Source organism: Hypanus sabinus, chromosome 10 (assembly GCF_030144855.1).
Source record: "Hypanus sabinus isolate sHypSab1 chromosome 10, sHypSab1.hap1, whole genome shotgun sequence".
Taxonomy (NCBI): Eukaryota; Metazoa; Chordata; class Chondrichthyes; order Myliobatiformes; family Dasyatidae; genus Hypanus; species Hypanus sabinus.
The window spans coordinates 59,969,817-60,113,995 of record NC_082715.1 but is presented as its reverse complement, the minus strand read 5'-3'; the positions used below and the strand labels follow the sequence as shown (position 1 = coordinate 60,113,995).

At 42.4% G+C, this 144,179-nt stretch overlaps 1 pseudogene; it reads right to left on the bottom strand.

The window, feature by feature from the left end:
• Nucleotides 1–131,449: 131,449 nt before the first annotated feature.
• On the bottom strand, nucleotides 131,450–132,434 carry LOC132401319 (sin3 histone deacetylase corepressor complex component SDS3-like; annotated as a pseudogene).
• Nucleotides 132,435–144,179: the final 11,745 nt, after the last annotated feature.

The following is a 144,179-nucleotide window of genomic DNA, read 5'->3' as shown; positions in this document are numbered from 1 at the left end:
AGTGGGAATAAAAGGATCCTTTCCTGGTTGGCTGCCAGTGACTAGTGGTGTTCTGAGGGTTGGTGTTGGGACCGATTCTTTTCATGCTGTATGTAAATGATTTAGATGAGGAAATAGATGGCTTTTCTGCCGGGTTTGCAGATGATAAAAAGTTTGGTGGAGGGGCAGGTAATGTTGAGGAAGCAGGTTGGCTGCAGAAGGACTTAGACATATTAGGAGAATGGGCAAGGAAGAGGCAAATAAAATACAATGTTGGAAAATACATAGTCATGCACTTTGGTAGAAGAAATAAATGTGCAGGTTATTTCTAAATGGGGAGAAAATCCAAAAATCCAAGATGCAGAGGGACTTGGGAGTCCTTGTGTAGAACACGCTAAAGGTTAACTTGCAGGTAGAGTCGGTGGTGAGGAAAGCAAATGCAATGTTAGCATTGGCTTCAAGAGGTCTAGAATACAAGAGCAAAGATGTGATGCTGAGGCTTGAAAAGGCAGTGGTGAGGCCTCACCTTGAGTATTGTGAATTATTTTGGGGCTCCTCTTTTAAGAAAAGATGTGCTGGCACTGGAGTGGTTTCAGAGGAGGTTCACAGGGATGATTCCGGGAATGAAAGGGTTATCATATGAAGAACGTTTGATGGCTCTGGGTCTGTACTTGCTGGTCTTTAGAAGGATGAGGGGGGATCTCATTGAAACCTTTCAAATGTTGAAAGGCCTAGACGGACTAGATTTGGAAATGATATTTCTCATGGTGCGGGAGTCTAGGATAGCAGGGCACAGCCTCAGGATAAAGGGGCATCCGTTTAAAACAGAGATGCAAAGAAAATCATTTAGTCAGAGAGTGGTGAATTTGTGGAATTTATTAGCACAGGCAGCTGTGGAGGCCAGGTCATTGGGTACATTTAAAGCTGAGCTTGGTAGGTTGTTGATTGGACACGGCATCAAAGGTTACGGGGAGAAGGCCGGGAGCGAGGTTAGGGAGGGGAATAAAGGATCAGCCATGATTGAATGCAGAGCAGACTTGATGGGCGAAGTGGCCTAATTCTGCTCCTGTGTCTTATGTCAGAATGGGAATGGAGATAGGAAATAAAATGGTTGACCATTGGAAAAATCCCACATGGAATGGAGGTGCTCAACTAGGTATTCCTCAAATCTACATCGGGTGCACAGGATTTAGCAGATTACCCTAACAGATTTGCAGGTCCAGAGTTGCGTCACCTGGAAGGATTGTTTGGAGCCCTGAATGGAGGTGAGGGAGGAGGTGAATTGGTAGGTGCAGCATTTCTGCCGCTTGCGGGGATAAATGCCAGGAGGAAGTTTAGTGGGGAGGGATGAATGGACAAGGGTGTTATAAAGGGAGCAATCACTGTGAAAACTGGAGAGTGGAGGTGGAGTGGAGGCACAGATGTGTTTTGTAGGAGGGTCCCAATGAAGGTGGCAGATGTTGCGGAGGACATTGTGCCAGATGCGGAGGCTCATGGTTTGGTAGGAGAGGACAAGAGGCACTGTCCATATCTTCCCACTGCCTTAACATGGATAGAGTTATAGAGTCATGGAGAAGTAGAGCACAGAAACAGCCCCATTGGCCTGTCTAGTCCATGCATCTTGCCCTCACCTACCACCCCATGAGCCTCCATGCCCAACACATCAGTCTCCGCAACATCCACCATATTCAATAGGACGCTCCCAACAAACACATCCTCACCTCCCCCTCACTCTCCACTTTTTGAAGTAATTGCTCCCACCATGAAACCCTTGTCCATTTTGGGCATTTCCGCTCCATTTGCAAAATGTGGGATTTTCCAGTGACCAACGATTTTAATTCCTATCCCCATTCCTATTCTGACGTCACTCCACAGCCTCCTCTTCTGCTATGATGAGGCCATTCTCTGGTTGAGGAGCAACTCCTCATATTCCATCTAGATAGCTGCCAACCTGGTGGCATGAACATCAATTTCTACAACTTCCAGAAATTCCCCTCCCCGTTTCCCTCATCTTCTACAGATTTACAGTAGTGAATCTGAGGAATGCTCTGTCACAGACTGTGGTGTCGGCCATGTCCTTGAGTATATTTAGGATGGAAGTTGATAGGTCAATACATCAAAGGATATGGTGAGTGGGCAGGTGTATGGGGTTGAGTGGGATCTGGGATCAGCCATGATGGAATGGCAGAACAGACTCAATGTGCTGAATGGCCTAATTCTGCTCCTATGTCTTATGGCCCCACTCTAGCTTGTCCTCTTTCCCCTTCCGCACCTTATTTTGTCATCTTTCTCTTTGCTTTCCATCCTGATGAAGGGTTTTGGCCCAAAACATCATCTCTTTATTTATTTCCATCGCTGCTTCCTGACCTGCTGAGTTCTTCATTTTTCAAAGATTCAAAGTACATTTATTATCAATGTATGTATAAATTATACAACCTCCAGATTTGTCTGCTTACAGGCAGCCACAAAGCAAGACACCCAAAAGAACCAAATGAAGAGAAAAATAAAGGCCAACACCCAATGCACAGCGAAAGAGAAAAAAACAAATCATGCAAGCAACAGCACTCTGCACCAAATTGAGGTCTTCATATCCAAATCCCCAGAGCAATCTGGAGTAGACCCAAAGTGTGTTACTTTTAATATAACCTATCTGAAGTCTTTCTAAATAGACAAATTCTGAATGGGGGCTCTCACAGCTGTTCCTTCTATTTTCAATTACTGCGAGTTTATAACTTGTATCTCTTTGGACTTGCACAATTCACAAACATCTTGAGTAAGTGTTAGGAGTAAGTGGAGGGTAATTAAATCCCCCTCCCTCTCCTATATTGAGTTCCACAAGGAGCTCAGTGTTAGACTGTGACCAGCTGAGCCCCAGTGAGTTACTGATAGTAACTTTCAGCAATGGGAGAAAACCTCTGCACTTTTGTACTGATCCAGAAATTGATGTCAGTGATGTAATAACAATAATAATTATATATGATTGTAGTAATACAGTATATGGGTATTGTTGCATCAATAATATAGATTGCGTATATTGTTGCATTATTTGTACCAAATCAATTTCTAGAAACTGTGTTCTGCCCTTAAAGATGTATTAAACTATCAGTTCATTGTCAGCTCATAAGTTTGTACATTAATTACAGAACACATTCGCCATGCTCAACTTCTAGTCTCACCTGCTGGATAAATACCACTGTGCTTGAAGGGCAACATTCAAGGTTCAAAATAAATTTATTATCAAGGTGCATTTATGTCACCATATTCTACCCTGCGATTATTTCAGGCATTCTCAGTAGAACAAAGAAATACAGTAGAATCGATGAAAAACTAAACACAACAAAGACTGCCAAACAATTAACGCACAAAAGAAGACAAACTCTGCAAATACAAAACAATAATAGTTATAAATAAATAATTCTGAAAACACTGAGTTATGGAGTCCTTAAAAGTGAGTCCACAGGTGGTGGAATCAGTTCAGAGTTGGGTGAATGAAGTTGTTATCCATGTTTGCATAGGAGCCTGATGATTGAAGGGTAATAACAATTGCTGAGCCTGGTGTTGTGTGAAATAAGATGCCTGTATCTTCCCAGTGACAGCAGTGAGAAGATAGCTTGCCCTGATTGTCACAACCACGGATTTGGCAGCGCAGTAGATACGGCAATTACGCTTGTGAATTTGCACGTGTCAGCTAATTATTATTTAATCGTGTTGATACTTATCTCCGTGCTTGTCGTTGTGGTGCTGGTTGAGACTTGGACAGAGCACAGCAATGCTTCCTTGCCTGTTTGCTTTCGGCCTTCCCTGAGAAATGAAGGTCAGCTGCTCTCTCTGTCTGCTGGGTCCATCTTTGTGTGGTCGAGTCTTGCTGTTACTGGGTTTGGATATGGCCCAAGTGCGGAATGAGAGACACTGAAGCAGGTCGATAGTTCACAAAACTTTATAACCATATAACAATTACAGCATGGAGACAGGCCATCTCGGCCCTTGTAGTCCACGCTGATGCTTACACTCACCTAATCCCACTGGCCCGCACTCAGCCCATAACCCTCCATTCCTTTCCTGTCCATATGCCTATCCAATTTTACTTTAAATGACAATATCGAACCTGCCTCTACCACTTCTACAGGAAGCTCATTCCACACAGCTATCACTCTATGAGTAAAGAAATTCCCCCTCATGTCACCCTTAAACTTTTGCCTCCTAACTCTCAAATCATGTCGTCTTGTTTGAATCTCCCCTACTCTCAATGGAAAAGCCTATCCACGTCAACTCGATCTATCCCCCTCATTATTTTAAATATCTTAATCAAGTCCCCCCTCAACCTTCTACACTCCAAAGAATAAAGACCTAACTTGTTCAACCTTTCCCTGTAAATTAGGTGTTGAAACCAAGGTAACATTCTAGTAAATCTTCTCTGTACTCTCTCAATTTTGTTGATATCTTTCCTATAATTCGGTGACCAGAACTGTACATAATACTCCAAATTCGGCCTTACCAATGCCTTGTACAATTTTAAATTACATCCCAACTCCTATACTGAATGCTCTGATTTATAAAGGCCAGCATACCAAAAGCTTTCTTCACCACCCTATCCACATGAAATTCCACCTTCAGGGAACTATGCACCATTATTCCTAGATCACTCTGTTCTACTGCATTCTTCAATGCCCTACCATTTGCCATGTATGTCCTACTTGGATTATTCAACCAAAATGTAGCACCTCACACATATCAGCATTAAACTCCATCTGCCATCATTCAGCCCATTCTTCTAACTGGCCTAAATCTCTCTTTATTGTGAACAGCGTTAAAGGGAAACTAAACAAAAAACGCTAGGCCAAATAGGGCTGTTAACTAAAACTCTCAAAAGGGAAACAAAGCCTACACTGCAGCTGAAATGAAAATCTGAACATTAAATGAATACTGCTAGTCTTCAGAGTCAGTTAACTCAGAAGTCCAATTTCTCAGGGAAGGCCGAATGCAAACAGGCAGCGAAGTGTTGCTGTGCTCTGTCTAAGTCTCGACAAGCTCTACGACGACAAGTATGGAGTTAAATACTATCACAATTAAATAATAATTAGCTGTTACGTGCAAATTCACAAGCGCAATTGCTGTATCTACTGTGCTGCCGAATCCGTGGTTGTGACACAGATCGTGGGATCCTTGATGATGGATGCTGCCTTTTTATGGCAGCAGTCCTTGTAGATGTTCTGAATGGTGGGGAGGGCTTTTTCTTTATCCAACACTTTTTGTAGGATTTTCTGTTCTTGGCATTGATGTTTCCATACCAGGCCATGATGCGACCAGTCAGGATACTCTCCACTATGCTGCTATAAAAGTTTGTTGAAGTTTTAGATGACAGGCTGAATCTGTGTAGACTTTTAAGAAAACTGAGGCATTGCCGTGCCTTTGTCCTAATAGCCCTGATGTGCTTATCCCATGACTGATCCTCTGATATGATAATGCCATGGAATTTAAAGTGACTGTCCCTCTCCACCTCTGATCCCCTAATGAAGACTGGTTGTGGGATTCCCAGTTTCTTGCTCCTCTAATCAATAATCAGCTCTTTGGTTTTGCTGACATTGAGTGAGAGGTTGCTGTTGTGGCACCACTCAAACAGGTTTACGATCTCCCCCCATTATGCTGATGTATCACCACCTGTGATTCGGCCAACAGCAGAGGTGTCATCGGCAAACTTAAATATGACAATGGAGCTCCAAGAATTTTCTGTAAATATTCAACATAGACAATGGGTATATTGCAAGTCTGGCTTTGCCTCGTGTCTGTGGGTAGGGAAGTGTAGGGGTTGGAAGGAGCGCAGAGAGGGTCTTTTCAAAGGGATGGTGACCTCAAGGACCATGTTGGGTCATTCTCTGAAAGTTGTTGGTTGATTGTCAGGGGTAGTTTGGGAATTACTGAGGAGGAATGCTGATATGGAATTTGGACTGAATTTGTTATAGGGGATCAAGAAATGTACATTACAATGGGTAAGTATTTAACTTCAAGAGAGAGGCTTACCTGAAATAGTTATTCATTGTTGGATCAATTGGTTTGCAGATTTGTGAAAATCTCTTTCTGCATGAATGGCCCATGGCATATGCCTCCCATGACCCAACTCAAAGATCTATTTAAATATTTTCCCCTAAACAGACACCAATCCACATGTCTGGGTTCCATTATGTACAAACCAGTTGGAGACATCAAGGACTCGGAAGGTTTTGTAAGTCATAGAGGCTGATTTTTCAATATATATTTTTTAAACAAATCATCAAGTTTATTGTCATATGCTTGCAACAGCATTACAGGCTCATGATAATACTTTAAAGTAAAATTTAGATGCTGAATGCACAACAGATCTCAAATTCTATCTGGCATTTTTAAATAATATTCTTGGAGTACGCCTTCATGATAATTATTGTCCTGTTCATAGTAATTTATTGATTGTGATTGTTCCAAATTGTATATGGCAAAGCATTTAACTGTCATATATAGTACCTTCAATGTGGATTATATAAGCCCTCATTTCACTGCACTTAATTCAACTTTTTAACACAGATGTCATGGGTCTTTATGCACTGCTGTCTTTTAGAGTTGTCAGATTATAAAATGTTGTAAAAATAAACTGACCAGTTTAAAACTGGCTTTTTGGGTTAGTATTTATGCAGATCAGATGGTAAGAGGAACAGGTGGAGTGGAGACAAAATGAAGAACAATGTGAGAAGTCTGAAACCAAACACTGAAGAATAGCCGAATCTAATATAATCTGGACTTTTGAGACGTTGGGGGTTATATGCTCTTCATTCCACTGTTCAGCATTAGCCTTAGGTCACCTACAACTGAAGGCAATTGAGCCTGCTTAATAAAATACTCTGCAAGTTAAGAGTTTCAAAGCAAATGGAGGAAAGGCAGTTATAGGTGCTTACATTGTATAGAATGTCTTATCTCAAGCAACTTCGCACTTAATGCAATGCAGGAAACACAGTGGCAAGTTGCACAAAGTCCTACAAATATCAGTGAGGTAACATAGATACTCAAAAGACACCAATTAAGGAATAAATATTGGGAGGACTTCTCATACTGTTTTTACTATGACACCTTTGGACCTTCCATGCCACCTGAAAGTGTATGATGTTGCACTGAATGTCACCCCCAAGACTCTGGAGTAGCACTGGGCCTGATTGATTGACACTTTTTTTTAACAAATAAAGGTACACCAGTAGTAAAACAAAATTCAGCACCAATACTTTTATGAACTGATGGTGTAAAAACAACCACATCAGAGCGTAAACAGCACCAACCATTGTTGATTAAGCTCAACCAATAGACTGGGCTCTAAGTTTCAGCTCAGCTTTTATTTCACAGTGGGAATAAAAGCAAGGAGACTGCTCAGTGATTTGACAGCCCCAGTGTGTTGCTACCTGTGCTCTAGGGTATATTTAGATCTGAATTTTATTCAGACTGGGAATAAATCATCACATAATATAGTATCATCTTGTTTATTCTTGGTGAGATATGATGCAGCTAGAATGTGATTTGAAACTCACAGAGGAATACTGACTAGCAGGAAAAGATATTGTCAGGTTTAGAAGTACTTGGGAAATGCAGTTTGCCTTTACATATTGTGTGCAAGTACTTCATGCTTAAAAAGGTCTCGTATGTTCTCAACTATGTTATGGTTTTTACAAAGGGCAGTCTAGATGGAAAGCAGGGTGGCTGAGGGACAAGAAGGTTAGAACCAATGGGTTTAACTTAGATCTTATTTAGAATGGGTTTAGCTAGCTGACTTTGGCAACAAAGAGGTGTATAAGAGTGAAATCGATTGGCTGGTCAAGTGGTATCACAACAACAGCCAACATCACACAACATCAGCAAGGCCGAGGAATTCATTGTGTACTCCAGGAAGGGGAAGTCAGTAGAACACACACCAATCCTCACTGAGGGGTGAGCAATGGAAAGGAGAGTAGCTTTAAGTTTCTGGGTGTCAACAATATCACAGTGAACCTGTCCTGGGTCTACAAAGGCATATCAGTGGCTTTACTTCATTTGGAGTTTGAGGAATATTTGGTATGTCACCAAACAGTCATAGAGCCACAGAACACTGCAGCACAGAAATAGGCCCTTCAGCCCATCTAGTCCATGTTGATCTATTAATTTGTCTAATCCTATTGACCTGCACCTGGATCATACCCCTCCCACCCACATACCTATTCAAATTTCTGTTAAATGTTGAAATCAACTTGCATTTACAACTTCCTTTGGAAGCTCGTTCCACACCTGTTTGTTTGAGAGAAGTTTCCCCTCATGCTCCCCTTAAACGTTTCACTTTTCATCTTTAACACATGACTTCTAGTTCTAGTTCAGCCTAAACTCAGTGGAACAAGCCTGTTTACATTTATCATATCTGTACCCCTTAGAATTTTGTAAGCCTGCAAAAGGCATTTGAAAATTTCCACTATGTACTGTAGAGAAAATTGCGACTGGTTGCATTACCATCTGGTATGGAGGCACCAATGCACAGGACCATAAGAGTCTTCAGAGGATTGTAGACTTAGCCAGCTCTGTCATGGACAAGAGCCTCCCCATTATCAGAGTCATCTTCAAATGGCGGTGTCTCAAAATGGTGGTATCCATCATTAAAGACCCTCGGCATTTGTGACATGCCCTCTTTTAATTAATACCATCAGGAAGGAGGTATTGGAACCTGAAAATCCACACTCATTGTTTTAGGAGCAGCATTTTTCCCTTTACCATGAGATTTTTGAATGGTCCATGAACACTATCTCATTATTCCTCGTTGGCACTATTCATATACCTGCTTGTCTGTCCATTTATTCATTTAGTTTTATTGGAACTTATTGTAATTTGTCATGCTTGCATTCTACTGCTGTCACAGAATAACAAATGTCATGACTAACGTCGGTGACAGTGCCTCACTGGAAACTGGTGGGATCACCTTTATTGTCATGAATTTCTATAAGTGGTAGATGATGTAAATTGATTTTCAACCTGTTAATAGAAAATATTTAGAACACATTTAAAAAAAATACAAGTATTCTAATGGGAATAGAATAACACTTAAATCCTCAAACTTGTTCTAACATTCAGATATAAGGGTGGTCCATATCTGAGCAGCATCTACAGGTAGTATATTTTCTGTTGGAACTCATAATTTAACTCCTCTAACTATGACATGGTTCCAGAGAATTTGCTCGGTCATTTTTTTGAGATAGATATATAGTACTGGAGAAGATATACCCTGCACTGGATGCAACACCCCAGGTACTGTTTCATATGAGAATGCCAGTAGTTCCATCCTTTTGTATTTCATCTTCCTCAAGTCAAAGCCCAACTCCTCCAATGATTAATCTGGTCTTGTTTTTTGTACTTTATTCATTAGTTCTTAGTGATTTCTGTACGGATTCTGTCCTCCTAAATAGATGTCTACAGACAATTAAGATGTATTTGTCTGTCTCTTAAGCTCAAAGTGTATGATTTTGCATTTCATCACAATCACCATCACCTAGCTTAGTTTTATTTCCACAATGTTCACTTTGCACTACTCACAATTAGCTATACCCCAAAGGAGAGTAAAGCTTTTATCATGCATTCATTTTTAAGCATTTGGACTTGCATAGCCAGGTCAATCCCTAATTGCCATTGAGAAGTGAAAATGAGCCTCCTTCTTGAATTAACGTAGTCCTTCCAGTAAAGATACCTCTGCAATACAATTGGGCAGAAAGTGTCGGCATTTAGACCCAACAACATTGGAAGAGAGGCAATATATTACTCCCAAACCCAACACATTATCAAATTGAGATGCTATGTAACTTGAAGCAAACGTTACAAGAGATGGAGTTCCAATATACAGCACCATTCACAGACACAGGACTTACAAAAATCATTTTATGTTCACTGAAGTACTTTTGAAGATTTTTCATAGTTGCATTAAAGGAAAAAGCAGCCATTTTGTATACCAATGTGTTAATGAGCAGTTGTTTGTCTTTTTTTTTGATTTGGATGAAGTGTTAAATATAGGCCAGGCACAAGAGGTAAGTCCCTGAGTGAGTAAAATTTTGATAAGTCTTATTCAATGTGTTGGAGTCTGAGTTCATCACTTTGGATTTAAGAGAAATAGATTACTATGCTTGAAAATGACTGAAAGAGAAGTCATACTCGAACATTGCTGGGCTAAAGTAGCTGCAGAAAATTATTTCTTCATTTTCTGCCTTGCATTTTTATTTGGAAGGCATCCCTTACTGTTCAGCAGCACCTGAAATGTTGTCAACCTTACCAGGCATCCCAATGTGTACAACAAATGGCAGTTTGATGTACCCTGTGATGGATATTCACTGTCCAGGGCCATTGGGCTTTGTTTTGCCAAGCTCAGCTTTCTAACATAGCAGTGGACACTTGTAGAGATCAAATTGCTTTTGAGTAAATTAAACTCCCAACCAATACTCTTTGTTCAGATTTTTGTCGTAAACAGGAGCAAGTCTTCAGTTCTTAATGTAAATTGCAAGCAATAATCATTCTGAAGTTAAAAGGATAGCTTTGCAAGCAAACAGCACTGTCTATAGAGCACAGACTAATGGCCCACAGTATGATGCTGATTGTTTAAAAGATGCAGTGTAAAACAATAGGATTTTGTCAATTGGGCCTGAGTCAAACCGGACAATGCTGAATAATTATTTAGTTCAAGAATGTCTTCAGACCACATTGGTACTTTCACTTAGCACGTAAAACAGCTGATATTTCAATAGCTGGAAGTTTTGTGTATTCAGAGGTACGGGATTCACAGCATGAAATTTGGGTGTTTGGGAACTTTGTCACCAGAAGCTTTTAGACTATCTGTGTAAAAAAGTAACTGAATAAATAGCATATGTGTGTAAAGCCACCAAGTGGCAAAAAACCGTATAAATGTTAGAGAACTGTCAGGTTTGTTATGAATGGTCAATTAACAGCAATATGAATGACAAAAAGAGTGGAGACTAGAATCCATTCCTCTGCCTTCAATATCTGCAACTTATTGGTCTAGCTTATAAGAATTGTACCTGCTTTTTGGATGTCCTTTGTATCTTGTATTACATGTATAACATGTATCACTAAAAATAAATTAATTGTGTTTAAACTACTTTGTTAGCTGATGTATCTCCTCCTACTCAAATACTGGGTATTAGCAGCTAAACTTTTGGAGAATAAACAGGGAAGTGATCTAGCCTTTGAAGAGTAGGCAGCTACAGTATAACCTCCCTTTAGTGAGGGTACCTGTAGCCACCTATATTGGCTATGGCTTAAGATCTTCATTTGAGTTTAAAACTTTGTGGACAGCAAACCCAATACTATTACCACCTAAGCTCTCTGAAAGATGTCTTGAGACCCTCCATTGGTGGTCACTGAGCATGGATATTGCTTCCCAGCTGTCAATGTGATACGCCAGTCAGGGCAGTATGATGTGGAGAGCATTTGTTGCCCATGTGGCAGGCTCCCCCCTCAATGCAGTTAGTGAATCAAAATGAACGGCAGAGGTTGATACAACTTGGCACCAGTGGCATCACAAGAGTTTCCAGTCAGTCTTGAGCTCAGGATTGCGTTGGGGACACTAGCTCTGAATTTTCCCCTGGAGTTTACACTCAAAGCTTTCACCACGAGTGAATGGAGCCTCAAGGCCACTGAATGATGTAATGTGTACCATAATTAAAGGGGTTTGTATGTTGTTAGTGACTCAAGAATCAATAACAACAAATCCAAGCCAAATGGTACAATTTTCTGTTTATAGAGGTAAATACCTTAGGACTATTGTTCTTTCGATCAATTTATTGGGTTTTGATGACCCAGTGCTATGTTGCAGGGATCTATCTGTGGCTGCAATGCGCCTGCTCCTTTTCATAAGATCAATACGAGTGTGAGAGTCAAGTGGAAGGTATAACTTAGTATGTGCAAGTGCTTTTTGGGGTTAAAAAAGAAATGGCAGGAAATAAATTTGACAGTTTGAATGCTCTTTCCTCATGTTTAAGTATCTGGGAAGTATCTATATGTAGGCAGATAAAGCCTAAAGGTTTGATGTAATTTAGTGTTTTATAAAGAGGACATACAGTATAAGAATAAGAGAGTAATTATGAGTACATGTAGAATGTTGACTAGGCCAGGTTTAGCTTATTACAGGTGTCCCATTATGGCAACAATATTATAACCAACAGGAACATCAGTGTTGATTCACCACAATAATGACTAGGTTGGAAATTACGGGTATGAGGCGAGACATGGAATGTCTCCAGTCTGCTTGGCCTGGTTGAAGAAATGATGATTAAGGAAAAAATAGAAACTTCTCTGAGTTGAGACACCAGTGATGCAGATGCTGGAATCTGGGCCAAAATGAAAACAGCTGAAGAAACTCAGCAGCAGCTAAGAAGGGAAATGGACAGACCATGTTTTGGGTGCATTTCCATTGATAGGTATTGCGCACTGAGTTCATTCAGCAGTTGGTTGTCTTCCTTCAAGGTTCTCAAAATGTAGGTTTTTTGGGGACTGATAACTTTTAATCAAGCAGATGTCTGAGGAAGAGCTGAGGAAAAGAGAAAGCTTTCAGAATAGCCCAAGACAGTGCAGCATATAAGTTGCCGCAGTTCCAACCCAGTGAATAAGTGTCTCCTAAGCAATCAATTCTAAATTGGGATGAATCTTCTGTCACTTCCTTTGTTGCCTATTAGGTGGCATTTTAAAAAAATGTTTGTATTGCAACCTGTCTTACCTTTGTTTGTTTAACGATCCATCATGGGAAAGACCTTTAAAAAATATCTGACTCTTGTTTCCTGTTTGGCCTTGATTGTGGTGAATATTATGTGTCCTTTTGTTAAAAGAATTAAAGAAAAACTTTGAAATTGGAATTCATCTGTAGAAGTATTATATCAGTATTAGTCCGGGTGACTTGGGGCTGGTGTTGGGTCATTACTTTTCACATTATAAAATTCAAAGTTCAAAAGTTCAAAGCAAATTTTATTATCAAAGTACATATGTTTCACCATATACTAGCCTGAGATTCATTTGATGATGATGGCATTGACTCAGGCCTGAGAGGCCAGCGTCAGGCATTTTCATGCCTTACGAGGCATGGAACAAAAGACTGTGTGGCGCGCCACTCCTCAAACAGACACTTCACAGTATTTTACTTTACTTTACGAGGTCGAGTTGCGAGCTCAACATTCAACGCGGCACGGGTGGAAAGTAATGGCCCAACTGGATTCGAACCCAGGAACCTCCGTTCTGGAGTCCGGCACTGATGTCATTGCACCACCAGCCAAGATTCATTTACTTGAGGACATTCATTGTAAATACAAAAAAAACACACACAACAGAATCAATGAGAAAACACACACACACCTATAGATGCTTGTCAGAGTTTTAGATGGCATGCTGAATGTTCGCAAAATTCTATTTGTAACGCACTGGTTAAGATTTTTACTACTATGCTGTAGGTATTTCATTTTAGCATTTCTGTAAGAGCAGTCTGTACTGTTCTCAGCTAGTTTGGATTTGAGCTGAGATAAGAAGCTTTGTTACTAACTTAGGAATGTGGTGTCAGCCAGTCAGGATGGTCGACTTGGGAGGAGGTTCTTGAGGATGCAGGCGGAGATGTCTCTGTAAACAGGAGGTGGAAGAAGACGGGTAGAAAAGGTTGGCTGAGGATCTGCACTAGGTGCTTTGTGCAGATGAAAGGCTTCAAGAAGGAAGAAGCAATACTCCCATGGGAACAACACACAACAAATGCTGGTGGAACGCAGCAGGCCAGGCAGCATCTACAGGAAGAAGTACAGTCGATGTTTCGGGCCGAGACCCTTCGTCTGGACACCATGGGAGATCCGTTTGTTCAATATGGATTTCGAGTGACATTTGGAATGTGGTGTGTGCTTTCACACAGACCGAAGATCCAGGGTGTGAGTGACAGACGTACAAGATGAGCTCCAACTTAAGTACGCATTTGACTATTTAAGAGTAATGGTCCGTTTTTGCTATTTTCTTTCTTTCATTTAATAACTGTTGACTTAACATTCTTAAAAATATTTCTTTTTAATGATATGCAGTGTATGATCTGTTATTTCTTGCAGGGGCAGTAAATCACACAGCATTCACACAAATCGGGGTTTGAGTGGGCAAGACATCCCAACTTCATGGATCTGGTGGGACCAAAGTTGTATACACCCTAGAAATCTAGAAATCTAGTGATTTATAGCACATTACAGGCCCTTTGGCCCATAAAGTTGTGCCGACCATGTAACCTACTGTAGAAACTGCCTAGAATTTCCCTACCACATAGACCTCCATTTTTCTAAGCTCCCTTGTGTTCACCACTTTATCCCTGGGAAAAAGCCTCTGACTATCCACATGATCAATGCCTCTCATCATCTTATACACCTCTATCAGGTCACCTCTCATCCTTTGTCATTCCAAGGAGAAAAGGCCAAGTTCACTCAACCTATTCTCATAAGGCTTGCTCCCCAATCCAGGCAACATCCTCATAAATTTTCTCTGCACTCTTTCTATATTATCCACATCCTTCCGGTGCTGAGGTGACCAGAACTGAACATAGTACTTCAAGTGGGGTCTGACCAAGGTGTTATACAGCTGTAACATTACCTCACAGCTCTTGAACTCAATCAAGAGCTTGATGAATGCTCAAGTTGATGAATGCCAACATAACATATGCCTTCTTAACAACACTGTCAACCTACACAGCAGCTTTGAGTGTCTTAAGGACACAAATATCAAGATCTCTCTGATCCTCTACTCTGCCAAGGGTCTTACCATTAATATTATATTCTGTCTTCAAATCTGACCTACCAAAGTGAACCACTTCACACTTATCTTACTCTTCACTCCATCTGCCACTTCTCACCCCAGTTCTGCATCTTATCGATGTCCTGCTGTAACCTCTGATAACCCTCCAGACTATCCACAACACCTCCAATCTTTGTGTCATCTGCAAACTTACTACCCACCCATCTACTTCTTCATCCAGGTCATTTATAAAAATCACAAGGAGAAGGAGCCCCAGAACAGATCCCTGCAGAACTCCACTGGCCACCGACCTCCACACAGAATACAAACCATCTACAACCACCCTTTGCCTTCTGTGGGCAAGCTAACTCTCGGTCCACAAAGCAAGGTCTCCTTGGATCCCAAGCCTCCTTACTTTCTGAGTGAGCCTTACATGGGGAACCTTATCAAATGGCTTACAGAAATCTATATTCACTACAGCCACCGCACTACCTTCATCAATGTGTTTTGATACATGCTCAAAGAATTCAATCAGGTTTATCAGGCATGACCTGCTCTTGACAAAGTCATGGACTATCCCTAATCAGATTATGTCTCTCCAAGTGCCCATAAATCCTGCCTCTCAGGATCTTCTCCAGCAACTTGCCCATCACTGAAGTTAGACTCACTGGTCTATAATTTCCTGGGCAATCTCTACTCCCTTTCTTGAATAAGGGAACAACATTTGCAACCCTCCAATCCTCTGGTACTTCTCCCATCCCTATTGGTGATTGCCAAAGGCTCAGAAATTTCCTCCGTTGCTTCCCACAGTTGACTGGGGTACATCCCAACTTATCTAATTTAATGCTTTTCAAAAGCCTCAGCACATCCTTTTTCTTAACGTCTATACTCTCAAGCATTTCAGATCTCTGTGTCATACCCACAATTGCCAAGGTCCTTTTCCCTGGAGAGTACAGAAGCAAAGTATTCATTTGGTACCTCCGCTACCTTTTCCAACTCCATGCACACATTTTTCCACTATCACACTTGGATGGTCCTATTCTCACATGGCTTATCCACTTGCTCTTCACTTACTTGTAGAATGCCTTGGAGTTTTCCATAGTCCTGCACACTATGGCCTTCTCATGGGCTCATCCCTTCCTGGCAGCCTTGTAATTTTCTCGAACTCTATCAGCACTTAGTTTCCTGAGATTTTCTAAGATTTTCTTTTATTCTTAACTAGATTTTCTATGTCCTTTGTACACCATGGCTCTTTTATCCTACCATCCTTACGCAGCCTCAATGGAACATACCTAAGCAATACACCATGCAAATATTCCCTGCTTTCCACGTTTTTGCCAAGCATTTCCCTGAAAACATCTGCTTCCCATTTCCTACCTAATAGTGTCATATTTCCCCCAACCCAATTAAATGTTTTCCCAAGTTGTCTCCTCCTATCCCTCTCTAGAGCTATGGTAAAGGAGACAGTGTTGTGACCACTACCTCCAAAATGTTGACAGCTGACCAGGTTCATTTCCCAATATCAGAGCAGATACAGCCTCTCGTCTAGTTAGCTTATCTACATATTGTGTCACAAAGCCTTCCTGAATACATCTAACAAGCTCCACCTCATCAAAACTCCTTGCTCTAGAGTTTAAGAGCTGAGAGGTAATGTTGCAGCTATATAGGACCCTGGTCAGACCTCACTTGGAGTACTGTGCTCAGTTCTAGTCACCTCACTATAGGAAGGATGTGGAAACCATAGAAAGGGTGCAGAGGAGATTTATAAGGATGTTGCCTGGATTGGGGAATATGCCTTATGAGAAAAGGTTGAGTGAACTCAGCCTTTTCTACTTGAAGTGACGAAGGATGAGAGGTGACTTGATGGAGGTCAAGTCAAGTCAAGACACTTTTTATTGTCACTTGGACCATAACTGCTGGTACAGTACATAGTAAAAATGAGACAATATTTTTTCAGGACCATGTTGTTACATAACACAGTACAGGTGTACAAGATAATGAGAGGCATTGATTGTGTGGTTAGTCAGAGGCTTTACCCCAGGGCTGAAATGGCTAGCACAAGAGGGCACGGTTTTAAGGTGCTTGGAAGTAGCTACAGAGTAGATGTTGGGGGTAAGTTTTTTACGCAGAGAGTGGTGAGTGTGTGGAATGGGCTGCTGGCAGCGGTGGTGGAGGTGGAAACGATAGGGTCTTTTGAGAGACTCCTGGATGGCTACATGGAGCTTAGAAAAATAGAGGACTATAGGTAAATCCTAGTTAGTTCTAAGGTAAGGACATGTTTGGCACAACTTCGTGGGCCGAAGGGCCTGTATTGTGCCGTAGGTTTTTCTATGTTTCTAAGGAAATGCTGATCAATATTAGGAAAGTTAAAATCACCAATCATAACAACCTTATTATTATTGCACCATTCCAGAATCTGCCTGCCTACCTGCTCCTTGATGTCCCTGTTACAAAAACACCCAGTAGAGTTATTTCCCCCTTCGGACTTCCACCCACAGTGACTCAGTAGATAATGCCTCTGTGACTTCTTCCTTTTCTGCAGCCATGACACTATCCCTGATTAGCAATGTCACGCCCCCACCTCTTATACCTCCCTCCTGTTCTTTTTGAAACATCTAAAGCTTGGCACACTCAGCAGCCATTCCTGCCCCTGCAAGTCTCTGTAATGCCCACAATTTCATAGTTCCATGGATTGATCATGCTCTAAGTTTATCTGCCTTGTTTATGATACTCCTTGCATTAAGGTAGACCCATCTCAAACTATCAGGCTAAGTGCATCTTTGCTCAATCATTTGCCTATCCTTCCTCACAAACTCCCTACAAGCTGTCTCTACTTGTGCGCTCACTGCCCCATGTTGAGAAACCCCTCCTCAATAGCATTAGCAACCTCACTGCCAGGATATTGGTCCTCCTGGGATTCAAGAGGACCTCCTCCCTTTTCCTACCTATGTTGTTGGTATCAATAGGTACCACAACCTCTGGCTGCTCACCCTCCCATTTTAGGATATTGTGGACCTGTTCAGAAACATCACAAACCCTGGCACATGGGAGGCAAACTACCAACTGTGTTTTTTTTTCACTTCCACAGAATCGCCTATCTGTCCCCAGGACTATAGAGCCCCCTATCACTGCTGCCATCCTCTTCCATTCTCTACCCCTCTGGGCCAGACTCAGTGCCAGAGGCACGGCCGCTGTCGGTCGTCCATCTCAACAGTACTCAAAATGGAGTACTTATTGTGAAGGAAGACGGCCACAAGTGAGCTCTCCACTACCTGACGCTCTCCCTTCCCTCTCCTGATGGTCACCCTAGATGTATGACGGTGGAGAAAGGTGGGTTTATCGCTGCGGAATCCAGGGGCTATTAGCGAGGGGCTAATGAGCAGGCTTTTCAGTGAAACCCAGCATAAGCAGGGATTCTTAAGAAAGTAGAGGGTTGTCCTGTTGTCTTTATAATAGCACCCAGGTGCTGGACTCAGGAAGGAAATTATAATACTGAGAAAATTAAAGTTGCTGACCCTCTGCACCTCTGATCGCCTGATGAGGGCAGGCTCCAGTTTCCTCCTCCTGTAGTCAGTATGTTAACGACCTGGATGACTGAACTGTTGGCTTTGTGGCCAAGTTTACAATTGATACGATAGGTAGACGGCCAAGTAGTGTCGAGGAAACGGAGAACCTGTAGAAGGATTTGGATAGATTAAGAGAATGGGCAAACAAATGGCAGAGGTAATATAGTGTACAGAAGTGTATGGTCATACTCTTTGGTAGGAGGAATAAAGGCATAGACTATTTTGTAAACAGGAAGCAAACAGAGAAATCAGAGGGAGTCCAAGTGTAGGACGCGCTGAAAATTAACTTGCAGGTTGAATGAGTAATTAGGAAGGAAAATCTAATGCTAGCATTCATTTCAAGAATATAAGAGGAAGGATATAATTTTGAGGCTTGAACGATATTGATCAGATCATATTTGGAGAATCGTGAGCAATTTTGGGACCGTATCTAAGAACAGATGTGCTGGTATTGGAGAGGGTCCAGAGGTGGTTATGAGAATGTTCTCAAGAATTAAAGGATTAACTTATAAGGAGCATTTGACTCTGGGCCTGTACTCACTTGAGTTTAGAAGAATTAGGAGAAATTTCATTTAAATCTCTTGAATATTGAAAGGCCTAGCGAGAGTACCTGTGGACAGGATGTTTCCTGTAGTGGGTGAGTCTGGGACCAGAGGGCACAGCCTCAGAATGGAAAAGCATCCATTTGGAACAGAGGTGAGGAGGAATTTCTTTAGCCAGAGGGTAGTGAGTCTATGGAATTCATTGCCATGGACAACTGTGGAGGCTAAATCATTAAGTACATTTAAAGTGCAGTTCGATATGTTCTAGATTAGTATAGATGCTAAAGGCTATAAGGCAAAGGCAGGAGAATTGGATTGAGAGGGAAAATATATCAGCCTTGATTGAATGGCAAAGTAGACATAATGGGCTGAATAGCTTAATTCTACACTCATGTCTTAAGATCTTAGGGCTTAAATGCCTCTGTTGCATTTTGTGAACTTTATGTCCTTCCAATGGTGCAAATGAGGCTTCTGACTGGTTGCCTTGGTATTGCATTGTCTATGATTTGTGCTCAAGTTCCCAGAACACAGGAGAAGCATAACATTGTTTTCTTGCTGGGCTTGGACACATTAACTCACACCTGTTAACAGTTATTCCTTTGTTGCTGGGGAGCAAGAAACGATGGATTTCTGAGAAGGCACTCTCAGGTTCCAGCATATGAAGTGTCCCTTTGTAATAGTCTGAAGAGTGAGCGTGAACAAAGTTCCTCTGAAGGTGCTTGCCAGTTAGTGGTCAGTGATGCAAACTCTACCTATGTGACCTAACTGCTTGACCATAGTTGGAAAGGAGGCAGAATATAAAATAAAATATGTATAATCCGTCCATATTTGATTGTTTACCCCTTACTGCTACAGGAGGTCCTGCTAATTCTTAAAGTATTTGGCTTATTTCCACAGCCCAGATGGACCAAACGAGTCAGAAAATCTGGAGGATAATTTTGGCCCAAGACCAGAAACACCCTTAAGTATTAAAGGAGAGGATGTTTGGTACCTATTCATGGAGAGGATGTTTCCTGTGGTGGGATAAGATATATAGATAAAAAGGTACTTTATTGATCCCAAAAGAAATCACAGTCACAGTGGCATTACAAGTGCACAGGTATACAAATATTAGAAGAGAACTAAGAAAGAATAAAAAATAAATTATTCAAACGGTCCAGCTGGAGGGGGGGGGGGGGAATCATCATTTCCCCGGCTATAGATTGACTCGTTATAGAGCCTAATGGCCAAAGGTAAGAATAACCCCACATAGCACTCTTTGGAGCAGCGCAGTTGTCTTAGTCTATTACAAAAAGTGCTCCTCTGTTCAGCCAAGGTGGCATGCAGAGGATGAGAAACATTGTTCAGAATTGCCAGGATTTTCCATAGGGCCCTTTGTTCTACCACAGCCTCCAATGTGTCCAGTTTGACTCCTATAACAGCCAGCCTTTCCAATCAGTTTATTGAGTTTGTTGGCATCACCCGTGTTGATGCCATTGCCCCAGCGCACCACTGCATAGAAGATTGTACTGGTGACAACAGACTGGTAGACAATGTGAAGGAGAGGCCTAATAATTTTATCATAGTTATAGTTGATTGATACAATTTGAATTTACTGGGAGATGCTAATCAGGCACTTGTGTGGCTTCCAGTCCATCCATTTCACTTCTTTTCTCAATCGTATTCCCAGCAGCAACTTCCCTCCCATTTTCTTTCCCTGGCTTCAGTTTCACCATCAGTATTCTCTCAGAGAAACAATCTTTCATCTTACTTTCTTGCAGACTATCTCAGAATATCACTGGCACATGTCATGAAATTTGTTGTTTTGCATCAGAAGTACATTGCAATACATAATAATAAATAAATACACATAAACTACTCTCTATACACACACACACACACACACACACACACACACACACACACAAGATTAAATGAAATAAATGGTGCAAAAAAAAGAAAAAAATGAGGTAGTGTCCATGGGTTCATTCTCCATTTAGAAATCTGATGGCAGATGGGAGGAAGCTGCTCCTAACATGGTGAGTGCATTTGAGACATAGGGTCTTCGAATTGTAGAACACTACAGCACAGAAACAAGTCATTTAGCCCATCTAGTCTGTGCTGTACCATTAATCTGGTTTGTCCCATTGACCTGCACCTAGATCATAATCCTCCATACCCCATCATCCATGTACCTATCCAAATTCAGTTTAATGTTGAAATCAACTTCACACCTACTACTTGTGCAGGCAGCTCATTCCACACTCTCACTGCCCTCTGAGTGAAGAAACTCCCCTTTAAACATTTCACCTCTTACCCTTAACTCATGGCCTCTTATCTTAGTTTCATCCAACCTCAGTGGAAAAAGCCTGCTTGTGTTTACTCTATCTATACCCCTCATAGTTTAGTATGCCTCTATCAAATATTTCCTCAGTCTTCTGTGTTCCAGGGAATAAAATCCTAATCTATTCAACCTTTCCGTATGGCTAACATACGGTTAACATATGGTTTCCATACAGTTAACCATATGGAAAGGCTAACCTTACCTTAAGGACTCAGGTCCTTAAGTCCCAGCAACATCCTTGTAAATTTTCCCTGTGCCTTTTCAATCTTATTTACATCTTTCCTGTAAGTAGGTGACCAAATCTGCACACAATTCTCCAAGTTAGACTTAAGCAACATCTTACAATTTCAACATAACATCCCAACTCCTGTACTCAACACATTGATTTATGAAAGCCAATATGCCAAAAGTTATTTTTATGACCCTATCTACCCAAAACCCATTTTCAATTATTTATGCTTCTGTATTCCCACATTCCTCAGTATCTCACTGCTCATCATGTAAGCCCTACCCTGGCTGGTTCTCCCAAAGTGCAACAGCTCACACCTGTCTACATTAAATTCCATCTACCATTTTTCAGCCCATCTTTCCAGCTGCTCCAGATTCCACTGCAAGTTTTGATAGTTTTCCTTGCTATCCAGTACACTCCCAATCTTGGTGTTGTCCGCAAATTTACTGATGCAGTTTATCATATTCCCATCCAGATCACTGATATAGTCGACAAGCAACAGCAGACCCAGCACTGCTTCCTGTTGTGCCCCACGAGTTGCAGACCTTCAGTCTGAGAGGTAACCTTCTACAACCACTCTCTGCCTTCTTCTGTGAAGCCAATGTCTAATCCAGTATAGGTTCAATAGGTAGATTTTAGGTCTGAGAAATGTATACAATATTCATTCTGAAAATATTTCCTTTGCAAACATCCACAAAAATAGAGGAGTGCTCCAAAAATGAAAGGCAGTTAAAGGTTAGAACCCTAAAGCCCCCCTCCCACACACAAGCAGCAGCAAGGCAGTGAACCCCTTTCCCCATCAGCAAAAAGGCATCAGCGCCCTTCACCGAGCACTTAAGCATGCAGCAAAACATCAATAAAGACACAGACTTGCTGTTCCCCAAAGACTACCCGTTCACCCAGTAAATTGACATACCACAGGCTCTCTCTCTCCCTAATAAGGGAAAAAGAAGTGTTCCCATTTCACAGCGAGAGGGGAGACATAACAAACAACTCGCTGGTTTATGATGTTAAAAGGCTGTTGTGCCATTTTTTCCGAGCTCTGCGCCCAGAGGATCAGGCCTCTGGACACACAGCTCCCGATGTTCCATGTTCTCTCACAACGCCTCAGTCAGGAGCAGTGGCCTTGAATCAACCCATCCCCAGAGCCACAAAAATCCGGCACCCTGAAGGCGCACTAGTCTTCCAGGCTGCATCCTTGGGATATCCAGGCTGGTTGTGAGGCCCTGAGAGCGGGTCCCATTCCCGCAAAGAACTGAAGTCAGTGTGTAACTCCAGGACAGGGTCTTCAAAAGCACCTTGAAAAGGGAAAAAAAGAGATGTCAAAGATAGAAAAAGAGCTGCTTCTGAAGATGTCAGCAAAAGAATTGCCATTCAGCGCCATCTTAACTTTGCTCCCACCTCTTCTCCACCCTCATCTTGGATACCCAGTGACTGAACCTTACTGACCAACCTCCCAGGCAGGACCTTGACAAAAGCCTTGCTAATTAGACAACATCTGCAGCCTTGCCTTCATCAAGTTTCCTGGTAACTTCCTCGAAAAAATCTGTGAGATTGGTTAGGCACAACTTACATGCGCAAAGCCATGTTGACTATTCCTAATCGGCCCCTGTCTACCCACATATTCATATATCTGGTCCCTGAGAATACCTTCCAATAACTTTCCTGGCTTATTCTTAGAGCCTTTATTAAACAATGGAACAGCATTAGATATCCTCCAATCCTCTGGCACCTCACCTGTTGCTAAAGATGCTTTAAATATCTCTGTTTCTGTCCCTGCAGTTTCTGCATTAGCCTCTCACAGAGTCCAAGGGAATACCTTGTCAGGTTGTGGGTATTTACCCACCCTAATTTGCCTCAAGACAATAAAAACCTCCTCATCCTCTGGAGGAAACCAGCGGCCTATGAGCCAGTCCTTATTGTGAGATCAGAGGAGGAGAGGGTTAACAAATTTAAATTCCTTCGTGTTATCATTTCAGAGTTTGCAAAGATTCGACATGGTATCTAAACTTTGACGAACTTCTGTAGATGTGTAGTGAAGAGTTATATTGAATGGCTGCATCATAGCCTGGTATGGAAACACCAATGTCCTTGAACATAAAATCCTACCAAATATATTGGATACAGCCCAGTCCATCATGGGTGAAGCCCTCTCCAGCATTTAGCATGTCTACAGAGTATTGTTGCAGGAAAGCAGTATCCACCGTCAGGAATTCCCTCCCACCCAGGTCATGCTTTCTTCCTGCTGCTACCATCAGAAATGAGGTACAGGAGCCTTAGGACTCAGAGCATCAGGTGTAGGAACAGTTATTACCCCTCATCTATCAGGCGCTTGAACCAGAGGTGATAATTTCATTCAACTTCACTTGCCCCATTGCTGAAATGTTCCCATAAACAATGGACTCGTTTTCAAGGACTCCTCATCTCAGGTTCTTGATGTTTATTGTATATTTATTTTTATTATTACTATTCCTTTTTGAATTTGCACAGGTAGTTGTTTTTTTGCACACTGGTTGATTACCCAAGTTGGTGTGGTCTTTCATTCATTCTGTTATGGTTATTATTCTATGCATTTATTGAGTATGCCTGCAAGACAGTGAATCTCGGGGTTGTATATGGTGACATATATGTACTTTGATAATAAATTTACTATGAACTTTGAACTCTGTAATCTGTATAGGATCTATGATCTTGTTTCTGTATTTCCTCTCTTCTGTAGACTCTGTATCTGTCTCCCAAGTAAATGCAGGTGCAAAAAATCAATTTAAACTCTCCTCTCACAAACAAGAGAAAATCTGCAGATGCTGGAAATCCAGTCCTGCTGAAGGGTTTCAGCCTGAAACATCCACTGTACTCTTTTCCATAGATGCTGTCTTGCCTGCTGAGATCCTCCAGCATTTTGTGTGTGTTGCTAAAATCTCCTCTATCTCGTTTGGTTCCATGCATAGATTACCACTCTAATCTTCCAGAGGCCCTTGTTAACCCTTTGCTCAATATATCTGTAGAAGCCAAAAGACCAGAAGACCATAAGACATAGGAGTAGAATTAGGGCATTTGGCCCGTCAAGTCTGTTCTGCCATTTAATCATGGCTGATCCTTGTTTTACTCCTCAGCTCCATTTTCTGGCCTTTTTTCCCATAACCTTTGATGCCGTATCCAATAAGAACCTATCAAGCTCTGTCTTAAATACACCCAAGCCCTTCAGATTCTCTTTCACCTTGCCTGTTTGAGCAAAATCATGTCTTGTTTTAGCCCTCCTGATTTTCTCCTTTATATTCCATTGCATTTCATGTATTCCTCAAGTACCTTGTGTCTTCCTGCCTGCCTGCATCCACTATGCACCTCCTTCTTTTTCTTAACCAGAGCCTCAATATCTCCTGAAAACCAAGGTTCAAGCTTCTTGTATTGCCAGCCTCCATTTGTTTCCTAATTACTTCCATCACCACTTCTCATGATAATACTTTTGTTTTAAGTTGTCACACTGCGCAGATGACTTCATAAAATCATTGGACTAGGCTCTTGGCTATTCAGATACAGTTGCTATCAGTCTTCATCAAAATATCCTTTGATTAGTTGAGATTATCCCTAGTTTAGCTTGTAGCATAACTCAGTTCATTCATCCATCAACTCTGTTCATCAGGGCACAGTGGCTCCTATTTAAGTGACCACACACAGAGCTGGAGGAACTCAGCAAATCAGGCAGCATCTGGGAAAGGGTGTAACCAGCTGGCATTTCAGGGTGAGAACTTTCATCAGGACCGGAAAGGAAGGAGGAAGAAGCCAGAATAAGGTGTGGGGAGGGAAACAGTTCAAGCTGGCAGGTGATGTGAGATCAGAAGAAGGAGTATGTGAGTGGGTGGGGGGGGGTGTGAAGTGAGAAGTTGGAAGGTGAAAAGTGAAAGAGGTAAAGGGCTGAAGAAAAAGGAATCTGATAGGAGAGGTCAATGGACTGTGGGACAAAGGGAGGGAGGATTGGAATCAGAAGGAGGTGTGGGCAGGTGAGGAAAAGAGAAGTAATGAGAGGTGGGGAATGGAAAAAGAGAGGAGGGGGAGAGAAAATACTGGAAGTTAAAGAAATCGATGTCGCACCATCAGGTTGGAGGCTACCCAGACGAAATATGAGATATTACTCTACAAATTGAATGTGTACTCATCGTAGCAATATTGGTGGCCAAGCAGTGACATGTCGGAATGGGAATGGGAAGTTGAATTGAAATGGGTAACCAGTGGGAAACCCTGCCTTCTGAGGTGGAGAGAATGAAGGATCCTGATGAGGTGGTCCCTCAATCTGCGTCGTGTCTCACTAATGTAGAGGAGGCCACACTGGAAGCACCGGATGCAGTAGATGTCCCTAGTAGACTCAAAGGTGAAGTATCACATCACCTTGCAGGACTGTTTGGGACCTTGATTGGTGGTGAGGGATCAGATGTAGGGGCAGGTTGTAGCATTGTCCTACTTGCAGGGATAAGTGCTGGAAGGAAGATCAATGAGGAGGAATCTCTAATAGGCAGAATCATGTGGCCTTATAATTTCCCTAAGTCTCTCTATCCTTTCTTTCAATCACTCCTTGTTCAGCACTTCCACCAAGTTTTTGGTGCTAAATTTTGAACACCAGCTGATGCTGCAAATCCAGAATAAAAATAGAAAACCATGGAGACAGTAAACATGTGAGGCAGAAGTTGTGGAAAGAGGAATAGTTAACATTTTGAGCCCAGGTCCTTTGATGAATTTTAAGAATCTAGTGTCTGAAATATTAACTCTGTATCTCTTTTCACAGATGCTATCTGGCACGCTGGGATTTCCCTGCATTTTCTTTGTCTGAGATCTCCTCCACTGGCACTATACAATTACAAGTGGTTGTTGGAAATGGCCAGTGCTGAGAATAAATTGAGTGGTTTTAGTGCACATCTTCATTTGACCTTTACTTTATTTGGGACATCCTAATCATTTTAGGCAACACTACAAGTTAATATCCTTTTACTTCCATTACTCAATCAAATGATAATCTGCAAATTAGTCAACTGAATCGGACTTTTCAGTTGAATCTATTTTATTGACTCACATTTAGCCCCCACCTACTCGTCATTTTTAGTCAGTCAATGCTAGTTCCTGACAAAAAGCACAAATTTAAAAAAAACTGTTGATAACTTTAGTCCAACAAGGAGTCGACTGTGTTTGCCATTTGCATTTGTGGTGCAGATGGGTGACATAAAGACACAAATTCATCGTTTTCAAAGCGCTCCAGGATGTTTTGTAAAATTATTCAACATGAATCACAGCACAGTGATGCAAATGGTGCAGGTGTGGACTGCTTATGTCAGTCCCAGATTCCATAGGTCATAATGTGCTGTAGGCTCAAACATAACTAAGAAGAACTATTGTAGAGACAATATGGCATATAATATTTTAAAACAGAAACAAAGAAATCAAATGTGTTCACCAGCAGGCATCACAGACAACGCAGTTCAGGGAGTTAAACATTTTACAATCCTTACTGCTACTAATCTCAGTGACAGCTGAGACAGCTTTGTGGACAATTATGAACTCTAAATCTTCCTAAAGAGATACAGACATTTTATAAAACAAACCATCAAGTGAGAAACAATCAAGGTTTTTCTTTAATTCCAAAATGCACTACTGAAGCAAGGCATGCAGCTGTGATTTCTCCCCCAAAACTGCACCATGGTTTAAAGAAGTCAGAGGTATTCTATATTTTGAAAGCTCGAGTTTATGTAAGAAAGCAAACTGTACTGTTTTGGTTTTCTGTTCTCATTTTCAACACGGTCTATTTAAATGTACACAAAAAGTAGTACTGCTCCAGTAACGGAGGCTTGAATGGTATGTTTCAGGGGCATGCTCAGTTTGACAATCTGCATTCAGCTGACACCAAGCGCTGCCCAGTTTTGAACTGCATGTGCAGTACCATCTGCTGCTGACATCATCCCTTATAATCTAGACAGGATGGTGCTCCCCCACAGCCATCTCCTCCTGTGGACACATTTCCAGGAAGGTGTAACAGGCTTACCAAGCAGCTGAAATTATGCAGAGATGATGCCCACATCCTGTATACCAACAGGATATACATGCACCTCACGTTTGAGCACCTATTAGAAATAATGGCTTTCTTGTAAAAGCAGGTAAAAGTTCAATACTTCTGTGAAAAGCCTACAAAGCAGTCTTCTTATTAATCAGATACTTGGCAGATTTGTGTTGGGGTGTGGTGGGGTGCGGTGGAGAGTTGATTTCCACTATGTGTGATAACTTATGACAAATGCCCAAAAAGGAATTTACAGCTGTACTCGTGCATTTCAAGTTCAGTTCTGTCAATAAGCCACAGAGCAATAACATCATGGTGCAATGATGGTAGTGGTGAGTGTGGAGAGGCTAAGGAGTGGTGAGAAAACTGAAAAATAAACACAGTTTGAGTGCAAAACTTCACCTGTGGAGACTACGATAAAAATCTTCCACCTGCTGCTGCATTCCCACAGTAGTCTCAAAATACCCACGATGGTATAGTGGTTAGCACGATGCTATTACAGCTTGCAGTGTCGGAGTTTGGAGATCAATCCCTGTGACCTCTGTAGGGAATTTGGATGTCCTTCCTGTGGAATGCATGGGTGCTGTGATTTCCTGCCACATTTGAAAGATGTACAGGTTAGTAGGTTAATTGGTCATCATAAATTGATCCATGATTAAGCTAGTGTTAAAGCTAGGGGTTGTTGGGTGGCTCGGCTTGAATGGATGGAAGGGCTTATTCTGCATTGTATCTCTACAATAAAGAATAAATACCCATAACTCTTTGTCACCAGAGAAACTATGAATTCCATTTACCCTGTTTTTCCATGTTACCTTCTTTGTTACAGTGAGCTTTTGTTTCATGGAAATTAATTCCTGGTTCTGAGCTGCAATTTGACCTAATTTATTTCTTGCAGAATTAAACAAAAATTAATTGTGTTACCAAAGAAGCTTGAAGTCACATCTCACCCTGACCCCAGGATCCAAACTGAATACAAGTTTAAACAATTTTGTCCTCTTCTTATGAAATTATATTTACTTTATTTAAATAAGATAAGCAACCTCAGGTCATTGCTGGCAGAATCTCAGATGGTGATGAGAGGGCGTACAGGAGTGAGATATACCGGCTAGTTGACTAGTGTCACAGCAACAACCTTGCACTCAATGTCAGTGAGACCAAAGAACTGATCGTGGATTTCAGCAGAGGGTAAGGCACACCAATCCTCATAGAGGGATTAGAAGTGGAGAGAGTGAGCAGCTTCAAGTTCCTGGATGTCAATACCTCTGAGGACCTAATCTGGACCCAACATTTTGATGCAGCTATAAAGAAGTTAAGACAGCAGCTATATTTCATTAGGAGTTTGATGAGATTTGGTTTGTCACCTAAAACACTCACAAATTTCTGCAGATGAACTATGAAGAGCATTCTAACTGGCTGTCTTACCATGTGGTTTGGGGGGGTGGGGGAGAGGTGGGAGGGTCCACTGCACAGAATCAAAGTAAGCCACAGAGAGTTGTAAAATTAGTCATCACCATCAAGGACATCCGTAGTACCCAGGACATCTTCAAGGAATGAAAGGAGGCGTCCATCATTAAGGATTTCCAACATCCAGAACGTGCCCTCTTCTCATTGCTACCATCAGAAAGGAGATACAGAAGCCTGCAGGCAAGCAATCAATGATTCAGAAATAGCTTCTTCCCCTCTGTCATCCAACATCTGAATGGACATTGAATCCATGAACACTACTTCACTACATTTTTTAATTTCCTTTTTTTTGTATTACTTAATTAGTTTAACTGTTTAATATATATACTTATTAAAACTGAGTTTTTCTTCTTCTTCTCTATGATCATGTTTTGCATTGTACTGCTGCCATAAAGTTAACAAATTTCACAACACATAGCCTCAGCTGTTTCTCCTTGTCTCAGTATGTGCTGGCATGGTCACCATTTACTGTCCAGTCTTTATTACCTTTGAGAACATGGACAGTAAACCACCTTTGTTGAAAGACTACTTTTCAGTGGGGTGTACCAGGATTTAGACCCAGTGATGATGAATGACTGGTGGTGTATTTTTAATTATGGTGTGATGTGGATGTAGAGAGAGCCTGTGGTTAGTCATATTCCTATGCTCCTTTTGGCTTTAGAGATTAAGGAGTTGGGTTAGCCCAGGTGGCTGATTCTACTGCACCTTTTAATTTCACCAGATGGCAACCTTTATGCCCTAGTGGTGGAGGTGTGTATGTTTAGGTGGTGGATGGGATGCCAGTCAAGATACTCCATTGTCCTCCATGCCATCAAGATTCTTGAAGTTTGTTGGGCTGCACCCATTTAGTAAATGGAGGATGTTCATTTGGGCCCTGGCGTAGGGCGGGTCAATGCTGGATATGTTTTAGGGGACGGGTGGTGAATCACAGCAGCATGCTACCTATGCAAAATATGAATCTTTTCCTCAGTTTAAAAAAAACAAAAGAGATGGTCATTGACTTCAGGAAGAGGGGTAGAGTATGGGGTCCTGCATCAGTGTGGTGAACTACATATACCTGTCTGGACATGCCCCCCCCTCCCCCGCTGACTGCTCCTGTGGCTCCTCCCACAGACCCTGCTATAAAGGCGATTGGGAACTCCGCCCCAACCTCAGTCTCCAGGATGCAGTGTGGTGGTCAATTGCTGCTTGTTCTTTCTTCCAGCCAATAAAAACCGATATCTTGCCTCACGTCTCAGAGAGTTATTGATGGTGCATCAATCAGTGAAGATGAGATGGAGAAGGTTGAGAGCTTCAAGTTCCTAGGTACAAATATCACCAGCAATTTGTCCTGGTTCAGCCCTGTAGATGTTATAGCAAAGAAGGCACACCAACACCTCTACATCCTCCAAGGCTAAGGAAAATCAGCATGTACCTCATGCTCCTCACCATTATAAAAACTTCAAAATATGTACCCCAATGCATAATGACACTTTCTATTTCACTGTTTTTAGTCTCTTGAATGACCCTCCCAATGAAATCTTGGTCTGATTTCTCAGTCTGTGTCATCGTGGCTCTTGCAATTTATTTGTCTACCTGCACAGCATTTTCTCGGTAACTATAACACTATATTTTACATTCTGTTTTCTTTTCCTCTTTGTAGTACTGATGTTTGATGAAGGGTCTTTCACCAGATTCTAACACCAAAAGGGGCATGAAATCTCTAACAAAAATGGGGGCATGGTGTCTCATGTATATCAGCCACTATAATTAGAAATAAATGAGAGAATGTCTATCAGAATTAGAAATTCATCAGCATCCTGACGACGGGTTGTGGCCTGAAACATTGACTCTTTATTCCTATCCATAAATGCTGCCTCATCTGCTGAGTTCCTCCAGTATTTTGTGGGTGGTACTTATGTATGGAATGATTGGTCTGGATGGGATGCAAACAAAAGCTTTTTCTCCGTATCTCAGTACATGCAATAGTCATAAACCACTTGTGTTTAATTCAGTCAGCCTGGTTTTCAGTGATGCTATCAAGCTAGTCTTGGTGAGGAACATTAACTCCCCTTCCAAGGTATATTCAGTGCCTTGTTCCTTTTGGTGCTTCTTCCAAGTGTTGCTTATCAGCTGCGAGAGGGCAGTACGTGGTAATCCAGAGGGGGTTTCTTTGCCATGTGATTTTATGGCAATGCTGAAGGCCCCATACTCCACCCCTCTTTCTGAAGTCAATAACCATCTCTTTTGTTTTATTTCCTGCTTGCACAGTATGTGCCAGTATCTTAGATGGATCTGCTTTGTCATTGAGAGAGAAAATGCCCAACAATTGTGATGGGGCTGTGTAAGGTTACGATAGGTGATATATCCACGGGACAGCTGTCCCAACTTAGACACTGCTCTCCACATATTAGTATGGACACTTTGTAGAATTGATTAGGTTTTACTGTGTTCAAGATCAATGTCAAGGCTGGTGCCTGGTCATCCATCTATTTTTATCATTTTTCTGTTTTAATGTTGTTTTCTTTCATAAGACAAAGAAGGAGGCCACTTGGCCCACTGAGTCCATGCTGGCTCTTTAACCAACCCCATCAGTACTATATTCCCACTTACTTTCCTTACAATCTATTCTGCAGTGCACTCTGTCAACCTCCCTCCATTCTGTGCCCCGCACCTAAAATAGTGGTAATTAATAGTAGTCAGAAAGACTTTAGGATGCAAGCAGAAACCACAGTACCTGGAGGAAACACATACTATCACAAGGAGAAAACACAAATTCCACACACAGAGCACCCAAGTTCAGGATCAAACCTAAGTTGCTCCAGCTGTGAAGCAAATTATCATAAGACTGAATGGTTTTCATAGTAATTTTTGGGAACAGTTGAGTTAACTGCATTATTGCCAGACTGGATTGACATATAGATCAGACTAGATAAGTGCAGCAAGGTTATTGACCTGAATGACATATGTGAAACGGATGGGTTGTTTGTTTGCAAATTCCACATAATTTTTAACTGGATTTAAAGACCATAATGTTATAGTGAGATTTGAACACTCCTCCGCATTGTTAGTCTAGACCTCTGTTCTGTAACTTAATCAATGATCCGGTGAAATGACTCAGTTATCAGTGTTTTTTTTAAATTTGGATATTTTGCATGAATTCAGCAATCTGTCCCCAATCTATACAAGTTATAGATTACATAACATATACCTTGCTTTTCATGTAGCTTGATCAAAAAAATCTTATTTGGAGGTTTAGAAGCCAAATGGAAATCTCACATCACTTTCTTTAGGAATATTGGTTATTTTCAATGCAATCTTCTTTAACTTTCTGGAGTTAATGAATAAACAATAAGAGATTCTGGTTTAGTTAACAACTTGGAAACAGATTTCCTGAATCAGAAAGCAAATAAAGAAACAGTTGCAGTGATAAATTGGATTGTTGCGCTATACTGGTACCATTCAGTTATTCCTGCTAGAAAGATGGAACCAAAATATTTGGACTCCAAACAAGTAAAAATGAATGAAAAGGATCCACTTCTCTGGCAGTCTATTTCTAAGGACTGTTGTCTTGATTTCTTATCACTTGTAAAAATGTGCAAAACATCTGAAGGACACATTCCACCTGATCATCTCCCAAAATTGTAATCCAGTGTCTTATCTTTCTTGAATTGATTAAATTATCAAAATCTCATTAAACTCTTAAATTCTCATTTTCATCCTCATGTACTTTCTAGTTATCCTCTTGCTCCTTCAATAGGATTATGACACATACCCAGTGATGGCTGGAAGTGAATTGCAATGGTCTTGTAGATTGCTTCCGAAACAAAGAAATTTCATTAATTATGAGATTTCCAAAATATGTGTTTTTTTTCTAAAAATAAATGTTCTGTGCTCGTAAATGTTCTGTTCAAGGATGAGGACTGTAATAATTGATATATTTTCAATGGCTTTGTTTGCTTGGTTCAAAATGGATCATTTCAGTCTGGCAAAGGTTAAACTTAAATGAAAAAGAAAAGCTCTGTAAAATGCGGAAAACAGAAATTAAAATAAAAAATGCTGGAAAATGCTCAGCAAGTTGGACAACATTTGTGGAATGATAACACTGGACAACACATTTTTTTGAAGTGCTGCTTCCTCAGAATTTATTTTGGTTAAGAGACCGCTTGAAGCTGAACACAAATATAATTTCAGACTACTTGTATCACATTGGAATTTGGAGAAATTAACTTCATTGAATATAATACACTTAATTGCATAACAGTCTTGATCCTTTGCAATAGTTCAATTAAGCTAAAAATGTTCTGTTGATGATTTGAATTTGTACTCAGTGTCTGAGGCTTCTCACTTAAGTGTCCAACAGTAATCAGCCAGCATTGATGGATTCCAGTTGCCCTGATACTGTTTCTCTGATGTCCTGGTGAAATTTTTCATCATGCTCATCACTGACAGTGCCACGATTTACAGGGAAGAAGCCCAAGATGGGAATGCAGAAAACGTGAAGAGACCAGGTTTTGGCTTGGTCGTCAATTTTGCACATGAAGTAGAACTCATAGACTTTCTTTATAAGAGGAGTCATGCTCCGGCTTTGAGATTTAAGTGTATACTTGCCGCAGGTGTAATAGAAAGTATTGTGGCTGTTGCAACACTGGTGAGAAATTTTGCTATCACAAATACTCCTGAAAATACAATTGCTTTATTATAGTGAGCATGCCCATCAATGTGATTGCAAGCCGATATATATGTAAACGCAATGCATGGAACGGTGACGTGCTTTTATAGAGGTCCCGCCATACAGCATCCACCCTGCCTAAGCACACCCAGCCATGCCTGGACAAGATAGAAATCTTTTCAGCTTACATTGTGGGCAACGACTTAGATGACTTGAGTTATGAATTGAAAAAACAAATGTAGGTGATTACAAAAAAAAAAGTGTGGTAGGGAAATTTCATAGTGATTTTCATGATCAGCATTTCAAAATTCTTAAGGTACACCCAAAAGTGTTCAGGAAGCAAAATCTTTGTTGCGCAGATTAAGCATGAATTAGAAGTAGACTTTGGTGTCAAGTGAAATCTCAATCTCTGTACAGTACAACACATCAGTTTTAAATAATACATAGTTTGAATTGTTCATTGCTTTCAGTTAGCTCTGGATAATTCAAAGAGATAAGATTTTACTAATATATTTAAACTGTATTGCAACTTGTGGACAATTCTTATTTGAACTGCAGCCATGTAGTTATCATGTACAAGTTAGTGCAATTGACAGGAGTTTTTTTTTTCTTTCACTTTGTCTTTTTTAAAATAGAAATGATAATCCCTGAGGTTTAAGATAATAATGAGGAATCAGCATCTTTAGGTAGCAAGAGAAGATTTGAACTAGTTTCAGCAGTGGGAAGAGAAAATTAATACTGTCAAAATATATAAAAAAGCAGTAAGGTCCAGGTAGTGTGGAGATAGCTGGCCAGGTAGAAAGCTAATAACAACTACTTGGAAGTGAGTTAAAAATGCACATGCAACTTAAAGGATAGTAGTGTAAGAGCTAATGCTGAGATCGAGTGACATCTGGTAATTAAATTGGTAATTAAACATGACAAACCATGCCATCTTTAGATGGAAAATTTGGAGAAAAGAATGTAACAATACCAATGAGAACATGAGCAGCAGAATTGAAATTGGGGTATTTCAGTAAGAGTGATAAGCCAGTAGAAGCAGAATGGGTTAAGTTACAGTACAGAAAAAGATGCAAAATCACTTTAGAAGCTGCCTTCAACATTCTTGATGGTTGTGATATAGCAGATGTTGTTTAAATATCAGGGAATGGTAGTGAAATTGAGCTGGTATTTATGGAAGGTTTTGACCAATGATTTAAGCTATGCATTGTCTAAATTTGTACATTTATTCTTCTACAAATCTCTCAGAATTTTGGGAAAAAAAAGCTTGTGTGTCATTTGCAGATACTCTAGATACTGTATGTGATCTCTGTCAACAGGGAAAGTTGTTCTTTAGTGCCTGTGAACCAGCAAGCATTTGGCCCTATTGATATATAAATGCCTAAGGTAGGCAACTTCAGCTTCAGTTTTATAGTCCTGTTGTATACCCTTCTTGATTCTGCGTTCATTTTTCTTGGGTGCTAAAATATTTTGGCCTCGGATGTGGCTTGATGCTGATCTGTCAAATTAGCCCCAGGCTTGAAAGGGTTAATTTATGAGGTCATATTACAAAAGCTTTGCTTGTATTCTCCTGAGTTTAGAAGATTAAGGGGTGGGCTAATCGTGGTACTTTAAATATCCATGGGAGTCAAGGATGTAGAAACAGAGAAACTATTTTTCGCCGAGGGAAGAGTGGCGAACGAAAGGGCATATACTTAAAATTAGAGCCGGTCAGTTCAGGGATGGAAGCAGGAAGTATTTCTCCAGACCAAGAGTAGTGAATTAGCCCTCTCAATGGGCTGTGGATGCTAGGTCAAGTGATATTTTCTAGACTGAAAAGACGGACTTATTCAGTAAAGTATCACTTCTCCAAGATCTCCAGTTCTACAGCTGCCCTTGGAAGAGTGTTCCTGTGGTTTTATGTTATTAACAGTTTATGATTATGTAAGTGAAAATTTTATGCTGAAGGAGCAAAGAAAGTGGGGACTTTCAAAGCAGGTAGATCATATTAGACTTTCAAAAACAACCAAGCAGCTCCAATCTGCAGAGGGAGAAAAAAATTAATGTAAAGAAAACAAAGTGTGGGGTAACTTACCACAAAGTTTGACTTCCTTGGAGTTACTTCATCATTCCAGTGACAGCTGTGTCCTCTTGCTCATTATCTGGTGGTTCCATTCTTTAATAACAATGTGTGTGCAAGCAGCATATCACTTGGTGGCCTGACACCTCAACTTCCTGTCACAGAGTCTATCTCTGCTACTTTTTAAACATCCAGCACTTTATCTGTGGCTGTTTCTTCTATTTATTTCCTGACAGCTGCCACAGGCACTGTAGTCTGCCCAGACAAGTGCAACGTCCGGTCATTTTATTTTAACCTGTTGTAGCCTGTCCAATTTTGAGTGGGGTAGATAATGTGGCAAAAAACAACAGAAGTATTTTTTAATTTTGCTTGCTGTCATCTTTAAACTCAATCTGCAGGCCACAGATACACTGAGTAGCTTTGATCAATTTGAAAGAGGTGGAAGATATACCTGTTGGGTAAAGCAAAATTAAGTGTTTACTTGTAGAATCTTTAAATTGATCCTTACTGACATTGACACTTCATGAACTTTGGATCAAAGAAAGGGGTTAACATTCCAGCTTTCAGCTTAGAACTAAAGGACAAAAAAAAAGGTTGTGGCTTTAGAAGGTTTTTCAAACAGCTGGCCAAGGTACTGTGAGCTGAGAAGCCTTCCTCTTGCTTTTTCATGTGATGATCCTTGCAATGACTAAATTATTAAACAACATTAAAAGTATCCTGACTCGTTCCATCATGGTCTGGTACAGCAGGAACTTAAGAAACTGCAGAGAAGCTGCTGAATACATCAGCGGCTCATCCCATCCCAAACTCTTGGTAATATCAATATGATGCACTGCCTCAAGAAAGCAACATCGATCGTCAAAGATCCCCACCATTCGGGCTGTGTAATTTTCTCTCAGCTACCATAGAGCCGAAGGAGCAGAACCCTGAAGTCCCACACCACCAGGTTGCAGAACAGCCACTTCCCTTCAGCTACTTAGTTCTTGAACTAACTTGTAAAGGCCAAATCACTACAGTTTAGCAACACTCTGACCACTTGGATGACCACTTTGCAGTAAACGAAAAATTTATATTTACATTTAATGTATGTTTTTCTTGTGAATGCTGCTTATATGATACTACATACAGTACCTGTAATTCTGCTGCATGTAAGTTTTTCTTTAAATCTGCACGTACATGTACTTGTGCAAATGACATTAAAATTCACTTTGTTTTTGACGCATTTAACAGAATTAATGACTTGTTCTGAGTGCCGAGCATTGTTCAGACTAGGCAGACTACTTTGAATGTTCCAGTTATGTTTCACTAATAAAATTTAAATTCTTCAAAACTCATTCAAATCTAGAGGTTGGAATCAAGCTATTAATTCAGCTTAAACTGTGCTAGACCTTTTTAAGCAGGTTGGACAGAGACTTAATGCTGTACAGGCCAAGAGTAGATGGATTTTAATTAGAAATTCCGTGCCAGATAAGGATGCGTGGTCAAGTAACAGGATCATAGTGAATCTCTGCAGTGGTATCTAGTTATAAGGAGCAGTGGACAACTGAGTAATGGGAGGAGGAGACTTCAAGAACCGTCCTCCTGCTGAATAATAGCAGGGTCTGTCATGTGAGTGCTAAAGACAAGGTATTTGCAACAATGTACAGCCAGGAATGGCGAATGAATTATCCGCTCGGGCTTCCTCGCCATTGGTTGTTCACCTGCTTCGCATTATATTTTGCCCAAACAGTTCTGCCTCAATTTTCCATTGTCTTGAGGTGCCTATTGTATATCATCCTAATTTCAGAATTATATAGGAGTCAGGTATCTCTTCTCCTCGTAGATATTGTCTAAGTGTAGTTTAGAAAGGCACTTGACTTGGTCCTATGCAGTAGGCTTGCCTAGAAGGTTAGAACACATGAGATCCAAAGTGAGCTTGCCAACTGGATGCAAATCCAATACAGGAGACAGAGAGTGGTAGAGGAAGGGCATTTTTAAGATTGGAACACTGCAACAGAGTGCCACGGGGGTTAATGCCTGGTCCCATGTGGTTTGTCACATACTGTATATTAAATGATTTGGGTGAGAATATAGGTGCTATGATTAGTAACTCTGTAGATAACTTCAAAATGAATGCTATGGTGGAGAGTGAAGAAGATTATCTGTGGTTATAATAGGATGTTTATAAGCTAGAGAAGTAGGCAAAGAAATAGCATCTGGGATCTAAGTCAGACAGTGATGTACTTTGAGAAAGTAAACCAGGCCATGAAATCCACAGAGAATGGAAGGGCCCTGACCAGAGATCAAGAGGAACAAGCACATAATTCCCTGAAAGCAGCAAGCAGGTAGGCAAGGTGGTGAGGAAAACAAATGGGGCAGTTGCCTTCTTTGGCCAAGACTTTGAGTACAGAAGTTGGGAGATCATGCTGCAGCTGTACACAAGTTTGGTTAGACCGCATTTGGAATATCATGTGCAGTTCTAGTTGTCACACTATAGGAGGAATGTGACTAAGCTAGAGAGAATACAGAAAATGTTCACAAGAATGTTGTCTGGCCTTGAGGGCAGAGTTGAAAGAGAGACCAGTAATGATGTGATTGATTTTACTAGAGAAAAGGAGGATGAAGAATGAATTTAAAAAGGTTTATAAAATCATGCTGGCATAGCGAGGTGGATGGTCAAGGAATTTTTCCCTGGGTAGGGAGTCTGAAACTAGAGAGCACAAGTTAAAGAGGAAAAAAGTTTCACAGGGATCTGAGGGGCAAGGTGGGTATATTGAATTAGACCATAAGATATAGGAGTAGAATTAGGCCATTTGGCCCACCAAGTCTTCTCTGTCATTTCATCATGGCTGATCCACTTTTCCTCTCAGCCCCAAATCTCCTGCCTTCTCCCCATACAGAATGAGCTGTCAAGCGAAGGGGTAGAGGCAGGCCCATGCCTTCCAAGCTTTCATTCTTGTCAAAGAGCAGTGTGGTTCAGAGAGGGCCTTGGTCTTGTAGGCATGGAATGTAAGGCCAATCTTTTCAAATATTTTGGTGAATGAGCCAACAAAGTCCTGGAACATGGCATCAGAGTTTGCATAAACACACGCTTCGTTTACATACTGCAGCTCAGCTACTGAGATTTGGATGACTTTGGCCTTGGCGTGCAGCCACTGTAGTTTGAGTAGTTTCCCATTTAGTTCTGAAGGTTGGACTCAGTCTCCTGCTCCATTTATGGAAAAATCTGCATTTCCACATTTGCCTCATCAGCCATATCAGAAGCACCAAACGATCCCAAGGGGACAATGTAGAAAGTGTAAAAAATGTGACTCCAGTAGGTGCCTCCAGCAATGTTATCATGAGGCACCTGCCCCTCTATAATCTCTTCACTGAAGCCAGGATCACTTGGCTCTAGTCAAGGTGAAGATTCAAGGTAAATCTACAATTACAGCTCAGATGGTTTCTGGAATGGTACAAGAGTGATATACAATATTTTTTTAAATGTTGGCACAGGCCAGTTTATCTGTGATAGTTCTGTCTTCTCCTTTCAATAAAAACTCCTGTGATGTTAAATCATAGAACACAGTATGGGCCCTTCTGCCCATGATGTTGTGCTGACCTATATAAACCTACTTCACCATCAATCTAATCCTTTGCAGCCAATAACCCTCTAATTTTCTTACATCCACATGCCTATCTAAGAGTCCCTTAAATGTCCTTATCTTACTGGCCATCCCTGGCAGTGTGTTCAGGCACTTACCATTATCTGTGTGATAAAACAACAGAACTTTCTTCCATCCACCTCAAATGGCTGTCTTCTGATATTGACCACTGCTATCCTGAGAGAAAGGTGCTATCTGCCCACTCTAACTGTGCCTCTCATAACCTTATACACCTCTATCAAGTTGCATCTCATTCTCCTTTACTCCAAAGAGAAGGGCCCAAATTCACTCAACTTTTCCTCACAGGAAATGCTCTCTAATCCTGGCGGCACCCTGGTAAATCTCCTCTGCACCCTCTCTAGAGCTTCCAGAGAAGACCATAATTGAATACAATATTCCAAGTGTGGTCTAACCAGGCTTTTATTGTATCTCACAACCCCTGACTAATGAAGACCAACCACACTTGCTGAGAAGTTAAAACCCTTCTCAATTCCACACTTACCATGATAGTGAGTAGTCCAGTGATAATCCATTAAAGGGAGACAACTTTCCTTTAAGGCACTTCAAAGACATTTCATCTCATGTCTTTGATACTTATTGTTTGTTTATTTATTAATATTGTTTTATTAATTCTGTTTGCATTTCAGAGTTTGTTGTCTTTTACACGTTGGTTGTTTGTCCTGTGTGAAGTTTCTCATTGATTCGATTGTGCTTCTTTGTATTCAGTATTTTCTGTGGATGCCCCAAGAAAATGAGTAGTATATGGTGACATATATGTACTTTGATAACAAATTGACTTTTAACTTTTTGAACTTTGAATTTCAAACAGTGAAACTAACCACACCATCACAAAGAGGCATCCAGGTATGCAATTGTTATGATGGTGGGTCTTTAACCTAACACTGATTAGCTTTACTGCTAAATCCTTCTCACTGGTCCCAATGAACAGGGGAAGTAGAGTAAAGTTTTCATGGATCCGCATTTCTGTCTCTGGAATAAAAGCAAATGTGATAGTGTGAATGCTGGAATTTGATTTACACGTGCTAGTCTAAATTAGCTATAAGCCTGGGAGGTGGAAGATCCTTGGGTGTGTAATTTGTTCCATTCCCTGCCTCTCCTATGGAGAGTGTCATTTATGGTTTCCTCTCCTTGCAGGAAGAACCCCACCAAGAACAGCAATGATAATCATTAAGTGTGTGGCACCACCGTAAATGGCAACCGAGTGTTATCTGTATTGTTTCTGGATGCTGAACTCTTCGCACTTTATCAATTCTGAATTTATCAGCCTCTGAGCCTCCCTTCATCGTTCAGCCTACGTAAACGGCTCAGCCTATATTCATTAATGGTCTTGTGATCTTGCTGTTTCCTGTAGTTTTGTTACACCCATTGAATCAGTCACAAAGATATCGCTGAAGACTTTTTTGGATTGTTGTACATCTATAATTCCTCATCGAGCCCAGATCTTTCTGAGTCTACCACTGGGGGATAAACTCTATCCCAATCTACTTGTAATTGCATTTATAAAAAGTCACCACTACATTTCTGCAATTGCCAAACTTCTCTTCATCTTCAGCTAGTCTTAAAACCCTCTTTTGTCACTTCATATCTACTTGAGGGAACTGGACCAGAACAGGTATAGCAGACGACTGATTTATCTAATCATTTTTGGGCCTCACTCCACAACTTTGTCCAGCCTTGTCCACAACTTTTTGTTTAATTTGAAAAGTGTTTTTAACTCCAATCCCTTGCCTCATCCAACATTGCTTCCAGCATCTTAGTCATTGTTACATGACTGAAAGCCTCTGCATTCCTTTGATGCTCCACTCTGCAATGGCACTTATCAATCAGCAAGGATGTTTTATGCGCTGTACAGTGAAATAATTCTCCTCATTCTTCATGACAAAGACCTGACGTTGAGCTATGTCAGATAGTACTTGGCCACCATCTCCATTGTTATATATAGAACATAGAATGCAGAATAATTCAGCTCAGGAATCGGCATTCACTTCTCCACCTTCTGGGTAAGCTCAAATGCCTGGGCACCACCCTGGCTAGTAATCTAGCCTTGTCTCCTTTTGTAATTCCCATTTCTGTGCTTCATTTCTGAAATAAGTGTTGGTAAAATGGCTACAGAGGTGCCAGCAGGGCTTCATATCTCAGAATGCAACAACACTGGGGACAGGTGGGCTTTATGGTTTCTAATATTTGTCAAGTGGGGTGGAAGGAGGGAGTGCTTTTCCACGAAGGCACGGTTCAGGAGACATCTGCTATACAGCTGTGTAAGTCACAGTCAAAGTGGGCAGAGCTTTCTGGCCTCCGAATTTGGACCACTAAGCTGTACAAACTGTTCATGTTTACAAGGTTGTTGTTTGTTTGCAGGAAATGATTGATACTTAAGGAAACCTGCAAGAAATTTTTAGAAAAGTGTATCAATCCAACATCGAAGAGGCACGAGGCTTTTCACTCTCACTACTCTCTTTGCAAAAAATCTACCTCCGACATCCCCCATACTTTCCTCCAATCACCCTCTTGTTTTAGCCAGTTTCGTCCTGGGAAAAAAAAGCGATGTTTGTTCACTCTATCAATGCCTCTTATCATCCTACAAACCTCCATCAAGTCACCTCTCATTCTCCTTTCCCAAGCTTTCCTTATAAGAGATGATTTCTAATCCAGGCAATGTCCTGGTAAGTCTCCTCTGCAATCTCTCTACAGTTTCCACATTCTTCCTATAGTGGGGCTCCAGGAAATGAAAATAATATTCCATATGTGGTCTAACTGAAGTTTTATAGAGTTCACGGAGCTTGAACTCACCTGACTAATGACCAACACATTGTACCCCTCTTAACCACCCTGTCATCTTGCATGGCAACTTAACGGGGTCTATGGAAGTGGATCTCAAGGTCCCTCTTTTTCTCCGCACTGCTACTGTACCTGTACTCTGCCTTTGTTTGACCTTCCAAAGTGCATCACTTCATACTTTTCCAAATTGAACTCTGTGGTTAAGAAGGCATACGGTGCATTGGCCTTCATCAATTGTGGGATTGAGTTTAAGACCTGAGAGGTAACGTTACAGTTATGTAGGACCTGGTCAGACCCCACTTGGAGTATTGTGCTCAATTTTGGTCGCCTCACTGCAGGAAGGATGTGGATACCATAGAGAGAGTGCAGAGGAGATTTACAAAGATGTTGCCTGGATTGGAGAGCATGCCTTATGAGAATAGGTTGAGTGAACTCGGCCTTTTCTCCTTGGAGTGATGGAGGATGAGAGGTGACTTGATAGAGGTGTATAAGATGATGAGAGGCATTGATCATGTGGATAGTCAGAGGCTTGTTCCCAGGGCTGAAATGGCTAGCATGAGAGAGCACCGTTTTAAGGTGCTTGGAAGTAGGTACAGAGGAGATGTCAGGGATATGTTTTTTACACAGAGAGTGGTGAGTGCATGGAATGGGTTGCCAGCGATGGTGGTGAAGACAGATATGATAGGGTCTTTTAGGAGACTCCTGGATAGGTACATGGAGCTCAGAAAAATAGAGGGCTATGGGTAAGCCTAGGTAATTTCTACGGTAAGGACATGTTCAGCACAGCTTTATGGTCCGAAGGGCCTGTATTGTACTGCAGGTTTTCTATAGTTCTATGTTTCTATGTTTCAAATACCATCTGCCACCTCACTGCCTAGCTATACATCCTATCAATGTTCTTTTGTAAACTGTGACAACCTTCTAAGCTATCCACAACATCACCAACCTTCATGTCATGTGCACACTTACTAACCCGCCCTTTCTTATCCAAGTCATTTATAAAGTCACAAAGAGCGGGGTGTTCCAGAACAGATCTCTATGGAATACCACTGGTCACCAACCATCGGATAGAATACACTCCATAAGCTGCTACCTTATGCCTTTTGTGAGCAAGCCAATTTGGAATCCACACAACCAAGTTTCCCTGGATCCCATGCCTCCTAACTTTCTGTAAAGCCTACCATGGCAAACCTTGTTAAGAGCTTCACAGGTGTCCATATGACCACATCCATTGTTGTAGCTTCATCAATTTGCTTTGTCATTTCCTTAAAGAATTTAATTAGGCTTGTGAGGCATGTTCTGCCCCTCACAAAACCATACTGACTAATGCGAATCAACCTACACTTCTACAAATGCTTGTAAATTATATAATCCAAGAGCAAGGATGTGATGCTGAGGCTTTATAAGGCACCGGTGAGGCCTCACCTTGAGTATTGTGTACTGTTTTGGGCTTCGCATCTTAGAAGAGCTGTGCTGGCATTGGATAGGGTCCAGAGGAGGTTCAGAAGGATGATTTCAGGAATGAAAGGGTTATCATACACGGAAAGTGTGACAGCTCTGGGTCTGTACTCGCTGGAATTTACAAGGATGCGGGGGGGAGGGGGGAATCTCATTGAAACCTTTTGAATGTTGAAAGACCTAGACAGCGTAGATGTGGAAAGGTTGTTTCCCATGGTGGGAGAGTCTAGGACAAGAGGGCACAGCCTCAGGATAGCGGGGTATCCTTTCAAAACAGAGATGCAGGGAAATTTCTTTAGCCAGTGGGTGGTGAATTTGTGGAATTTGTTGCCATGTGCAGCTGTGGAGGCCAGATCGTTGGGTGTGTTTAAGGCAGAGGTTCTTGTCTGGACATGGAATCAAAGGTTACAGGGAGAAGGCCGGGAAATGGGGTTTGGGAGGCAGAAAAAAAGATCCATCATGATTGAATAGCAGAGCAGACTTGATGGGCCAAATGGCCTAATTCTGCTCCTCTGTCTTATGGTCTTATGGTCTTATAAATTCTGTATCTAAGAATCTTCTCCCATAGTTTGCCCGCCTTGGAAATAAAACTCACAGGTCTGAATTTCTGCAGTAAAGCAGAAGCCACTCAACATCCTCAGTGAAAGATCCTGTGGTAAAGTAGCTTGAAAATCTCACAGTAATCGAGCAACTTATTGAGAGAGGCAGTCGGTCCCAGGAACATGAAAGTGGTATCCTCTCATAATGACAGCTTTTGTACTGCCTCTTTAAGCCATTTCACCAGTCTGCTGGCTGCGACCTGTGAATCGGTTGACAATGTGTAGACTGAAACTAGGTTCACAGCTGCCCCAGGCCATTTTCTAAAACCATCTGGATCCCCTCCATTGAAAATCACCAGCCTCCTATCACCATTGACTCAGTCATTCTTGGGGGAATTGTACAGACAAACAAGCAGTGCAAAGGTGGAATGGTTGGCTCGTTGGCTTTGTAATACGTGGCAAGATTTCATTTGGAATAGCTGTTTGGTATTGCCGTTTCACTTTTGATGCATCGTAGTAGCACTATGATTGTGAAGAAGGTGATGGACTTTTGATGAATGTGGAATTAGGAATATCGACACTGACATTGAACTTGGATGGGTACTTCGTGGACAGGCCAGACAGAGGTTCATCCTTTGCCTCCTAGCCCGGTTTCTGTTCTCTGTCTGGTGACAAGGTTTGTCCGTCTTGATGATGATGTGCAACCCAATCCACAGTATCTCGATCCTTAACTGCGAAGAAACGGGCGGGGGACTACCATATTGTGATCCAAGCAAATAAATTGTTCTAGTAAAACAAAGAACCACATTGCCATATTTTGTATGGAACATAACTTTGAACTTCCGGCTCTCACAATGCTTCCATCACACTTTCCATCATTCTCTCGACCATTTTACTATGGACCTGAACCGACATCTTAAGAACATACAGGGCTAAGATGGGAGCAGACAAGTTAATCTGAATCACATAAGCCTAACAATAAGACTGTACAAATGGACAGAGTGGAGCACAATTCATGGACATGAACATAAAGGGAGTCCTGCCTTTAGATCCGTTGGTGGGAAAGCAGAGTTACTTCAATGTGAAATTGTTTAGGCACTTTTGAGTGAGTCATTATAATGACATGAACATAGCCAGAAAAGACTGCAAAAATTACTAGTCACACTGAGCGCAAGGTAATAATACATTGTGGCGACCCACTTCCTAGCGCACTCGAACCGGCTCACAAATAGCCAGCGTGCAGGCACAAAGGCCAGGTCCGCAACAAAGGGAAAAAGCCTGTGGGGGTTTGTGAGTACGTGGCCCTTACAGCATCCGCGCCCAGGGAGGGCGGGATGAGGGAGGCTTTAAAGCAAGACTGTGAAGTTCGAATAAAATCAACTTTAATTGCAGTTTACCGACTCCGTGTCGTTATTTTAGTGCTGCGTGTAGCACACCGCTACAATTGGTGACACTGACAGTCCAAATGATTTTTGGACCGGAGATGACCGACGCCGCAACTGTTCATGAGGTTTCCTTAAAACTGCCAAGCTTCTGGACGCTGCGACCTCACCTATGGCTCCAGCAAGCAGAAGTCCAATTCCACGTTTGGCAGATAACCTCAGAGGACACACGTTACTACTACTTGATGAGCTCCCTCGACCAGGACACAACGGCCCAGGTTGCGGAGTTCATACAGTCTCCCCCAGTGGACGGCAAGTACATGGAATTCAAAGCCCTGCTCTTAAGGACTTTTGGACTCTCATGGTGCGAGCGGGCTGCCTGTTTACTGCACCTGGATGGCTTGGGAGACAGACCTCCATCGGCTTTAATGAATGAGATGTTGTCTCTGGCCAGCGGACACACACCCTGCCTCATGTTTGAGCAGGCATTCCTGGAGCAGCTGCCTGAGGACATACGCCTGCTGCTGTCCGACGCGGATTTCAGCGACCCCCGGAAGGTGGCAGCCCGGGTGGACTTGCTGTGGAACGCCAAGAAGGTGAGTGGGGCGTCCATTCCACAGATCACCAGGCCACGATCCCAGCAGCAAATCAGTCCAGGCTCGCTAACCCCAGAAGCAGGGGTGGGGAGCCCAACGAACAATGGTGTTTCTACCACCAGCGATGGGGCGCAGAAGCCTGCCATTGTCGCCCGCCCTGCCAGTTCCTGGGAAACGCCAGGGCCAGCCGCCGCTGATGGCTACGGTGGCGGGCCATCGGGATAGCCTCCTATATGTGTGGGACCAGCGGTCGAGACGCCATTTTTTGGTCGACACTGGTGCTGAGATCAGCGTCTTACCTCTGACGAGTTACGACACCCGCAACAGGGCACCGGGTCCCCCCCGAGGGCCGTGAATGGCAGCACAGTAAGGACCTACGGCACCCATATGGTGCGGTTACAGTTGGGCTCCAGCCAATTCACTTGGGACTTCACACTGGCTGCCGTAGCCCAACCGCTTCTGGGTGCGGATTTTTTGCGGGCTCACAGCCTACTGGACGACCTGCCCAGGAAGAGACTGGTCCAAGCCTAGACCTTTCAGACGTTCTCCCTGGGAGAAGCCCAGTTGCCAGCCCCACTCCTCGACTCCATCATGCTGTCCGACAATGATTTCACCAGAGTCCTGGCGGATTTCCCATCGGTTCTGGCACAGCAGTTCACGGCAGCCATGCCCCGACACGGCGTACAGCACCACATCCCGACCCAGGGACCACCCCTCCATGCCCGTGCTTGGCGGCTTCCCCTGGACAAGCTCCAACTGGTGAAGGAGGAGTTCAAGAGGATGGAGGAATTGGGGATCATACGGCGGTCCGACAGCCCATGGGCCTCCCCCCTGCACATGGTGCCCAAAGCGACGGGAGGCTGGAGACCATGCGGCGACTACCGCAGGCTGAATGAGGCTACCACACCGGACCGCTACCCTGTGCCGCACATTCAGGACTTTGCAGCAAACCTGCACAGCGCACGGATCTTCTCCAAGGTAGACCTCGTCCGAGGGTACCATCAAATCCCGATGCATCCGGATGACGTCCTCAAAATGGCTCTCATCACCCCGTTTGGCCTTTTCGCGTTCCTCCGCATGCCGCTCGGCCTGAAGAATGCTGCACAGACGTTCCAGCGGTTAATGGATGTGGTGGGACGCGACCTGGACTTCGTGTTCATCTATTTGGACGACATCCTCATAGCCAGCAGCAGTCGTCAGGAGCATCTGTCCCACCTCCGTCAACTCTACGCCCGACTGAGTGATAACGGTCTAACAATCAACCCGGCCAAATGCCAGTTCGGACTCAACACCGTCAACTTCCTGGGTCACAGGATTACTAAAGACTCCTCTACCCGCTAAGGTAGATGCTGTCCGCCATTTCCCCCGACCCACCACGATCAAAGGCCTTCAGGAATTCGTAGGGATGGTCAATTTCTACCACCGCTTCCTCCCTTCAGCTGCCCAAATCATGCGCCCCCTGTTCGCCCTGCTGTTGGGTCCGGGCAAGGACATTACTTGGGACGAGGAGTCCGCCGCCGCTTTCATTCAAACGAAGGAAGCCTTGGTGAACGCCGCGATGCTAGTGCACCCCAGAATGGACATCCCTACTGCCCTCACAGTGGACGCATCTAACACGGCAGTCGGTGGGGTACTGGAGCAGCTCATTGCGGGTCGCTGGCAACCCCTGGCATTTTTCAGCAAACACCTGCGGCCACCCGAGCTCAAATACAGTACTTTCGACCGGGAACTGTTGGCGCTATACCTGGCAATCTGGCATTTCAGGTACTTCTTAGAAGGTAGGCCCTTCACCGCGTTCACGGACCACAAACCGCTTACCTTTACGTTCACAAAGGTGTCTGATCCCTGGTGTCTGATGCCAGCAGCGCCATCTGTCCTACATCTCTGAATACACGACGGATGTCCGGCACGTCTCGGGTAAGGACAATGTTGTGGCGGATGCGCTCTGTCGCCCTAACATTCATGCCCTTTCCCAAGGGGTAGACTTTGAGGCACTGGCAGAGGCGCAGAAGGCAGACGAGGAGATCCCGAGTTACAGAACCGCAGTCTCCGGTTTGCAGCTCCAGGACCTCCCCGTGGGCCCGGGTGAGAGTGCCCTACTCTGTGACATCACCACCGGCCAAACCCGTCCTGTCATCCCGGCAGCCTGGCGGCGGCGCGTTTTCAACTCCATTCATAACCCCTCCATTGGTACAACCATCCGGATGGTCACCAGCAGGTTCGTTTGGCACGGACTCCGCAAAAAGGTCAGTGAATGGGCCAGAACGTGCATGCACTGCCAGACGGCCGAGGTGCAGTGGCACACTGAAGCTCTGCCGCAGCAGTTCCACCCCACCCACCGGCGTTTCGACCACATTCATGTGGATATCGTGGGCCCCCTGCCAGTGTCGCGCGAAGCGTGGCACCTCCTGACTATCGTGGACAGGTTCACAGGATGGCCAGAGGCGGTCCCGCTCACCAACACCACCTCCGAATCTTGCGCCCGGGCACCGATTGCCACCTGGGTGTCCCGCTTTGGTGTACTGGCCCACATTACCTCCAACAAAGGCGCCCAGTTCACCTCCAGCCTGTGGTCAGCTATGGCCAGCCTTTTGGGGACTCAGCTGCACCACACCACTGCCTACCACCCACAGTTGAACGGCCTGGTGGAGCGTTTCCACCGTCACCTGAAGTCGGCTCTCATGGCCCGCCCGAGAGGAGCTAACTGGGTGGACGAGCTTCCCTGCGTCCTACTCGGCATCCGCATGGCGCCCAAAGATGATCCGCACGCCTCGTCGGCCGAGTTGGTGTACGTCGCACCCCTGGTCATCCCCGGGGAGTTCATACCAGCCCCAAGGGGGCAAAAGGAGGAACCTGCAGCAGTCCTGGGCAGACTACGCGAGAGGCTCGGCAACCTGGCCCCATACCCACTTCGCAGCATGGGCAGAACCCGACCTGCGTACCCAAAGACCTGCAGAACTGTAAGTTTGTGTTTGTACGACGGGGCGGGCATCGGCCACCACTGCAACGGCCCTATGAGGGGCCGTTTACGGTGAACAACGAGTCCACGATCGTGCTGGACGTTGGGGGGAGAGAGGAGGTTTTCACGGTGGACCTACTCAAACCGGCCCATGTGGACCTGGCGCAACTGGTTGAGTTCCCGGCACCGCGGCGCAGAGGCCGACCTCCCAAACAGAGTCCGGCCCAGACTATGGACATTGGGGGGTGTATCGCCGGTTCTGGGGGGCGGGGGGTTATGTAGCGACCCACTTCCTAGCGCACTCGAACCGGCTCACAAATAGCCAGCGCGCAGGCACAAAGGCCAGGTCCGCAACAAAGGGAAAAAGCCTGCAGGGGTTTGTGAGTACGTGTCCCTTACAGCATCCGTGTCCGGGGAGGGCGGGATGAGGGAGGCTTTAAAGCAAGACTGTGAAGTTTGAATAAAATCAACTTTAATTGCAGTTTACCGACTCCGTGTCGTTATTTTAGTGCTGCGTGTAGCACATCGCTACAATATATCACTTTCTTGATGTAGACTTAAATGAATAGAATAAATCAGTTAAGAACTATAATTGTAAGATGACGGGTATCAAGGTTAGCCTTGTGGTTTTGCATGTCTCTTTGCACAATCCCATGCTGGTGTGGAATGGATTAGATTCCACTGTTACTTCATGCGGATGAATTAGACAGTTGTTGCAAGTTGACATCCAGGCCAGGCAAGAGAATAAACTAAGTAAAGGCCATCTGAGAAGGCTGGCAAATTGTGGCTATTGTGGGATGGAGAGAAAATACAAAAAACTGAGGTGCAAAGGGACTTGAGAATCCTTGTGTAGGATTCCCTAAAGGTTAATTTGCAGGTTGAGTCTATGGTGAGGAAGGCAAATGCAATGTGGACTAGAATATAAAAGCAAGGATGTAATGTTGAGATTTTATAACGCACCGTTCAAAGGAGGTTCGTGAAAATGATTCCAGGATTGAATGGCTTGTCATATGAAGAGCATCTGATAGCTCTGGGCCTGTATTCACTGGAATTCAGAAGAACGTGGGGTGACCTTAGTGAAACCTATCAAATGATGAAAAGCCTTGGAAGAGTGGATGTGGAGAGGATGTTTCCTATGGTGGCAGAGTCTAAGACCAGAGGACACAGCCTCGAATACATGGGTGTATTTTTAGAATGGAGATGAGGAGGAATTTCTTTAGCTAGAGAGTGGTGAATCTGTGGAATTGTGGAGCCCAGGATTTTACGTATGTTTAAGGCAAAATTTGATAGATTGTTGATTGGTCCGGGCATGATGGGATACGGGGAGAAGGCAGGGGATTGGGCCTGAGAGGAAAAATGGATCAGCCATGATGAAATGGCGGAGCAGACTCGATGGGGAAAAGGCCTAAGCCTGCTCCTATATCTTATGGCCTTATGGCTTTGAGAGGCTTAAAGTAATGTGAGGGGTATTCACTCCAATAGGCCCCTTTTTCTTTCTTTGCTAACCTTGCTTTCAAACTGCAGCAACTGATACTTGTAAGATCACAATCAGATGTAAGTAAACTTCTAAGTAACAATTGTTTGGCTTTGGTTGTAAAGGGATGTCAGTCTTCAGTTCTTGAAATGTAAATGGCAGGCACTAATCACCTTGTGGTTAAATCAAGTATTGTCTGAAGACCAACTTTGCTAACAAGCTTTGTGGATCATAGATTTTCTGTCTGGAAGAAGTAAGGTTTAGCTCACTGCACCTGTTTTATTACTTCTTAAGATGAGTATAAGACAATGGGTTGTTTAATACAGGTTCTTCCAACAGATAAGCTGACTATTAAGTTTTTTGGTTCAAGGAAGCTTGCAGAACAGATGAATAATATTATTTATCATCACAATAACTATGATGAGTTTACAGCTGAAAGTTTTTATTTGCACAAGGAACTTAACTTCACAGCTTTAGAGCATTAATTGTGGGTAGCTGAAGAACTATGTTTCCACGATACTTTTGTATTGAAAGGACATCTTAGGATATTTCATATATGTGTGTGAAGTCACCCAAGTGGTAGAAAAAGTGTATAAATGTGGAGAGCAGTTCAGGCTTGAAGAACATCAAGAAGAATGATAGGAAGATGGGGCGAAGAGAATGCATTCCACTAGCTTTGGCCTCTGAGATGAATGACTCGCCTCTTGGAAGATCTTTTTAGTTCACCAGAAGTGTACCTGTATTTTGAATATCCTTTGAGTTTATGAAATACTTTGTGTTTTAGAAATGGGTTGTAATTGGGAAATAAATATTTAAGATAGAAATATTCCGTGAGGTTTAAATGTGTGTGGATTCAAGAATGTGACACTGTAAATAAATGAACTGTAGTTTAAACTACTTTGTTAGCTGGAAGTATCTCCTCCTTGGTAGGGAAAGGGGAACTACCACTCAAATGGTGGGTATTGGCAGCTAAAACTCACTGCGGAAAATAAATTGGGGAGTAAACTAGTCTTTGAAGATTGGGTAGTTACAGTATTATCTCCCTTTAGTGTGAATATTTGTGGCTATTTATACCTGATACGGCTTAGCAGTCAGCAAACCCTAAACCATCACAGTAAGCCATCCGCTCCACTCTCTAATGATGGAGACAGTTTGCCACCAGGGTGGCACCCTAATGGAAGGAATGATTTTTTTTGTTTCTTTTTCTTATTAAAAATAGATCTCTTCAAGTAAAAAAAGTAAAATGACAGTACAAGATACAGTAAGTGGCCTGTGGTGGCACTGATAAACATGGGGAGCTATGATCCTTATCAAGTCGTAGAGTTCAGTGAACGTTAATGTATGGGTTTGGGAGAACAGCTGTGATACCAGTTGCCCAACTTAACTTCCGACATAACTGCCGCAGAACCTGGACGCAGCTACAGCCATCGCCAGTGATTTCCTGCTGATGGCGAAATCAAGTTAATTATGGTAAATGGCTGACACCATTTCTTTGGGAAAATAAAGCAGCAGCTAACTCCTGGAGTCAGAACCCAGGCACTGAGAGTTTCAATACAAAGCTACAAAAGGTTCAGAAAGAAATTAAAAATTATTTTTGGGATACTTTCAGTTCTTCCGTGGTGCTTGCAAGGGTAAGGAGATTGTTTACATTCATGCATTATTGACCTGGTTACCATCCTAATGGAAGAAAGAATGAAAGAATACCTTTAGTGCTCCCAACCATGCATGTGATCAGATGAAACTGCATTTCAATTTTTTCCGGATTTTATTAGTGTTGTTAGTAATGCTTTAAAGGTGTTTTCCCATACTTTCACAACTCAGCAAGGCCGACCTTTCAGAGGAGACTCTTTGGAGAAAAAGACCTATCTATGTACTCAGTTTCATGATTATCCAGGGCCATTACACAGGTCTAAAAGTAACTGCTGCCATTTTTATTGGTCTGTTCCACAAGTCATTGCTCCTGAAAATGGAGAGATGATGGAACTGGAAATATTAAAAGCCACATCCTGCATTATTCTTTTGTTGAAGCTCATTCAGTTACACCAGATGACCACAGCTTAGCATTTCGTGTGCTTTTGCAAGATCAGGGTTATCGGGGCTGGCCCAGAGTGAGGATAGCAACTGATGTTGGGCTGCAGATTAAAATTGCTTTGAAATATCTCTGAAATTAATTTCAACATTGATTGTAATTTCATCCAAAATGCGGATCGTTGGAAACATTGCAATAATGGTCACTAAGCTCTGACTCAGATGCAAGCAGTTGACCTAAGTCACCATGCTTGTGGCATTACTGATTGCCTGTGTCTACATTTCTGTTTGGGCATCTGGCTGTACTTTCTGTAGTCTTCATTCAGGATCACCAAATCAGAAAGATGTTACTGCCAATGGGTCGTGAGCACTTGCTCAAGACTGTCTTGATGTTATGAGTGGCACACGGCTGACACACAGGGGTTTTCAAGTGAGCACCCTCCTTCCTCAGTGTTTCGGACAGCTGTCACAGAGTTACTTCCCGCTGCGTCCTCCCACTCAATTGGAGCCCAGGAGAGGAGGTGTCTTTGCTTGATCCAAAGCCAGTGACTGCTTCTTTCCACCACCTCCGATGTAGCTGGGATGGTTTGCTGTAGAGCCTGACCATGGATTCCCAGATCCTTCTGCAACTTGATGGTGGAAGTGGCTATAAATCCCCTGCACCCACTTCCACAGGACAAACTTTGGAAGCTAATGGATCTGCATCGCATAGCCTCTTGTTCTCATAGGCTTTAGCCACTGGATCCTCCCACAGGACTGTGTGTTCCACAGTGTAGAAAATCTGTAATGAATTGCACTAGAGAACCAAGTCTGGCCTAGGGTTGGTGGTAGCAATTTCCAGTGGAAAGGTGAGTAGATTACTGGCATCCACCAGCATTTTCCAGTCTCGGACCTCGTCCATTTCCTGGCTTAGGAGGGAGATTAGTTGGTCTTTTCCCTCTCTCTTGGATGGATGCTGCTGGTGTCAGAGCTTTAGTTGTTTTAGGGAGTTGGTTGCTATACTCTTGGTCTCGATTGCCACTGCGAGACTCTTCAGGACCTGGCTGTGATGCCATGTGTATCTGCCTTGTGTGAGTCTGGTTTTTCAGTTTCATTTAGGACCACCAAAGTCAGCACTTTCCACATATCCACCATGCCACTCAACACACACATTGCAATGTATATTGATGGATTGGACTAATTTTGAGGCCTCTGGACAGTGAGTGCCACCTCTTAGACAGCCTGTAGTTTCTCTGCCAAAAGTAAATGAGTCTTGTTTTAAAAATCAAGGGACTCCTTCGCCACTGGAACAGATGGCTGACCAGAAGCCAAAATAGACATTCATATCTTTTCTTCTCCACTGTATGTATTTTAGCTTAGATCCTGTTTCTTTCTCTGGTACTTCTCTTTTATATACATCTGTTACTTGTTTCTTAAACTCTTCCTCTTAATTATAAGACAAGGCTAGCAGAGACGCATAGGGAAAAAAAAACGTTTTCTCAAAATTCTAGAAAATAGCTCTTGCGTGTCAGATGCATATTCACTGGACTATTGTGGATTAATAATCTTATCCTAACAGTTTACAACTCAATATGAATAACTAAATCATGGAATATCTTGCATAGATTTCTCTATTAAATCATTAACCAGTTTCTTTTGGGGTTTGTTGATCCTCTCCAGTCCCACATTACAATAATCAAAATCAGTCCAAATTAAAATTAATTTTTAATTTTTGAGCCGAATCTCTGTTGTTTTGCCTTAATTAATTTCTCAACTAGCTCGTGATCTCCAATATCCTCTTTTCTTTCACCTGCTTTCCATGTGAATTTAAATTATTTAAGGTGTACTATTAAAATCAGCTACTGGAGGAACTAGGTGAGCTACACAGCCTCCATAATCATGTGTGCTTCCATTTTACTGCTCCACTGTAAAGTATCTTTGAGCTATACCCAGTGTGAAGAAGATTTGCTCACACTTTTCACCCACTGGAGGATCTGACTTTCTCCATCAACTTCTCCTTTACTCCAGAGCTGCAGTCTTCTGTTTCTCCATTGTGCTGAAACCGTTCCTCCTTACGTTATTCACATTCGTGGTATCACCAAGCAGTTTTCTTCTCCTGTGCTTTTGTCTCTTCCTGATAACTTCTTCCCCTTTTCTTTCATTGTCATGCTCTGGATACTGAAGGCACTAAGCCAAGGTTACTATTCTCAATCAAGGAAAAGCAAAATTACTGGCTTGGCTTATTTTTGAATTTGTGGAATGTCTGTATGAGGGGAATATTTTGTGAGGTTATTTTTAATAATTATGTCCATTCTTTGGTTCTTTTAGCCTTTATGACTAAGGTTACTTTGACATATTTGAAGTTTACTGGGATAATGCCAAGGATGGAGAGGTTCAGCATTAAACCTTGACTTACAGTGGCAAACAATAAATGACATTATTGGGTTTTTAAAGTACTGGGGAGTTTTAAAACTGTGAGAATGGAAAGACAATTCATTCTAGTTTGGAGTTTTGGATGATCAATTGAAACAAAGAACCAAAACAGTGAAAAGAGAAGCTTGGAGGCATTCTCAACACATCAGGTCATTGAAACATGCCAAAGGAATTCTGAGGTCAAGCCACAGCAGCAGTTCTGGAAAAACTGAACAAATATTTTAAACAGATAGAAAGGTTCAAAATTGGACAATGGAACAAGAATGGGGCAGTGGAATTCATCACGGAGTGCTCTAACTGGAGCAAGCATTTATAAGGTGAATAATCTGTGTGATAAGTTTCTGTGACTCTGCTTCTCATGGATGAGTATCAAATTCCAGCTGCTTCGAGAGGATGTCCCTTTCTCCTGAGTAATGATAAACTTTTGGTGGAAAGTGAGTCACTAAATTCAAAGTTCAAAGATGAAAGTAAATTTATTATCAAAGTACATATATGTCACCATATACAACCCAGAGATTCATTTTCTTGTGGACATACACACTAAATCCAAGAAATACTATGGAATCAATGAAAGACCACACACAGCAGGACAGATAAACCATCAATATGCAAAGCCTTCAGTGGAAAGTACAGGATGGTTTCATTGGAAATTACTGAACCTACAAGGGAACGTGTTATCTTAGATCTGGTCCTGTGCTATGAGACAGGTAAAATTCATGATTTTGTAGTTAGGGATCCTCTTGAAAAGAATGATCGCAGTTTGATTGAGTTTCTCATACAATTTGAGCATGCAATAGTTCAACCTAAAACCAGTGTATTATGCCTAAACAATGGAGATTACAATGGGATAAGGGAGGATTTGGCTAGTGTAGATGGGGAAGACAGGTGGGAGAGTTGAGGAACAGTGGAAAACTTTCAAAGAGATTTTTCACAGTGATCAACAAAAATATATTCTAATTAAAAGCAAGGACAGTAAAGATGGGGAGAACCAGCCTTGGATAACGAAGGAAATGAAAGAAGGCACCAAACTAAAAGCTTGTGCATACAAAGTTGCCAAGAGTAGTGGGAAACTGGAAGATTGGGAAAATTTTCAAAAGCAAATAAGAACCACTAGAGCAATAAAGGAAGGGAAGCAAGATTGTGAAAACAAACTAGCACAAAATATAAAAGACAGTAAAAGTTTTTATAATTATATAAAATGGAAAAGGGTGGCTAAAGTGAACTTGGGTACTTTGGAGGACGAGAAGGGGGAATTGATATAGGGTAATGAGGAAGTAGCAGAGGCTTTGAATGAATATTTTGTGTTGGTCTTCACAGTAGAGGACATATTTAACTTGCCAAAGTGAGATAGCTATCACTAAAGAGGTAGTGCTGAACAAAATTGTGTGCCTGAAGATAGTTAAGTCCCCCGGTCCTGATGGAATGCATCTCAGAATACTTAAAGAAACGGCAGAAGTTATAGTACAATGTAACCCTAGGTTCGGCCAGCTCGTGTTTGTCTAGGGAAAGACAGCCTCTGGCCCAGACAGACTGAAAAATCTCAATTATGTGGATGCTGCGTGATGTGTTGCCCGGTTACAACTCTGCACCGCAAATTATCAGACGGTACAGCATATGCAATTCAATGAGAAAACTTTATAAATCTTAAACTGCCTATAGGGTTATTTAAGAAAATAAAAAGAAAAAGGACCCATTTTAATGAAAAGTCTAATCTGCACGTTGGAACTCACAATTTCGTCCAGTCATTTCCCATCGAGCGTCGCCGACCTTCAGACCCTTGCTCCTAGTCCACTACGTCCAGCCGTCTACCAACTCACTCCACTCACGTCCTCTCTCTTCATCTCTTGCCGACAAAAGACCACGAAATCCCTCCTCCCAGACCCAGACCCACAAGAAAGAACAACTTGCCTCTCATTGGCTAGAATACATTCCAAAGGCCCCAAACATTGCTAGTCAACCCAAACATTACTGCTGCTGAGCAACCATTACCTTAGCAGTGAAACCTCACAGTGCATAACACTCTCCCCCCCTACAAATTTAGTCATGTCCTCATGATGTTGAGAAAATTTGCCAACCCTTCCTGCAAAACATAAAGTCTAATCCAGGTGCAAAAGACAGTGACATAGCTCCTCCAAATGGTAGGGGTCACACTCTGTTCCCCCGATGCAATGTAGGGCAGCCTGTCCGGTGGTCTCCTAATTCTCTGAGGCCTCTGTACCCCCTCACCTAACTCTTCAGTTTCAGACACTACTGGGGATACTTCCGGTCTACCTGGACAGGCTTCCCCTGACCTATCATTCATGCCTACCTACAACTCTGACCCCTCGGTCCCATTGACAAGCCTCGCTTCATCCCCTGCAGGGTCCCATGCAACCCAGGCTGCCCACAGATAGCACTCCCCCCACCACCACTTCACGAGTTAGTGAAAGGCAGCATATACCACCAGGTCCAGAGGCCCCACACTCTGCAAGTGGGACAAGGTTGCTGTCCTCTTAGGCAGCGTCTTCCACCGTATGCATCGAATGCATGACTTGCAGTATTCTTCAACCTCAGACTTCATTCGGGGCCAGTAAAACTGGTTTCTGAGCAATCCATAGGTCTTTTCTACCCCCGATGTCCAGAATCATCATGAAGTGACTTCAACGCAATCCTCCAATACTTCTCGGGCAGAACCAGCTGGCAATGCCGAGGCCAGTCTGGGGGTGATGTGACCTAAGATCTGGTTCCACAACTCCACCACATGTTTCATCTTCTCTGCCTGAGCCATGTTTCCCTTTCCGACCGCTGACCATACAATACCGATGCCTGGGTCGTCTTGCTGAACAGCTGCCACTTGCCCAGAATTCAATTCCAGCATCTGATTTGTCTTCAGAGCAGCCAATTTACAGTAAACTTGGGGGATGGTGTCACCAGAAGCCCCCAGTTGATCCACCGCTCGATCCTGCCCCTCCTTTTTTCCTCTGCCTTCAATGTGATGCCAAACTAACACTTGGCCTTCACCCCCGGGGCAAGAATGCTCTCCCAATCCTTGTCCCTGTCCAGTCCCTCATGCACCCATTGGGACAAAGCATCCACATCAATGTTCTGGCTCCCTGGCTGGTTCTTCAGGCTGAAATCATAGGCAGACAATGCTGCCAACCACCGATGGCCAGTAGCATCCAGTTTCGCCAAGATCATGGTATAAGTTAAGGGATTATTGTCCGTTCACAGCTCAAACATGGCCCCATAGAGTTAGTCACTCAGCTTATCCACCACTACCCATTTCAACGCAAGAAATTCCAACTTGTGCGTGGGATAATTTCTCTCAAAGGGTGACAGACTCTGGCTGACAAACGCAACGGGCCTCAACCCGGTGCCGTGATCCTGATACTGGACATCCCCCTAACCCTTCTTGGCTGGCATCCATGTGCAGTACATACGGCAATTGGGGGTCCACAAAAGCCAGCACTGATGCCTGGGTTAGCAGCTCCTTCAGCGACTGAAAGGCCTCCTCACGTTTTGCATCCCACCTCGGTCCAAAGGGCTCCAACGGGCAAAGGTACTCTCCAACCTCCTGCCCTTTTCTCCCACTCCCTTTCTTCCCCAAGGGAGGGTAGCCACACAGAGGATGATTCAATGGGTGACTCACTTTTGCACAGCCCTTCACGAACCTCCAGTAATAACCACGGAACCCGAGGAACGAGCGCAGAGTGCTCACAGTCTGGGGTCTTGGCCAAGTGGTCACCACCTCTATCTTAGCCAGATCGATAGCTGCTCCATCCTGCAAGACTATGTGCCCAACATAGCTAACAGACATTTTGCAGAACTGACTCTTATCCAGGGAAAGTTTTAACCCTTCAGCTTTTAGGCTGCTGAGCACCTTCAGTAGCCTCACTTCATGTTCCTCCAAGGTGGGTCCAAACACTATAAGATCGTCCAGATACACCAATACCTTAAGTAAGTTCATATCCCCACCATCTTCTCTGTGACCCACTGGAAGGTTGCAGGTGCTCCTGAGATGCTCTGGGGCATCCTTTCAAACTGGAAGGATCCCAGGGGACATATAAATACTGCCTTCTCTTTGTCGGCCTTGCTCATGGGGACTTGATAATATCCACTCCTCAAGTCCAGCAAACTGAACCATTTCACACCACTCAGGCAGGCCAGCATGTCTTCAATCCTGGGGACAGTATACTGGTCAGGGATAACGCACCTATAGTCCACACACATCCGTACCTTCCCATTCTTCTTTCAGGCCTCTGCTACTGGGGACACATAGGGGCTTCGGGACTCAGTGATGATCCCAGCTTCCTCCAAATTACACAGATGCTGCCGAACTTCTTCCACATCTGCAGGGGCCAGTCTCTGCGGCCTTTCTCTAAACGAGGTACCCTCGGTCACCCAGGTAGTGTGACGCATGCTCTTGGAACAACCCACATCCAACTTGTCAAAGGAAAAGACACCTGCCAGCTTCAACAGCTTCTCTACCAACCTGCTCTTCCAAGCCACAGGCAGCAGGGAGTCCCTGAAGGTGAATGACTCAGCTGTCAACTTTCCTCCCTTATCCAGTAGTTTCTCCCAGGCTTGTCTCACAGGGACACTAGATATTACCGTCACTGGGAACAGGCCAGGGGCATTTCCCACTTCAAGATGAAATCCCTCTTCATAGTGTCACTGCCATCCTGCTCGCCTGTACAAGCGAGGGCTTCTGCAGCTCGGACCTCACCAGTACCCCAGCAGGTAATCCCAACTCCCCCTCATGGTCTTCCAGAGCATCCACTAAGAGGGCCTCACCCTCAGGCACTCCGGGAAATTTGGGAGTCTTGCTACTTTCCCGGGCTGTACCACCATTGGCTTCAACTGGGTGAACCACACAGTCCCTCGTCTAAATTCGGTATCTGACCCAATGCAGCCATGCACTTCTGCAAAAGCAGCTCAAAACACTGAGTGCACGGACAATGTTCCTGAAAAACTCTCACCCACCTTCTCCTTGCAGGCCCCCATGAGCCTCCTCACAATAGGGATGTTGGTCTCCACCAGTATTGAAATGCCACCCTTCTCAGTGGGGTCTGGACAAAGCAGCATTAATGTATAATGGACCTCAGACACTCCCACATCGGCCTCCAAAAACTCCAACATCACTGACAAGTAACCATTGTACAGATAAACACTAGCACTAAGCCCCCAGATCTCCAGTGCCCTGAATGGTGTCAATGGTAAATGCTTCAGATACCAGTTGTAAAGCGAATGGTACAACGATGTGATCTGCAACCTGGCTTTGAGTATTGCTTTAGCATAAATACCCTCTATCCATGGCGACACAATGGAGCGTGGTCCCACTAAGCCTTCAGGAATAGGGTCTTTCACTTCTGAGGGTTCCTTGATGTATTGCTGGGCACGAGTTCCCCCAAAGACACCAGGCCATTCCCTCACTGGGTCTCCTCTAAGCTTCCCTCACTGGGTTTCCTCTAAGCTTAGGTACCCAGGGGCTCACTCTCTGAGGGGGCTTCCAGCTGCTCACACCCCCTCCTGAAGTGTCCCTTTTCACCATATTTATAGCAGATGATTCCCTCCCTCGCAGAATCCCAGCCACCCACAGCCCTCTGTATAGTCCATCCCCTCAGAGAGACCCCATCTCTATCAGTCCTGTCATACGGAGGGGAGGTCCACACCTGCTGTTAACACCCAGGACATCTCAGTTCTCAGCTCTGCCACAATCTCCTTACCATCCCTCGGGTCGGGCTGGCCCCAGTCACTTCACCATAAAAGGCTACTACCAAGGACTGTACCCTACTGACGGAGTCTCCCTCACCTCCAACATGTTCTCCTCCTCCTGTACCTTTCTAATCAGCTCAACAAAGGAGGGAGGGGGTGCACCTTACGGGACTGTCAGAGACCCCTAGCAATCATGTCCTGGGACTGAGTGCCCTTGGCTATCTGGTCCATCCTTAACTGATCCACCGGAAAGCTTCTCCCTCCTTCCCCTGAGCATGTTCTGAAACCCTACCAAGAGCTCCAGTGAGCTCCCTCTCCAATGCGCCCAGATAGCTGAAGGTTGGCGTGTTTTCTCAGCTCTCACCACATCAGCGGCCAACACCCTCAAACTTTCAACCAATCTCTGTCACTTTACGTCATCAGAGCACTCATCTAACAACTGAGAGGTCTGCTCTGCCCAAGTCTCATACTCTTCTTCCCCCCCAGGGGTGGGTGTTATTCCAAAGAATATTCTTAGCTTCCAGTGGCGAGCCTCTGCCTGTGCACTGGGCCACTTATTTGCCAGGGAGGTAAGGGCTGATGCCAACTCAGAACTCTCACTTTTTGCTAGGGGAATGGGGACTAAGTAGACATTCCAAATCCGACCACTCCTTCCCCTCATTTCTCAGAAACGATAGAACCCTGTCTCTGAAATCTCCACCCCCAACTGCAGGAAGCTTGACTTGTGACTTGGCCTACACTGCTACCTTCTCCTCCTCCCTGACAGTATGGACAGGCCACGGCCCCGCCTCACTGGGGCACTGATAGAAGTGGGCAGTTCCACTACCGTTTAGTCTGAACTAAAACCAGGTCTGAGTCCACCATTTTATCAAACCTCCATGCTACAACCTCAACTTTGCCAGTACCTAAAAATAGAATTAACAATTCATCTGGGGTATGAATATCCACCCCACTCAACACGCATGCATTAGTTACCAGTAACCCCATGAAGGCACAGCACCGCTCCACCCCAGCAGTATCCATACCAGCACAGACTTAAATACACAACCCCTGATTCACTGCTCAGGGCAATCCCACAGCATACATTGGAATAAATCCCAGATGAGCCCCCACAATTGTAACCATAGGTTTGGCCAACACATGTTTGTCTAGGAGAAGACAGCCTTTGGCTCAGACAGACTGAGAAGTCTCATTTGTGTGGATGCTGCGTGACGAGTTGCCCGGCTGCAAATCCGAACTGCAAAATATCAGACAGTATACCATATGAAATTAAACAAGAGAACTTTATAAATCTTAATCTGACTACAGGGTTAGTAAAGAAAATAAAAATAAAGAGGACCCATTTTAATGAAACAGTCTAATATGCTCATGGTTCTGTCCACTCATTTCCCATCAACCTCCTCCGAGCATTGCCAACTCTCAGACCCTCGCTCCAAGTCCACTCCATCCGTCAGTCTACCAGCTCTCTCCTCTCATGTCTTCTCTTTTCATCTCTCGCCGACAAAAGTCCGCAAAATCCCTGCTCCCAGACCCACAAGAAAGAACAACATGCTCCTCATTGGCTAGCATACATTCCAAAGGCCCATTACCTCTAGTCATAACCCAAACATTGCTGCAACAGAGAAACCATTACCTTAGCAGTGAAACATTACAGAGAGGCCATTACATTAGCGCTGAAACCTTACAGTGCATTTCAAGAGCCTTTGGTGATAATTTACCAAAATTCTCTGGATTCTGGGCAGGCCTCAGCAGATTGGAAGACAGCGAATGTCATACTACTATTCAAAACAGGATGTAGGCAAAAGGCAGTTAACTATACACCAGTTAGTTTAACAACAGTAGTTGAAGCTTTCATTAAAGAAGAAATAATGAGGCATCTGGAAAGAAATTAATCTATTAGGCAGAGGCAACAAGGACCCAACAAAGGCAGGTCCTGTTTGACAAACTTACTGGAGTTCTTTGAGGATATAATGAGCGCAGTGGATAGATGGGAACAGATGGACATTATTTACTTGGATTTCCAGAAGGTATTTGATAAGGTGCCGCATAAAAGACTTAGCCATAAGATAAAGATTTATAAATTGGGGAATGTTTTTTGCTTAACTAATAGAAAGCAGAGAGTTGGGATACATGGGTGTTACTCTGGTTGGCAATCAGTGGTGAGCGGTGTGCCACAGGGGTCAGGGCTGGACCCGCATCTGTTCACAATGTACATTAATGATCTGGAAGAGGGGTCTGAGTGTAATGTATCTAAGTTTGCTGATGATACCAAATTGAGTAGAAAAGCACATTGTACAGAAGATACAGAGAGATATAGATAGGTTAAGTGAGTGGGCAAGGGTCTGGCAGATGGAGTACAATGTTGGTAAATGCGAGATCATCCACTTTGGAAGTAAAAATAAAAGAGCAGATTATTATTAAATAGTAAAAAATTGCAGCATGCTGCTGAGCAGAGGGACTTGGGAGTGTGTGTGCATGAATCACAGAAGGTTGCTTTTCAGGTGCAGCAGGCTGTCAAGTGGGCAAATGGAATGTTGGCCTTCATTGCTAGGTGGATTGAATTCAAGAGCAGGGAGGTTATGTTGCAACTGTACAGGGTACTGGTGAGGCCGCACCTGCAGTTCTGGTCTCCTGACTTGAAGAAGCATATACTGGCTTTGGAGGCAGTGCAGAGGAGGTTCACCAGGTTGATTCCAGAGATGAGGGGGTTAGACTATGAGGAAAGATTGAGTTGTTTGGAACTGTACTCACTGAAGTTCAGTAGAATGAGAGCAGATCTTATAGAAACATATAAAATTATGAAAGGAATAGATAAGATAGAGGCAGGGAAGTTGTTTCCACTGATAGGTGAGACTAGAACTAGTGGACATAGCCTCAAGATTTGGGGGTGTAGATTTAGGGTGGAGATGAGGAAGAACTGCTTTTCCCAGAGAGTGGTGATTCTGTGGAATTCTCTGTCCAATGAAGCACAGAAGGCTACCTCTGTAAATAAATTTAAGACAAGGTTGGATAGATTTTTGCATAGTAGGGGAATTAAGGGTTATGGGGATAAAGCAGGTAGATGGAGATGAGTCCGTGGCCAGATCAGCCATGATCTTATTGAAAAGTGGAGCAGACTCGACAGGCCAGATGGACTACTCCTGCTCCTATTTCTTATGATCTTATGTTCTTTTGGTCCTTGATGATGGATATGGCTTTCTTGTGGTCATGCTTCTTGTGTATGTGCTCATTGGTGGAGAGGTTTCTGCCTGTAATGGACTGGGCTGTTTCCAGCACTGTTTGTAGGCTTTTCCATTCTTGGGCATTGGTGTTAGAACGCTGTTCACTGTGCATCTATAGAAGCTTGTCAAAGTTTTAGATGACATGCTGAATCTGCGCCAATTTCTCAGGAATTGGAGGTGCTAACATGCTTTCATTGTAATGGCACTTACTGTATGTGCTGGACCCAGGAGAGATCCTCTAACACCAAGTAATTTAATGTTGCTGACCCTGTCCTCCTCTAATCTCCTAATGAATTCTGGCTCATGGACCTTCACTTCTTTCTCCTGTAGTCAATAATCAGCTCTTTGCTTGTGCTGTTGCTGATTGTTGTTTTGGCATCATTTTCAATCTTGCTCCTATATGCCAATTTTTCACCATTATTGATTTGACCAACAATAGTGGCATTGGGTCTGTACTTAGCCTCGCGGTCATAGACATAAAGTATGTCGAACAGGAAGAAAAGTATACTGCCTTGTGTTGTTGCCAGTCTGCACTGACTGGGGTTTGCATCAAGGATCCAGTTACACAAGGAGGTATTGAAGCTTAGGTCTTGGAGCTTAGTGATCAGTTTTGAGTGGATGATAGTTTTGAATGTTGATCTGTAGTCAATGACATCTTCAGTCCTGACATCTTCAGATGCCTCATAGCTGAGTGATGAGTCAATTAAATGGCCATTGACCTGTTGTGATGGTAGAGACAACCAAAGAAAGTTGTTTTGTTACATTATTGCTTTTCACCCCCAAGCAGCCATTGTCACACCCCATCCATGGTAACTTCAGAATAAGATGAGTCAGCTAATCCTTTGCACGAATGCATTCATAGGCACATAGTATGTGTCACTAGTGATTGAAGTATATTTATTCCAAGTGCACAAAAGCTGATGATCCCTCACTTCAGAAATCTAGGCCCATTCAAGGAAGTACCAGCCCTGAAAATGTCTTCTGGCACTGAAGTTCCCGGCAGAGATTGTTATCAGCTAAACTTTTGGAACAGTTTTGTAATAATATCTCTGTAGAATGAACTATTAAATGTTGAAGTAGTAGACAACCCATTGTGAGCCAGACTGGATCTGTAAGCAGTCCATCATCATTGTCTCTGCTTAAGCCTAATCATTAAATCATCAATATATTTCTATCTTCGGTAACTCTTTTTTTCCTTTTCAGGGTTCTTTTGAAGACCATGATGTGGAGTTACACACTGACTTTGGTTCTTTGGGGAAATGGGACCAGCTCTTGTGGCCTCATGACCGGCTGTTTTTCGATATGCCAATTATGTGGCATGGAACATTAGTGTGCCTTCAGAATGCCGGATTTTTGTGGATCTGGAGGCAGGTGGATTCAAGGCCGGTGCCGCTGCCCGATGCGTTGTGGGAGACAGATTATCAGCAGTGAGCTGGCTGCTGGCTGTGTGCCCAGAGACCCCAGTTCTTTAGGCACAGAGCTTGGAAGAAGCAAGGCAACAGAATTTTAACAACATAAGTCAGAAAATTGCTTTGTTATGTCTCCCCTCTCACTGTGAAATGGGGATACCTCTTTTTCCCTTATTAGGAAGAGAGACAGAGCCTGTGGTATGTTGAATTACTGGGTGAATGAGTAGTCTTTAGGGTGCTGTAAGTTTGTGTCTTCATTGATGTTTTGCTGCAGGCTTGAGGAAGGTGCCAAAGCTCTTTTGCTGATGGGGGTGGTAGTTGCTTTGCTGTTGCTTATGCTTGAGAGGGGGGAGCTGGGGGGTGGGCTTTGGGGTTCTACTATTTAACTGTCATTCAGTCTTTGGGCTACTCCTCTGTTTTCGTGGATATTTGCGAAGAAGAAGAATTTCAGGATGTATATTGTATACATTTCTCTGACATTCAATGTACCTAGTGAACCTATTGAAACCTATTATTAAATTGGCAATCCTGCTGTATTTAGATATATATTTTAAATTTTCACTTTGGGACTAATGCTACATTCTTAGTGTAGAGAATTACACAATTTACAGAAGAAGAAAGCTGATGCAGAGAATGTGGTGGCACACCTTTGGAAATTATGCAGTTGGAAACATACCTGATTCGTTGGAGAATTTTCACCATTGGCATTGGAAGATAAAAAGAACAACAAAAAACAGAAACACAATCTTTCATCACCAGTCTGAGCATTACAGTTAATTAGCAAATTACAGATACAGAACAAGTTCAGGAACTTGAAAGACAGAGAGAGAAATCCACACCATGGTATTACACTAGACCAGGGGTCAGCAACCTTTACCACTGAAAGAGCCACTTGGACCCGTTTCCCACAGAAAAGAAAACACTGGGAGCCGCAAAACCCGTTTGACATTTAAAATGAAATAACACTGCATACAACGTTTTGTTTTGCCTTTATGCTATGTATAAACAAACTATAATGTGTTGCATTTATGAAATTGATGAACTCCTGCAGAGAAAACGAAATTACATTTCTGCATGCAACAAAAACATTTTGACCTCCGAAAAAAAGACGTTGGGTTGAAGGTTACTTTTAAGTAAAATACTCAACGTCTATTTGAGTCCTTCTTGTATTTATGAAAAACGCCAAACTTAAATTTGCCGCCAGCAGCAAACCAAAAATAACGTCAGCCAGCTGTCAACCTGAAAAATAAAAGGACTATTTCACTGAACAATGAAAACATATGAATATACGTAAAATAATAGGCAATTAAAATATTTATCATCCTTGTTCAGGTTGACTCACACCTGACAATGCAGTCGTATTCAGTAGGGAAGGATCGATGCTTAAGGGAGTGACCGGGAAGGATAATGTGTTTTTTTCCTCTCTGAACTCACAGAAGTGTTTCCCAAACGATGTTTGCTTTGCGATGATTGCAGAATGTAAATACTCCGAAATTATCATGTCGTGACCTTGTTTGAACTCTCTCAAATTGGGGAAGTGAGACAAAGTGCCTTTCTGTAAATCTCTGGCAAGCACTGTCAACTTGCGTTCGAATGCCAAAACATCCTCCAACATGTGCAGGGCTGTGCGTCCTTTCCCCTGAAGAGCTGTGTTCAGCGTGTTCAGGTGCGCTGTCATGTCTACCATGAAGTGTAGCTTTTCCAGCCACTCTGGCTGTTCCAGCTCAGGAAAGGTGAGCCCTTTGCTGCCCAGGAAAGTTTTCACTTCTTCCAGACACGCGACAAAGCGTTTCAGCACCTTCCGTCTGGACAGCCACCGGACTTTGTTGTGCAGCAGGAGATCAGAATATGCGCTTTCCATCTCGTCCAGTAACAAACGGAATTGACGGTGATTTAAACTTTTTGCCATTATTTTATTGACAATCTGAATGACAACATCCATTACTTCTGTGCATTCCGGAGGAAATGTTTGAGCGCACAGTGCCTCTTGGTGCAAGATGCAGTGAAAAGTCAGCAGCTTTCTGTCCAGCGACTTCTGCAGTAAAGCCACAAATCCCTTGTGCGTTCCCGTCATATTCGGAGCCCCATCAGTAGCTACTGACACCAGATGGGTGGTCTTTATTCCTTTGGCTCTTAAACAATTCAAGACAGCCTCACAGATGTCCTCCCCCCCGTGTTTGGTCTTTTAGAGGTATCAACTCAATCAGTTCTTCCTGTGGCCCGGCAGAGTTTACATACCGGCAGAACAACGCTATTTGTTCAATATCACCTTTGTCTTTAGACTCGTCACAGGCAATCGAGTAGGCCACAGCTGAATTGATGTCTTTAATTTGCTGTCTTGTGATGTCTTCTGCCATTTTTATGGTTCTGTCTTTGACAGTCTTTGCAGAGAGGGGCATATCCCTGATTTTCTGCACAATTTCACTCTTGTTTTTAAAGTCCGTGAATAGATGTTCTGAAATCTTAATGAAAGATTCTTTTATATATTCACCATCTGTAAACTGCTTCCCGTGCCTGACTATTTCCTGAGCGGCAATATAACTGGCGTATGTCGTTGATTTTCCAGACTTCATCCATTTCTGGAAATGATTTTTGCTCAGATCAGCCTTCCGCATCAGTTCCGAAACGGCTTTTTTTCTCTCATCTCCATCCGGATATTTTTGAGCAAAGGCTGCGTGTTTACTCTGGAAATGCCTTGCGACATTTGACTTTTTGTTGTTTGCTAGTTTCTCATTGCATATTAAGCATACCGGTAAACCAGTCTCGTCAACAGTGAAAGCAAATGAATCTGTCCACGTATCATTAAACGTTCTGTTTTCTTCAGTCACTTTTCTTTTTTTAGAATTCTCCATAGTTGGCTTACCTTGGATCGAAAAATTAAAGAAATCGCGCACTGGCGGGTGTCAGGTATTGGCAGTGGTGACGTATATTAATAGCGATAAAAACACGTTGTAGCGGTGTGCTCACGCAGTCAGTAAACTGCAGTCGAATAACTTTATTCGAACTAAACAGCCTTGCTTTTAAGCCTCCCTCAACCCAGCCCCCATGGACGCAGATGCTGCAAAAGACGCGTACTCACAAACCCCCGTAGGCTATCTCCCTTAGCCGGAATGCTGGCTAATTGTGAGGAAATGTGTCGCCACACTTAGATTGTACAAGATCACCATAATCTTCAAATTTAGAATTACATTTCAAAAGCTAACAAACTAACATAAAATACATTTTAATTAAATACTGACCAATTATTTCCCAAAGCCACAGGGAGCCGCAGCACAGAGGTGAAAGAGCCACAAATGGCTCGGGAGCCGCAGGTTGCCGACCCCCGCACTAGACAGTCTGCTTAAGATCTGAAAGTTCAGTCCATACATAGAAGCTCAGAGATAATAGAACTTGCAAGGAAGAGAGTTTTCAAGTTTTGTTTTGCATGTCACATTACCCTAAAGTAGTCTCTTTATTTTTAGTACACCAAACTATAACAAACAGAGCTATAATCACCACAATATTGCTCTTGAATGGTTTCAAATAATGGATCATCATGCAAGATATTGCCCATTTGAAATCAAATGCACTGACAGCAAATCAGCAAGCTGTCTGCATTATTATGTTGGATATTAATAATTTACTGTGAGTTGGCAGTGCAACATCATTTTGTGGGGCTGAATATTTATGAATCAACTTGAATACTTACAGTACATAAGTGGGTGTAATAATGGAAATGGTCCAATGCTGCACTTACAGAACTTGGAAGCCATTTCTATTGTTTTGAAGAACATCTTTAAAACTCATGAACTGAGGGCTTGGGGATTCTCGGGACAACTGAACAATTGAAATCAGGTCTAGACAATAAATACTTTAAAAAGTGCCGGTGTAGGCATGGTCCTGGGTATCTCCTCATTAATGGCTTAGGTCCAGTCACACAATGGTAGTGATGGTGGGGTGGGGAGATGCAGTCTATGTGACGGAGACCCCAGTCAAGGGAAGCAGAGGAACCAAAACTGAAAAATGGACCAGAGATAATAAGAGGGAATAGGAAAGAAATTGGAAGAAAAATGGGGAAGTCATAGCAGGGACAGCTCAAGCTTAGGCCTGGACACTCACCACCTACTTTTAAGCATTTATCAGAATCAAGTTTATTATTACTGACTTATATGATATGAAATGTGTTGTTCTGCAGTAGCAGTACAATGCAAAGACATAAAAATTACTATAAACTATAGCACAAGTAAATAGTGCAAACTAAAAGAAACAACAAGGCAATGTTCTTGGGTAGATGGACCATTTAGGAATCTAATGGTGGCCAGGGAGAAACTGTTCCTAAATTGTTGAGTGACTCCTGTACCTTCTCCTTACTGTTAGTAACAAAGTCAGTAAAACACTTTCAGTGAGACATAGTGGATAATTTTGACTGCAAAATAGATACGCTTCATCAAGTATCAAATCAATCTGTTCTTCTTATTTCTAAATAATTGTAGTGATTATCTGTCACCAATGCTCTGCTTCTTTAAGCTGTATTTTTTGGACTACCTTCACTGTAGTGAGGTGCCCACAAATGTTAACTGAATTCTCAGTACCTTGGGTCCCCCTACTCAGAGTGTAGGGTGACATAATTGGGAGAAATGTACATAATTCACAACCACTGACATTGAGTTGGGGTTTTGCTTTCAGAGACTGGTCTGACATGATGACGTTGTTACAAAAGGATTTTTAGCACACTTTAGTTGTGTAGGTTTTGGAGGTCAGTAAAATGTGTTAAGGGTTTTGTTAAACATAAAACGCTCCACTTGTTTCCATAAACCTACATTGGTGACCCTGATGCTCTAGGAAGATTCCCGAGTTATTGAACACGTTGGCCAATGCAGTCGCTTTGAAACTGTCAAAGTTTTGGAACACAATGCCTTTGCTTGGTTTGTACAAGGTGAGGCCCAGTTTGCTCTGTGAGAAATCTCTGTGGACGACACTAACAACATGGTAGTGTTGATCAGCAATTCTATGGTGGCATGAGTGGTGAGTCTGCTTGAAGACTCACCTGAACACAATAAATACAAATGACTGAAAACTCACCTTTTACTGACTTTCGGACTAATGGAGTCTGATTACTCCAAACGTTTGCTGTCCTTGCCTGGTCTTGGCAATGCTAAAACATCAGAGCTAATGGACCACGTGCTGTCTCTCCTGGGATATCACCATCCTTGTTTCATTTTTAAAGATCTTATCATGCAGCAAATGCCCGATCAGATTCACATAGCCCTCACTATTGCACCCGTGAATGAATATAGGGAGCTTGCTAAGATGGCTGATATGGCTGATAGTCCTCACTCAGCTGGGCAGCAGTGCATCATTCCTCCTCTTTTCTCTACCTCAATAAGCCTAGTCAGTAAAGCCCCCAACATAAGGACTCAAGTGGCTTTGAAACAGATGATGTCAGGGCTGTGCTGTTGCCACGTTCACTTCGGTAGGATTGCTAGGAAGTGCCAGCTCATCGGGACATCAGAGGGCTGTGAACACTGTGGGTTCCAGCTGCTAGGGTCATCTACACCCTTTTGAGGCAATATTTCTTGTGTGATACGAGTGCTCAAGTTGAGTGTGCTCCAGCATCACCTGTTGATGAGAAGGCAAGGAGTGACAAAATCTCGTTGGAGGCCACCAACAGCAGCAGGATCCAAAGTTATAGGACATGACAGGTAACACTCTGCTTCAGTGGGTGATGTTACACATGGGAGTTTGACCTAGCTAACGTGACTAGACCTCTGCTCGGTGCAGATTTCCTGTGTGTCCAACTGTGTCTAGTTGGTCGATCTTAAGAACTGCTGGCTTGTGAGTGTCAAGGACTTTGGGTTGTTACCCTGCTCCCCCAGTAAGTTCCCCACAAGGACTGTCAAGTGCACGCACAACTGCATGTGTGTTTACTCGATAACTGGACAAATTCCCAGACCTCACCAAGCCCACATTCTTCACTATAGTTGTAAGACATGGGGTCGAACACCACATTCCCACTAGCCCGTGCCTGCACATATAGACTGGACCCAGAAAAGTTGGCAACCGGGAAGGCTGAGTTTGCCAACATGGAAAGATTTGGAATTGTATGCCAGTCGAATGGTCCCTGGGCTTCATGCCTGAAAATGCAATTTGCCTAAAAACTCCAGTAGTATTTCAGTAATGCAGGGCAGTGGGAAATCCAAAATAGTGGCTACCTTTGATGGGAGGGGTTTTGCACCTTCTGTGGAGATGTGATGGCCGGGAAGGTCAATGGTTGATAACCCAAATTGGCATTTAGCAGGGTCAATAATCAACCCATGTTGGCTTAAGCACTTGAAACTTAATCAATTGTGGAGATGGGATCCATGTTTAGATTTGGATGCACTGGCAACAAGTGTGTCATTCAGGTAAACAACCTTTCCAACTTGGAAGAGGTTTTTGTTGCCATCTGACAGGCAAACCTGCACCTCAACCCTGCGAAATGATGCCTGCTCTGCTGCCAGATGGAGTTCCTGGGGAGTGTGGTGAGTGCGGACGGCGTGGCAACAGACCCTGAAAAGGTAGCGGCAGTCAGGAAGGCCCCCCTCCCCCCCCTCCACAATGTCTCTTGAGTTTCACAGCTTACTGGGGCTGGCATCATACTACCGCTGACTTTGCCCCAATTGCCAGTTCGTTGCATGAGCCCACCGAAAAAGGCTGGACTGACACCGACTTTGATCAGCTCCAAGCTGTGCTCACCCAGGCCCCAGTGCTGGCAGACCCCGATCTAGCTCTCTGCTCATTGTTGACAAAGACGCCAGCAACGGGGGGCTCGGTGCAGTGAAGGACAGGGGAAGGACCAAGGAGAACGAGTTGTGGCATCATACAGCCAAATCCTTAGACCGCATGAATGGAAATATTGGGCAAACTGCCGGGAGCTCTTGGCCGTGGTCCAGGCCCTCTGTCAATTCCATCCCTGGCTCTTTGACTGACGGTTCTTGCGTTGCAGGTTCCGTGTGTCGGTGCCTGGGCTGTTGTGCTTCGGCAGCCCTGAGGGGCAGCTGGTGTGGTGGCTGGAGGCTCCAGGACTACGATTTCGAGACACAGCACCACTCCGGAAGGTGCCACCGCAGTGCAGACGTCCTCTCTCACCATCCCCGTGAGGCCACCCTGTGTCGCTACTGCCGCCGCGCTGAAGCAGAGCCAGGGGCAAGCAGCAGTGGCAGCTCTTTGGGTGGCAGCCGCGCAACAGCAAGAGAGTAATCCCATGCTGGCCAGGGTGAGGGGTGGCTGGAATGGGCAGAGGTTTCACTGGAGGGGCTCACTGCCATGGTGATGAGGCTGGTGGGGGCCAGCCATTTTGGGGTTGCAAAGACATTGGACAAGCTGCATGAATGCTTCCATCAGTTTAACCACAAGCAGGATGTGGAGCTGTTGGTGCACTGCTGCGACCCTGGCACGTTCCAGAAGGGCCAATGCAGCGGTACCCGGTGGGGTCACCAATGGAGTGGGTAAGAGTGGGCATCCTGGGCTCCATCCTGGGCTTTGACACCAGGAACCGTTACGCTCTCGTGGTCGTGGACTACTTCACAAAGTGGACAGCGGCGTGCGTGGTCCCGGACCAGAGTGCCACCACCGATGCCAAGAGAGTCGTGGAGGAGTTCTTCTGTTGTTTTGCTGCCCCGAGGAACTTCACAGAGATCAGGAGTGCAAGTTTGAGGCAGAGGTGTTTGGCTTGGTCCACAGGCACCTGGGAGTCACCAAACTGTGGAGCACACCCCCTACCCGCGAAGTGACGGGCTGGTGGACACATCGACCGCATGCTGGCGACCCTCTTTAGCCGACACCATTGGGACCGCAACCTACCCCTAGTATTGTGGACATATTGGATAGCAGTTCAGGAGAGCACCTGGTGTATGCTGGCTGTGTTCATGTTCAGCTCACAGCTGCGCACGCTGGTAGTTTTAGAGCTTGGCCTTCCTCCCAGCCAAGGATTCCTGGGGAGGCTGGATTAGAGTACCTGCAGCACCTCAGGGGACATCTCACAACAGCCTTGGTAAAACCAAAACATAGCCAATGGCCGCCAAAAGCAGACCTATAAGGCCCACAGCCAGAGGCAACATGTTCCTATATGGGTCTACTGCCCCACTCGGAAGAAAGGACTATCCCCCAAGTGTGGAAGGGGCCAGGAGAGGTGATCAGCTGCATCTCTGATGCGGTAGATTGGGTGCGGTTGCATGAGCAGCGAAAGGCAGTTGTGCTGCACCGGGACAAGCTGGCACCATACCGGCCCCTGGCCACTGACCCAGAGAGGCTGAAGGAAGGAAGTGACTCTGTCTCTTGCCTCACCAGACAGTGCCTCCCCAGGGGGGCCACCCCAGACAACCCCCAGTGCTCCCGGTGGTAGTGGCATCGACCACCACTGGGACCTTTGGATTTTGTTGTGGATTCTGGGGTTGCTGGGGACAGCTGACCCCCCCCCCCCCAGGTAGGGGCAGTGTGGTGCGCTGGGGGGGCGTGGTCAACAGCTTGACCCAACATTCCTCGTGGCCAGTGCTACATATTTTTCTTGTTTTAAAATTCGTCGGGGGGTTATGGTGAAATGTTCAAGTTCATTTACTATTACATTTTAGCTCAGGTTATACAGTTTTTCACTTGTGGTGTTTGTGGGACACCCGACTGTAACCAGTGTGTGTGATAATCACCTACCCCACCCCATCTGTATGTGACTGAGTAGTTCTCTCCTCAGGTCATTGCACTAAGTCTGTTATTGTGCTTATCACAATGAAAATGGCAGTGGAGATAAACGAGCCTCTCTCATCTGTCATCATGGACCAAATGTTCATCACAGTATATTGTTTGATTAAGCATTCTTTGTTGTTAACACAATGCATTGCTGGTTATCTGTGTGCTATTTCTTCATCAATGTAGAAACGAAGCGCACATGCTTATCTCCCAACTCCTTGTTTACCTTTCAATTAGTTTTTATGTTCTGGAGTTACAAAACATAACAGTCGTAAAGACATATTTTTAAAGTGAACCTGAGACCTGAGACCTACCTGTTGAAGCGCAGTGAGACGTTCGAGTTTTAAAAAACAGCACAGCAAGGAACAGTCAAGTTAAAAAAGGAATAGCACATTTCTATTTCTTTGGAACAGCACATTTTCTTCATAAAAGGAAAGGTGATTGAGTAAAAGATAAGGCAGAAAATAAAAGAATTGATGGGTTCATAAACAGTAAGTACCAAATGATAGTAATCATAAAAAAAGCAGAAGTGACTGGTGGCCACATAGGAAAGTTTGACATATTTGATTGCACAAAAGATAACTGGAATACATGTACTGACTGGATTAAGCAGTTTTTTAAAGCAAGTGGAATAGCTAATGAGAAACGTGCCAGTTTTGCTGAGTGCATTGGGTTTAAAGGCATACAGTTTGCTTAGAAGTTTAACAGCTCCAATCAAACCAGTTGAAATGAGCTTTCTGACATTGTGAAAGTAATTCAGGAAAATTTAGAACCAAAACCATTGTCGATTGCGGAAAGTCGTAGATTTCATAAGCAGAAAAAAAAGGATGGATCATCCATTTCAGCTTATGTGGCTGAATTGGAGAGATTGAGCTTTGTCAGTTCGCAATGGGCTGAATGATACACTGAATGAGAGGTTGTTAGGTTTGTGGAATCTTCCACGAAAGCATTTGAAAATGGCTCCAAACCAAAGCACAACTTACTTTTAAAAGACTTGCATTGAACATGCATTAAAAAGAGAATTTAGAGAACTAGGTAAAAAGCTGGGAGCAGGACCTCCCGGGCAGTAATTTCTGGATTACTACCTGTGCCATGCACCAGTGAGGATAGAAACAGGATGATTTGGTAAATTTATGCATGGCTGAGAAGCTGCTGCAGAGAACAGGGCATCAGGTTCTTAGATCATTGGGATCTCTTCTGGTAGAGGTATAACCAGTACGAAGGTGACAGGTCATATCTGACCTGAGGGGGACCAATATTCTCATGGGCAGGTTTGTTAGAACTGTTGGGGTGGGTTTAAATTCACTTTGTTGGGTGGAAAGAACTAGAGTGAAGGGTCTCAGGATAGGATGGATGGTAAAAAAGCAAAGATAGTGTGCAGTCAGACTGTCAGATAGGGCAGGCAGATGATAGGATATAATTGTAGCTGGTACTCAAAGTGTTATACTTCAATGCATGGAGTACAAGAAATAAAGCCGATTATTTTGTTGCACTTTTATAGATTGTCAGGTATAATATTGTGTCCGTCATTGAATTGTGGCTGAAGGATGGTTGTAGTTGGGAGCTGAATGTCCAAGGTTACATGTTGTATCAGAGAGATAGGGAGGTAGGCAGAGGGAGTGGTGTGGCTCTGCTGGAAAAGAATGGCATCAAATCAGGAGAAAGATGTGACATTGGAACAGAAGATGTTGAATCCTTGTGGGTTGAGTTAAGAAACTGTAAGGGTAAAGGAACCCAGATAGCAGTTATATAGAAGCATCCCAACAGTGGCTGGATGTAGATGACAGTTTACAAGAGGAAATAGAAATGGCATGTCTGTCTAAAGGGCGATTTTGTGTGAGGTTTCAAATGCGGGTTGATTGGGATAATCAGGTTGGAAATGCATCTCAAGAGAGTCGGTTTGTTGAATGCCTATAAGATGGCTTTTTAGAGCAGTTTGTTGTTGAACCTACCCGGGATCAACTATACCGGATTCAGTGTTATGTAATGAACCTGAAATGATCAGGGAGCTTAAGGTAAAAGAACCCTTAGGAAGCAGTGATCACAATATGATTGAGTTTAACTTGAAATTTGATAGGGAGAGGGTAAAGTCTGACAGCAGTATTTTAGTGGAGTAAAATTATGAGACAGGAATTTGCCAAAATAAATTGGACAGAGATGCTGGCAGGGATGACAGCAGAGTGGCAATGGTGGGAGTTTCTGGGAAAATGAGGAAGGTGCATGATGGATGCATTCCAAAAACAAAGAAATACTCAAATGGCAAAATAGTACAACTGTGGCTGACAAGGGAAATCAAAGCTAATGTAAAAGCAAACAAGAGGACATACAACAAAGCAAAAATTAGTGGAAGGACAGAGGATTGGGAAGCTTTCAAAACCCTACAGAGAGAAGAATCATTAGGAGGGAAAATATGAAATATGAAAACAAGCTAGCAAACAATATCAAAGTGGATAGTAAAAGCTTATTCAATTATGTAAAAAATAAAAGGGAGTTGAGAGTGGATATAGGACCACTAGAAAATGAGGCTAGCAAAATAATAACAAGGGCCAAGGAGATGGCAGATGAATTAAATGAATATTTTGCATAAGTGTCCATAGTGTAGGATACTAGCAGTGTGCCAGATGTTGAAGATGTGAGGGAAGGGAAGTGGGTGCAGTTACTATTACAAGAGAGAAGGTACTCAAAGAGCTGAAAGACCTAGGGGTGCACAAGTTACCCAGAACAGACAAACTGCATGCTAGGGTTCCAATTGTGGAGGCATTTGTAATGATCAACAATCATTGGACTCTAGAATGGAGCAAGATGACTGGAAAATTGCAAAGGAGGAAAACTGCAGAAAGGAAATGATAGACCAGTTAGCCTGACTTCAGTGGTTGTGAGGATGTTGCAGACAATTGTTACGGATGAACTTATGGAGTACTTGGAGACACAGGACAAGATAGAAGACAGACAGGCAGACATACTTTATTGATCCTGAAGTAAATTGGGTTTTGATACAGTCGCACCAACCAAGAATAGTGTAGAAGTATAGCAATATAAAACCATAAGTAATTAAATAATAATAAGTAAATTATGCCAAGTGGAAATAAGTCCAGGACCAGCCTATTGGCTCAGGGTGTCTGACACTCCGAGGGAGGAGTTGTAAAGTTTGATGGCCAAAGGCAGGAATGACTTCCTACGATGCTCAGTGTTGCATCTCGGTGGAATGAGTCTCTGGCTGAATGTACTCCTGTGCCTAACCAGTACATTATGGAGTGGATGGGAGTCATTGTCCAAGATGGCATGCAACTTGGATAGCATCCTCTTTTCAGACACCACCGTCAAAGAGTCCGGTTCCACCTCCACAGCATCACTGGCCTTACGAATGAGTTTGTTGATTCTGTTGGTGTCTGCTACCCTCAGCCTGCTGCCCCAGCACACAACAGCACACAAGATAGCACTAGTCACCACAGACTCATAGAACATCCTCAACGTCGTCCGGCAGATGTTAAAGGACCTCAGTCTCCTCAGGAAATAGAGACGGCTTTGACCCTTCTTGTAGACAGCCTCAGTGTTCCTTGACAAGTCCAGTTTATTGTCAATTCGTATCCCAGGTATTTGTAATCCTCCACCAAGCCCACACTGACCCCTTGGATGGAAACAGGGGTCACCGGTGCCTTCACCTTGAGTATTATGAACAGTTTTGGGCTCCTCATTTAAGAAAAGATGTGCTGGCATTGGAGAGGGTTCAGAGGAGGTTCAGAAGGATGTTTCTGGAAATGAAATGGTTATCATATGAGGAACGTTTGATAGAGCTCGGTCTGTACTTGCTGGAATCTAGAAGGCTGAGGGGGGATCTGATTGAAACCTTTCAAATATTGACAGGGCTAGACAGAGTAGATGTGGAAAGGGTGTTTCCCATGGTGGGGGAATCGATGACAAGAGGGCACAGCCGCAGTTTTGAGAGGTGTTCTTTAAAACAGAGATGTGGAGAAATTTCTTTAGCCTGATGGTGGTGAATAGGCAGCTGTGGAGGCCAGGTCATTGGGTGTATTTAAGGCTGAACTTGATAGGTTCTCGATTGGACTCAGCATCAAAGGTTACAGGGAGAAGGCTGAGTAGTGGCGCTGAGAAGGGGTGAAAAGGGTCAGCCATGATGGAATGGCAGAGCAGGATCGGATCAATGAGCTAAATGGCATAATTCTGCTCCTATGCTTTATGGCCTTATGACCATTTGAAATAACTGTAATAATTGAAACAGCAAACAGAAGCGCACCTGAGTTGAAGTTGGGAATGAAAGTGAGCATGAACAAAATTGTGATGTCTAAGCATAAACTGCCTTGTTGAATAAATTGTATTACCAATGTGGCAGGGGATCAATGCATATTTAAAGCTGAAGCTTGCAACATAGAAGGATACATTCAAAGGGCACGTTAGACAGACAAAAATAATGGACTGCACAAGGAGGAGAAAAAGCTGAAAAGTCAAGCTGCAGTTTCAAAAAGAGCATTAATCTGCATGCTTATGATGAAAATGTGATAATGTTGAGAATGATTCAGGACTGGGGTAGCCTTGACATTTACAATGTGTGAACTAATAATAGTCAAGCAATATGGCTTACTCCAGAAGTGGACAGCAAATTAGTTTAAATGGAATTGGATACAGGCTCGGCTGTTTCAGTTATTCCACAAAATGAGTTTGAAAGGTATTTCAAAGATATTAACCTGAAGCCTGCAGATATCCGTCTAGGAGCTTATACTGAGAAAAGATAACTCCTGTGGGGGTAACATTCATCCAGTGAAATACAACAGCCAACAAGCCTTAAAAGAGGTAAAAACTGTAGGATCAGCATTGTGGATGTTTATTGTGAGTGGCTGAGATGACTATAACTTGACTGGAGATCCATCCATTATTTGCCTGCCACATCCCCTACAATAGAGTCAACTGAAAACAAAATAAGAAATATACTGGATGGTACCACAATCGTCTCCATGTTGTACTATTACCGGAAGGACCATGCTGTTCCGACGAATCATGAAGTGACGAAAGCTGTGGTCTGACTATGACAGTTTTAGTCGCAACATATCTGAAAAAGCTTCTGATATGTTAATTAGACAGTTACTTGCAAAATGTAGCTGGATTTTATGCTGTAAGAGAGTTCAAAGAGCTTCAGGAAAGTTGCAAGCGTTCGGCTTTTGCAAGTATGAAGAACCAGAATCTACTCTGTGTGCATTAAGGTTATTGCATAAACTTCAAGTGGGAGACAAAAAGCTACTTGTAAATGTAGATGTAAAGACCAAAGCCAAACTGGATGAATGGAAAGTCAAAAAGAAAGGAGTCAATGGAAGTACAAAAATAAAGGATTCATTAGATGATGTTGTGGATGAAGAAACCAAGAGTAGAGATTGAGTCAGGTTGATAAGGGAGCAATAGGATTAATAAGAGAATACTCAGTGAACTAAATGAACTTCCCAAGATCAAGATGAAGATGCACATTGTAGAAAGAAGTAAAAGGAAAATAAAGAGGATGATGACATGTAATTTGGAAATGGAAAAGGATAAACAAGACCTACAGTAATTTCTCAATAAATTAGCTAATTCAGAAATGTCACACGAAACTAAAAGAAGAAAAAGGAAGGCAAGAGAAAGAAAGGCAAAAAGTTGGAAAAGAAAGAAGAGATAGAGAGAAAGAATGTGAGTGAAAAAGAGAACGGTGTAAAAGAGAGAAGGATTGTGAGAAAGTAAAAGAGAGGGATAAAGAGAGAGAAAGAAACCGTGGCTGGGAGAGAAGCAGGGTTCAAAGAAGATCCAGAGGGAAAAGATGAGAAAAGGAAAAGAAAGGTGTCCAGAACTATCAGAACAACTTCCTGCAGCCTCAGAGTCGATTCCTACAGCCACCACAGAGCAGGCCTCAGAACCTGAAATTGTTTCACACCCACAAGTCTCACTTGCCAAGCAGAGTGATCCCCTTGTCAGGAAAATTATCCCACAAGAGTAAGAAATCTTCTGTAACAATTAAATCTTTAGGCCTGTATAGGACTATTTAAATTTCATTGTGTTGTGAATGTTTATAAAGAAGTTGTATTATGGCATATACTGTAGACTGTATATAGTATGTGTATATAAGTTGGGATGCACTTTACATTGAGTTGGAGTTTATAGCTATCAGGAAGGAGTGTTCTCTATTTAATATTTTAGTAATACTAGGAGCCACACTCATGTCCCCATCTACATCAACGGAGCTGTAGTGGAGCGTGTATCAAGCTTCAATTTCCTTGGTGTCCACATTTCCGAGGATCTCACCTGGTCCCTGAACTCCTCCATCCTGATCAAAAAGGTGCAACAGTGCCTTTATTTCCTGTGGAGCACCAAGAAAGCTCACCTCTGTCCCAGGATACTGACCGACTTTTACCGCTGTACCATTGAGAGCATACTCACCAACTGCATCTCAGTGTGGTATGGCAATTGTCCCATATCAGACCGCAAAGCACTACAGCATGTGGTGAAAACTGCCCAGCGGATTATCAGCACCCAATTGCCCACCATTGAGAACCTCTACCATAAACACTGCCTGGGCAGGGCGAAAAGCATTATCAAGGATGCATCTCACCCTAACCATGGACTTTTTGCTCTCCTCCCATCCGGTAGGCACTACAGGAGCCTCCACTCCCACACCAGCAGGCACAGGAAGAGCTTCCCTGAGGCTGTGACCCTGCTGAACCTCACATTACAGCGTTAAGCAGTATTGCACCCATATTGTACTGTCTCAGTACTTTTATATTTGTGTGCCGTAGCACTTACTTTTTATTCGCAGTTATTTTGTAAATAACACTATTCTTTGCATTTCTGGCTAGATGCTAACTGTATTTCATTTGGCTTTGTATCTGTACTCGGCACAATTACAATAAAGTTGAATCTAATGTAATCTAATCTTGTGCAGCTGGATCCTGGACTTCCTGTCAGATTGCCATCAGGTGATAAGAATGGGCTTCCTTAAATCTGCCCCCCTGATCCTCAACACAGGTGCTCCTCAGGGCTGTGTCGTAAGCCCCCTCTGTTACTTTCTGTGTACCCATTACTGTGCCACCACCCACAGCTCCAATTTGCTAGTTAAATTTGCTGACAACACTACACTGATTGGCCTAATCTCAAATAATAACAAGGCAGCTTACAAAGAAGAAGTCATCAATCTTAATCAATGGTGTCAAGAAAACAGCCTCTCCCTCAATGTTGCAAAAACAGAGGAGCTGGTTGTGGACTACAGGAGGAACGGAGACAGGCTAACCCCTATTGACATCAATGGATTTGGATCTGAGAGGGCGAACAGCTTTAAGTTCCTCAGCATAAACATCACCGAGGGTCTCACATGGTCTGTATATACCGGCTGTGTGGTGAAAAAAGCACAATAGAAGCTCTTTCGCCTCAGACGGTTGAAGAAGTTTGGTATGGGTCCCCAAATCCCAAGGACTTTCTACAATTGAGAGCATTTTGACTGGCTGCATCACTGCCTGCTATGGGAAATTGTATTTCCCCCAATTGCAGGTCTCTGCAGAGAGTGGTGCAAAAAGTCAGCATGTCTGTAGATATGAACTTCCCACTATTCAGGACATTTACAGAGACAGGTGTGTAAAAAGGCCTAAAGGATCACTGGGGACCCAAGTCATCCCAACCATAAACTGTTCCAGCTGCTACCATCCGGGAAACAGTACCTCAGCATAAAAGCCAGGACCAACAAGCTCCAGGACAACTTCTCAAAATGGCCATCAGATTGATTAATTCACACTGGTACAATTGTATTTCTATGCTATCTTGACTGTTCTGTTGTAGATACTATTTATTACAAATGACTATTAATTGCACATTGTACATTTAGGTGGAGACGTAACGTAAAAATTTTTACTCCTCAAGGATGCAAAGGATGTAAGTAATAAAGTCAATTCAATTCAATAAATATATTGGTTGATTAAGCATTCCTTATTGTTTATGTATTGCATTTCAGGTTATCTGTAAAAGTATGTACAAAGTGTAAATGGCATGCATCATCATGCTGCTATGTGGTACAAATATGCCTCCTTTGAAGTAAAAACAAAGTGCACATTTATCCCCCGATTCCTTATTTTCCATTCAATAAGCTTTTTTTGTTTTGGAGTTGCAAAAGTTCAAAGTTCGAAGTAAATTTATTACCAAAATATATATGTGCTACCATATACAACCCTGAGGTTCATTTTCTTGTAGACATTGTCAATAATTCCGTAACATAATAATAGCCATAATAGAATCAATGAAAGACCGCACCAACTTGAGCAATCAAAACATAAGAGTATCAATCTTTACACATGAGAGAGGAATGGGCGCTACACGGCATTCCAGTGTCTCTACTTTTTTAGAAGTTTCAGGAGATTCAGTGTGGCATGGAATATTCTGAAAAACTTCTGCAGATGTACAGTGGAAAGCATTGTGACTGGTTGAATCACAACTTGATAGAGCGTGATGGATTCAGCCTGTTCCATCATGGGTACATTCTCCCCATCCCCTAGGACATCTACCAGAGGTGACATTTCAGGAAGGCGATATCCATCATTAAGGATCCCCACAATATGAACTATGTTCTCTTCTCAATGCTGCCATCAGGCAGGAAATATAAGAGCCTAAAGATTCACTCTTCAAGGTTCAACAACAGCTTCTTCCCCACTGTAATTTGGTTATTGAACTGAGCTGAAGGACTCTAACTCTACTTTGGAGTATTTTCCTGAACTTGCATTTTCTGTTATTGTGGCTATTTTTCTTTATTTTATTGTGTATGTTTATTTAAGTTTCTGCCCTAGAGTCATAGAGCAACACAGCAGAGAAACAGGCACTTTAGCCCAACCAGTACATGCCAATCACTGAACCCACCCAGTTTCCGACACTTGGTACATATCCGTCTAAGCCCTGCCTCTCCAAATGCTTCTTAAGTGACACCATTGCACCCACCTCAACCACTTCCTCTGATAGCATTGCCATCTGTGAGAATAAGTTGCCACTCAGGTACCTTTTAAATCTTTCCTCTCTCATCCTAAATCCATGCCTTCTAGTTTTGGACTCCCCTGTCCTGGGAAAAAGTCTGTTATGCCTACTTTATCTATGCCTCTCATAATTTTAAAAAATCCTATAAGGTCATCCCTCATTCTCCTATGTTCCAAGGAATAAGGACTTAGCCTGGCCAACCTCTCTCTATAACTCAGGTCTTCTGGACTTGTGAATTCTTTCTGCACCCTTTCCAGTTTAACAATATCCTTCCTATAAAAAGGTGACCAAACTCAAGAGTCATTGTGGATGAAGAACATTGCAGATGAGGGCTGGTGCCCTTACACGTCAGCAAATCCCCTGGGGGGATCAGTGGGATTGAAAGTTCATGCAGGCAGGAGGCAGGAAGGCTGGAGACCTCCTAGGTATGTGAATACCTAAAGGGAGATTACACTGTAACAACCCAACCTTCATAACCTAGTGCACATCCCTGTGCATTCTCCATGGTGAGCATGGCTGCCAATACCCACTATTTGATTGGTGAGTCCCCCCTCCCTACCGAGGAGAAGATAATTCTATTTTATAAATTAGTTTAAAATATACTTCATTTATTTTCAGTGATACATGTTTAAATCCAAACAACATTCTTAAAACACATTTAAAACTCACAGAAGATTTCTATTTTAAACATTTCCAAATTACAAACCATTTCTAAAACACAATGCAAAATGGGTTCCAAAGCTCAGGTACAATACCAATAATCTAAAAAGAACATACCAATGATGTATCGTCTGTTGCAGAAACCGAGGTCAGAGAAACGGTCTCTAGTTCACCCCATATTTTGTCTATGAGTCTTGATCTTCCTTACCTCATTTCCAATAAACCTGAACTGCTCCCTACATTTGTACAGTTTCTTTGCCTCCTGGATGACTTCACATGCGTATGATATTTCCCTCTTACACAAATGGTCTAAATACTTTTTGGAGAAAGACCTCAGCTTTTCCAGATTTAATGCTGTGAAGGTAACTTCCTTGAGTACATAAACACTTCATTTGTTGATATGCTGAAGGAAGTTCTGCAAACTTCCTTGAACTAAACAACTTAGAGTCTATTTGGAAATGAGCTACATTAAATAACCTATTGTCTTATACTGCACCTTTGAACAGCAATAAAGCAGGTGCAGTGAACCACACCTACTTCTCACAGACAAGGTGTCTTCAACAATACATGCAGAGCTGAGGTTTTAAACTTCAGGCTGGTTACAGCTTGCCATTTACATATTAAGAACTGAAGACTGACACTTTTCTTACTTCCAGAAGTTAAACAAAGGAATAGTGGTTGGAAGTTTACTTACATCTGTTTTAAGTGGTAGCTGCTGTGTTTAGAAAGTGAGCTTACCAAACAAGTGAAAGGCCCAGAAGGTGAACATCCATCCCAAACAATACATTTCACTGTTCTGCTCTGATGTACAGGTGATAAATAAATGAATCTGAATCTGGGTCTGTGAAGTTCAAATGATCCCAGCATATGCAATGCTAAAGTCGCTAAATGGCAAATTATTGTGGCAATTTTTAGACAGCTCCACTGCTGATGCAGAAGTATTCTATATGCAGCTGTTAACCTCATCACACAAGGTTTAGCGGGTGCCCCCACCATCAACTTTGTTTCTGGCCTTCACTACCCTTATCTCTTCTTCACCGCTCTTGATCCAGAATTTACCCTGTTAATGTCTACCACTGCGAACATCGATTTACTCATGGCCACAATTATTACTCATCATAGATGAGTGTCATTAATCTGCAGCCTTAACTGTTATTCTTACAACTGCGTGCTTTGTAAAACATAAGCAACTCTGTAACTGTTTGGGCATGCTAAACTTTGGTTAGCATGCTGCTTGCAGCTTTATATAATGACAATCTGTTTTTGGACTACTGGCTATAGTGCAAGCCACTTTTGTTTGGATTAACTTTTTAACCAATTGACCCACTTTAAATTTGATATGGTAACAAATCAGTTTGTGTTTTGATGCTGCCAACTTTGGTGGCAGATGATTGAAATACTTTCTCATTGGACCGTTGGCAAGTTCCCTCAAAGGCAGCAAGAGGCTTCTCATCAAGGAATGAAGAGCAGACTCAAGGATGATCATTTGCAGCAGGTAATGCTGTGCCATCTTTATACACCAACAAGCTCTTTAGGAAAATAGCTCAGAATTCAACTTCGTTATATCAAAGCAATTTAGGATAACTTAGAAACAGAAACATAGAAAACCTACAGCACAATACAGGCCCTTCGGCTCACAATGCTGCGCCGAACATGTAATTACTTTCGAAATTACCTAGGGTTACCCATAGCCCTCTACTTTTCTGAGCTCCACGTACCTATCCAGGACTTCTCTTAAAACACACTACTTCTATGTCTGACCAACATGTTATTGCATTTGTTACATTGATAGCTAGGAGGGCCATCTTGTTGAAATGGAAGGATATATCAGCTCCTACTTTGTCACAATGGTTCTCTCAAGTGATGCTGTGCCTTAGCTTGGAGAAAATTAGAAGTTGAACCTTTGAACTTTTATTTGATTTTGAGAAGAGATGGGGCTCACTTGCTCGTTATTATCATTTCAGTTAACTGATAGATTTCCTCCACGATTTAAATGTAATTTTTTTTGATATATTGTAGCAGTGTGCTACATGCAGCGCTAAAATAACGACACGGAGTCGGTAAACTGCAATTAAAGATGATTTTATTCGAACTTCACAGCCTTGCTTTAAAGCCTCCCTCATCCCGCCCTCCCCGGGCGCGGATGCTCCAAGGGACACGTACTCACAAACCCCTGCAGGCTTTTTCCCTTTGTTGCGGACCTGGCCTTGGTGCCTGCATGCTGGCTATTTGTGAGCCGGTTCGAGTGCGCTAGGAAGTGGGTCGCCACAATATCTTATTTTCTTGTTGGCGGTTTGATGTTTATTTTTAGAAGCTTTTTGTATGATGCATGGCTCCAATGGGTTTCTTTTTCCCCCCTCACTTTTCTTGCTTAGTGGGGCTTTTTATATTCACAACATTTTCAATCCTTAAGATAATTTCCTCTTTTATGAGGCATTGTAAGTGTTGTTACTTTGATGCACTTGTGCTATTTTTGAATAATAATAATAATAATAATAATAAAAAGATTTGAAAAGAAAAGAAAACACCCTATTGTATCCACCTCCACTACTGCTGCTGACAGCCCATTCCAGGCACTCACCACTCTCTGCATAAAAACATACCCCTAACATCTCCTCTGTACCTACTTCCAAGCACCTGAAAACTGTGCTCTCTCATGTTAATCATTTCAGCCCTGGGAAAAAGCCTCTGACTACCCATATGATCAATGCCTCTCATCATCTTATACACCTCTCAGGTAACTTCTCATCCTCCATCACTCCAAGTAGAAAAGGCCGAGTTCACTCAACCTATTCTCATAAGGCATGCTCCCCAATCAGGAAACATCCTTGTAAATTTCCTCTGCACCCTTTTTATGGTTTCCACATCCTTCCTGTAGTGAGGTGACCAGAATTGAGCACAATATTCCAAGTGGGGTCTGACCAGGGTTCTATAAAGCTGTAACATTACCTCTTGGCTCTTGAACTCAGTCCCACGGTTGATGAAGGCCAATGCACCATATACCTTTTGAACCTCACAGTCAACCTGCACAGCAGCTTTCAGTGTCCCATAGACTCGGACCCCAAGTTCCCTCTGATCCTCCACACTGCCAGGAGTCTTACCATTAATACTATATTCTGCCATCATATTTGACCTACCAAAATGAACCACCTCACACATATCTGGGTTGAACTCCATCTACCACATCTCAGCCCAGATTTGCATCCTATCGATGTTCCACTGTAACCTCTGTCAGCCCTCCACACTATCGACAACACCACCAACCTTTGTGGCATCAGCAAATTGACTAATCTATGCAGGTCATTTATAAAACTCACAAAGGGGTCCCAGAACAGATCTTTGAGGCACACCACTGGTCCCTGACCTCCATGCAAAATATGACCTATCTAAAACAACTTTTTGCCCTCTGCGAGCAAGCCAATTCTGGATCCACATAGCAAAGTCCTCTTGGATCCCATGCCTCCTTACTTTCTCAATAAGCCTTGCATGGGGTTCCTTATCAAATGCCTTGCTGAAATCCATATACACTACATCTACTGCTCTACCTTCATCAATGTGTTTAGTCACATCCTCAAAAAATTCAATCAGGCTCGTAAGGCACGACCTGCCCTTGACAAAGCAATGCTGACTATTACTAATCATGTTATGCCTCTCCGAATGTTCGCAAATCCTGTTTTTCATCAACTTACTAATCATGTTATGCCTCTCCGAATGTTCGCAAATCCTGTTTTTCATCAACTTACCAACCACTGAAGTAAGACTCACTGGTTGATAATTTCCTGGGCTATCTCTACTCCCTTTCTTGAATAAGGGAACAATATCTGCAACCCTCCAATCCTCTGGAACCTTTCCTGTCCCCACTGATGATGCAAAAGATCATTGCCAGAGGCTCAGCAATCTCCTCCCTTGCATAGAAACATAGAAAATAGGTGCAGTAGTAGGCCATTCGGCCCTTCGAGCCTGCGCCGCCATTCAGTATAATCATGGCTGATCATCCAACTCAGAACCCTGCACCTGCTTTCTCTCCATACCCCCTGATCCCTTTAGTCACAAGGGCCATATCTAACTTCCTCTTAAATATAGCCAATGAACCGGCCTCAACTGTTTCCTGTGGCAGAGAATTCCATAGATTCACCACTCTCTGTGTGAAGAAGTTTTTCCTCATCTCAGTCCTAAAAGGCTTCCCCTTTATCCTCATTCTGGACTTCCCCCAACATTGGAAACAATCTTCCTACATCTAGCCTGTCCTAATCCCTTTAGAATTTTATACGTTTCAATAAGATCCCCCCCTCAGTCTTCTAAATTCCAGTGAGTATAAGCCTAGTCGATCCAGTCTTTCTTCATATGAAAGTCCTGCCATCCCAGGAATCAATCTGGTGAACCTTCTTTGTACTCCCTCTTTGGCAAGAATGTCTTTCCTCAGATTAGGGGACCAAAGCTGCACACAATACTCTAGGTGCAGTCTCACCAAGGCCTTGTACAACTGCAGTAGAACCTCCCTGCTCCTGTACTCAAATCCTTTTGCTATGAATGCCAACATACCCTTTGCCTTTTTCACCGCTTGCTGTACCTGCATGCCCACCTTCAATGACTGGTATACAATGACACCCAGGTCTCGTTGCACCTAATTAAGGTTCCCTTTCCTAATTAAGCCCTTTGTCCTCCTCTGCTGGTCTCTGAATTTCTCCCAGTCCTCAGGTGTGCCGCTTTTTTATGTTTATTAATTTATATGTTTCTTCTTTGGACTTGATACTATCCCTAATTTCCCTTGTCAGCCACGGGTGCACTACCTTCCCTGGTTTATTCTTTTGCCAAACTGAGCCTGTGATACATCTCATCCAGTCCTGGAGACTTATCTAAGTTCAGGCTTTCCAAAAGCTCTTTCACTTCCTCTTTCTTAACATCTATATGCTCAAGCTTTTCAATCTACTGTAAGTCATCCCTTCAATCACCAAGATACTTTTCCATAGTGAATACTGAAGCAAAGTATTCATTAAATATCTCTGCTATCTCCTCTGGTTCCATACATACTTTTCCACTGTCACACTTGACTGGTCCTTTTCTCTCACGTCTTATCCTCTTGCTCTTCACATATGTGCAGAATGCCTTGGGGTTTTCCCTAATCCTGCTCACCAAGGCCTTCCCATAACCCCTTCTGGCTTTCCTAATTTCATTCTGAAGCTCCTTCCGGCTAGCATTCTAATCTTCTAGATCTATATCATTACCTTTTTTTTTAATCTTTCATTAGCTTTTCTTTTTCTCTTGACTAGATTTTCAACTGCCTTTGTACACCACGGTTCCCGTACCCTACTATCCATCACCTGTCTCACTGGATGTACCTATAAAGAACGCCATGCAAAAACCCCTGAACATATGCCATATTTCTGCTATACATTTCCCTGAGAACATCTGTTCCCAATATATGCTTCCAGTTCCTTCCTGATAGCTTCATATTTCCCCTTACTCCAATTAAACACTTTACCAACTTGTCTGTTCCCATCCCTGTCCAACGCTATGGTAAAGGAGCTGGAAATATGATCACTATCTCCAAAACGCTCTCTCACTGAGAGACCTGACACCTCACCTGGTTCATTTAGCAATACCAGATCAAGTACAGCCTTTCCTCTTGTAGGCTTATATATATATTGTGTCAAGAAACTTTCCTGAACACACCTAATAAACTCCGCCCCATCTAAACCCCTTACTCTAGGGAGATAATTTGGGAATCATGATTTGGGAAATTAAAATCTCCCACCATGATAACCCTGTTATTACACCTTTCCAGAGTCTTATCTGCTCCTCGACATCCCTGTTACTATTGGGTGGTCTATAAAAAAAACCCAGTAAACTTATTGACCCTTTCCTGTTTCTATCTTCCACCCACAGAGACTCAGTAGACAATCCCCCCATAACACTCTCCTTTTCTGCAGCCGTGGCACTATTTCTGATCAGCAGTGCCACGCTCCCACCTCTTTTGCCTCATTCCTTGTCCTTTCTGAAACATCTAAAGCCTGCCACTCTGAGTAGCCATTCCTGCCCCTGAGCCATCCAAGTCTCTGTAATGGCCACCGCATCATAAGTCCTAGTGCTGATCCATGCTCTAAGCTCATCTGCTTTGTTCATGATACTTCTTGCATTAAAATAGACGCACCTCAAATCATTAGTCTGAGCGCATCCTTTCTCTATTACCTGCCTATCCTCCCTCTCGCACTGTCTCCAAGCTTTCTCTATTTGTGAGCCAACAACCTCTTCCCCCAGCTCTTCAGTTCAGTTCCCACCCCCCTGCAATTCTAGTTTAAACTCTCCCGAAGAGCCTTAGCAAACTTCCCTGCCAAGATATTGGTCTGTCTCAGATTCAAGTGCAATCTGTCCTTTTTGTACAGGTCACTAGTGCCCCAAAAGAGGTCCCAATGATCCAGGAATCTGAATCCCTGCCCCTTGCTCCAAGCACTCAGCCACGCATTTATCTTCCACTCACTCTATTCCTATACTCACTGTAGCGTAGCACAGGCAATAATCCCAAGATTACTACCTTTGAGATCCTGCTTCTCAATTTCCTTCCTAACTTCCTATAGTCTGTTTTCAGAACCTCCTCCCTTTTCCTACCTATGTCATTGATACCAATATGTACCACGGTCTCTGGCTGTTCACCTTCCCATTTCTGGATATCGTGGATGTGATAAGAAACATCCCGGACCCTGGTATCTGTGAGGCAAACTACCATTCGTGTTTCTTTCCTGCATCCACAGATTTGCCTGTCTGACCCTTAACTATAGAGTCCCCTATTACTGCTGCCTTCTTCCTTTCCCTCCCCTTCTGAGACACAGGGCCAGACTCTGTGCCAGAGGCACAGCCACTGTTGTTTCCCTCAGGTAGGCCATCCCCCCAACAGTACTCAAGCAGGAGTACTTGTTGTTAAGGGGCACAGCCACAAGGGTACTCTCTAGTATCTGAATCTTGCCCTTCTCTCTGCCGACTATCACCCACGTATCTGTCTCTTGAGGCCCCAGTGTGATTACTTGCCTATAGCTCCTCCTCACCTCTTCACTTTCCTTTACCAGACGAAGGTCATTGAGCTGCAGCTGCTGTTCCCTAACTCGGTCCCTAAGGAGCTGCAGCTTGATGCACCTGGCGCAGACGTGGCCATCAGGGAGGCTGAGAATCTCCCGGACTTCCCACATCTGACACCCAGTACAGAACACCGGCCGCACAGACATACCTCCTGTTTCTATTGTACACAAGTAATGTATCTCGCCTTGACTCATTATCGCTGAAGCCTCGTTGAGCCAAAACCCTCCTACCCTGTTGACCTCTACTCTGTTGCCCACTCTATAAAGCTGTCTCCTTTTAAACTCTTTGTGCTGGTCTAACTGGCTGAGTCCACACACTTGCACAGTCGTCTCTCGACTATTTGACAAGCCTTGTCCCTTAACAATCAATCATCTGAAACTCCCAATACATTGAAATTGCATACTTTGAGTTAATTTATCATGTTAATACAAGACATGAAGATATTAATGGCATACAGATGGAAGCAAGTCCTCTCAAGCAAGGTATGAAATGATTTGATGAACTAATAGAATTTTGCTGGGCTTGAATAACCAAGTTACTAATAACCAAGAAACTACGTTCTTCAAGTAGATGAAATGAGTTGCCCGAGAAAGTCGTTAACGAAATACAATAGCATGATTTAAGAAGCACTCAGATAGGTACATGGAGCGGTGGGGCTTAGAGAGAAATGGACCAAATGCAGAGAATTTGGGACCAGTTGGGTGGGCACCATGGTCAGTTTGGTGCCTTATATCCATGTTATATTGCTCTATCACTCTCAGTATCTGCTTTTACACTTCTTCCCTTTCTCTTGTATTCTTTCCTCCATGACCCGGATCAACACATTGACATTGTGTGGAGGCTTGTGTGCTTCAAGGTCTCCATCAGGCGATGCCAACTCAGGGCCACCCATGTTGGAACAGCTGTGACGAGATGCCAGGCAAAGATTGATCCAACCCCAGCTCCCAAACTGACAGACTTGCATCTGACCCTCCCGGGCCATGCTTCATCAGAAATGTGAAGAGAAAAACAGCTGTCATATGAAACAACAACAACTTGTCTGTTCTCTTTGATACTTGCTTTCATAGTAGAATCCACTTTCCTATTGAAGACACTTAGTAGTATCAGTAGTGACTGATAGCTGGCAATACTGTATGTGGGAAGGAAGGTGAGAGTGAGTGAGAAACCTAAAAGGCAGAGTTTCCAAGTGGTTTCCACTTATTTTACAGTAAGATCTGATTTTTTAAGTGCTTTGCTTTACCACCAGGCGTATTGAAGGCTGGGTAGGACTGCTGCTCCAGCAGGTAAGGGACGTAGAGAGGCTTGGCCATCAGCACACACTGAGTCAGGGTCAGGAGTGTAGAGGTCTGAGGAACTGCATTGTGGATGCTTGGATGAGCATGGCTAATTTGAGTTAGTAAGGCCATGCCAGCTTTTGAGCATTGATGTTAGTGTTGATCACTTGGGATGGAGTCTATTTTATAGATTATTTTATTTATCTTGTAGGAAACATTACAGCTCCTCCATACCCACAGGAATCCTCAAAAAGCACTTAACCCTTTTTTTTTAGCACTTTTCATCTTTGAAGGAGCTAAAAATAAAACAGACACCAAAAGGAGGGATGAAAACTCTTTAAAATATTTCTAATGGTTCTGGTGGTTGTACAGTAGATAAACTCCCTCCCCCATCCCCACTCACCCAATAATAGATTCATTTTAGCACTATTTATTTTTGTGTTTTACAGCTTATTGAAAGAACTAACAAATCTAAATGTGCAAGATATCATTGACACTGCGAGGGATCGTTCGATGTGGAGAGCCATGATTGCCCAAGCGTGTAACACGCAAGGCACAGGAAGAAGAAGAAGAAGAAGAAGAAGAAGACAGCTTTTTACATTTTTGCACTGTTACTGCTGCATCAAAACAACAAATTGTACGTCAAATGTTGGTGAGAGTAAGTCTAATTGAATTGAATTGAATTGGTTTTATGACTTCCTCCTTCATATACACGAGGAATAAAAATCTTTTTATTACGTATTCATCTAAATGTGCAATGTGCAATTTATAGTAAGTTGAAATAAATAGTATGTACAACAGCACAGTCAATATAACATAGAAGTACAGTTGTGTCAGCATGAATTAAGCAGCCTGACGGCCTGGTGGAAGAAGCTGTCCCGGAGCCTGTTGGTCCTGGCTTTTTTGCTGCGGTGCCGTTTCCCAGATGGTAGCAGCTGGAACAGTTTGTGGTTGAGGTGACTCGGGTCCCCAATGATCCATCCTACAGGTCCTTTTTACACACCTGTCTTTGGAAGTGTCCTGAATAGTGGGAAGTTCACATCTACAGATGCATTGGGCTGTCCACACCACTCTCTGCAGAGTCCTGCGATTAAGGGAGGTACAGTTCCCATACCAGGCAGTGACACAGCCAGTCAGGATGCTCTCAGTTGTGCTCCTATAAAAAGTTCTTAGGATTTGGGGGCTCATACCAAACTTCTTCAACCGCCTGAGGTGAAAGAGGCGCTGTTGTGCCTTTTTCACCGCACAGCCAGTATGTATAGAACATGTGATTCTGATTCAGTAGGCAGAGATTTTCACATTCTGGGAACACTGTATGCAGACAGAAACAGAAAATGATAGAAGAACTCGGCCATCAGGCAGCATCCATGGAGTGAAAAAGCAATGAACTTCAGTGCTGGGAGGCTCTTTCAGGGAATTGTTCTTACCTGAAAGGTCTCTTGGCCCATGTGGTTTTAAAAGTGTGCCAAGTCAAGGAAGCTTTTCTTTCCCCAGAAATGCAAGTTCAAATGTCCTTTGCAATGTTTTAAAAAGTGGTTTGCATGGTGAATGAAGCAATTCCATGCATTCATATTGTGGAAATAAAGGTGATTTGCAAGATTGATTCACAACAGGAAACATGCAGTTAAATTTTCTGTATCACCTGAACTGACCTGGAAATAATTTTATTGAGTTTCACTGTGGAGGAAAGAATTGAGTTTTATTTGCATATTGATGAAAAAAAAACACACTGTCATGCAATTGAATCTCTTGGGAACAATGCTTTCCACAGAAGTATAGACTGATACAGACAGCAAAATATGATAGAACATCCATGCATCTTGGAAACAAAGGAAGATTTTGTTACTTTAAACAAGATACTGGAGGATCTCAGTGGTTCAGGCAGCACTGGTAGAGGGAAATAGACAGTCAACATTTCAAATCGAGACCCTGGCTTGAAGGATCCAGGGGAGATAGTCAGTATAAAGAGGAGAAGGAAAGGGGAGGAGTACAAGCTGGCAAACAATTGGTGGATCCAGGTGAAGATGGGAGATAGGCAGATGGAGGAGGGAAGAAAGGACGTAGGAAAGAGGCAGGGAAGTGAGAGGTGGAGGCAACAGAGGGCTGCAGATGATGGAACCTGAAAGGAAAGGAAAGTGGAGCATGGAATTAAAGAACAAAAGTGAGGTGCGCAGATGGGAACAGTGAGGGAGAGAACCCAATGGAAACAGTTTGTGGGTGATGGGCAGACGGAGTGGGTGGAGGAGGAGAAAGAACCAGGATGATTTCGGAGACTGAATACATCAGTACAGGAGAAATATGGACAGACTGGGAGCAGGTTAGCTGAAATTGGAGAATTCAATGTTCATGCCATGCACGTCCAACCTTCCCAGGCAGAATATTAGGTGCTGTTCCTTCAGTTGTGTTTTTTAACCTTAGTCATGGCAGTAGAGGAGGTTACTCTCTCCAATGCTGCCTGACACAGCAGGTTGTTTGTTGCTCCAGATTCACATCTTCACTCCCAGTCGTGGGCTAGCCAGTCATGCTTTGGGATTTGGGGTGTGTCCAGATAGCAGTGGAGTTCCAGGGCATCAATGTGAGTAATTATGAGTGGAGTTTAGCAGCAAGAATCTGCCTGCAGGAAGCCAGGTTATTGGATTAGGTATGCACTCATTTTCATTGGTGAGTTGATCGTCAGGCTGGAGACCCCTTGAAGAATGTGGTACTCATTATGGGATTGATATATTGTTTTTGCCACTGCCCAATATCACAGGCATGAGGTGCTAATTTGCTTGAAGCAAATTGATAAGCAGCTCGGCAGACCTTACTTTCTGAACAGTGTTATCACTCAGAGCCATGCAATACCAGGTAGTATGCCAAGTTTTCCTTATCCCTTATGCCCAGCTACCTCTGAAATTAAACTGGGGAATTTCTCCAGCTGATCAATTAGAAAAATAAATGCCTATCTCGTGACCTGGTATTATCCGTCCTGGGTTTCCAGAACACTTTAACTCTTGCCAGTGTTATCAGAGGAATGTCAGGGACTTCAGCTGTCAGAAAAAACACATTCTCGGATTTCTCTGCTTCTTCTCTCCTTTCCTTAACATGGACTTACTATCAATGTGAAACATTTGATTATGTCAAGGGAGCAATGCAAGCTGTTGTTTTCGGCTTGTAGTAATTATCTGAAGGAAATTGCAACTGAAGTTTGTGTGAGATTCAACGACCATGTTAAAAATGGGAGTGTGGACAAGACTTAATTTTGATTTAGCTGGCACTGTAAATCATTCTTTCAGCATAGCACTTCCTCGGTGGCTATGCTGCTAGGGTGATAATTGTACAAAATATACCCTAAGGATTTCCCCAACTAATGAACAATATTGTTTCAGTAATAGGATTTAACTGATTCAGTACAGATTTATGAAAGGGAAATGATATTTGACTGTTGGATTTCTTTGAAAATGTGCCCAGTAAAATAGATTCAGAAGGATGAGTGAATGTGGTGTGTTCTGAATTCTTAGGGGCTTTTGATAAGGTCCTGAACAGGAGCTTGTTCAACAAGGTTAAATCTCATGAAATTGAAGGCGCTGATATGGATTGAGAACTTGTTAGCAGATGGGAAGCAAAGAGTGGGACTAAATTGATTTTACTTGAGTTGGCAAGCTATGACTACTGTGAACTACAGGAATCAATATTTGGACTCAATAACAGACAGACAGACAGACAGACATACTTTATTGATCCCGAGGGAAATTGGGTTTCATTACAGCTGCACCAACCAAGAATAGTGTAGAAATATAGCAATATAAAACCATAAATAATTAAATAATAATAAGTTAATCATGTCAAGTGGAAATAAGTCCAGGACCAGCCTATTGACTCAGGGTGTCTGACACTCCGAGGGAGGAGTTGTAAAGTTTGACGGCCACAGGCAGGAATGACTTCCTATGATGCTCAGTGTTGCATCTCGGTGGAATGAGTCTCTGGCTGAATGTACTCCTGTGCCTAACCAGTACATCATGAAGTGGATGGGAGTCATTGTCCAAGATGGCATGCAACTTGGACATCCTCAGCATTGTCCGGCAGATGTTAAAGGACTTTAGTCTCCTCAGGAAATAGAGACGGCTCTGACCCTTCTTGTGGACAGCCTCAGTGTTCTCTGACCAGTCCAGTTTATTGTCAATTCATATCCCCAGGTATTTGTAATCCTCTACCATGTCCACGCTGACCCCTTGGATGGAAACAGGGGTCACCAGTGCCTTAGCCCTCCTCAGGTCCACCACCAGCTCCTTATTCTTTTTCACATTAAGCTGCAGATGATTCTGCTCACACCATGTGACAATGTTTCCCACCATAGCCCTGTACTCAGCCTCATCTCCCTTGCTGATATATGCAGTCTATACCCAATGATTTGTCTGAGGGTAGCTAATGTTACATTTACAAGTTTGTGAGTATCAAAAACCAGGTGGGATTGCCAGTAGAGGAGGATGTAAAGAGGCTTCGGGGAGATGTAAGCATGCTAAGACAGTTGTGTGAGAACATAGTGGATTGGACAGTGTGAATAACTGTGAAGCATTCCACTTTGGTGCACAAAATTGAAAAGTGGTGTAAATATCTTTCAATTGCACAAAGGTCATTGAAAGTTAACATGCAGGTCTAGTAGACATTTATCAGGTTGAATGGCATGTACAAGATGAATTGAGTAAGGGGGTAAAAATATCTTAATGAAATTCTATTGAGGCCTTAGTGTGATTGCAACTGGACTAATATGTGCATTTTGCCTGAAAAGCTCAACGAAGATTCACTCGACTTGTTCTCGTTCTAGGTGGGCTTGCCTTATAAGACTGGATAGCTCAAGCCTGTAATCTTACAATTTAGCACTGTTCCTTTTGGGTTTGATGGTGGATGCAGGGAGGATATATGAAGAATCTAGAGCCAAGCAAAAAAAATAGTGGTCTTCTAGGACTGAAGTGTGGTAAAACGACATTGAGCAGTGAGTCAAAAGTTCATATTCAGAACGTGGTGAAGTATGCATGATCAGATGACAAGATACTGTTCCTCGAACTCCCTTGGAGGTGTATTTTAGCTGTAAACAGTATAGTCAGAGCAAGAATGGGAAAGAGTTAAAACGTGCAGTGTTGGAAGTGTTTTAGTCCCACTTGTGAATGGACATTTCCCTCCAGTGTTGAGGAGATCAAACAATGAGCAGATATACAGTCTCCTAAATGGATAGAAATGCAGGTGAAATTCAGCATTGTGCGTGTCTGGGTCAGACCGCGGCTGCTATGGTTACTCAGATACAGGGATAATTTGAAAGCTGAACAACAACAAATGCTACTCTTTCTGCACTTGTACCACTGTAATAATATTCAGAGGAGTTTTATAGGAATATCAGGAGTAAAAGCAGGTTGAAAACAATGCAGAACAGGACCATGAAGCTCATACTTAATGATAGAGGATGTTATAAATCTGATATCTCTCTGTGATTCACCATATATTTTTGATATTACTTGAAAGATGCAGTGAGATAGCATAAATGATACTGGTATTTCCTTCACTTGTCCGAGAGAAATAATATATTGTCAAATCCCTTGTTATGCACAATGTTTCTCACAGGTGCTGCAGACAGTTGATTTTGCACTTTCTAATGCATTCATGGGGGAGTTAAGTGGCTAACTTACCATCTGGTGCTAGGTCCCTCTCCAATTTCATCAATTCTAATTTCACGTATGCACTGGTAAACCTGTTGGAACCATGTATTAGGTGTGTGCAAACTACAAAATGTTGTTGACAAGCTGGTCTAAGAGGAAGCATGTAGGTTTATTTCTTTTACGGCATGTTGAGGCAAGATGGTGAAGGGTTGTTGATAGAAAGATAACTTCATGAAGAATATACAGTATAGTGTTCATTGATGGCCTTTCAAAACTAATGATGCATACTGTAATTTAATATATTGCTCTAATCTAAGTTGTTTCTAGTAAATTATAATCTCCACACACTGAGACAGTCACTTAATAATCTAAATATATGGATAATACTGGCAGGACACATTTTAATGCTCACTCTATAACAAAGTGTGGACCAGAGCAGGTGGTGATGACATTAGTTCATCTGTTGTCCTCATACACCAATCCAGATGGAAAAACACAATCCAGATCCACAAATCCAAATTGAAAACTCAAAACTAATCAGTAAACTACAAGATCTGGGCCTCAAAACCCCCTTGTGCAATTGGATCCTGAATTTCCTCACTTGTAGACACCAGCCAGTTCGGACTGGCAAATACATCTCCTCCACAGTCTCCATCAGCATAGAAGCACCACAGGGATGTGTACTGTGTCCCCTGCTCTACTTGCTTCATACCCATGACTGTGTGGCTAGGTACAGCTCCAACACCATATACAAGTTTGCTGAGGACACTACTGCAGTGGGCTCTATCAAAAGTAGTGAATCATCAACATACAGGAGGGAGACTGAAAATTTGCCTGAGTGGTGTAATGACAACAACCTCTCACTCAATGCCAACAAGACCAAGGAACTGATTGTAGGCTTCAGAAAGGGGAAGCCAGAGATCCATGAACCAGTAATCATCAGCGGATTAGAGGTGGAGAGGGTTTGTAACTTAAAATTCCTGTGTGTCTCTATCTCTGAAGACCTGTTCTGGACCCATCATAAAAACAAAATTGCAAAGAAAGTACGACAGCACCTCCTTCTTTTTCCTCAGGAGTCTGTGGAGATCTGGCATGTCATCAAAAGCCTTGGTAAACTGCTATAGATGTGAGGGGGGAAGTATGCTGACTGGCTACATTATGACCTGGTATGGGAACTCCAGTGCCTCTGAATGGAAATTCCAACAAAAAATAGTGGATTCAGCCCAGTACATCACCGGTAAAACCCTTCTAATCATTGAGCATGTCTACATGAAACATTGCCGTAGAAAAGTAGCATCCATCATCAAGATCCTCACCATGCAGGTCATGCTCTATTCTTGCTGTTGTCATCAGGTAGAAGGTACGAGTGCCTCAAGACTCACACCACCAGGTTCAAGAACAGTTACTACCCCTCAGCCATCAGGTTCTTGAACAAAAAGGGATACTCATTCTATTTCTGGTGTCACCATAAGCAATGGATTCACTTTAAGGACTCTTTATCTTGTTATCTCAGGCTCTTGTTATTTATTGCTATTTATTTATATTTGCATTTGCACAGTTTGTTTTTCATTGATCCTGTTTACAGTTACTGTTCTATAGATTTGCTGAGTATGCCCTCAAGAAAAAGAATCTCAGGGTTGTATGTGCTGACATATACGAACTCTGGTAATAAACTTTACTTTGAACTTTGGGCAATAGGTGAGAATAGGCAAGCTTGAGATATAGCAAAATGCTGTGCCGTGCATAACCATGGTCAGTTTAATCTTATGCTTGGTATGAACTGGTCCCTTCAGGAGAAGTGGAGGAAAGATGTAACAAAGGAGGAAGGGAAGAGTAAAGCACAGAGCAGATGTCCATACATTACTCTTAGAACTGGGCATGACCACAGAGAAGAATCCTGGATTATCAGGACACCATCTGACTTCCTGAGATTCACAAGTGACTTGCTGCAATTGATATGTAATTAATACTGTGTCTATGGAAATATTAAATAGATTCTCAGGATGACACTGTCATCCAGACGTTTGATCATTCCTGAGGATTCTCTGTTAGTACAGTGTACGTTCTCTGTCCCCATCTCCATGTTCCTGGAAATGGATAGCAAAGGAGATAAGATACGATGGATAAGGTGGTGAAGAAAGCTTTTGGTATGCTGGCCTTAACAAATCAGAGCATTGAGTATAGGAGTTGGGATGTAATATTAAAATTGTACAAGGCATTGGTAAGGCTGAATTTGGAGTATTGTGTACAGTTCTGGTCACCAAATTATAGGAAAGTTATCAACAAAATTGAGAGAGTACAGAGAAGATTTACTAGAATGTTACCTGGGTTTCAGCACCTAAGTTACAGGGAAAGGTTGAACAAGTTAGGTCTTTATTCTTTGGAGCGTAGAAGGTTGAGGGGGGACTTGATAGAGGTATTTAAAATTATGAGTGGATAGATAGAGTTGACATGGATAGGCTTTTTCCATTGAGAGTAGGGGAGATTCAAACAAGACAACATGAGTTGAGAGTCGGGGGGCAAAAGTTTAAGGGTAACATGAGGGGGAATTTCTTTACTCAGAGAGTGATAGCTGTGTGGAATGAGCTTCCAGTAGAAGTGGTAGAGGCAGGTTCGGTATTGTCATTTAAAGTAAAATTGGATAGATATATGGACAGGAAAGGAATGGAGGGTTATGGGCTGAGTGCGGGCCAATGGGACTAGTGAGAGTAAGCATTCGGTACGGACTAGAAGGGCCGAGATGGCCTGTTTCCATGCCGTAATTGTTTTATGATTATAAGATTAGCTTTATTTGTCATAGGCACATCGAACCATACAGTGAAATGTGCTGTTTTGCATACAAACACATCACCAAGGATTGTGCTGGGGTCAGCCTGCAAGTGTCACCATGTTTCCAGTGCACACAACTAACCCTAACCATGTCTTGGGATTATTGGAGGAACCCAGAGAGCACTCAGAGGAAACCCACTTGGTCACGGGGAGAACATACAAACTCTTTACAGACAGCAGTGTGAATCGAACCCAGATTGGTGATCGCAGGCTCTGTATAATGTTTGTACCTACTGCTACGCAAGCATGGCGAACTACTTTTGGTAAGTTTGCCCGTCATGGTCAGGCATAATGACATGGATCACAGAGCAGATGTACTGGAGGTTCTACTTGTTTGTAACTTGCTTGTGAGTAATGTAGGAATAGGTCCCATCGCTGTCTGTAAGGAGCTTGTACGTTCTCCCTCTGACCGTGGGGGATTCCTCCGGGTGCTCCAGTTTCCTCCCACAGTCCAAAGACGTACCAGTTGGTCAGTCAGTTGGCCACTGTAAATTGTCCTGTGATTGGCTTAGGGTTAAATCAGGAGTTGTGGGTTTTGGAGAATGAAGGGCCAGAAGGGTCTGTTCTGCACTATATCTCAATAAATAAAAAGCTTCCCCTGTACAAAATTAATACTGGATTGAATTCTGCATCTTTGTCTTTAGTCTCATATACTCTGCCCTTCACCCTTTTGTTTGCCTTGCTCTTTGATCTTTGCACCTCCCTGTAAGTGTGTATGGAAGGAAGTTCCAACATAGCACCAGGAGGGAACGGAGGCCCACTGTTACATCTGTTCAGTTCACAGTGGTGCTTGAGATTTTTTTCTGAAAGTTCCACAACAGCATAGTCATTTTCAACTTAAATCAATGACCTGGATAAAAGAAAAGAAACACAGACTTGCAGTTCTCCAGGAGTTTCCTGTGGTTGGAGGCTCAACAGGTGGTTCTTTCAAATCAGAGTAGGATCCACTGCATGACTGTTTGGTCCACAGATGCAAAAATTATCTCACAATTATCAGTTATCGAACTATTGCAGTGGAACTTCAGACTGATACCAAATATTAAACCACATTTCCCTGAATTGATTTCCATAACCTTTGAGTGCTCAGAACTTCAAGGGTTAGTCACATTGAACACTGATGGCAGAATAGCCAACTTCACATTTAAAAGTAAAGTCTTCATGGTAAATGATTGTCCATTTTCCCACCAAACTTTTCCAGATTATTTCTAGAAAATGTTTATCAATTAAGTGGGCAGCTTATTGCATTCCTCCTTAAAAGTTTCAATCTTAGAGAAAAATTACATTTCTATAGCCAGGATTCTGCTGATGGTTGACAATGTTGCTTTCAAACTACTTTAGCACTTCTCAGAATCTATACTCTCCTTTCATGATCAGACTTTACATGCAGCTTGATTTTCTACATTTCAACACAAATGTAGTTATTCCTCTACTCTGGATGCTGACAACAATCATATGGTTCACCACTCCTTTCATATTAAAATATATGCATTACAACTAATGAAATATTTTTTGTTGTGAGGTCTGGCAATTTGCACACACCCAGGTGCTGATAATGATTCTACTGTTTCCTATTTACATCCCAACCAGACTCAGATTTTGTTTCTTGTCAAATTAAAAGTGTGACAAAACTTTTGGTAAAGTCATAGACAAACATCTTCTGTATCTCAGTTCCAGAGTCAAGTATATATTTTGGGCACTTAGCCAGAAGAATTCATGGCAAATGTGATATTCTAAACTACCGCTAGTATGTTTTGGAATTGTCTTCTGAATAAAGCTGTTTTAAATTTAAGTTAACTGATGATTCCCTTCTCCTTACCAGAGAAGTAACAGCCAGTCAGATAGCTTCTTTTTTCACATTCCATTGTCCTTGAAACTATCATGAGAAAATAATACAAGAAGGCTCAATAGTAAGATTATACTTCAATTTGTTTTTCAAAGAAACAAAGCAGAATTGAATTTGTGTAACCGAGTTTTAATGTTGCCTCTGCTGTGACTGTAACTAAGCCACACAGAAGCCAGAGCAGGTAAAGTATAAGGTCTGTATTCTACACAAGCAGATCTCCTGGTGAAACTGTCTCCACTCTTTTAACACCATAAATGATTAACTACAGTTTCAATGGCTATAATCATCTACTTAACTTTAACATTTTGACTGAAGACAAGTAACTTCGCAGAATTACACATTTGCAATGAGTAAACCTCCCAAATGACAGACCTTCTTTTGAATATTCAAATACTGGCAGCTTGTTCACGAGTTATGAGCACAAAACTACAGACACCCAAAATTTAGCACTTTTAATACAATATTGAGGAATGATATACCGGATTTACAAACAGCTAGAATATTAATTAACAAAAAAGACTTCTAAACTGTGTACAGATGCTGCTGGGTATATATACCCTCTCCTTCAAGTACTTCGATATTAATGTCCTTAAATAAATGCCAAGTGAAAGAGAAAAATGAAGGAACATGTAATTAAAAACCAAGGAGAATACATTCTGTAATCTCTCCCTTCTGTGTCACTGAGCTGACAATGCATACTGCAAAAAGTTTTCAAAATTCCTATTCAATAACTACATTTGTGTCTTGTATCAATAATATGCTATAATATTAACACAATAATATTGTTCAATAATAACACACACACACAAACTTGTTCAGTAACAAGTGTACTACTCTATAGTCTCCCAGATGAGTGTACATCCCAAATGGCCAGTAACACTTTTCACAGCTATTGGCCCTTCCCAGCCACCTATCCAGTGCCATCAGATAGGTGATCCCTTATACACACACCTCACTTTTACATCTCTCCCTGCAGAGCTCCATCATGCTCTTTGATGCTTATTGATCTTGTGGTCATTGGCCTGAACAGATCCAAGTGTGGTGTGCTACACTTAGACTACTGTGGTCAGCTACACTTAGACTACTGTGGTCATTGGCCATGAAATGGTCACAACAGAGCCCTGAAATGTTGCTAATGTGCCTAGGGCGCACACTGATTGAAGTGTGTTAGTGTGGTAGAAGTAAAAGATCTTTATTCAAGACAAGCAGATCTGGTGCATCTGTTCCTCGTCTCTCAATACTTGACAGTGTGTGGACAGTAACTTTTGCAAAATGAAAAATTTGCAATGGGAGCGCATCTCAACTGACAGAACCTCTTTGAATATTGAAATAGCAGTGACTGGTCCAATAGGTTCTGAGCGCAAAAGACACCCAAAATTTATTACTTGAACATTGCAGAGGGATGGCTCTTCAATTATACAACAGCCAGAATACTAATCAGTAAAGCAGACATGTCTTGAACTCTGTATTAAGTGGTGGGAATATTGTTGTTGTATTTAATACTTCAGTAGTATTTGAGTAATACTGTAAATATATTGTTTGATTAAGCATTTTTGTTCATTTAAATAATGCATTGCAGGTTATCTGTAAAAGTACATAAATGGCATATATCGTTACACCACTATGTGTTTGACTAAAATAAAAAATAAAATTAGACTCACATTCCAGATTCTGTCTTCTCCTTTTAATTAGTTTAATGTTTTGGAGTTACAAAACATTTACCACAAGACCAGTAAGTATCGATTTCTTCAAAAGTGCAAAATGTTTGAGTAAAAAAACAGCATAGCAAATGCTTCTTTTGAAGAGGCAGACACGGGTGAGTTAAAAAAAGGCAGAAATCAGAAAAATTTGCGGGTTCATAAACAGCGAGTCCTGAGCGATGCCAATCATATAAAAAGGAGCAGGATGGCTGCCAACTTCAGAAAGATTGACTTATTTTTTATTACACAACCAATAAATACATATAATATACTGAGTGAATCGAGCAGTAGTTTGAAGCAAATGAGGTAGTCAATGAGAAATGAATAGCAGTTTTTCTGAGTGCATTGGGTATAAAGCATACCATTTTCTCAGGAGTTTTACTGCTCCAAACAAACCAACTGAAATGACCTTTGTTGATATTGAGAACATAAAGCAGGAATATTTAGAATATTCTGCATCATTGATTGCAGAATGCTTTAGGTTTCATAAGCAGAATTGAAAAAAATGGGAGTTCATTTCAGCACACATGGCTAGATTGATGAAATTGAGCATTGTCAGTTTGATAATGGGGTTAATAATGCACTGAAAGATTGTTTCATTTCTGTAATATTACAAGAAAGCATTAAAATGGCTCCAAAGATAAAATAATGTTAAATGAAAATGCCACACCCAAGTTTTGCAAAGCCTGAATGGTTCCCTATACCAACTGTGATAAAGTTGCTTGTGAGCTAAATCACATGGAGGCTAAAGGAATTCTTTCCAAGTGTGAGTTGATCATATTGACAATGGCAGTGGTCCCAGTAGCCAAGAAGAATGGGTCTGTTTCAAGATCTGTCATGATTTGAAGGTCACCATTAACTCAGTACTGAAAGTACATCAATACCCTCTGCCCAGTATAGAAGTTATACTTGTAAATATTTTTGGAGAACATTTCAGTTAAGTGGAGTTAGCCGCAGCTTACCAACAGATGGAGAAGTCCAAAGTGTTTCTCCCCATAAACCCTCACAAAGTATGTAAATATAGTATGTCATCACCACATGATACATACACTAAGGTAAAAAACAAAGTAAGACTTGAACTCCGAACTCTCCATCTTTTCCTTTTAATTAGTTGAATGTTTTGGAGTTAAAACCATAACAGATACGTCTTTAATCACATGTTAATACAGAAAATGGCCACGTAATGCCTTCTATGAGCTCATTGCAGGGGTTTCAACGACAGCAGAATAACACGAATATTCATTTATTGTCTTCCCCTGCATAGTTACAATACTACAGTTTCAGGATGTTCTATGTATGATCTCAACTTTGATGTGTTATGTACCCCGTAACTGGGTCACTTACCAGCAAAGATAGAGAGGTCCGTTGAAGTCTGATGGTACTATTTTTAATGGTATTTATTGATAAAAATACACAAAAATAATATCAATGCAAACATACATATAATATATGCCGTCAATACTAAATCTAAAAGCACGAGTATAATAATAATCAATAAGAAATAGCTCTATCGTTGTCTAGGGGGTAATGTATTGTCCGATGGAAATATAAAAGTCACTCAAGTTCATTCAAGCTGCAGCTTTTGGTTGGAGAGAGAGTTGGATTAAAACTGGCCCATTCCTTTTATGATGTCGATCCTTCGAGAGTCGTTGGAGCTGATTTATCCTTTGTCGTTAGCTAAAGCCGTCCTTCGGTGGCAAGACCCACCAATTCCGAGGCAAATTCCAAGGACACACGTGGGCTTTTCCACCGGCTTTCGCTATTACTCTGTTACAGGAGTTCTAGCATTTCTTCTGGTGTGTCTCAAGGGGCTGTTCCCCAGACCCTCTTTTATCCTGACTCACAGGGTCTCAGATGTCAATCAGGTTGGGATGATGCAATCCCTCCACCAACACCCCTCGGTTCATTGCCTGGAGGCTTCGATGAATCGTCAGTACTCAATACACAATTCCGTCTCCAAGAGATAATGGCCGTTAACGTGGCTTTGTCTCTCGGAGGCCCAGGACACATTCCAAACATTGAGGAATCTGCGTGTCTCTCTCTTATTTCCTGACCCGAATCAATAGCGATCCTGCGATTCTCACAAAGGAGGGGGCTACAGGCGTAACAGATGGCTTAGGAGTGTCAATTTTGTTTTTGCAACGTGGTTCTTGTTTGAATTTCCTCAGAATTAGCTACTTCCCCATTTCATTACTCCTAAAGAAGTACCAAATAATCCCTAAAGCTTTCAGCAATGATCCAGCCCTAAAATTTTGAACCCAGGTGTTAAGATTTCAGAATTATTTTTATCAATTCCAAGAATAGTGAGAGAAATGATTCTTAAGGAGTCCATTTAGAATGTGCTGACACAGAAAGAACGTGCAAAGCAACTTGCAGGGCAACGTATAAACCAATTTGCAAAATCAGGATGAAACAATAGCTTGCTGATTAAAGAAGCGATACGGGTAACGGGAAGACATGCTTAACGGTTGAACAATAACGGTGTTAATGTGCTGAGGCTGATAAGTGGGCCAAAGGGTAATCACATTTGTAATTTTGTAATGAGATTAAGGAAGAATGTCTGCACCTCACATGGGTGCAACTCACAAAGTCGTAAACAAGTAGGGTATAAAAAACTGTGCAAAGTGTAATTCGGCACTCAATCTAGCAGGAGCTGGTTGGGTCCGACTCTGCAGACTCGAAAAATAAAGTTTACCGTTCTGCAAATTGCTGAGACTCAGTGTGTTTCTGACAAATAGTTTGAAATTATTGCTGTACAGCAAATTACTTGCTAGGTTCATTTGCTTCAGTTTAATTAAAACTGCATTTGTCCAGCAACCTTCACCAAAACAACATGATTTGGTATATAATAATTGCCACCATTTTATGGAGTGAACTGGAATTTTTATGGGCAGTGCACACATGATCTGATCTGAAGCATCTCAGCTGAAGGTTTATAACTGGTCTTGTAGTTCATTGTTTCTTTAACACCCTATGTATAGTTACAAATTTTAGAATCAGAGTCTACTTACCTACTTATGATGAAATTTATCAACTTAGAACATTAACCCTAACTCCCACACTCTACAGATACTGTCTAACCTGCTGAGCATTTCCAGCGTTCTCTGATTTACTAACAATCTGAAAAATTAATTATCATCAGAAATAGACAGTTTGAACAGAGCTCAAGATTAAATACTCTGTAGAATTTAGGAGTAATTACGCAATCAGATATTCAAGGGTGGGAGCCATTGTCAGTACAAATGCAAAGCAGGAATTGTAAACTATGATCAGATACTCTGATTTCAGCTCCGGGATAGTGTTAAATCCCTTTGAAAGTAAGGGATTGTAGAATTTTGTTCCTTATCTCAATTTACAAACTTGTGTACATTGTTTTCATCTCCAGGATTAAAAGGCTTAGGTTCTTCTAGTTTATGTAGTGGGATCATGTTTAATAGCTCCAGTGCCATGTTTACAATGCCTTTGCCAGTGAACATTTTCAGGAAATAATCATTTAATTAAAAGCATGTTTGCAATTTTTGACTTATCTTTAGTTTCAAATTTGACTCTGTTTGGACACTTAATTCTTCCCTAAAAGCCTTCATTAAAACAGCAGATGAAAATCTTTGTTACATTTGGCTTTCACATCTCTGCTCATTTCTAGCTCCTTCAATCTTCCCAAACCATTTGAATTTCCTGTATTTTTTCTTTAATGGTTTCCTTTATCTTTGAATCAACAGCCTTTAGTCAGGCTTCTTACATGCATTTCATATTCCCTTGCTTTTACACAAGGCCACAATTGTTTAATCTGTGCTTCCTGGGTTTGCCCAGCATTCCCAGAAATAGTCTTTAAAATATTCAATTGGTTTGACGAAGGGTCTCTGCCCGAAATATCGACAGCGCTTCTCCCTATAGATGCTGACTGGCCTGCTGTGTTCCAGCAGCATTTTGTGCGTGTTGCTTGAATTTCCAGCATCTGCAGATTTCCTTGTGTTTGCAATTTGTTTTCAACTTCAGTTTTCTGGTAGCATATCCACACAATGATTTTTTGTAGCTGCTCTATTTGTCCATTTGAAATTGCGCCATTTAAAAAGTATGTCTGGGCACTGGCTTGTGATACTGCTTTATCTCATGGGATTGTCTCTTCTGATATTGGAAGCTATTCGACCCATTGTGAAAGCCAGTTTTCAAAACACCATCATATCACTCTCTCTCAAACCATTAACACCAGCCTAATTCTCCCACAAACCGCCTAAATGAGAGATAGTGGAAGTAATCCACAGGCATGTAAAAGCATACCCTGATGCTCAAAAACCCCATCATTTTGAGAGATTTTAATCAGGCCAGCTTGGAAAAAATCTCTAAATAAATATTACCAATAAATCACTTGAAGTACCAGAGGAACCAAGACACTGGACCAAAGTTACATCACCATCAAGAGCACTTATTGCACCATCCCATGACCACACTTTGTAAAGTCTGATCACCTGGCTGTACTTCTACTCCCTGAGTATAGGCAGAGTCTGAAGACTGCAGCACCAGTAGTGAGGATCAAGAAGGTATGGACAAGGGAATCACAGGAGTGCTTTGAATCAATGGACTGGACTACATTCAGGGGTTCATCTTCAAGTCTGAATGAGTGCACCATAGCAGCCACTGACTTCATTAATACCTGAGTGGATGAATGTGTGCCTATGAAAACTTTATATTTCCAAACCAAAGGCCGTGGATAAACCAGAAGGTTCGTACTCTGCTGAGGGCTAGATCTGTGGTATGCAAGTCTGGCAACCCAGATCTGTACAAGAAAACCAGATGTGAGTTGTGGAGAGCCCTTTAAAGAGCTAAGAAGCAACTCCAAATGAGGTTGGAGGTGAAGTCGAGTATATGCCAACTCAGGCAGTATTTGCAGGCCATTATTTCCTACAAAGGAAGCCCAACACCAAGAAAGGCAATGATGCTTCACTCCCAGATGAGCTCAGTGCCTTTTATATTCACTTTGAAAGGATGAATAAAACTACAGCTATGCAGATCCCTGCGGCACCTGCTGACCCTGTGATCTCTGTCTCAGAGGCCAATTCAGGCTGTTTTTAAGGAAGGCGAACCATCACAAGGTGACAGGCCCTGATGGAGTACTTGGTGTAAAAGTTGTATCAATCAACTGGTAGTGGTGTTCAAAGACATTTTCAATCTCTCACTCCGACAGTTGGAAGTTCCCACTTGCCTCAAAAGGGCAACAGTTATACTAGTACCCAAGAAGAGCTGGGTGAGTTGCCTTTTTGACTATAGTTCAGTAGCACTCACATCTATGGCGGCAAAGTGCTTTGAGAGTTTGTTTATGGCTTGAATTAGCTCTTGACTCAGTAAGAACCTGGATCCACTGCAACTTGCCTATTGCAACAGTAGGTCTACAGCAGATGCAATCTCATTGGCTCTTCACATGGCTTTGGATCACATGGTCAATACAAGTATCTATGTCAGGATGCTGATTATTGACTACAGCTCAGCATTTAACACCATTAACTACAGTTCTGATTAAAAAGCTCCAGAACTTGGGCCTCTGTACCTCCCACTGCAACTGGATCCTAACCGGTAGACCACAAACTGTGCAGATAGGAAAGAACATCTCCACCTTGCAGACGACCAACATAGGCACACCCCAGGGATTTGTGCTTAGCCCACTTCTCTATTTTCTCTACACTCATGGCTGTGTAGTTAGGCACAGTGTAGATGCCATTCATAAATTTGCTGATGATACAACCATTTTTAACAGAATTTCAGATGGGGTAACAAGAGGGCATACATGAATGAGATATATCAGCTAGTTGAGTGAAATTGCAGCAACAATCTTGCACTTAGTATCAGCATGACCAAAGAACTGATTGTGGACTTCAGAAAGGGTAAGGCAAGGAAACACCCATCAGTCCTCATAGAGGGATCAGCAGTGGAAAGAATGAGCAATTTCAAGTTCCTGTGTGTCAATATCTCCAGCTTAGATCTCTAAGAATCTAACATGGACATAACATATCAAAGCAGCTACATAGAAGACATGACAGCAGCTGTATTTCATTAGGAGTTTGAGTAGGTTTGTTGTGTCACCCAAAAACGTGAAAATTTCTATAGATGTACCATGGAGAGCAATCTAACTGGCTGCATCGCCATCTAGTATGGGGGTGGGGGTGCAGGGTGGATTACTGCACAGGATTGAAGTAAACTGAAGAGAGTTATAAACGTAGTCAGCTCCATCATGAACGTTAGCCTCCACAGTAGCCAGGACATCTTCAAGGAGCGCTGTCTCACAAAAGTGGCATCCATCATTAAGGACCTGGTCATGCCTTGGTCACCCGGGTCATGCCTTGTGTTCATTGCTTCCATCAGAAAGGAGGTATAAAAGCACACACTCAACCATTCAGGCCCAACTTCTTAGCTTCTGCCATCCAATTCTGAATGGGCATTAAACCCATGAACATTACCTCATGACTTTTTAAAAATTTCTATTTTAGCACTAATTTAATTTAACGGTAATTCACATTTTAAAGAATCGATTATTATGTATGACATTGTACTGATGCCACAAAGTCTACGAATTTCTTGATATATCCCGGTGATATTAAACCTGATTCTGATTCTGATTGCGATACTATCAGCATTTCTTTGGGATGTAGGACGGAATAAGAGCACCAGAGGGAAACCTATAGGGTATCCCCCTGACATAGCACCGGAGGTCAGGGTCAAATCAGAGTGGCTGTAACTGTGAGACAACTACATCATTAGCTGTACCACTGAATTACTTAACCAAATTTGAATAGTTACTATCAGCCAGGAATTGTACTACTTCAGTTCGGAGGCTGGTCAGGCTGCTTAAGATTATCAAGTTAAAATAGGTTTTAAGTGTGAACTTCTGAAACAAGGCAAATCTCTGATCTGCCAATTAAGAGAAAATGGTGTTCAGTAGAGTAATAATATTGCAAGGTGTTGAAGAGTTCTCACAGTTAGAAAACAGAGGCCAAGAAGTTGTTTCATTGTATTTAAATGGTGCTGAGACTTTCATTTTTGAAATCATTATTCCATCATTAGCAAAGTTACCGGAAGAATGTTTTCTAATTTCATAGAACATTATAGCACAGTACAGGTTCTTGGCTCCACGATGTTTGCACATATTTTAAGATCAATATAACCATTTGCTCCAATATAACCTTCAATTTTTTATCATCCATGTACCTATCTAAGAGTATCTTAAATGCCCCTAATGTATTTATATGCAGTTGTGTGCAAACACAACACATTCCACCTCTGGCCAATGTCAGGCAGGCACTGTGATCAGCAGTCACCTGTCGGTGTACCCTGATGCCTTCCCTGTTATTGTGGGGAATTTCAACCAGGCATCTTGAAGAAGTCTCGGAACAACTACCACCATCATATCACCTGTGGAACCAGAGGAGCAACACCCTCGAACACTGTTATACCACCATCATAAATGCTTACTGTGCTATCCCATGCTGCACAAGTCCAGTCACCTGACTGAGTATTTCTACTCCTGTTATAAAGGCTGAGACTAAAGACTGCAGTACCAGTGGTGAGGACCGAAACAGTGTGGTAAAGGGTGGCAGAGCAGTGTTTACAGGACTGCTTTGAGTCAATGGACTGGACAATCTTCACGGATTCATCTTTGAAACTGAATTAATATTCCATAGTTATTACTGACTTCATCAAAAACTGTTGGATGAGTGTGTGACTTTGAGAACGTACTGGGCATACTTGAAAGTCATGAATATTCAGGGAATTCATAGTCTGCTGAGGGCAAGATCTGTGGCTTTCAGGACCAGTGATCCAGAACTATACGTAAAGTTCAGGTACAACCTATGGAGGCTATTTTAAAAGTGAGAAAACAATTCTGATTGAGACGAATCAGATGCATGTCACTTCTGGAAGGGCTGCTTGCCACTACTTCCTACAAGGCAAAACCTAACATCATGTATGGCTGTGATGCTTCACTCCCAGATGAACTCAACACCTTTTATGCATGCTTTGAAAGGGAAAATAAAACTACACCCATGTGAATCCCTGCAGCATCTGGAGACCCTCTTATCTCTGTCTTGGAAGCTGATGTCATAATATCTTTCAAGAGGGTGAACCCTTGCAAGGCAGCACACCCTGGTGGTGTACCTAGTAGGGCACAGAAAGCAGGTACCAACAAACTGGTGGGAGTGTTCAAAGACATCTTCAATTTCTCACTGCTGCAATGGGAAGTTCCCATCTGCTTCAAAAGGGCAACAATCTTATCAGTGCCCAAGAGGAGCAGGGTGAACTGCCTGCATGACTATCACCCAATTGCACTCTTGTCTACTGTGATGAAGTGCTTTGAGGGGTTGGTCAAAGCCAGAATCAACTCCTGCCTAAGCAACAATCTGGATCCACTGCAAAATATCTTTGGCCACAATAGGTCTACAGCAGTTGCAATCTCACTTGTTCTCCACTCAGCCTGGGATCACCTGGATAATGGCAATACATAAATCAGTCTGTTTTTGGTTGATTACAACCGTGTTCAACCCCACTCTCAACACTAATCAACAAACTCTGAAACCTGGGTCCCTGTATCTTCCTCTGAAACTGGATCCTTGACTTCATCATCAGGAAACCACAATCAATGTTGATTGGAAATAATGTCTCTATCTCATGGATGTGTGATTGGCCCACTGTTCCACTGTCTCTACACCCATGACTGTGTGGCTAGGCACGGCTCAAATGCCATCTATAAATTTGCTGATGACACCACTTTTGTTCAGAATTTCAGATGGCGATGAGGAGGTGTACAGAAGTGAAATATATCAGCTGGTTGAAAAGTGTTACAACAACAACCTTGCACTCAGCTTTAGTAAGAAGAAGGAACTGTTTGTGGACTTCAGGAAGGGGAAGTCAAGGGAACACATACCAGTCCTCATTGAGGGATCAGCAGTGGAAAGGCTGAGCGATTTCCAGTTCCTGCAACATCTCTGAAGATCTATCCTGGGCCAACATATTGATGCAATTACAAAGAAGGCATAACCACAGCTATATTTCATTAGGAGTTTGTGGAGATGATAGATTTTCAAATATTTTCTTGAATTTCTACAGATGTATCTTGTAGAGCATTCTAACAACACTGTCTGGTATGGAGGGGCCACTGCACACAATCATAAAAATCTTCAAAAAATTGCAAACTCAGCCAGCTCCATCAAGGGCACGAGCCTTCCCAGCATCAAGGGCACTTTCAAAAGGCGATATTTCAAAAAGGAACCATCTATCACTCAGGACCTAAGAAAATGGGCAAAGAAAGAGCAGATGGAATACATTGAGAAGTGCACTTAGGTAGAAGAAATTAATTTTCTAAACGAGAGAAAATACAAATACCCAGGTGCAAAGGGACTTGAAAGTCCTTTTTACAGGATTCCCTAAAAGTTATGTGAGGTGGTGAGGAAGGCAAATTTGTTTCAAAAGGATTAGAATATAAAAGCAAGGATGTAATGTTGAGATTTTATAAAGCACTGGTGAGGCCTCACTTTTGTGAGTAGTCTTCAGCCCCTTCTCTTTGGAAGGATGTGCTGAAACTGGAGAGGGTTCAAAGGAGCTTCATGAAAATGATTCCAAGATTGAATGGCTCGTCAAGTGAAGAGCGTTTGATGGATCTGGGCCTGTGTTATGCTGTAGCTTTTCTCTGTTTTGCTGTTTCTAACTTGTATTCACTAGAATTCAGATGAATGAGGGGTGATGTCATTGAAACCTATCAAATGGTGAAAGGCCTTGATAGAGTGGATGAGGAGAGGATGATTCCTATGGTGGGAGAGTCTAAGACCAGAGGACACAGCCTCAGAATAGGGGAGTGTTCTTTTAGAATGGAGGAGTAATTTCATTAGCCAGAGGGTGGTGAATCTGTGGAGTTCTTTGCCAAAGGCAGCTATGGAGGCCAATTATTAATGTATATTTAAGGCAGAGGTTGATAGATCCTTGACTGGGCAGGGCATTAAGGAATACAGGGAGAAGGCAGCTGATTGAGCCTGAGAGGAAAATTGGATCAACCATGATAAAATGGTGGAGCATACACAATGGGCCAAATAGCCTAATTCTGCTCCTATGATCCCCATCACCCAGGGCATGTCCTCTCCTCATTGCTACCATCAAGCAGGATGTAAAGGAGACTGATGACATACTCAATATTTCAGTAATAGCTTCTTCCCCTATGTCATTAGATTTCCATGTATACCACCTCCCTATTTTTTAGTTATTTGTTGTCTTTTTGCGCTGCTTTTTAATTTTAAAGATATATATGTGTTTGTGTGTGTACTGTATAATAATAATTTATAGATTTTATTATCTATTGCAATGGACTGCTGACACAACACAGCAAATTTCAAATTTCACAATGTATGCCCTTGATATTTTTGCCTGATTCTGATTCTTACCTCTGACATCCTCCTCCTCCCCCACCCCCACCACAATACTTTCCTCCGATCTCCTTAAAATTCTGCCTCCTTGTATTATTCATTTCTATACTGGCAAAAAGTCTCTGGCTATCCACTGCATATTGCCCTGTTGTCAGTTTCAATGTGACATTCCTCTACTGATTTACTGCAAGAGCTCACAGCTATTGGCATTCAGCCTAACAGCTGCAAACTCTGCAACCACCTCTTAAAAACACAAACCATCATCAAACCACAACTCTACCAGGTAATGGAGAGGGCATGTCAAAACACAGGAAAACATTCATACTTAAAATCAATAACACAAATTTCTGGAAACATTCAGCAGGTCAGGCAGCATCTATGAAAAGAGAAACAGTTAACATTTCAGACTGAAGCTTAACTTCCCTATTCTGTGAAGCACTGAAGAACAATTGGCAGTGGGGGTTGCAAAACATTGGTTTATCACAATAGGATTCTCATCCAATCAATATGCATGAGAAAATTGTTTTAAGCAATTCATAAGGAAAAAAAGTAACCACAACTCTTATAGCCTAAGAGTGGAGATCGTGGCGATGGCAAATGAGTCACCAATAGCCCTCATACCACTGATGACCACAATTGAAAAGGACTGTCTTCACAATTATTCCAAGAAGCAAACAGTTCTTAAGAAAAACTGTGTTTTCATGTTCCTTTTGCTGTTCTGGACTCCTGATAACAGCAAATACACAAGTTTACATCTTCTGGTTTACGATGGCACTACTGAAGTTGGGTGACAACTTACTGATGGTTCATAATACAAGAAATACAAATAAATACTTTATTAATAACACTTTTTCTGTGGTAAATTGTGGTAAACTATCACCACAAACAATGAAGAGGTGAGTGAAGGAGGGTGACTTGAGGGTCAAGGCATGCAAATTCGGAGCATGGCATGTTCAAGGAGAAGTGGTCAGCGTGAGGAGGAGGCAAGTTCGAGGTGGAGTCAGAATTGGAGATGGAGTTGGAGCGAACGAACCGGAGAGGAGTTGGACCAGAGTAGTTTTGGAGCCTGTCCACCTAAACCAAGAGTGAGGTTGGATCGATCTAAGTGCAGAGCCAATTTGAAAGCTTCAAGTATGGACTGAAAGGAGTCCAGGCCCAGAGCATATTGATGCAGTGGGGCCCGGGACCTAGTGCGGGCATGATCCGGTATTTGGACAATTTAAACGCTGGCCCAGGTAGACGGAAAAGGCTGGGTTTTGAGACTGGAGGTGAGGCTTGGGCCTATTTTGCTTGCTGTTCCATGACATTTACTCCTCTCTCTGCAGCCCTGAGGCCGTGAGACTGCTCCGGCTGGTCCACGCTCCGTATCTACAAGCCTCATGGTGATTTGCGCTACTATGGTGAAGCTGAGGCCATCGGCCTACTCTGGCTGTACCGGGCTTCGAGTCCATCGACTCAATTTTGTTCTTAATGTTAATCTTTATTGTTTGCACAATTTGTGTTTTCTCCCCCCTCCTTTTCTCTGTGCATACAGTGTAGGTCTTCTTCAAAATGGGGTTCTTTTGGGTTTCTTGTTTTGTGGCTGCCTGTAAGCAGCTGAGCCTCAAGATTATATAGTTTATATATACTTTGAAAATAAATGCACTTTGAACTTTGAGCTCTTGGTACTATTCAGAGCTCTAGTCCACTTTTGTCTCCCACTACAGTGGAAAAATGTTTCCAGAAACTCAGAAGGACCTGGACATGTTTGAGAAGAAAAATATTGGCAAGAGTATGTTCTTTGTTCATTTAGGCCACAGGTACTCTTGGAGCCCAAGAAAGCCCCTGGCAGGAAGGTGCCAGGAAAGCTGCTGTGAGGCCATGAAATGCAGATTATTAATGCCTGCATTTTGGGGATGCTATCAATACCAGTGACCAGCTCCTGAAGATTTTTCTTCTTATGTGGACCGTGAATGCTCTCCCTAAAGCAGTAGTGAGCACCAAATTATGAGTTGCCGCAGAGATTGGTGGTAGCAATTTGGAAACATTGTGTGATTAGGAATCTGTGAGCAATATTGACCATAACCACCCTGCACAAAGCAATCCAAATGTGCGATGGAAGGAGGTTCCAGATTTATGACAGAATAAAGAATGGGCTTGAATGTTGACCCTTTAGACAGCATTGTTTCAGGGGATAAAGAAATTGAGATTGATAGAGATAACTTTTTCAGGGTTAATACAGAACTGGCTGTTTCTCACAATAGTAAGGTTGAAAATTATACTGAAAACAACTTTAGCTGTTGCACTGGTGGAATTTTATCCTTGAAAACAGTGCTGTTAATAATTTGAAATCTGCTCACGACTCAGGGTTCAATTCCTGATAAGCACAAACAGCCATAAATGGACACATTAATACTCTTCTCCATTGGTAAGATGATTTTCAATTGTACCATGCATTTTTGAATCTGTGAAGTAATTACTAGCCCCTAAAATTTTGAAAGAACAATTTATAACCAACTTCTTGTTAACTTTTCTACAGAGTGAGGTAGAGATGCATTTGACATGAGGGTAAAGATTGAATCATAAATTAATTGTTAAAAAATTAAATATTTTAATCTTTTTAAAAGCTTGGGGCTTTAATGGAATTAGCTGAGGGAATAATAATATAATAACAAATATGCTTAGAACCAGTTTTTATCAGCATAGAGGGACTGCAAAGAGGTAATTATGGTTTGATAGGTCAGTTAAACCTCTTTCAACAAGCAATAATATTTTCAGGTATTGTAAGAGTGAGTGTGGTTTATCTGGACTCCTCATCAGTTCACTGATTGCACTGTGGGTCAGAGTAACAGTACCACAGCACAACCTGCCAAGGAACACTGAATCACTTCTGAATTTTCATGTTCATTTGCGTATGTACTCTATGTACCTCAGGGGTTGCAGTCGGGCTGACTATATTATAAAATTAGGTCATTTTCCTATAAGAAGAGCACATGTATCATACTTCATAACATAAATTTGCAAAAGTATTAAACTGTCAAATAGGAAAATAGCAGGTAGTCCACCAAGCTTCTTGTACAGATGGCTGAGCCACCAAGGTAATATATTTTGTGTTATTTCCCCACTGATTTCCCCCACAAACTTGCTCCTCAATTACTAGCCACATTCAAACCCACAAAAGTATTTCATCCTCTGTATTGAGTAAAGACCAAAGTGTATTTTATTTGCATGCTTTGTTTATTGTTCTGCCAATTTCTGAGGCCCTTGACTAAATAATTTATTCCACCTTTCTTTTGAAAGCCTTAACATGGAATGCACATTACCATATCACTCTTACATACTTCTTGGTCTACTTTCTCCTGCGAAATGAACAAGATAAAATGGACATGTTAATTTTACTGTTTTAGTGACTGTTTTACATTTATCATTGCTTTTCAATGGGGTAAGTCATTGAAATAGTTTATATTATGAGGCCTTTTAACCAATGGCATAGGAAAGGTATCTACTTAATCTCATCCCACTGCTCTTCTCACAGATCCTCTTGTGATGGATTCACCTTTGACTACCTGAGAGGCTTATTGCTAACCTCAGCTTTCTACTTCTGCAGCATGACATTTGCAAAGGTTCAGAGTTGTTTGTGAGCTAAACTTCTAACAAATATTCCTTGCTTAACTTCTTGCTGTAAACAGAAAACAGCTCTGTTTAAACTACTTTGTTATCTGGACGTATCTCCTCCTTGGTAGGGAGGGGACACCTACCACTCAGGCAGTGGGTATTGGGAGTGAGATCTCACCACAGAGACTAGACAAGAAAGTAAGTTCTAATAGATTAGGTGGTTATAGAATAAACTCCCCATAGTAAGGGTATCTACACTGGATAGGGCTGAAGATCTGTTTTTGAATTTAGGGTTTGTGGACAGGGAATCCAATACTGTCAATAGAGCCATAGTAAATCTGATTAATTTCCTGGTTTCAGGTTAAGGTTGCAAAAATGTGGTTGGGGTAATCTTGGAGGCTTTCTCACCACCAACCACACCTATGACCTTCCCATAGCGATAGGGAAAGAATAAACTACTGCCTGGCTACAGTGACTTTGACACGAAGGAAACTGTTCTTATGTTCACTACTTCCATTATTGTTGCAGCTATTAAATGAAAACTAGCAAAGAAAATATCATTTAACAAATAACCTTATGATTTTAATTCTTTCTACATTTGCTTACAGCGCAGTGTGGAGCTCAATAATGATATACATTTTTAAATTTTTATTCTAGAAATATAGCACAGTAATAAGCCCTTCCAGCTTTGTGCTGCCAAATTGCACTCAAGTGACTAATCAATCTACTAGCCCATATGCCTTTCGAATGTGTGAGGAAATCAGAGCACCTGGAGGAAACCCACATGGGCACTCCTTCATGGCAGCAGCGGAAATTGAACCTGGGTCACCGGTTCTGTAAGGTGTTTTGCTATGTGAATTGAATTGAATTGACTTTATTACTTACATCCTTTATATACATGAGGAGTAAAAATCTTTATGTTACGTATCAGTCTAAAAGTGCAATTTATAATAATTTATAATAAATATTATGTACAACCAGATAGTCAATATAATATAGAAATACAGTTACAACTGCATGAATTAATCAGCCTGATGGCCTGGTGGAAGAAGCTGTCTTGAAGCCTGTTGGTCCTGGTTTTTATGCTGCGGTACCATTTCCCGGATTGTAGCAGCTGGAACAGTTTGTGGTTGGGGTGACTCAGGGCCCCAGTGATCCTTTGGGCCCTTTTTACACACCTGTCTCTGTAAAAGTCCTGAATAGTGGGAAGTTCACATCTACAGATGCACTAGGCTTTCTGCATCACTCTCTGCAGAGTCCTGCGATTGAGGGAAGTACAGTTCCTATATCAGACAGTCAAGATGCTCTCAATTGTGCCCCTGTAGAAATTTCTTAGGACTTGGGGGACCATACCAAACTTTTTCAACATTCTGAGGTGAAAGAGATGCTGTTGTGCCTTTTCCACCACACAGCCAGTACGTACAGACCACGTGAAATCCTCGGTGATGTTAATGCTGAGGAACTTAAAGCTGTGCACCCTCTCAACCATTTATGTCAATAGGGGCTAGCCTATCTCCATTCCCCCTGTAATCCACATCCAACTTCTTTGTTTTTGCGACATTGTGGGAGAGGTTGTTTTCTTGACACCACTGTGTCAGGGTGCTTCCCATGATTATTAATTTCTGGTGATTCTCTAGCGTTAATGTCCTACACTTAGGTTCAATATTTAATAACGAGACAGCTGTTGAATAGTGCTCTACATTGAATGGGTGGGGGGAAAATCACAATGATTTATATCATAAAAACAGAGTGAACATTGGTCTAAACAACACCCTTGCCATTTAACCTGACAAAACGGGTGACACAATGGTGCAGCTACAAGAGTCTTACAGCTCCTGATTGTGGGTGTAAACCTTGCACAATTGCCCTGGGACTGTGTGGGTTTTGTCTAAATACTCCAGTTTCGTCCCACATCTCAAACACCTGCAGGTTGGTAAGTTAATTACCGTCTTCATCGAGGGGTCAGCAGTGGAAATGGTGAGCAGCTTCAAGGGCCTGGAAGCCAACATCTATCATGGGGTTCAATATATTAACGTAATCATGAAGAAGGCACATCGCTGGCTATAACTCAGCGAGAGTTTGAAGAGATTTGGTCTATCACAAAAGACTCTAATACATTTCCACAGGATGATAGGAGTGAAGGAAGGACCGATTAGAGATAAAGGTGGGAAGATGTGCCTGGAGGCTGTGGAAGTGAGCGAGGTCCTCAATGGACACCTCTCTTCGGTATTCACCAATGAGAGAGAACTTGATGACGATGAGGACAATATGAATCTAGAATGACAGTATGGCTCTAGAAATCGTGGACGCATAGGTAATCATTTTCCAATGTTCTATAGATTCAAGAACAGTTCCTGCTGACTGGAGAGTGGCTAATGTCCCACTTTTCAAGAAAGGAGGGAGAGAGTAAAAAGGGAATTATAGACCAGTTAGCCTGACGTCAGTGGTGGGAAAGATGCTGGAGTCAATTATAACAGATGAAATTACGACACATTTGGATAGCAGTAGAAGGATCAGTCCGAGTCAGCATGGATTTACGAAGAGAAGATCATGCTTGACTAATCTTCTGGAGTTTTTTGAGGATGTAACTATGAAAATGGACAAGAGAGAGCCAGTGGATGTAATGTACCTGGACTTCCAGAAAGCTTTTGATAAAGTCCCACATAGGGGATTAGTGGGCAAAATTAGGGCACATGGTAATGGGGGCAGAGTACTGACAAGGATTTAAAATTGGCTGGCTGACAAGAAACAAAGAGTAGCGATTAATGGGTCACTTTCGGAATGGCAGGCTGTGACCAGTGGGGTACCGCAAGGTTTGGTGCTGGGACCGCTGCTGTTTACAATATAAATTAATGATTTAGATGAAGGGATTAAAAGTAACATTAGCAAATTTGCTGATGACACAAAGCTGGGTGGCAGTGTGAAATGTCAGGAAGATGTTATGAGAATGCAGGGTGACTTGCACAGGTTGGGTGAGTGGGCAAATACATGGGAGATGCAGTTTAATGTGGATAAATGTGAGGTTATCCACTTTGGTGGCAAGAACAGGAAGAACAGGAAACTATCTAAATGGAGTCAAGTTAGGAAAAGGGGAAGTACAACGAGATCTAGGTGTTCTTGTACATCAGTCAATGAAAGCAAGCATGCAGGTACAGCAGGCAGTGAAGAAAGCTAATGGCATGCTGGCCTTTATAACAAGAGGAATTGAGTATAGGAGTAAAGAGGTCCTTCTGCAGCTGTACAGGGTCCTGGTGAGACCCCACCTGGAGTATTGTGTGCAGTTTTGGTCTCCAAATTTGAGGAAAGACATTCTTGCTGTTGAGGGAGTACAGCGTAGGTTCACAAGGTTAATTCCCGGAATGGCGGGACTGTCATATGTTGAAAGATTGGAGCGACTGGGCTTCTATACTCTGGAATTTAGAAGGATGAGAGGGGATCTGATTGAGACATATAAGATTATTAAGGGATTGGACACGCTGGAGGCAGGAAGCATGTTCCTGCTGATGGGTGAGTCCAGAACTAGAGGCCACAGTTTAGAAATAAGGGGTAGGCCATTTAGAACTGAGATGTGGAAAAACTTTTTCACCGAGAGAGTGATGGATATGTGGAATGCTCTGCCCCAGAAGGCAGTGTAGGCCAAGTCTCTGGATGCATTCAAGAGGGAGTTAGATAGAGCTCTTATAGATAGCGGGGTCAAGGGAAATGGGGAGAGGGTAGGAACGGGGTGCTGATTTTGTATGATCAGCCATGATCACAGTGAATGGTGGTGCTGGCTAGAAGGGCTGAATGGCCTACTCCTGCACCTATTGTTTATTGTCTATTGAATGAGGTTGAAGTTCTGGAGCATGTTGATATTAAGGGAGAGGAGGTGTTGGAGTTGTTAAAATACATTAGGATGGATAAGTCTCCGGGACCTGACGGAATATTCCCCAGGCTGCTCCACGAGGTGAGGGAAGAGATTGCTGAGCCTCTGGCTAGGATCTTTATGTCCTTGTTGTCCGTGGGAATGGTACTGGAGGATTGGAGAAAGGCGAATGTTGTCCCTTTGTTCAAAAAGGGTAGTAGGGATAGTCCAGGTAATTATAGGCCAGTGAGCCTTACGTCTGTGGTGGGAAAGCTGTTGGAAAAGATTCTCAGAGATAGGATCTACAGGCGTTTAGAGAATCATGGACTGATCAGGGACAGTCAGCATGGCTTTTTGAAGGGCAGATCGTGTCTATCAAGCCTGTTAGATTTCTTTCAGGAGGTGACCAGGTATATAGATGAGAGTAGTACAGTGGATGTGATCTACATGGATTTTAGTAAGGCATTTGATAAGGTTCCACATGGTAGGCTTATTCAGAAAGTCAGAAGGCATGGGATCCAGGGAAGTCTAGAGAGGTAGATTGAGAACTGGCTTGCCTGCAGAAAGCAGAGGGTCGTAGTGGAGAGAGTACATTCAGATTCGAGGGTTGTGACTAGTGGTGTCCCACAAGGATTGGTTCTGGGACCCCTATATTTTGTGATTTTTATTAACGACCTGGATATGGGGGTCGAAGGGTGTGTTGGCAAGTTTGCAGACAACACAAAGATTGGTAATGGTGTGGATAGTCTAGAGGATTGTCGAAGATTGTATAGAGACATTGATAGGATGCTGGAGTGGGCTGAGAAGTGGCAGATGGAGTTCAACCCAGAGAAGTGTGAGGTGGTACACTTCAGAAGGACAAACTCCAAGGCAGAGTACAAAGTAAATGGCAGGATACTTGGTGGTGTGGAGGAGCAGAGGGATCTGGGGGTACATGTCCACAGGTCCCTGAAAGTTCCTTCACAGGTAGGTAGGGCAGTTAAGAAAGCTTATGGGGTGTTAGCTTTCACAAGTCAAGGGATAGAGTTTAAGAGTCGTGAGGTATTGATGCAGCTTTATAAAACTCTAGTTAGGCCACACTTAGAGTACTGTGTCCAGTTCTGGTTGCCTCACTTTAGGAAGCATTAGAAAGGGTACAGAGGAGATTTACCAGGATGCTGCCTGGTTTAGAGAGTATGCATTATGATCAGAGATTTAGGTCTTTACTCTTTAGAGAGAAGGAGGATGAGAGGAGGCATGATAGAGGTAGACAAGATATTAAGAGGAATAGACAGAGTGGACAGCCAGCACCTCTTCCCCAGGACACCACTGCTCAATACAAGAGGACATGGCTTTAAGGTAAGGGATGGGAAGTTCAAGGGGGATATTAGAGGAAGGTGTTTTACTCAGAGAATGGTTGGTGCGTGGAATGCACTGCCTGAGTCAGTGGTGGAGGCAGATACACTAGTGAAATTTAAGAGACTACTAGACAGGTATATGGAGGAATTTAAGGTGGGGGTATATATGGGAGGCAGGGTTTAAGGGTCAGCATAACATTGTGGGCCGAAGGGCCTGTACTGTGCTGTACTATTCTATGTTTTATGTTCTTACTTTAAAACAGAGATCTGAAAGATATGGCTACACATGATTACTCTAAAATCCATTCTATGATTTTATACTATGTAAATATTATACAGATAAAATCAGGTTTTCACTGGTATCTAAACATTGTTTCCCATGAAACATGAGAATAGTGTACACATCATATAAATGGAAATATAGAAAATAGGAGCAGGACAAAGATATTCATCCCTTTTGATTCTTCTCACCAATCTGATAGATGATTGTCCATATTCATTCCAATGTTTTGTATACTTAACCCCTTCAGCCTTAAGAGATAAGTTTCATCCCTTCTGAATATATTTAATGACATGGCTTCAACTTCATTCTGAGTAGAGAGTTCCACAGTTCCACCAGTTTCTGACTGAGGGCTATTCTTCATCTGAACCCTGCGGCTTAGATTGTGGTCCCAGGTCTTGGACTCTTCTGTCATCAGGAACAAGCTTTTTGCACTTAACATGAGCAGATCTTTTAGAATTTTATAGATTTCTATCGGATGTCCTCTCATTCTTCTGAACTCTGCTGAATATGAGCTTAATTGATCCAAACACTCTTCATGCATCAGTCCTGCTAGGAATCAGTTTGATGTAACTTTGTTACACTCTCTTGATAGAATAAACACCATTTCTAGGTTAAGAGGACTATAAAACTTGGTGTGGTCTCACTAAATGTCATATATAATTGCAGCAAGACATCCCTCCTCCTGTACCTTTTGCTTTCTTAACTACCTGCTACAGCTGCATAATTACTTCAGGTGAAAGAGGGCATCCAGGTCTAATTGCACTGACTTCTTTCCTAAATCATTGCCAATCAGATAACAATCTGCTTTTGATATTCCTATTGGCTTATCATTGTCATGTGTACCAAGATATAGAGAAAAGCTTGGTTTGCTTGTGTTCATACTAATCAAATCATGACACTGTGCATTGAGGTAGAACAAGGTAAAATCATAACAATGGAGAATAAAGTGTAAAAGTTACATATAAAGTGCAGAGTAGGTAAAAATAAAGTAAAAGATCATAATGAGGTAAGCTGTGAGTTAAGAGCCCCTGCAATCACATAAGAAGCCTGTTGAAGACTCTGCTAACAGTGGGATAGGAGTTGTTCTTGAACCTGTGGTAAGTGCTTTCAGGACCTTGTATCTTCTATCTGATGGGAGGGAGAAAGGGCAGAATGTCTGGGATGGGTGGCACCTTTGATTACTTTGGCTACTTTACCAAGACAGAGAGAAGTGTAGACAGGGATCATGGAAGGAAGGTGGTTTCCATGATGTACTGAGCTGTGCTCATGATTTTGCAGTTTCTTGCAGTCACGTTTAGAGCATTTGCCATACTAAGCCGTAATGCATCCGGCAAGAATATTTTCTATGGTGCATCAATAAAAATTGTAAAGAGTCGATGGGGACATGCCAAATTTCTTCAGCCTCCTTGAGAAAGTAGAGGCAATGGTGAGCTTCCTTGACTGTAACATCAATGTGGTTGGACCAGGACAGGTTCCTTCACTGTAACATCAATGTGGTTGGACCAGGACAGGTTCCTTGACTGTAACATCAATGTGGTTGGACCAGGACAGGTTCCTTCACTGTAACATCAATGTGGTTGGACCAGGACAGGTTCCTTGACTGTAACATCAATGTGGTTGGACCAGGACAGGTTCCTTGACTGTAACATCAATGTGGTTGGACCAGGACAGGTTCCTTGACTGTAACATCAATGTAGTTGGACCAGGACAGGTTCCTTGACTGTAACATCAATGTGGTTGGACCAGGACAGGTTCCTTGACTGTAACATCAATGTGGTTGGACCAGGACAGGTTCCTTGACTGTAACATCAATGTGGTTGGACCAGGACAGGTTCCTTGACTGTAACATCAATGTGGTTGGACCAGGACAGGTTCCTTGACTGTAACATCAATGTGGTTGGACCAGGACAGGTTCCTTGACTGTAACATCAATGTGGTTGGACCAGGACAGGTTCCTTGACTGTAACATCAATGTGGTTGGACCAGGACAGGTTCCTTGACTGTAACATCAATGTGGTTGGACCAGGACAGGTTCCTTGACTGTAACATCAATGTGGTTGGACCAGGACAGGTTCCTTGACTGTAACATCAATGTGGTTGGACCAGGACAGGTTCCTTGACTGTAACATCAATGTGGTTGGACCAGGACAGGTTCCTTGACTGTAACATCAATGTGGTTGGACCAGGACAGGTTCCTTGACTGTAACATCAATGTGGTTGGACCAGGACAGGTTCCTTGACTGTAACATCAATGTGGTTGGACCAGGACAGGTTCCTTGACTGTAACATCAATGTGGTTGGACCAGGACAGGTTCCTTGACTGTAACATCAATGTGGTTGGACCAGGACAGGTTCCTTGACTGTAACATCAATGTGGTTGGACCAGGACAGGTTCCTTGACTGTAACATCAATGTGGTTGGACCAGGACAGGTTCCTTGACTGTAACATCAATGTGGTTGGACCAGGACAGGTTCCTTGACTGTAACATCAATGTGGTTGGACCAGGACAGGTGATAGGTGATGTTCACTTCCAGGCACTTGGAGGTCTCAACCCTCTCAACCTCAATATTGTTGATGTAGACGGGTATGTGCATCATCCCACTCTCTGAAGTTAAAAACCAACTCTTTCGTTTGGTTTACATTGAGGGAAAGACTGTTGTCTTGGCACCATGTCACTAAGCTCTGTCTCCCTCCTGTACTCTGACTCATTTGAGGTATGGCCCACAATCGTGGTATCATCTGGAGTTAGAGCAGAAGCTCTCCACACAGTCATGAGTGTACAGGTAGTAGAATAGCGTGCTGTGGACACAATTTTGTGAAACACCAGTGATTAGAATAATTGTGGCAGAGGTGTCTGCCTATCCTCTGTTGGTCAGGAAATCAGTGATCCAGTTGAGGGGGAGAAGCATTGCCTCCCAGGGTCTGGAGTTTAGTGAGGAGTTTGCTTGGAATAATGGTATTGAAGTGAAGCTGTTCTACCACTCATGGTTAGGTCACATTTATCCACATTATATTGAATCTTCCATGTAGTTGTCAATCTATTCAACTCTTCCAAATCACACCAGAGCCCTGTTATATTCTTCTCAAAACTTCCACTTCCATATAAGCTTTGTGTCATTTGCAAGATGGATATTTTGTACTTTATTCCCTCATTGGTGTCGATACATATTGTGAACTGACTTCGGAAGGACTTCAATAAGCAGATATATCAGATAGTAAACCTCTCGGGGTGAAGCTTCTGAGAGTGATAAAGGTAAATGTCAGCACTGTGGTTTAATTACTTTTTTCCACACAATAAGCCTTGATTACAATGCATAAGCAAAATAATTGTTTAACAGAAATGAACCTTCCCACTTCACACAAACTTAATGCCCTCCATAAAGGTTCTTAGGTTACTTAAACAGTCCCAACCTGATGAGTCACTTAGGCAGGTGTCTTTTTAACAACTCTTCAGTAATTGGCTTTCTGTTCTGCTTCCTCTTTGCCTGGAATCAGGTATTGGTAGATTTATTCTTGCCTAAACATGTTGTGCTCTGTCAGATCATCAAGCCCAGCTGTCACTTAGCGTGGGCTGTACTTTACAAAGAAGCAGGTGGTATTTCTCTGAAAGTACTTGTGCGGTGGGTGAATCAATAAAAAATTCCAGTGACCTCACTCGCTTGGTTATGGTTTGCACTGCCGCTAGAGTTGCATTTGTGGGTCTTCACAGATCATGTCAAACTTAAGGTTTCATATGTAAAACTGAAAGGTTAGTTCAAGTGTACATCCTTTTTGCTGGAAAAGTTGATGAATAAATTTACAGCAATGGGGGGGGGGGGATGAAGGGGGTCAGCATCTATTAACAAAGATATCTTGCCTCTTCTGACCCACTTGTCAAATTGTTTCCATTTCTCATTGTAGGCCCACAAAACTGCATCTTTTAATGGGTCAAGCAGGAGCTGGAACTCACTTACAGAGACAAATGCATGCATTTAGGATGCACAATACTGCTCTTCAAGTTTGAAGTAAAGGCAAATTTGTTTTCACAGGTGATGCTGACTAATAACAGGGTAATATTCGCCTATGGTGTGTTATTTATCCATGGAACATATTAATGATTTGGGACTTTCCGTGCAAAGTTTGGCTTTGTAGTTTGAATATGATGTTGAACTTGTGCACATGTCTTGCCAGCTGTCTAGTTGGTAGAACTAACACTCAGTGGTAGTACTAAGATCGGGAAGAACATGATACAAGTTGATACAGATTTTATGATGCAGCTATTTGCCTCCAGCGAACAACCTCTCTTAACATCACAAAACATGTTCGGTAACAAGGCACACTCCCCACCATCATTTCTTTAAAAAAGATCAGGATCAGATTAATTTTCACTAACTTATGACATGAAATGATTTGTTTGTTGGCAGCAGAGGCATAAAAATCTATAAATTACAAAATAGGTAGTGCAACAAAAAATAATAAGTGCGTGGGTTCATAAATCATTCAGGAATCCAGTGGCTGAGGGGATGAAGCTGTCCCTGAATCATTGAGTATATAGGGTTCCAGGCTCCTGTGCCTGCTTCCTGATGTAGTAATGAGAAGAGAGCATGTTCTGGGTGGTGAAAGTTCTTAATGGTGGTTGCCTCTTGAAGCGCCACCGCTGGAAGATGTCCTTGATGGTATGGAGGGCTGTGCCCGTGATGGAGTTGGCTTATCCTACAACCCTTGGCAGCTTCTTGTGATCCTATGCATTGCACACACCATATCAGACTGTGACGCGGCCAGTTAGAATAAGAAAGGAAAGGTTAAATTGATATTAGAGTAGGTTAAAAGGTCAGCATAGCTGCAAAGGCCAAAGGGCCCATGCTGTGCAATTCTATGTGCAATGCCCCAGGAGTCTGAAACCCTCCTTCCTGCACCATTGCTTAAGCAACATACTGATCCTATGACTGGCAAATGGCACAGGTAGCAATCCTGTGTTTATTACTTCTGAGATCCTACTTTTTTAATTTATCTCCTCAATTATTAGATTTAGTTTGGAGCTCCTCCTGTTTCTTCCCCCTTTATTGCTGTATGCTGGGCGCTTCTTCTCGTTGGCATACCCTACATTAATGGCTACAAAACAGGTTGCGTTGCCCTACCAGGTGGAAAAAAAACTTTTTCCCATATGGAGGAAATCTCTAGTCTCCCTGGTTAGCTTCTGGGTCAGAACATGTGTCATCACCTGCTGCAAATGCAGTGCACATTGCCTTTCGGAGATCTAGGCTGGCCTCAAGCAGTTCACGATTGCATTAATAAGCATAAACCATTTGCAATGCGAGCCTCCTGAAAAGGAGGTAGATCCCAGATTTGGAAGCAGGACATGAAAAAAGAAGCAAAGTGATTCCTTTTTCCAGCAAATCATTATTTTGTACACCTGGTGAAAGAAAATAAACTGTTTATTACAAATGAAAGAGTAACACAGGTCAAGCATAGCTGTCGATGACGAAACATAATATGCGATATATTAATTCATTTAAGATAATTGGGTCCACTATTGTACTGAAATTATGTCTGACACTCTGCCCCCAACCCTGACCTAAGCCCCAGTCCCTCAAGTCCATTCTTCCATGATGTCTTCTTCATGTCTCCTTCATCATTATCATAAACATAGAAAACATACAGCACACAAAGCTGTGCCAAACATGTCCCTACCTTAGAACTACCTAGGCTTTACCCATAGCCCTCTATTTTTCTAAGTTCCATGTAGCCATCCAGGAGTCTCTTAAAAGACCCTATTATATCTGCTTCCACCATTGCTGCCGGCAGCCCATTCCACGCACTCACCGCTCTCTGCATTTATATATTAAAAAAAACTTACCCCTGACATCTTCTCTGTACCTACTTCCAAGTGCCTTAAAACTACGCCTTCTCCTGCTAGCCATTTCAGCCCTGGTGAAAAGCCTCTGACTATCCACACGATCAATGCCTCTCATCATGTTATACACCTCTATCAGGTCACTTCTCATCCTCCATCGCTCCGAAGAGAAAAGGCCAAGTTCACTCAACCTATTCTCATAAGGCATGCTCCCCAATCCAGGCAACATCCTTGTAAATCTCCTCTGGATCCTTCCACATCTCTGAATATTCTGCTCTAATAAGATAAAACCTTGGTTGCCCGCACATGTCATGCACTAACTTACCTTTGCAGTTTGGGAGATCAGATGTAAGGGAACATATACGGTAGATGTCACGTGTTAAGATCATTGATGTACAGAGGGATCTGGGATCCAAGTCCACAACACCTTCAAGTTGATAGAGTGGTAGGAAGGCATTATTACAGTTGTACAAAACTTTCAGTCAAGCCTCATTTCAAGTATTGTGTGAAGTTGTCACCTTATTGATATTTGGATCTTTGGATCGATGTTCTTGCAGTAGCCAAAAATAAACGGCTTTGAAAGTTGAAGTCCTGCCATTTTGACTACCAAGACTTCTGGATGCTGTGCTGCGAGTGGTTACACCTTTATTGTTCACTGAATTTAAAGACCCGTGAGTAGATATCTGATCTCACAGTATTTACTCATTTATTTAGAGATACAGTGTAAGGTAGGCCCTCTGGCCCTTTGAGCTGCACTGCCAGCAGCACCTGATTTAACCCTAGCCTAATCATGGGATAATTTGCAATGATGAGTTAATCTGCTAACCGGTATGTCTTTGAAATGTGGAAGGAAACCGGAGCACAAGGAGAAAATGCACACGTTCCACGGGGACTCCTTGTGGGACTGAACTCCAAACTCCAACACCAGAGCTGTGGTGATATCACATGTAGGAAAGTGATTGGAGAGAGTTTGGACCATGTGCAGGAATGATAGAACAATCTGGAAGTATGGCACTGTAAGACACGTGGTTGTTGCTGTTAAATAAAAGTTCTATTCTTCCAGAATGTGGTTCTTTCTTAGAAACCCATGTTACGTTTTAATGTAAAGAACACAATGGAGTTGAGCTAACTGCTACACTATGTGGTGCCCAGTTATAGTATCTTGTGTGAGATAGCTGCCAGCACTGAGATTACAGGCAGGATATTAGAAAGGTCATTTTGAAGTTACCATACTAATATGGCAGAAAGTGTTGTGAGGTGCCATAGCATAACAAAACAAGGTATGAGAGAACAGGGCAGTGCACTAATACCTCTTATAAAATTGTATTGCACTTCAATTCATTATTTCTCCATTGCAGTTGTCATGGGGTCTTGGCACTATGGTCAACTAATACTGAGAATCATAAAGAATCTCCTTTATAGTAGTAGTAAGTGATTGCTGGTTCACTGTTCCTCATGTGTGCAGTGAAGAGAGCCTGCAATTGAGAATGGGGTTTACGCAGTTCACAGACCGGTTTCAGTGGTTCACCATCACAGAATTTAAGAGAGATGGATCAGGAAGGAGCAGGAAAGCACTGGATATGGCATCAAATGGTACAGAAGGCACAACTAATTTTTGTCAGAGAGGGGAAAAAAATGTTTGCTTTGGGCTATTTCCAGTCCAGTACAAGGCACATCTGAAGAGTCAGTCAGTCTGATACCTGGCCATGATTCAAACAGGTCACCTATGCATTGTTCAGCCACACACAAGACTCCATCCCTGTTGTTAAGAGTAACAAGAGGTGGTGGTGTGTATGTGGCCTGGCTACACAACAATGCTATTAATAAAAATGCTGGAGATGGGAGCTAAGTTTCATGGTTCATTACTGGTAGAATCTGAACTTTAACACACACGTACAGATCAATATGCACCTAATAGCGCATTCAATGATGTGTTACTAAAACATAAAGTAGTCCCTTATTATACTGTAGGCTATATGGTACACTCCTCCCTTTTTATTTTAATAGTGTATCAACTTTTTTTTTCACTGGGGCACTATGCTAAACAAATATGTTTACCCAACATACAAATGTCTACCATTTGTTTAATTAGTTACTTAATAATATCAAATTATAACAAGCCTTTTCTTTTTACTTCTGGTCTAAGACCCATTTATAACTCAAGTCTCTTGGGGGGGGGGGGGTCTTCTCTGCCTCTCTGAGTAACATATGTCAATAACTTGTTTGTTTTAACACAGATTTCCATATAAAAATCATGAAAAGTTTATCTCTGAGCATAGGGAGTTAAGAAGATGTGTGCCTCCAACTTGCTGGGAATTCTGGGCAGCAGATCACCTCCGTATTATGAAGACTCCTCTGTGCTGTCCTAGATCTATACGCATCTTTGTGCTATCACATGTCTTCCTTACCCAACTAAGCTAATTACCTAGCCAACCTTCGTATTCTCCTTAGATTCCAAATAAATAGCCTGACTGTTATGATACCATCTCTTATAGTAATATAACTTCCTATTTTCTACTCTTGCTTCATATCTTTGTGTTGGTGATTCAGCAGGAGTGCTGGGAAGATGCTCAGGAGAAGATGGAGATGCTGGCCTTTTTGGAGATTTAAGCTTATTGAGAGTTTGCAGATCTTCCATTATCTGTTCATCTGTTAACAAGTAATTTAACTCTGCAGGTGCAGGTTTTCGTCTTTTGTCTGTAATTGGAACAGGATCATTAGGTCTCCTCCTTAGTTTCCTAGTCATTATTGGCTTTACCTCCATAGAATCTCCTGTGAGTTCCATTGTTAGCCTCTCATTCTCAATCATCTTTCTTTTCTTTTAACTGAATCTTTTTATCTTCAAATTCCTTCACTGCTGCTTTCTTCTCTTTAGTATAATTCCTTTCCACTTGTTCTGTCTCCAGTTGCAGAAAGAGCTCTGCATTGCGTATTCTTTCCTTGTATTGTTGATCTACTTTCTTCATCCTTTTCTGATACTCCTGCAAAGAGCCTTCCTGTAATTGCTGTAGCTGTCTTTTGAGAGAGGTCAAGTTATTTTTCTTGGTATGTCTGCTCTTTTACTTCCAGGTAATCTTCATCATCCTGCTTATTGGCAATATCTGTCTCCCTTGCACCCTCTGTATCTTCATCCGAGTTGTGGCCACGGATACTGCGTTCATCCTCATTGTCAATGCTGCCTAACTCTTCCTCGCCATTGTAATAGTTGACAGTGGGTGAGAGGAGAGCTGCGGACATCTTTCCCGCTGAGCTGCCCTCCTTTGACACATTTAGAGCCTTGATGGTGTGCCAATCCAACTGGATTTTCCTGAACCGTTCACATCCCAGCAATGGTAGTCCTCCATTTTTCAGTACATAGAGGTTCAGCTGCTGTGTTTCGTTTCTGTAGATCACTGTCACTTTAATTTTACCTTTGGGACGCACTTCCTTTCCTGTGTAAGTCTTCAGCAGTAGTTTAGTTCATTTCAGAGGTATGTGAGAAAACAGTTGTTTGTAGTCATGTACAGAGATCACTGTTAAAGCTGAGCCTGTGTCCAACTCCATTTTCAGTCTCACACCCATCACTTGTGGAGTGATCCATATCACTCTTTGATCATCTGTTTCTTTCACGCTGTGACATTGCCAACAAGACAATTCACTTTCATTGGAGTCGTTTTCATCAGAACTGCCTTCTTTCATTTTGTGTACCTTGTTGTTTTTTCCTTTCTGGGGCTTCTTGTTTCTCTGTATTTTGCCCTTTTTCTGCTGTTGACTAGCTTTTGCATACTCTGCCAATGTAGCCCTGTTTGCCATAGTTTCTCCATTCTTTGTCTTTAAACCAACAGTCATCAGGGTCATGTGACCAATTTCCACAATGGTAACATTTCTTCCCTTCATTTCTGTTCAGTGACGTTTTATTTGTGGCATATTCCAGAGATTTTTGTGCATCTCAGAAGTACCCCGTGCCACTATTTCAGTTGATACTGCAATGTTTAGCACTTTCTCGAATGTAAGGTCTCTTTCACACAGAAGCATCTTCTGTCTGGTTTCACAGTACATGCCACACACTAACCCGTCCCTCAATGCATCTGATAGACCAGCTTCAAATTGACAATGAGCTGATAATTTGCACAGGTCAGCACAATATTCAGAAATGTTTTCATATTTGTTCTGATTCCGATTGTGGAAACTTAAATCTTTCAGCAATGACCAGTGGTTTGGGGTTTAAATGCTGTTGGAGAGTGTCTACTATTTGCTTGAACGTTTTGTCAGCTGTCTTTTCAGGGGTTAACAAGCTCTGTAGCAGGCTGTATGTTTTTGCTCCCATAATACTGAGTAAGACACTGGCTTTCTTTTCATCCTTAACATTGTTAACCTCACAATATAACTCCACTCATTTAATGTAAGTTGCCCAGTCTTCAATGCTACTGTCAAATGCTCTAATGTAAAGTCTCCAATCATCGCCATCTTTGTTATGTTAATTTAGCTACGTTTTCCCCTTGATTTCTTTTTGACTCGTGTGACCTTCCTGCTAGCGCCATGGGTGCACTCCATCTAGATGTGTGTGTGTTGCTCCTTTTTATCTCCCTTCTGGGGCAGACAGACCCTCAGCCCCTGGGGGTCAGCGCCAGCTGTGGTCTCGCCTGGACGTGCCACGGTTCTGACTGTTTCTCTTGGTCTCCCAATGTTCCCAGCCCTGGCTGTGCTCCCACTTCCTTTCAGACTCGCAGCGTCACTCTGCCTCCTTCTCCCGCTCCTTGGCTCGTTCCTTGCACTCTTCCTCCTAGTGCCGTTATCAATTAAAACATGGCATTCCGATACGATGTGGGTTCATTAACCTCGTCGCCAATTTGTTGTGTATGTGGCCTGGCTACACAAAAATGCTATTAATAAAAACGCTGGAGACGGGAGCTAAGTTTCATGGTTCTTTACTGGTAGAGTCTGAACTTTAACACACACGTACAGATCAATATGTTCCTAATAATGCATTCAATGATGTGCTACTAAAACATAAAGTAGTCCTTTATTATACTGTAGGCTATATGGTACAGGTGGCAACATAACCTTGGAGAATTATAGCTTTCCCAAAGACTTGAATTGCAGCAATGTAGCAAGATTTGATATTCAACACTGTTTCTTTTTCTTGTTTTAAATATTAGTGAGAAGAAACTAGAGTGAACTCTCTGGCTCTGTGGTGCAGAACATATAAATGAGGAGGAGGTTCACATTGCTGGATTGTTATAAAATGCAAAGCACACAATTCACACGTCACAATGGCTTTTAGTGGACTTTAAAATAAAATAATCTTTTGTTGAGGGTGAAAGAGAACTTCCAGCAAACTCTTCTGCACATTTCAGAGCATTCATGTCTTCTGTTTGTGGCAATGAAGAAGTAGGAAACGGTCTGGAAGTAGGATTGTATCTGACCCTCTAAACCTTTGCTGGGCTCAGCACCGAGTCCTGGGATAGAGTTCTGACATGCAGCACTAATGGGTGAATACACTATATCTGGCTTTATTTTATGCCAGCCATGGCAGGAATCTGCAACAGAACTCTACTGATTTAAAATGAATTGCTGTTCTGCACAGAAAAGATAAGTGAAATTGGTAAATGGCAAATTAGCTTATTACTGTACTTGGGTACAGTGAAAAACCTTGTTTTGCATGACATCCATACAAATCATTTCTTTATTTCAGTATATTAAGATAGTACATGGGAGCAAGAAATAACAGAAGGCAGAATATGGTGTTACTGTTACACAGAAAAAGTAATGCAGGCTGGAAATAATGTGCAAGGCCTTGATAAAAATAGATCGTGTGGTACAGAGATCATCTTAAAGATACAAAGATAAAGATTAGCATTATTTGTCATATGTACATTGAAACATCAAAACATACAGGGAAATGTGTCACTTGTGTCAGGGATGAGCTGGGGGCAGCCCACAAGTTTCGCCAAGCTTCCGGTGTCAGCATAGCTTTCTTACAATTTACAGACCCTAACATGTACGTGTTTGGAAACCAGAGCACCTGGAGGAAACACACGCGGTCATGGGAAGAAGGTACAAACTCTTTACAGAAAGTGAAAGGAATTGAACCCTAATCTTGCTGCTGATGCTCTATAAAGCATTCTGCTAACTGCTACCCTACTGTTCTGTCCACTGTGTTAATGTACAAGAGGTCTGTTCAGTAGTTGTATGAAGCAGGATGGAAGCTGTCTTTGAGTCTGGCTGTATATGTTTCCAGGCTTCTGTATCTTTTGCCCAATGGGAGACAGAAGATGAAAGAATGACTGAGATGGAAGAGCTACTTATTATGTTGCCTGCTTTATTGAGGCACTGAGATGTACAGACAGAGTCCATGGAGAAAAAGCTAAGCTGTGTCCACAGCTCTCTGCAGTTTCTTTTGGTCTTGTGCATAGCAGTTGCTACATAGAGCTATGATACAGCAATTTATCTATGAAGGTTCACTGTGATCCAGGTCATTGAATATCAAGCAGTAGTAAGTCAAGGCAACTGGACTTGCAGTGTTGTCTAGAAGATATTTCACCACTCATCCAAGAGGCTTCTTCAGTTCTGAACATCACTATCTCACCAGAGACAAAGGTAGATATACCATTGCTCTCAACACAGAAAATTACCACTACAAAGCATACACTGTCCTAAAGCATATGAAATACTTAAGGAGGATACTACCAGCAGCTGTAAGAAGAAGATCATAGGTTGTTTGCGATGTTTAGGGAAAAGCAAAGTCATTAATCAGGCCCTATATCATCGCTTCTATCCAGGAGAGGCCATCCCATCCTTATACAGACTCCTCGAGATCCACAAGCAAGGAGTCCCCCTCAGGCCAGTTGTGAGCACCATTACAACATTACAAAATACCTTGCCACTATTCTCACCCCTTTGGTCGGCACAGTCCATACCACATCCCAAATTCTTTGAGAAATTTCAGCATCTGAAGCTGAATACAGATGAGACTATGGTGTCTTACGATGTTATGTCTTTATTCACATCCATGCCCACTTCAGAAGCTGTCAAAACAGTAAGAAAATGGCTATGTCAGGATAGTACCCAGGACAGTAGAGCCACATGCAACACAGATCAGGTGTGTATTCTACTCGATCTTTGTCACAACACTATCTATTTCAAATACAAAGATGCCTTCTACAGGCAGAAACACAGATGTGCCGTAGGTTCACCAATGTCTCCTATTCTAGCCAACTTATATATGGAAGAAGTAGAAAGGGCAGCCTTGAACACCTTCCATGAACATTGGTTTAGATATGTAGATGACACTCAGGTCCAGATCAAAATCCATGAAGTGCAAGCTTTCACAGAACACATCAACTCAGTGGATATTAACATCAAATTTACACAGGAAGATATTGAGAACAATAGACTGGCCTTTTTAGACTGTGCAGTACATATCAAAGAAAATAGACATATAGATATTGAAAGTTACAGGAAACCAACACACGCAGACCAGTACATACAGTTTGACTCTCATCAAGCATTAGAACTTAAGTTGGAGGTTATCAGAACACTACATCATCACACCAAGAATGTGCCACCAATGTTACAAAGAGCGCAAGTACTTGAGAGAAGCCTTAAAGGCTTGCGGCTACCCTATCTGGGCCTTCATCAAGACTGCAACAAAAACCAGCAGGGACATCAGCCCAACAGACAGAGGTAAGGTGCAAAGCAGATGGAAAAACATAGTCAGCCCATATGTAGCTAAAATTTCAGAGAAACTCAGAAGGATTTTCTATAAACCCCAATCCCTGTGCTTTTCAAACCTACAAACACACTCCGACAGAAACTCATCCACCTGCACCCAAACATAAACAGGGCAATATTGTAGAAGCTATCCAATGCAATGGCAACAGCACAGATCTGTGTATCAACAAGATAAAACAACCACTTCACAAATGGATGGCCGAATATAGGAGGGCTAACACCTCAGATCGAGACACAGCTGTATATCTACACCTAAAGGGCAAGGGACACTCTTCTGATGACAACACTATGCACATTTTGGACAGGAGGGGCAGGTAGTTTGAGAAGTGGTTAAAAAAGCCATCTAGGTCAAACTGGAAAACCGATCTGTGAACAGAAGGAGTGGGTATGACACCACCTATCAGCGACTTGCAATGCAGTCCAACATCTCCACCCTGGCATCTCCACAACAGTTCACTCCTCCATTCATGCAAAGGTAAGACTAATGACCCTCTCATTACCTCTATGACTCTTAACAACCCTCATGACATTACCTTTAAACAACTCAGAGTTTAGAAGCCTTGAAAACTACCGACCATGGATCAGAACTGAACAAAACTTTTGGATGAGTGGTGAAGTGTCTTCTAGACCACACAGCAAGTCCAGTTGCCTTGATTTAATACTGCTTGAGATGCACCCGATGGTGTGTCCTCTATGGTGCAACTATAGGATTGATGGGGATATGCCAGATTTCTTAAATCTGCTGAGGCAATGCCTCACTTCCTTGACCATATCATCTATGTGTGGTAGGGCTTTTTTTCTTTAACTGAAAATATTAGTGTTGATTAAAATAATTAATATGTTAAATATTTTTTATTATTCATTAGTAATTTATATTTTTCATTTGTTTCAAATGTTTGTAAATATCACCAATTATCTGCAACATTTAGAAATAATTGAAAGCCTTTGACATTGGGTTAAAAGTCTAACAGGGCAGTTTGGTTGCAGGGTCTCATTGCCTGCTCACATTCCTTTCCAACACATCACCGAAGAGCACTGGCATGATTCCACAATTTTTCTGTCCAGAGATATGGAAATAAAGTGGACAAGGAATATTCCGCATATGGTCACCCATAAGCACTGGATATGAAGATGCCTTTTGGTATTTTTCAGATTTTTCTTGTTAAAGCTGAGGCATATGCTCTCGGAGATAGGAACTGGGTTTCTCCATGTGACCATGTCAAGTTATCAGTAAAATGAAATTCAAATGCAAAGTACAACATAGTGAAAAGTGATTCTTGTGGAGCTTTGTGAAGGTGTGGAATTGGTTTCCCTAATTGTTACGTCTTGAACTGGTCAAAATCTCAAAATGCTGTAAGGCATTGTTTGTTGAAGATGAAGACAATTTTTTTCACCCAGAAGGTAATGAATCATTGAGTCTACAGGACTGTGGAGGCTCCATTATTGAGTACATGCAAGACTAAGGTCTGTGAAGTTTTCAGATATAAAGAGAATCAAAGAGAATCAAAGAAAATGGGGACAGCACAGGAAAGTGGTGTTAAATATTCAGCTGTTATTCTCTTCAATTCATATGGGGCGGTACATTTATTGCTACTTTTTTTTTTCATGTGCCATACTCAGCCAGAGCCTCGGCGACCACTTTTTTTCAAGTGGTTGTCTTGGAGGAAAGATTCTGTGAGTGGTCCCCCACGTCCTTCTCACAGCGCAGTTGCTGTTATTGTTTCTTTATGAGGCCGAGTTGAGAGCTGGACGCTCAACCCGCCATGGATGGAAAGTGTGCCTGGGAGTGGCCCGACTGAGTTCGAACTCGGGAACCTTCACTGCAGAGTCTGGCGCTGAAGTCACTGCGCCACCAGCCGCCCCTTATTGCTACTAACTGGATATAATTTTCTTGGCATGGACCTCTAAGTGTGTATGTCCATTTAATTCTGGTGTGCAATCCTTTATGGTAAGGTAATTTGGAATTGTTTTATTATAGTCACACGCACTGAGCTTGTCTTGCATACTGTTCATGCAGATCAGATCATTTCACAGCACATTGAGGTAGAACAGTTAAATATAACAGTAGGGTAGAAGCTGTCCTTGAGCCTAATGGTACATGGTTTTAGGCTTTTATATGTTCTGCTCAATGGAGGAGGGGAGAAGAGAGAATGTTTGGGATAGATGGGGCCCTTGATTATGCTGGCTGCTTTACTGATAGAGATCATAGAGAAAAAGTTGATTTCTGTGATTTGCTGAACTGTTTCCACAGTTTCTGCAGTTTCTTGTGGTCATGTGCAGAGCAGTTGGCATGCCAAGCTATTATGCGTTCACATTTGATGCATTTTCTGGTGCATCAATGAAATTTGGTAAAGGTTGACATAGGGATGTACCATTAGCTCCATGAGGAAGTAAAGGTGTCAGTGAGCTTCCTTGGCTGTGGAATCCACAGTACCAGGAGAGGCGAAGGGTGATGTTCACTCCCAGAAACCTGAAGCTCTTAGCTTGCTCAACGTCTACACTGTTGATGTAGACACAAGCATGAACACCATCCCCTTTCTGAAGTCGCTGACCAGTCTTTTGTTTATTTTTGTACTTCTGTCATGGCTCAATGGCAAACAAGGTTTCACCACTACACCTGAATGAAACATTTTCTGGTCCATTGCTTCTTCCCTCCAGAGTCATGCAGACCTGTGCCTGTCTCCAAGACTCACACTTTAACTTAATTTTAATAGAGATCCAGAGTATTTGGTAGAGCAGGCTAAGGCTGCAGATGACTGCTATGCACTACTGATTTAAAGAATTAGAGTACAAATGAAACAAAGCTCATACTGCAGCCAGAATAATCAGAAGATATTTGTAACGCAAACTAATCTTTCAGATATATGAACAAGAGAAAATCTGCAGATGCTAGAAATCCAAGCTACACATACTGGAGGAACTCAACAGGCCAGACAGCATCTGTGGAAAAGAGTATGGTCGATGTTTTGAGCAGTGATCATTCAGCAGGACTGGGGAAAAAGAAAAGAGGAGGCAGCTCCTTTGGCATTTTGTGTATGTTCCTTTAGATATGTGAGCAGGTGGGCACCATCTGTGATCTTCCTGTTGTCCCCACAGCCTTGCTCTGAAAAGAGAACTCAGTTTGGAGTCTGAAATTTGCCATGCAGAATGGTAAAATTACAATATAGCAAATGGTGAATATGTCATTATATAATTAGCAGTGGTACAATCACTGCATTAAAAGATCATACATTAAAAGATACATTAAAATACATAGAGGGATCAGAAGTGGAGAAAGTGAGCAACTTCAAATTCAGATTCAGTTTATTGTCATTTAGAAACCACAATGTAATGCAGTTTAAAAAATGAGACAACGTTCCTCCAGAATGATCTCACAAAAGCATATAACAAACCAGACTATACTAGAAAATCCACATTACATTTGGCAATCCCCAATCCAGAATCCAGAGAGGCTGCTGCGTATTAACATCGCGCTGGCGTCTTAGAAAGGAGCTCCAAAACCACCAGACAAAACAAGACCAAAAACTAAAGCTACAAGACCTGCACAAAACCACGTAGTTACAACAGTATAAACAATTTTTTTTGATAAAAAAAAACAGACTATGGGCACAGTAAAAATAGTCCAAAGATGTTAAAGGACTATAAGTTCAAAAGAAATCACCACACAGTTTCCACAAGTCCTCAGGGTCCCAACAGACTTGCCATCCCATGCCGGTGGCAGAAGGGAATACCCCCGCTATGGACTTCCATGGCGCTGCCTGACTCAGCCTCGCAGACGCAGCAAACACCGAAAGCGACTTGACTGCAGCGGACTCAGTCTGTTGAACCTCCGAGCCGATGACCATCCCCTCCGGCACAGCTTCTCTGAGCACCATCCTCTGCCGAGCGTATTAAGATGGCCCCGCCAACAGCCATCGGCAACGCAACCCCGAGGACTGGGGGCCTGTTCCTTCCCAGCAGTCCCGGACCTCACAGCAGCAGCAGCAGCAACAATGAAGAAGGTCTTCCTAGAGATTTCCTGATGTTCCTCTGTGCTCCCATGTCCGTTTTCAATCGATTATGATTGTGCACTGCACCCTGCTTCACAAATAACAGATAATCAACTCCGGAGTGGCCGCTGCAAGCTGTGTCACGCTGCCATCTTGGAAAATATATCTTGGGTTCTTGGGTTTCAAGATCTCTGAGGACCTAACCTGGTCTCAACATATCGATGTAGTCATAAAGAAGGCAAGACAGTGGCTATACATTATTAGGAGTTTGAAGTGAACTGGCATGTCAACAAATATGCTCAAAAACTTCTGTAGTCGTACTGTGGAGAGCATTCTGACAGACTGCATCACTGTCTGGTGTGGAGGGGCTACTGCACAGGACCAAAAGAAGCTGCGGAAGATTGAAAATCTAGTCGGCTCCATCTTGGGCACTAGCCTACAAAGTACCCAGGACCTCTTTAGGGAGCGGTGTCTCAGAAAGGCAGCGTCCATTATTAAGGACCTCCAGCACCCAGGGCATGCCCTTTTCACATGGTTATCAAAAGGTAGGAGATACAGAAGCCTGAAGGCACACATTCAGTGATTCAGGAACAGCTTCTTCCCCTCTGCCATCCGATTCCTAAATGGACTTTGAAGCTTTGGACACTACCTCACTTCTTTTAATATACAGTATTTCTGTTTTTGCACATTTTTAAAATCTATTCAATATATGTAAGTGATTTACTTGTTTATTTATTAAGTTATATTATTTATTATTTTTTTCTCTCTCTGCTAGATTATGTATTGCATTGAACTGCTGCTGCTAAGTTAACAAATTTCACATCACATGCTGGTCATAATAACTCTGATTCTGACAACAGGAATTGGTTCAGGAAGGAAGTGCAAAATACACTACAAAACACCCTTTCAAATCAATAATGCCAAACATTAATAGAAGAGACAAATTCTGAAAGTCAGAGCACCAGGGCCCTTAGGACCACATACAGATCGATGAATAGTGCTAATGGAATGAACTAATGAACTCCACTAACTTCTGTTTAAAATTAATCTCCCTTGAGATTGTTTTGTACTGGGACAATCATCGGACTATTCCTCTGAGCAAGACCATGGAAGCATCTGCCTCACTGAGAGTTAGCCCTTTGGGAAACACATATCTTGTCCATCTGAGTTAAGGAGTGCTTGCTTGAAATGCTTAAGAGCACTCCTCCAGGGTATCTTGAGAAACTGACCACAAATTTGTAATTAGAGTACATAGGACAAGGCTTGATAAAATTCAAAGCACTAAATGAGCCAATCATGCAAATAAAATTGTTACGTCTATTGACCTGAAATATTTGTCCAGCTTCTCTTTCCACAGATGATGGCTGACCTATTTCCAGCACTTTCTGTTGTTATTTATCAGGTTTCTTGATTCTGAATTACCTTCACAGTTGTACATTCCTTTGGTGGTACAAAGATGGATGCACAGAAATGGTGTGGCATAAAAAGGAAAATCAGGAAAGGCAGAATTCCTGATGGTAAAGATAGTAAAACCATGTTTGAATATTTTCTATTTGTGTTAGTGCAACTTAAGCTGATATTCAAAGTTCAAAGTCAATTTATTATCAAAATACATATATCACTGGTATACAACCCTGAAATTCATTTTCTTATGGGTCTACTCAGTAAATTCATGATGGAATAATAACCATGATAGAATAAATGAAAGACTCCACCAACTTTGGCATTCAGTCATGATGAAAGACATCTTTGCAAATACAAAATGAGAGAATAATAAATAAGCAATAAGTATCAAGATCCTGAGGTGAAGAGTTCTTGGAAGTGAGTCCATAGGTTGGGCAAACATTTCAATAATGGGAAAAGTGAAGTTCAATGAAGTTATCTCTCTGGTTCAAGAGCCTGGTGGTTAAGGGGTAATAACTGTTCCTGAACCTTCCTGGCAGCAGCACTAAGAGAGAGCATGTCCTTGGTGGTGGGAATCCCTGACGACAGATGTATTTCAAAATTGCTATATTTTTGTTCTAGCTGATCTGTGCTCAAGTATTTAAGACCATAGGCATAGAGAAGATGTCAGGGGTAAGTTTTTTACTCAGAGTGGTGAGTGCATGGAATGGGCTGCCGGCAGTGGAGGTGGATGCGATAGGGTCTTTTAAGAGACTTTTAGATTAGGAACATGGAGCTTAGAAAAATAGAGGGCTATGGGTAAGCCTAGGTAGTTCCAAGGTAAGGACATGTTTGTCACAGCTTTGTGGGCCGAAGGGCCGTAGGTTTCTATAAGGTATTATGTGGCCCACTGAGTCTGCTCTGCCATTTCATTATGGCTAATCAATTTTTCCTCTCATCCCAAATCTGCTGCCTACCCGCCCCACCCACCTGTATCTCTTCATGCCCTGATCAACCAAGAATCTATCTACCTCTGCCTTAAATATACATAAAGACTTGGCCTCCTCAACTGCCTGTGGCAAAAAATTCCATTGATTCACCACTCTCTAGCTAAAGAAATTCCTCCTCATCTCCATTCTAAAAGAATGCCTTTCTATTCTGAGGCTGTCCCCTCTGGTCATAGGTTCTCCCATCATGGGAAACATCCTCTCCACATCCACTCTATTAAGGCCCTTCATGATTCAATAGGTTTCAATGAGTTCACCCCTCATTCTTCAGGCCCAGAGCCATCAAACACTCTTCATATGACAAGCCGTTCAATCTTGGAATCATTTTTGTGAACCACTTTTGAAACCTCTCCAGTTTCAGCACTTCCTTTATGAGGTAAGAGGCCCAAAACTACACTCAATACTCCATGAGGCCTCACCAGTGCTTTATTAAAATCTCGATATTACATTTCTGCTTTTTTATTCTTGTCCTCCTGAAATGAATGCTGACATTGGATTTGCTTTCCTCACCACAGACTCAACCTGCAAATTAACCTTTAGGGAATCCTGCACAAGGACTCCGAAGTCTCTTTGTGCCTCAATTGTTTGTATTTCCTCTCCAGTTTGAAATAGTCAGCCCTTTCATTTCTTCTACCAAAGTGCTTGACCATACACTTTCTGACACTATATTCATCTGACAGTTCTTTGCCCATTCTCCTAATCTGTCTGAGTCTTTCTGTAGCCTCTCTACTTTCTCAAAACTACCAGCCCCTCTCCCTATCTTCATATGATCTGCAAACTCTGCAACAATGCTATCAATTCCATCATCCAAATCATTGGCATATAACCTAAAAAGAATTGGTGCCAGACAGACCGTTGTGGAGCACCACTAGTCACTGGCAGCCAACAAG